Genomic DNA, 121031 nt, shown 5'->3' on the forward strand with positions numbered 1-121031 from the left:
CCATTTTTTTCTGCTTGTGTTTCATGCAGTGAAATTGAATGGTGACTGGGGTCGCATTATGCCTGAGATCTGCTTTTGGGTTCACAGACAGAAAGTCAAACAGGTTTGGAATGTCACAAGGCTGAGGAAATTATTTAAATTTCACAACTATCACTTTAATAACCTTACTAACAGTACATTTTGTACTTTGCAGGGATCTCGGTAAGCTGAAATACAAGTTTGAACAAGAATAAAAATCCTCCTGTAGACCTGAAAATCATTGAAGTGTCTGGACCATCCACCAGAAAAGAGGAAAAACTAACGGAAAACGAATGCTGTACCTTTTCACTTTTCTAACTCTTTAAGTACCTCACACCAACTTGGTCCCATAGTGACATTTTTGACCACAAACGAAATTGCTGATCGTGTGGATTCTTATTGAAATGACTGGAATTCACCAGTGAACATTCACAGAACAACAGATAATTTTACTGCACCTTAATACTGTTTCCAGGTCGAAGCCTCTACTTCTACTTCCTCTATCTTGTTTCATGATATACTGAATACTCAACAACCATTTATGAACACTGTTGATTCAAGTCACACATTTAAGCTTTTCAAAAGCCATAGTGTACATTCATAGGCGCCGATACCGTGGGTGCTCCGGGGCTCGAGCACCCACGGAAAATACCGAGCACCCACGGAAAATACCGAGCACCCACGTGTGCCAAACTGCCAGTTACATTCATTTAAAATTAAACATTGCAGTTGCTATATGTGAAGCGTCTGTCACACTGTGATTGGTTATGTCGCACGTTCCTCCTGAAGAATTAACTGCAATGGTGAGTCAACAAATATATTTTTTACTGTGTGGACTTGTGTGACCGAGTCCTGCACGGGTTCAGGTGACCCACAAATTTTGCTCAAACGGGTGCGGGTTGGGTCGGACACGGGGGAAACACGGGTCTAAACACGGGTCTAAACACGGGCTTAAAACAATCACGTGCAAACGTAAAACATATATATGCACATTTTTAGGAACACATCTACAAAAATATGCCTGTATTTCAAGTTAATAAAATAATTTAAAATCCACATCAGTTTATTTGTGCCCACGCGACACGCCCTCCCAGGAGTCTCTATACCTACTTTCACTTTTAAAAAGTCATCATAACCGCGCGCGCGATCTGCTTGCAGTCGTCGAGATGGATGCTGTCTGAGGAGGTGAAGAAAAGAATAGCTAGTGGAGATGGTAAAGTTGTCGACGAAACTGAAGAAAACAATGTTGTGAAAGGCTTGCTGCATGCATTTTCGGATAGCCGCAAATGTGGAACTTCATCGCTGAGGAAGCACGCAGATAACTGTTACTGTGGTAACAAACCAAGCCGTTCTATCGAACAGTATTTGTCAAATTTAACACTGTTCAGTATGTGTGGTGTGCAGGGCGTGTTTGAACCCAACATTGTCAGATGTAGGCTAGACGAAATTGCGTGGCAGATATAGTATTGTAGCCGCGTCTGTTCGACTGGTAAAATGTTATAAGGCTACTCAGTTTTGTGGTAATGTTAGCCATGTTCTTCATGTACCGGATGAAGTTGTCATTGTGTTAATGGTTGTGTGATAACTTCTGTATGATCTGGCAATAAACAATAACATTTTTGTAAGTGTGTCTATAATGTGATAGTATAAACTGATTTTATTTTGGGTCGGGTCGCGGATTTAAATTAGTGCTGCTGTCGGTAAACGGGTCGGATGCAGTTTTAAGAACTGCGGGTTTACAAAATCGGACCCGTGCAGGACTCTGTTGTGTGACATTGATTCTTAATTTCCCACGAAGCTGATCGCGGTTACGTGTCAGTTAAACTTTTCATCTCCAATCCTGTCTGTATTTGTGAGAAGTGGCGCTGTCCTGAGTTGAAAGATAGCCTACTTTACGGCTTTATTATCAAGTAAATAGGTGTGCGTGTTCGTGTCGGCCGCTGTCCATTTCCTAAGGTTCTGAAATGCAAACATTTTTTGACTACTTTTTTTTTTTTTTTTTTTTTAAGGGCGTGCGCCCATGAGCACCCACGGAGGAAAACATAAATCGGCGCCATAGTGTACATTACAGTCTCCAGTCTAACAGCATCCCAGACTTCAACATTTTATGATTCAAAATAGCTGAATAACTAACCATCTAAGATTTCGGTATAGAGATAAAGGTTAGGATCATAATTTTCAGGAATATTACAGCACAATGAGTGCATATTAGCACTGTTTGTTTGTTTTTGGCATCTGATAGAGCTTTTGGACTTGGAAACAGTGATGTCAGACTTACCATCGAACTGAAACACAAATGTTTTAAAGTTAAGTAAAGATGGACATTTTTTATTAGTCAAAATGTAATTTTTTTACATTGATTTATTTCGTGGAACATACTGTATGTGTTTCCATGCATTTTGTTGAGATGTCTTTTCTTGTTTATCTATTGTATATACATAGTTGATTATTCATGTTGCTTATGTATTATTCTATTATTTTTTTTGTATTCATTGATATTAATCTATAGTTAGCTTTTTTTTCCATGTGCATGGAAGTGTATGTATAAAAATGAATATCAAATATGTAATAAACAATTCTTATTTTGTATTTGGTTCAATTTGTTTATTATAATAGAAGTCAAAGGTAACCATAGTAACAAAATGAAATTAAATATATAAAAAAAAAAAAAATGAAATTTGGTTCCTGGAGGCACCCAAAGTGGTTCCACACAGTGCCTTGTATAAAAGTTCCTCAGGAAACCTGTGTGGTTCCTCAGAGAACTGCCCCTTTTTAAAGGGTGCCTAGAGGATCTACAGACGGTTCCGCCGGTGTGGCAAAGTGAAGAACCCCAAAAGGTTCCTCCAGGCACCTTTTATTTTTACAGTGTACTACACATGGGTAATGCTGAAAGCTGATGCTTCACTTAATAGAGACCAATGGCATTGATTCAATGCGTGACTTGCTGATTATTTTATTTTTTTCGCGGATTCTTCGCGCTGTGGAACGCTGACCAGCGCTGACGCCATTCATGGAATACCCTTAAATGTTAAAAGGATGATACGACAAATATTTTGCTTTCCTTGGACACAGCAACCTTTTCATGAATATAAATGACTCGACCTCAAAGACAGACACAGGTAAACGCACGCGCTCAGTCGATCTCTCTCATTCACTGTCTGTTTAGGCTTAAAGGATAACTGTCGCCAAAATGCAACCTAGGGTCTTTTTGTTAATCGACCCGAGGCAAACTTTCGTTTAAAAGCATAATTAGAATGGAAACGCCACTTTTAAGTTTGACCGTATTTTCGTTTGACCGTATTTTCGTTTTCGGTCAAATTGCCTTTTGAATGGGAGTGCTTGGGGCACTACTATGATAGCATCAAAAATCACTATTTTTAAAACACTAAGAAGGCTCGACACAACATGAAACTTTGCTCGAAGTATCACCAGGGGCTCTACACATGAACTCGAGCATTGAGAACATTGTTTGTGTACACAGAGTTTACTAAAAAGAAAGATTTTGAACAACTCACTGTAGCTGTGTCCGCCGGCATTTTGACAGTCAAAAATAGTCGATCTCCGAATGTGAATGAACTGACTCTGAATTTTAGAATTGCTTCTTATATGAGCATCCTTTTTCAAATACAATGTCAATATTGATTTTCACTAACGACAAAACAACAAATTATCCGTGAATTTATATGGAACTAAGCTTTAGGAGCTTTCCATCTTTACTCTCCTCCCTGTTACGTTGCATTGCCCTAACCCGGACTGGCGAGAGGAACAAGGCATCGACGGACCGTCACCGTTTTAGGCCCCCACTTTACATGTGTGGTCAGAAGGTTTGGTTGTCAACCCAGGACATTCCCCTCAAACTTCCCACACGTAAACTGGGACCCAATTTTATTGGACCGTATGTCGTAACCAAGGTGCTTAACCCGGTGACGGTTCAACTCAAATTACCCCCTCAGTTTAAGAAGATTCACCCGGTGTTTCATGTTTTCTGTCACAGTCTTTCTGTGGTCGTCCTGTGCTAATTTTCTCTCAGTGGTCTCCTCTGTCTGTGTGTCCTCTGGTGTGTGTGCGGAGCGCACGGGAACCACCATTCAGAGAATCATTTATTTTGTGTTACATGAAGTGTTTCTTTTGTTCACAAAGTTTACTAATAAACTTTTATCACATTTGTCACCGCAATTGAGTCCTCCATTTCTCTGAGTTACCTGACAAACATAACCATGACACTTGGGTCACATAGATTACTTTTATGTTGTCTTTACTAACTTCTTTGGCTTGAAAGTGGTAGTTGCGCAGGCTGTTAATGGAGGGACAGAAAGCTCTCAGATTACGAGTTTGGAATAGGGGTGTAATGATACAGTACATTGTTAGATATCGCGTTATAAAAATGTGATTATGTGTATCATTGATGTAAACGATATGATTCTCGATATAGAGTTAGTTTTATCCAAGACTCAGCTTACTGTATTTATAAGGTATGATTCACCAAAAAAGATTTCTGTCCCTCCATTTAAAGTCCATTCCTCTAAAACTAAAAAGATCTAAAAAAAAGTAATAAAGGCATCGTAAATAATTAGATCCAAATATTTAAGTGGCTTTATTTTACATTTGACTGCATTCTTGTTAATTTCTGAATGTTTAGCTCAGTTGTTAAACACCAAACTGACTGGAAAGACATTTTATAGTATATTGCTGGTAGGCCTACAAAAAAAAAAAAAAAAGAGGCTTATTTTACTATTTTATTAAATTCATGTCTTTTGTTGTTATTGTATTAGTTTGTAGAGAATGATTGCTTGATTACATTAAACAAGATGTTATTAATCGCTTAATGCCATTTTGATACAATATTATATCAACTTTGTATATAATTTTATTTAAAATAAGAGAAGGCGATATTTATATTGCTTTTGCATGTCCAATGTCTTGCTTTTGGTAAAGCTTTTGATGTCCAATAAAAACCTTTATTTGCATTTATTTATTTGGCTGTTTTGTTATTTAGTAAGAAATCCCTATTACACTACATAGCACCAGATGTGGGACTCCTAAATGCCCATATCTTATACTATAAATGATATAAGTGGAGGGCCCACATCAATGCTTTTTAAGGGGGCCCAGATTTCCCTAGCTACGACCCTGATAATAGTGCATATATTATGATTTTATCGACCATGTACCTAAAGTAACAAAGTGTATTAGTCAGTAGCTCCATATTTAATTTATGACAGGAACGAGGGTGTGTGGTACAGAACTACAGTGTGTTCAATAGACAGTACTGTTGTTTAAAATAATGCTGGTTAAGCTCAATCCACACACAGAATAGAATCAGCATTTTTTAAGCCACTACATCAACATCTCTTATCATGGGGTGGGGGAACGGATTCCAACAGCTGTTTTGTTTGCCATCAGATTCTGTTCCCCCCATGTTTCTTACACAATGAGGTTCTAATTCAAATTCGAGTCCTGTAGTCTTTTCCTGATCCCATCCCTCTCTTTTTTTCCCACTTCTCTTCTACATACTGTCCTATCATAATAAAAGGCAAAAACGCCCAAAAATACATATTTTAAGCCACTACATCAACGTCTCTCATCATTGGGGTGGGGGAACAGATTCCGACAGCTGGATTGTTTGCCTTCAGATTCTATTCCCCTCATGTTTCTTACACAATGAGGTTCTAATATTTACAAAACTGATTCTGGGCTGTTGGTGTGAGGCCTGGCTCGTGGACTTTTCCTTTTCCTGATTCATCTGCATAAAATTCAATTTGGCGTCACAATATATGTGGCGAGCAGGACGAGGACAAGGCCGAGGGCCGTGAGAGAGTGGCACGAGGCCGGTGGCGTGATTACTGATGAGCAACACGTGTCTCTCACGGAGGAGCAGAAGCATAAAGGGGGAGCGACGACAGTGAAGATGGAGGGAGGACAGGCCTGAACTTGTGTTGTGTTTTATTATTTGTGACAGTAGTCGTCCGTGAGGGGCTGCTGTCTTTTACTTTCGTTTTGTATTTGTTTTATTTGTATCATTAAAGTTTTTGAATGTTCGCTGGTTCCCACCTCCTTCTTCACATAACAACGAACTGCGTTACACTGGTGCCGAAACCCGAGAAGTAGGAACGCGTTGTCAAAGAGCCCTCGCCACAGTAGGGAATCCGCGGTGCCATCGAGCATGGTGAGCAGTCCCGTCGCCATGGACGCTCGAGGCGGTGCGCTGGTGTGCGTTGCCGGGTGGACGGTCGAGCTCGCTGCCGGCCGCCTGGGTGCTGGAGGGGCGGCTGCCGTCCATGAGGGAGCATAGGAGTCGCCGCCGTTTGCCAGAGGCCGGAGCCTACTGTTGTCCGCCTTGATCGGGCAGAGCAGGGAACGAGGGACTCCTTTTGTTTTATTATATGTGACAGCAGTCGTCCATGAGGGGCTGCTGTCTTTTACTTTCACTTTGTATTTGTTTTATTTGTATCATTAAAGTTTTTGAATGTTCGCCGGCCGGTTCCCACCTCCTTCTTCCCATAACAACGAATTGCGTTACAATATAGTTTACGCCCTCACAGCTGCAAAACTGTAGAATTTTGAGCCTCTTTTTCCACGCCAGTAGACCGAAATTGCACTAAACATTAAAATATATTTAGATATATTTTACATTTTCAAGGTTTATAATGCTTTTATGCATTTATAGTCATTAAACATTGAACATAAATTGTCATATGTTCATATCAAATTAACCAGACACATGTACAGAACATGGAGAAAACTCACCAGAGTTGAGGAAGTCGCAATAAACTAGAACCTCTGTTGTAAATGGACTTTTATCTTCACAAACAACAATTTAAAAATATAATCTAAAAATAACAGATTCCACTCTTGCTTCAGCTTCTATTTTTTTTTTATAAACTCTGTCTCCACTTATCTTCTCTCTCAAGTTCAGTAGCCTAAATATAAAAATTGCCCTCCTACACATGCATACTGCAGAGTTGTCAGCGGGTCAATGGATCAAAGGTATATTGTACAAATAGTACAAATAACTACTAAGTAATAGACATGTTTTCATTATTCTCCATATAGTCTGCCTTTGATGTGGTTTATAGAGAAAACTATAAAAAAAAAAACTATAAAAAGGTCAGTGAGGGCATCATGAAATAAATGTAGCACCTAATTTGGATTAATATTTTTAAATTAAATTAAACTAGGTTGATCTATGCAATTGTTTTCAAATCTGAATTGAAATTAAGCTGCAAATGGGTGTTCTGAAATATTTGGACCTTTTGGACATGAAGCAAAAAAAGCCCTAAAAAAAAGAAAAAAAAAAGCCCTATTTAATTTTAAGGCTCAGAGAGAGGGTGAAAACCAGCCATGCAAAACTAAATTATGATTGTTTTAGTCTAACAAAGTGACTTATGTTATTAAGTTAGGTTTAAGTCTAACAAAAAAAGTATTAAATTGTTTAAAAATGCATGATCTAACCCTTGAAAATGTCAGCCATTCAGTAATCTAATGAAACAATGGACACGAAAGCTAGTTCTGAAAAAAACACTTTATTTGCTTCTAAATTCTAGCGATTTAACACATGTCAGTGATACGCCTCATGCTCATGAATCTCATGTTGCTATATCCCATATCCCTGAAGCTCCTGTACTCTCCAGGCCTGAAGTAGGACATCCTGCCTCTGTAGTGGGGCTGCTCAAACATGAGCCAGTGGCCGTCCATCACATGACAGGACTGGCAGTCAGACATACGGAAACGTTCCATGATGTTTTCACAGTCATCCATCAGCTCGTACATCTGTCCTCCAAAGTTATCCCTCTCATAGATCCTCATCCTGAAGGATCCCCTGTACTGTAAAACAACGAAAGATTATTAATATAGCAGTCTTTCAGCAATGCATGCATAGTATACCGTTAAAATTATGAAAAAAATTGTGCATTGCTAAATCTGCACAACACCGTTAACAAAGTGAGACTTACTGAAGGAATCATGCGGCAAGATCTGATACTGTCGAACGTCATGCCCATGCTCATCATGCGCTGCATGTCATGGTACTCGCCCCTCCTCAGGAAGAACTGGTTGCCCATGAAGTTATTGCGCTCATAGACCATGAAACAACCACTCTCCACCCTGATGGAACCAACGCGGCTCAGGTATGAGGAGATATCAGAACAGTCACTAATGCACTCATAGTTGCGGCCCTGGAAGTTCCTGTCCTCGTAGAAGATGACCTGTTGATGGAATTAAAAAAATACACTGTTTTTAAATAAACAGAATGCTTTTTAGATCTGAATTGCATCAGGTTTTAAACAAATACACACTGGCTTCAATATGAACATATATAGCTTTCTATCAATTATTAAGCATTGGTATGAGGCATACTTATTTCAAGCACTATTACCTTGCCCATGGTGGTGATGTGTTGTTTTTCTCAGTGCTTCAGCTCACTGTACCAGCTGTACTTTGATGGCCTTTGGTTGTGGTTTTTATACAAGAATCAGGGGCCCACATTTTGTTGTTATTCAAATGCCAAAAGCTGATGATTAAGCAGTATGACTTTTGCTGAAGTGGTCCTGTAAACTGAAACAATAGATTTTATCCATACATCTCTGGCAGCTTTTTGTGCATTGTCTTTTACAGTATAGACAAAGCTTTAGTCACATCCAGAGCGAATGTGACCATATTCACATGACAGAGACAATGTGGCTGATAGATTTTCCCTTATCATATTAACTAGTTTACAAAAGGGACAAAATAGACTTTAGACTAACCTCTAGAATTATACATGTCATTTTTATACTCAAACAAGGTAAGATTGGATGTCAGGACCATGGAAATAAATGCTTTTTATGCACAAGTATAGCATTCATCTCATACAAACATACAACATTTAGTGCATTTGACAATATTTAAGTCTCTTTGTATTTACAGTCTCTTGTAACTATGCATGTGCCATTTATCATTAAATGTGCTAAATATTTTATTTTATATTTATAAATATACATTTATTACTCATATTTAAATATTGCACATGGAAACAGAGAAAATTCAGTTTCCTAAATTTATTACACGCATACGAGCAGGATTGCTCATTCCAAGAGAAATTCAATTGACCATGAGCATCAAATGAACCAAGCAAAAGTAGTTTTTTTTTTAAATTAAAATAATATATTTAATATATTTAAATACATATAAAGTTGTTTAAATATATGTATTATTTGGATCAAATGTATTATTTAAATAAATAATTTAAATAATAAAAAACAAAACAATATATATATATATATATATATATATATATATATATATATATATAAACACACACACACATATATATATATATATATATATACATAATTAAATGAATAAATATAATATAATGAATAAATAAATATATTTATATATATATAAATACGTGGATGAGAATATTTAGCGAGTACGATTTTAGATGTTCTGAAGTATGTGCTTATAAATATATGTGCTTTTTAGTTTCAATAGAGAAATAAAATGTATTTTTTGTTTATTAATGTTATAGGCAGCGACTTTAGTTTAGATCAGATTTTATGACCAATTTATGGAAAATCCTGTTAAATATTTCCCTGTATGTATTCCGGATAAGTTCTACTAACTCTAAAACTTTGAGGCAACTGATTGCCTCTATTTTTTTTTAAAGTTTGCCAACTTAAATATCATCAGTAAGCATAGCTAGTTTTTTTTTTTTATATAACTGTAAATTACAAATAAATATTAATTTAAATCAAAATATATATTTAGTGTTTTGTTCATCTTAATTTAATGCAACTCAAATTTTTAAGTACTGACAACTTTAATTACTTCACTTATGCAACTTAAAATATCCCTTTTATACATATCAAAATTTTACTTTATCTAAACTTTTTTTTTTAAGTCACTTTAAATGTTATTAAATTAAATTATAGAATTTCATATAACTTCAATTCTAGTAGCAATGTTACTTAAATATTTTGTGGCAACTGATTGCCTTTTTTTTTTTTTTTTTTTTTAAGTTTCCTCTATTCAAATATCTACATTTTACAACTAGACAGTCACTGTAAACCCGAATAATTTGGCAAAACTAAAAAAAAAGCAAAAAAAAAAATTAAGTTTAGAAATCGAAAGTTTAAGCAGAACTGGCAGATTTGTATTTTGTACTCATACATTTTACTTGTTCTTAACTTGAAATTTTTGAGTAGACTATTTCATACATTTAACTTAAAATGTTCATGTAATCTCAAAGTGAATAATTGTATTAGTATAAACTTAGCTAATTATAACAAACTAGTTCAATAAATGCTAACTTGCTCATTTGCTAACATGTTAACAATAGCATGGTATAGCATTTTCTGTATGACTGCAGCAATATAAAGCTTGTAACATTGTTCTCAAACCAAGCCACATGCACCACTTGTCCACATGCACCATGATGGTAATTCTCCTAAAATCAACATTAACAGAAATTAGTATAAATTAGCATAACAAAACATTAGTCACTAATCTCCCACTTAACATTAATCTTGCTCAAAAAACCATATTACACTTAATTTAAAAAAAATCTCTCCCTTTCGTGTGCCATCGGCAAAGCATGCTGGGAAATAGAAATCCCAGTTTCAGTTCAATTTAAGTTTGTCTGTAAACTTAAACCTGAATAAGTTTGCAAAACCTAAATAATATGAGGTAATTAGTTACATAAAAATTTTAAGTTAAGAAATGTAACGTTTAAGTGAGCAGAACTTGCAGATTTTTATTTGTAATCATACATTTTTATTGCTGTTAACTTAAAATATGTGAGTAAGCTAATTCATATTTAACTTTTTTTTTTACTTTTAAATTATCATGTAATCTCAATTTAAATATTTTAGTGTAAACTTGGCTAGCTTTAACCAGCTAATTTAAAAAAATGCTACCTTGCTAATTGGTGACATCTATCATACACTGTTCTCAAACCAAGCTCAAGTCAGTTAAATTATAAGTTTGTCTAAATTAAAAGAAACAAGTTCATGGAACTCAAAACAATGAAACAATTCAACTTACTTAAAATGTGTCAGTTTTGTGAACTCAAAAGAAAAAGAAAGTTCTAAATACTCATAAAAGTTAATTTGATTGAACAAATTTGTATAATTTAAGTTGGCCCTACTCAAACCAATTAATTATTTTGAGCATTAGGGTTTACAGTTTACAGTATGTGTGTGACATTAAAATATTTGATTATGGCTGAATCTATTTTTTCAAGTTCCCTAAACTCTAAACTTTATCGGAGTTGTAAAAACTTCAAAAAAATATCTAGTGTTAACTTAAATCTCTGATAGATGTTGAATGAACTCAAAAATAATAGTTAGTTAAACTTTCTGGCACATTTTGAGTAAAAGGTACTCATTATAAGTTATACTTTTTGGGTTTACATTTATTGATATAAATGCAATTTGTTGTTATTATTATTGTTTTATCTTTTAATAATTGTAAGATTTGTAAATGTGTAATAATGTAAAAATCTAATTAAAAAGTTGAAAAAAGCCAGTTAATTTTGTTATAAAAGTCTGATTTAATGCTGACAATTCAGTAAAATGAGAGTACTTTATTATTACAAATATCATTTTATTCTTGTTTATTTTTTTAGATCCAGGCACAAGAAGTGAAAAATCAAAATGTTTATAAACAGTTATGCTTATAAACAGGAAATGAACAGTTCATATAAATTAGTGCAAGCAGAATGGCTAATAATCATTGACTCGTCTGAAGGAGCCCACAATAGCGCAGGTAGCACACCAGTCTCGGTATCTCCTGTATTCCCCAGGTTTCAGGAAGTACTGCCTCCCTCTGTAGTTGGGATATTCATAGAAGATCCAGTAGCCATTCATCACATTACAGGAGTACACATGCCGATGGTGGAAACGGTCAGACACACAGGGGCAGTCATCCATGAATTCCATCATGTGACCTCCGTAGTCAGCCTTCTCATAGATCCTCATTCTGTATGGTCCCCTGTACTGTTGACATCAAGATGCAAAGGAAGGATTCAGTACACTGGCATCAAAGAAACCGTCATGTATATCCACAAAAGCAGCACATTCAGTGAACCTCACCATTGGTATCTGGCGACAGGATCGAATACAGCTACTGAAGCCCATCCATCTCTGGTAGTCAGAATACTCGCCTCGCTTCATAAAATACTGGTGGCCCATATAATTTGGACGTTCATAGATCATGAAACAGCCACTCTCTACTCTGATGGAGTTGCAGCGACTGAAGTAAGTGTGTAGGTCTGTGCAGTCGTTGCTGCACTCATAACTACGACCTTGAAAATTTTTGTCCTCGTAAAAAACAATCTGAAAAAGTTAACAAAACCAACACTTCATTTTAGTGCCGCTATTAGGAGAGTAATCCGTATGCATCAAAGGTTAGTATACATAGGGGAGGTGCAATTCAATGTAAAAGTCACGAAAGTGGTGCCAAAAATCCTACCTTGCCCATGGTCACCGTTGGAGAGATTCCATATGCTTCCCAAGCTTTTTATACTGCCTCTTGACAAACAAAGTATTGTTATTCAAATTATCACAGGAATATGTCAGGGTACTGGCACATGTTACCTTTTTGTTAGAGCACAATATTGGGTTCAAAATATGGATTTTACTTGAAAAAGGATATATAATTACATGTTTGGTGTTTTCTCTTGCATGGTCCAGGGAAATGACTGGTACGGCACCCACACATTCACAACACAATGCTCACAGAACAATATGGAACATCCCTTTTGCATTAAAGAAGTTGCTCAACAGAGGGAGCGGTTACTGAGATTCCATTCTCAATAGGACTTTCAACTGCACTGACATACTTTACAGAATTTTTACAGAAAATGCAGAAAGTATATGGAGAATTTACTAAGGGAAATTAACAGAGAGAAAAAAACCCTATTGTAATCCTAACTGTGTTTTGGGAATGATTGACCACAAGTGTTATGTGAGCATTGTCTCATTCAAATGTCAATTCGTCTCTAGAACAGGGGTGTCACGTTCAGAAACAGGAGGGCTACTATCCAGAAGAGTTTAGCTTCAGCCCTAAATAAACATACCTAAACCAGCTAATCAAGAAACTTCCAGGGATGTGTTTTGGTGCTGGTTAAAAAACATAGATATTGGTTAATAAAACGTTTGTTTTAGCTATTAGTTAGGCTAGCAATATTAGCAACAAGCAACAAGTTTTGTTTATCAATATGATGGTCATTTTCAATTTCTTACTAACACCTACAGCTGTGGATGCAGCATCTTGCAAAAGTTAAGTAGAAAAAGTTCAATGTAGAAATTGCAGCAAGTTTGTCCAACAAATTTTCTGTAACGTGCATGTGTATTATTTATGTGCTTTTTGTAAATCTCTTCTACATGTGGATAAATAGCCTAAATATGTTTAATGGTAAAAGTAAAATGAAATGCAAAACTTTTTAAGTGGAAAAAAATACAAACATCTTTTAGAAAAAGGCCTAGGATTCACAGTAAAAACCAAGCAAGCAAGCAGTAATCATTACATGTTCTTGTGATATCATAACCTACTAATTGACTATGTGTGCAAATAGTTTTTATCAGTCACACAAAAGGAAAAATGATTCACAAACCTGTTAACAGTAGTATTCCAAGAATAAAAATAACCACATAATCACAAAGCCATACTTGCATAAATCCGAGTAAAGTAGGACACTTATCCATCTACCATGTTGTGTATATTCTTCCATTAGTAAAAAACTTGTATTAAGTTAATTACAAAATTGTACAGCATGGCATTGATGTAGCTATTTGGATTATGCCTTAAAAACAAGCAGATATTATCAGAAATGTAACTGTATCCACCCAATCACAACTTAAATTACTTACTTTCATTAAAAATCCAGAATGACTTAATTGATTGATTGATTTTGTCTTCTTACTCAGTCTTCTTCTTTACATTATAAAGCTGAATAGGTGTTTAGGAGAAAAAACGGTGCAATTTGGTATTTGATAGCTTCTTTGTACCACGATAACATGCATGTGTATTAAATACGTCCTCTAATTTCTTTGAGGTCAACGTGCATTTAAATAGCAGAGCTGCTTTTGTTTTTTGTCATGGTAGTGATAGATTTAACTACAATGAGGACAGTTAATCCAGACTGAGCCCCTCATTGTTCAGCCAAAAGCATAAGTTGTGTGATAGACAGTTTGCCCTCAGTTTTGCTTTACTGAATTTTTCAATGAATATTTTCCAGTCTGGTAACCAGATTTTCACTGATAGGTCAGTGAAGGAAATTAAGTTTAGAATAACTATAATTACAGTTTAATTATTTAAATGATGTTTTATGGTGATTTTAAGTTCACGTTAAAACACTACAACAGAATAATAGCCAGACAAGAAGATGTTTCAGTCAAGAGAATTTATTTAGTGCATATGTTGCTGCACAGTTCATGTTGTCTAGTTGAAAGTGGTTATTCTCCTGAGGGACCCAATTCTTGGGGCCGATCCTCCCCAGTCGCTGTACTTTCTGTATTCACCTGGTCCAAGGTAGTACATTCGTCCCCTGTAGTTGGGCTGCTCGTATAGAAGCCAGTGGCCGTCCATCACGTGGCAGGAGTGGATGTCAGATGTATGGAAGTGGTCCATGATGTTAGGGCAGTCTTCTGTGAGTTCAATCATCTGACCTCCCATATCAGCCTGGTCATATAGTCTCATTCTGTAGTTACCATTATACTACAAGAAAACACGGATTTGGGATATACTAAGCAACACATTTATCATTTCATGTGGCAAGAACATGAGAACAAGTGTGTTTCAGCAGTCAAAAGCATTATATTTATTTGAATTCATGAACTAGTGCATGGTTATTTTTTTAATCATTAAATATTTATTCCCTTAAATCACTTACCATGGGGATCATACGGCATGATCTGATATAGTTACTGAACCCAATCATACGCTGACAGTCAGAATACTCGCCCCTTCGCAGGAAGTACTGCTGTCCCATATAATTTGGGTGCTCATACACTATGAAGCACCCACTCTCTACCCTGATAGAGTTGCATTGGGTAAAATAGGGGTGCAGGTCTGCACAGTCACTGCTGCACTCATGATGGCGGCCCTGAAAGTTCCTGTCCTCGTAGAAGATGATCTATTAAAGAAAAGTGGTACAGTAAATCTACTATTCAAGTTTGCAATAATATGAGCTTACAGCTGTAAACTGGCTTCATGTTATAGAGTTAAAAACCATTATAAGTCTATTAGTCTGAGAGTGAGGGAAATTACAATCTTACCTTTCCGATAGTCATGTTGGCATCTGGCGGGGCTATACTGCTCAACACTGGCATCCAATTTATCACTGTCTTTTATAAAACCTAGAAGCAGCTGTGATAAAGTTTTGTCAGCATAAAGTATTGTCATTCAAATAAATCTAGCCCAGGGAGTAGTAATAGGGGCTACAATCAGGGGGACAATGAAACAATCTGATTATGTTTGGCTTGGCCTGGTGCAGTTTTTCCATATTCAACAAAATGCTCCTGTCCTGCTAGCAGAATCTTCAATCTGGCTGCAATCAGCACAATGAATCAATGCAAAAGATCCATTACTGAACCAGTTGAGTAATAGATGCTTAGTCTGGATGAAAGCTGAAATATTGTTATAAGATTCATCTTATATATAATGACCAAACTAAAAAAAATACCAGTAAACTAACATGAAAGCAGAACATGGAATCATTTAAAAAACTTTTGTCCTTTTAAAACTGTATACAAAAGAAAACATTACAGTCATGTATAAGCAGTTTTATTTGATTTATTAGTTTTAGAAACTAAATTAAATTATGAAAAATATACTGTCAAATATGAAGTAAAACATTCTATGAGTCAAAAATAAACAGAGTTTATAAACATTTATTTTTGAGGTAACATAAGAGAGTGTCGAGGCTGCATGAGTTGTTAATTAACATGTTTGCTTGTGTTACTCAACATGGCAGGCCCTAAGTAAGCAAGTATTGCCAATTTGAAGTCTGTATTAAGCTTGATGTGTGTTTACAATAATATTACCATACAAAATGAACAAGTAATAAAATAAAGCATCTAATGGATTAAATATAGTAAAGTTTTAAATGAGGTTTAAAAATATTAGGTTGATTTTAAGCTTGAAAGTTAATTCTAGTAATCCATGATCCGTTTGATGGAACCCACACGGGCACTCATTCCTCCCCATTCAGTGAATCTGGTGTATTCTCCAGGCCTTATGAGGTACATCCTGCCTCTGAAGTTGGAATTTTCGAAGAAGAGCCAGTTTCCACCAATTACCTTGCAGGAGAATATGTGGTTTGTTTGGAACATGTCCATCACATCTGGACAGTCTTCCACAAGAGACATCATTTGACCTCCATACTCCATTCTCTCAAAAAGCTTCACTTCATGAGAAGATCCCTGTGTATGATAGATAGAAGAACAAAAAGTGTATGTAAATTAGCTACTATCCACTCGTTTTTTAAGAAGAAAAAAATCCTGAAATGTAAAAAAATGATTGGAGTGATAAAAAAAAAAGTGAAGTTTGTAATTTCTTTCAATGTAAATCACTCAGTCATATATAGTAGCATATCATCACCATGGGAATTACACGGCAGGAGCAGACAGAATCATTTTTGCCCAACCAGCTTTCAAACTCTGGGTACTCTCCTTTACGGACCAGGAATTGCTGGCCGTTGTAATTTGGTTGTTCATAGATCATGAAGCATCCACTCTCCACCATGATGGAGTTACAGCGGTTAAGATAGCAGAGCATATCTGCACAATCACCACTGCATTCATATTGATGACCCCCAAAATTTTTGTCTTCATAGAAAATGATCTGTTAAAAAAAAGATAGAAGAAAAAAAGAAATTTTATACATGCACAATTTACAGTAAACCATCATATATGTCTTCAATATAACACAAAACAAAAGCCTATTTTTGTGGGTTAACCCAAACCCTAACCCTTTCTCACTTTCCTTACAGTATTGCATACCTTCCCCATTTTTGACAGTGCAGTTGTACCATGGGAGTGTGACACTGCTCATTACTTTGAGGACACTCTTTGGTATATATAGTTGACACGAAGTGCCGACACTGTGTGTGTCATTCATATTACAATTGCAAAAAAAGGGGGGAAAGAAAAGGGGGAAAAAAAAAGTTTCTACTGGTATTCTTTGTTAAAAAAATATTGTCCGTACTGCCATTTTGTGAAATAGATGATAAAATAGAGACTGTAATCACATTTAACAAATCATTAATATCCATACCCAATATCCAATAATTCATGAAACATTGTTTACAAATTGCATTTAAGTCTCGACGTGATATTTATTTAAATCTATGAATTTACAATGGTTTGTGGGATTTGCATATCTCATAAAATGATAAACATGCTTAATGTAAATGTATGTATTTTAATTATTTAAGTACTTAATGTTACTGATTATTTAATTTAATTGTAACTTTTATATCTATATTTTTATATCACTGTTTCTAAAGGATACGTTACAGTTAGGGTTACTCACTCACCAATAAAAAAATCGATTGAAAATATATTTAATAATTTTAAATTATATATATTTAATGCTGATACACACACACACACACATATGACAGTCAGAATACTTGCCCCTCTGCAGGAAGTACTGCTGTCCCATATGTACGTATGTCCCACCATGAAGCACCCACTCTCTACCCTGATAGAGTTGCATTGGGTAAAATAGGAGTTTTTGATACTTACGACTGATCATGCCCAAATGCGCAGAGTCAGAGAGACAGTTGCGTTCAGTCAGTGTTCACAGTCTGTAAGTGTGTTCAGTTCAGTCTTAGAATGTTTCAGCTAGTTGTTAAGTGTGTCCCCTGCATTAGCCTACTTCACCTAAACTAAACTGGGGTTAAGTGTATTGCTCAAGAGCAGGGTTTCTCAAACTCGGTCCTGGAGGGCCACTGTCCTGCACAGTTTAGCTCCAACCCTGATCAAACACACCTGAGCAAGCTAATCAATGTCTTCAGGATCACTAGAAACTCACAGCTAGGTGTGTTTGATCAGGGTTGGAGCTAAACTGTGCAGGACAGTGGCCCTCCAGGACGGAGTTTGAGAAACCCTGCTCAAGAGCCACTAAGTCACACCCCGTATTTAGATTATACACAATCCTATTTTTTTATTTATTAAATATTTATTAAAAAGCATGTTTTTTACACTTCATCTGTTTATCATTAGTTATTCACCATGAGTGAGTTTAATGTGTAGTACAAGCAAAGAGAACAATCAACACCTGTCTCATGGAGGAAAATGTTTCTATAGTTTTATTCAGGTTACTGAACAGTGTAAAGTAGTCTGGCAGCCTGTAGCAAGTGTCATCATCAGGCAGTGACCCCCCCAGGTAGAGGGTGCAAGAACAAAACTGAGTACACTTCAGCACAGACACCATTTTATTTAGTGTGTGAAAAAGGGCATACAGCAGACATTTCAAAAGGACTCCTTTCATTAGAGATCCATGATACGTCTGATGGAGCCTATCCTGGAACTCATGCCACCCCAGTCACTGTACCTCTTGTACTCGCCAGGCCTCATGTAGAAGTGCCTGCCCATATAGTTGGGCTGCTCATACCCAAGCCAGTGACCATCCATCACATGGCAGGAATGGAAGTCGGACATATTAAAGCGGTCCATAAGATTAGGGCAATCATCCATGAGTTCCATCATCTTGCCGCCCATGTCAGAGCGCTCATAGAGCCTCATTCTGAAGGACCCACGATGCTAAATGGGTAACAAAACAGGAGTTAAGGCTGAGTACTTAACTTCAATGTATTAAAACAAGACCATTGCTAACTTTAGATAATGATTTGCTTCAGTCTTTACCATTGGGATCATACGACAGGATCTGATGCAATCATTCATTCCCATCATACGCATGTAATCGGGATACTCGCCCCTTCTCAGAAAGTGCTGGTGTCCCATGAAGTTGCTTCGGTCGTAGACCATGAAGCAACCATTTTCCACTCTGATGGAGTGACAGCGATTGAAGTAGGGATGCAGGTCAGCGCAGTCACTCATGCACTCATGGTGACGGCCGCTGAAGTTCCTGTCCTCGTAAAAGATAATCTAGAGAAAACAATATTTAGATAATGAGAGAAGCACAATAATAATTAATTTATGACTAATACATTATTGTAATTCATACAGACCTTTCCCATGTTTATAGGGGCTTTGAAATCTTTCCTGTGGAGGTGCCAAGTGCTGCTGGAACTATAATATATATCCGAGAAGATAATGGTACTACTGTTTGTGTTGTCATTTATGTCGCAGTGTACTCATGTCAGCAGAAACTGCACAGGAAATCTGTAAACATGACTGTCTGTTTTAGCCTAAACAATCACTGTGATTGCCTCCGTAACATTAGTTTTTCCAGCAAAAGCTGCTCTGTTGAAAGCTGCTGGAAAGGTCTGGGGAAACAACACAACATTAGTGTTAGTCTGCATTTATTTTAGGATTACACATTTTAAATAAAATAATTTAATTTAAACTGAATAGTTTTGCTTCTGAAATTGTGAAATGTCTTTAGGATAGCTGATAATGGATGTTTATATATGTTTCATGAGGGTATCTGTTAAAAAAAAAAGTGATGTCAGTTTGATTACAGTTTGATGTCAATGACAGTCCCATTGCCATTATTCATCTCACTAACTAAAGGCGGGCATACACTGTGCGATTTTCGTCCGATTTTGAGCCGAATTCTGACTCGTGCGACTCTTTTTCGGGTCGGGCCGATTTTCACCTTTGTCGTGTGTCGTTTGTCGTGCAGTGTTCGTGCAGTGTACAGGGGGAAACGAGAGGCGATTAACCTCTCACGACCGGCAATCGGATGGTCGGATGAATTTCTGCAATGTTAGAAATTTTGGTCGCTCCTCGTGACTATATCGCACAGTTGAAGCCACTAGCGGCGCCAGGATTTTGATTGTAGGTGGGCCTCCAGAAAACTGGATGGGCCAGTTAAAATAAGCCCAAAAAAAAAAAAAAAAAACGGGTTCCCCTTCATCTCCGTTTCAGCGCTTTTCTGCGGCACTGAGGACCGCGACTCACTAACCTACCTGAATTTAATGCGTAATTAGCATAGGTTTAAAAAAAATATATATACAATTACAATTTAATTTAATTTAAATTACGTTTCGTTACGTTAGGATGAGATGCGCTCCTGTTCACGTGCAATGCAAGTGAGCGCGCGGGCGCCTCCATGATTTTATTGTCTGCTATATTTTCTTCTTATTTATTAAATCCAATTGGAAATTGGTTGATAAAAAAATTATTAAAATTAAGATACAATTTATACAAAACGAAAAGTGGTCAAAAAAATCATGTCTGACCCACATCTCTCGATATATTGCGCATCCTATCTTACTCGTGCCGTGCGTTCACTTTTCATAATCAACATAGATGAAAAAATAACATTATAATATTTTAACAAATATTAAACTAAATGAGCTTACTGCTACAACACATATGGTAGGCCTACAGACTCTCTATTTGTACAAATTGCTGCACATTAATTTTATTCTGAATTTTGCACGCATAAGTTGAAAGGCATTTGTTTGCATGCATAGTAAAACATATCTGCAACATTTATCAAGTTCACTGATAATTATGCGTTATTAATTATTATCTTAATGAATAATGTAACAAGGACAAAGCATGTAAACTGCGTTGTTTGTTTAGAATGGAATGGATCGCAAATAGATCCGAATGAAGAAACGTACAAAACCATAGTAGAAAATGGATGGGCCCGGACCTAAACTGGGTGGGCCCAGGCCCACCCGGGCCCAATTAGCGCCGCGGCTGGTTGAAGCAGAGCTACGAACCGATTGCCCTAAACTCAGTGTTTTTTCCCTCACTGCGCCTGCGCGAAAACAGTTTCATCTGCAGCAAAAAAAAAGAAAAAAAAAAAAAAAAGAAAAAAAGAAAAAAGGGAGATCTTTAAGTTCTGTAGTTCAAAGCTACAAATTACTGTTGCTCACCTCCAGTTCGTGTTGCAAAATGGATTAACCATTACCCACTTCTTCCAAGCCACCTGCGATGTAGCCTACACTTTGCCTCTTTTATTGTTAAAAAATGTTTTTGAAATAAAGCTGTTTTTAATTTTCATTGATGAATTATTGCAGTGTTCGGCCATATTATAGACTGTTAATAATTAATTATATGTATATAATTCATTGTAATCGACCTAAATGTTTTAGACAATTTTTAATGAGGAGAAGTAGCCTAAGCTTCTAATATTTTATTATCCTCACAGCGCGTTGGTTATGCGGTGATGCGCTATGAAATTGTTGCGTGGCAATTTAATTATAATAGTCTATCACTTTAATAATACAAGTAGCCTTCCCTAATAATAATAATAATAATAATACAATAATAGCTACTAGCCTACTAATAATTTAATATATAAATTGGAAATGCTAAATCTTCTTGATATTGAGCTGATGCTTGTTTTGACAGTATCTCTGGATAGGCTACATGATATCGTCCATAGGCGCAACCCGGCACGAGGATTTATCGCGCTGATTCGCGCATATTTCACACGTATAGTGTGAGCAGTCAAGTCGCAGCTCGACGTTCAGACCGTACAGTGTGAGCACATAAATCCTGAGCTTTGGCTTTACATCGCATGCGATCTACTCGTTCAGTGTGAGTAGGTTCCTTGCTGAAATCGCACAGACATCGCACAGTGTATGCTCGCCTTAATGTATTGGACCAATTAATGTTTTGCAGGACCTTGCCAGTGTAGGATGGCTACTTCATCAGAATAATTGTCAATGACTAATAATGTTACCAGCATGGTATGATCTACGTGATAGCCAGTAGTGACATTTAGTTTGTCATTACAGTCGTTATAATATATAACAGATAGTATATAACTTGCTTGATTCCAAAAGCAAAAGTGCCATCAATTACGATATGTAATGCCTACAGTGTATTTCTAAATAATTTACATTAGCAAACATGAAGAAATACTAATCTTGGGAACACTTTTTTCCCCCGATGGTCCACTTTAGACATTCTAAGAAACAAGAGGTAACTTTGCAACTACATGTCAACTAACTCTCATTAGAGTATTAGTAGACTGTCTGCTTAATATCTGTTAACACTTTATTTTGATGGTCCCCCAACAGACATTCTACTGATAATAAGTAACTTTGTAACTACATGTCAAATTATTTTACTTAACCAGACCCTAACACCTAACCCAGTACTAATACTCTGATGAGAATTAGTTGACATGTAGTTGAGAAGTTACTTATAGTTAGTAGAATGTCTAAAGTGGACCATCAAAATAAAGTGTAGCCCTATTCTCTTTTAGGAATTAAAGCATCCCCCACAGATGCCATATAGTCTGAAATCTATATGTTTGATCATGGACAGCTGTAATAATCAACTTGAGTGTGAATGACACACCTGCAGCATGAATACATACACTGCAAAGCATAAGGTTTTGTGACATTTTATTGACAAGTCAATACCAGTAAAGGCACAATTATTTTAATAATGTGGACTCTAAAAATCAGTGATTTTGCGGAAGGAGCCAATGGTGGCACACATGGCACCCCAGTCGCTGAACTTGCGATACTCTCCAGGTGGCATGAAATACTGACGGCCTTGAAAACTGGGGTGCTCATAGAAGGTCCAGTATCCCTCCATGACATTGCAGGAGTGAATGCTGCGGCACTGGAAGCTTTCATGGATGGACCCGCAGTCATCACTGAATTCCATCATCTGACCTTGGAAATCTGGCCGATCGTAGATCCGTATGCGGTAGGATCCACCACTTTTCTGCAAGTTTCAAATAGTTAAAGTCAAGAGTTTGAATGTGTGCTGTGTTAACGTGTACAACAACACAAAATACAACAAGAGGCTTAAACACTGTGGGTACTGAGAACAACAAAGTTTTTTGTGTGTCAGAACAGCAAACTACAAAGATGGAATAATAATCATTAACATGCATATTACTCACATTGGAAAATGTACGGCATGAGCGAATAGTGTCATTGTAGCCCATCCAGCGCTGATATTCAGGATACTCTCCCCTGGTTAGCACATACTGGAAACCAGAGTAGTTGGGTCTTTCATACAGAACCCAGCAGCCACTCTCCACTTTGATAGAGTTGCATCGACTGAAATGAGGGTGCATGTCTGGGCAGTCTGTGCCACACTCATAGGAGCGACCCTGGAAGTTTCTATCCTCATAAAAAATTATCTGCAAGCAAGCGATTAAAGCAATACACACTGTATTGGTTCTGTTGTTATGTTCATAGTCAAAGTACAGTCAAGTATATAACAATTTTTCATAGTCAAATGCTAACCTAAAGTTTCCTCAAGAAATGCAAAAGTATTTGACCATCTCATTTACCTTACTCATTATGATGTGAACCTCAGGAAACAGTCCTAAACAAGAGAAACAGTCAAACAAACTAGGGCATGAGGTCTGCTTTATAAACCTCCATCAACATGGTGGATCAAACTTTATTTGTCCTCACAATGACTGGGATTTGTCACTCTGATGGTGCTGCTTACCTCTTAATCCTATCCATAGATTTAAAAGCCCTGATTCATCAAATCAAAATTCCTACCTGGCAAATTACTGACCTAAGCTGCCCTCCTCTCTTTTGATCCAGGCACTAATGAGATGCTTTATGTGATGGAATTATTGCTTATGACATGGAATGCATCAACAGAACGAAATACATCTGCAATGTACCACGGGTTACTGAGTTAAGAAGTAGTTCAATAACTTTATTGATTACAGCATATTTAACATTGCATCTTCATTCACATGTACTATAAAATGAGAATGCATGGGCAAAATAATTATACACACCTTCTATTTCTTAAAGATAATGTGTGACATGTTGGACATATATTAAGAAAGTCAGTAAAACAAGTCATCTTGGTATTTATAAAATAGATTATTCTAAATTAATCTCCTCTCTTTATTATTCCCAAAGTCTTGGGAAATAACCAATATTTTAACAACAAAGACAAACCAGGAAACACCTGCAAGGATGTTAAATGTGTAATCATAGCGGTGTTTAATAAACCATGCAAATGAATATTTGCTTGTTGGACAGCTGCTGTTTTCAGTCCTGCAGAGATTCTCGCAAGCCCTCATAGTGAGCGGTTTCATCTTTTAAAGAGTCCTCACTGTCCTGTTTTCGTCAAAAGACAGGTGCAACAATTACAGTACATAATCTGAGCACATGATGGCAGTAATTTTCAACTTTCTGAGTGCATTGTTATTTTACTGAGTGTATAGTATAACAGATTGCTGTAGAATGTATCTGAGGAAAAGCAGACTTACACTCACACTAAATGAGGAGCTGGAAGAGGAGGAGGACTCGAGTGTCTCTGTTACTGGAGAGACTTTCTGCTTACTGTGTTCTCTGATCCAGCGTTTCAGCACCTGGGCTGGTAAAGAGGTAAAAGGCAATGATAAACAATCTACAAAACATTGTGTTCTATTTTAGTGATCACTTTCAATTTATGCATTAACAATGTTTTTATTAAAATATGTAAAAGGTCACATACTGTGTTTTCTTGAGCGCTCTACTGCTTTGAATGAACTAAGCATTGCAAATGGATGATAAGAGAGGGACAATGGGTGAACAATGTTGCCCTGTTGAGGAAAAGACATTGAAATCATTTTAAAACTATGCTGAAATTTGATGACATGAAACTCTTCAGTTAAAGCAATTAAAGAGGGATTCTGGAATACCTTTTCATGACACTGTACTGTATGTCTGGACGGTATAAAGTAGCGCCTCTCAACCTGTCTCAATTTGAAGGCCCTCCATATACTGTATGATCAAATATAGATTTTGGTATGTTTGCTGTCATTATGACAAGGCTGCTCGTTTTCAAGCTTTTTTTATTAACATAAACTGATATATAATTTTTTATCATGTTTCAGTTGGTAATTTCAGAAGACTATATTTATCAAGAAAAGTTGTTGCTTTTTTATCATTAACTATTACTGTTTTTATTTACAATTTTTATAAAATGTTTAGTAATGCAGTTAGATTAATACATACAACTATAAATAAATAAATACATTTTAAAAATATAAATGAAAAATTGTGTTCATTTTAAGTCATCCTGCAGCCCTCTTTTATGTTTGTTGAGGCCCTCTAGTGGGTCCTTTATCTGTTGATTCTAAAGCTTATTTATTTTACCTTTATATGTTTATAATCATTTAAACTAAGGGCATAATAATAGTCGATCAACTAAAATTGTTCATGTGTAATGGATTAAGTGTATAATAATTACATAAATAATATCTAAATCATACACAATTATTATTATAAGCATTGCTAAAAGCCAGACGATTTTGTCTTTAAAAATAAGTTGCTATGTAGTGACCTTTAATTTGGAGTAGAAACTTATTTTGCTCACAGCTGATTTTGATCCAGTTTTGGTATGAGATCTCTCACCTGGAGCATAATCTGCCCCGGACCAGGTTAGCCGTGCAAGTTACTATGGCGATGAACACTGCTAAAAGCCAAACCACTTTCATGGTGCCTAAAACCCAGTGTTGGCACAAACTAAACTGAAACATACCTGGCTAGCCACCTAAACTGGCTCCATGGTATAGGCCCCCATGTATATCCCTTCAATTTTTATCCTGCATGACATCTGCTCACTCGTGTGACAAACACTCTCAAATAATAAATACTCTCAAATACCTTATCGTGATCATGAGGGTAAGATGCAGATGGTTTGCAACTGTACAGAGACAGAATGTCTTCTATAGGTAAGCTGTTCTGAAAATGAGAGGACATGATACAACTTGTCAAAAACAGAATTGCTGTTGAAAACCTCTGGAATTCAAAAGCTGACAAAATAATAAATAAATACATAAATAAATATACATAGAAATGTAAAAAAAAAAAATATATATATATATATATATATATATACACATATACTTTTATTTCCTTATTTATGTATAATTGTATTTTTTCCAAATGTATTTAGTTTTTCATTTATATATTTATATCTACATTTATATATCGTTTGGTCACACCACAAGGTGTCACTGTGCCTCAAAACTTCAGCACTGCCATTCTGAGCTCTAGGCTGTCTGTATGCTAATGAGGAGGGCGTTTTACCTCAAAGAAATGTATAAATAAATGTGAAAATAAATGTATAAATAAATAAATAAATAAAAGAGTAAATGTGGAAAAAAACACAATTATAGTTGTAACAGAAAGTTTTCATCCCCCATTGCAAACCACGTTGCATTTTCAGTTGAATTTGGGGAAACCACTTGAAACATTTGTGTTGAGCTATTTCAGTTGCTGAAAGTCTGTACATTTTGCCAATAATCCTGATTTGCAATGGGTGTTGAATTATATGATTACAGCTATACATAAATAAGGAAATAAAAATATAAATACTGTATTTTAGTTTTTTACATTTCTTTGTATATTTATTTATTTATTATTTTGTCAGCTTTGTAATTACATAGCAACCGGCAAATTATATTCTCTTCTGAACCTTACCAGAAGCATTCCAGCAAAGGAAGAAAGGATCATTGCTTCTCTTTCCAGACGATTAGGGTACTGGCTAATATGTCGTAAACTGCCAATTCCTCTACAAAGACATAGCATGGTCTAATGTGATTTTATGCAAACACTGCAAAAATAGCATGAAACTATTAAACATACACAAATTCCAGTTATATAAATTACTCACATGTAGTTGTTCTCAACTAAATTCTTCTCATCATCTTTATTGAGCCACCACAAAGCCACACTTATAGCCAAATCATAATGGGCCTATATGAATGTGTAAAGATGCATATTTAGCAATACAAGCCCAAAGCTAGATGAAGCTTGTTTTTTTTCATAACATGTATGATTATAACATAAAAACATCAACTCACAACTAAATATTCATCTCAATAGAACAATATAACCTTTGAAATTAAACTGTTGTTTTAATATTGACCACTTACCAAATCATCTAACATTGTAAAAGTGCTTTTCCCTTTTGGATCAAAACCATTTTCTCTGAGTCGCAGTCCAATATATTCACCACTAAAAGATGTTAAAATATATATACATTTTCAGCAGCAGTTAAAAGTTTTAAGATTTGTTCTAAATGTGTGTCCTTACGCAAGTACAATTTATGATCCTATTTATCCTGATACACATCAGTGAATCAATTTATTTCATACTACTTACAGCAAAGTTTTAACATCCCTCTTCAATCGCTTGGCCTCCATGTTGTAGACCCTCAGTTCAGACACTTAATTCTTTATGCCAAAATTCAGTCTGGAAAAATAGTTGAAATTCCATTATAACAGTAATGCTAGGAAAACTAAAAAGAATTAACATTATGGGTTAAAAAAAGAAAAAAAAAGACGAGTTCAACTTTACCTATAATATTATTAATAATAATAATAATAATAATAATAATCTTTATTTATAAAGAACTATTAAAACCAACAGTACAAAGTGCTTTACAAGAAACAAATAGTACTTAATCCTCTGCCAGGGGCAACACTAAACACAGGAAGCAAACTGCAAACTTTAGTTTCCAATGAACAGGAAAAGTGAGACGAAAATTTGACAGGTTATCTAACAGACTTGTGTTAGGTTACCTGAGGCATCCGGTAAGACTAACATTTGCAAAAAATTGTTACTAATGAAATAAGAAACAGTCCATGAATATAAACCAATTACATTTTAATGTAATGCATCTACTTATGCCTTGATGCAAAAAGACTGATACATATAAAACACACATAAAAAATGGTTGTAAACTAAGAAAACACCTTAACTTACCTAAAACTAACACTTCCTGATAGCACAATAAGATGCCTATATCAGAAGCTTCCAGACAGTATAAACTGGTTGAACAGACACTCCTACTCGATCTCAGAATTGTAGTCCTCTCATGTGAACAGTCCTCTAAATAATTCATTCAGTCCTTTAATCACTTTAACACTGTCGGCCAGTGCTCAGTTACATAACACAGATACAACATTCATGTATATATAAAATGAGTTAGGAAAGAGATTAGAGATTACTTCCATATGATCAGTAGGAACACAACTTAGGGTTGGAAAGCAGAATCAAGTTAATAATAAACAGCAAATAGAGCAGGTTTTCTTTATTAACCACAGAAATAAATATCATTTAAAATTCAAAACGAAATCGCCTAAATGCACAAGAATGAAACTATGCTGAGATCTGAAGGCTAATTAACAGCTGTCATTAAAATGCTTACTTTAAGATCAATCCATTAAACAAATTAATTGCATAAAAAAGTAAAACAAAATAACAAAAAAATTAAGTTAAATAAAAGACTGAAATCAATCAATGGGAAATTCACTTCTAAGTTTGTTTCTTCTTCTTATCTTTGAACACCGGAGAGTTTAAGAATTTTGTGTCAGAGTATTTGTCCCCACGCCTCATTTTGCTGCAAAACAAATAAATAAATCAATGAAAGAAAATACAAAAGTTATCCAAACTTATTACAGATTCTATATCAAGGCAGAAATAAATCATAATATATTTTATATCATTATAGTATTCAAGTGTGACTCACCAATTGAGAGTTGGCTCTTTGTAGGAGACTGGTGCTGCTCTTCTTCGTGTTCTCCCTAAAGAGTTAACGTCTGTATTTGTTAGACTCTTCATAACCCTGCTATCTTCTGTTCACAGAATAAAAACGTATAAAATATAAACAAACATAAGACAAATATGTGAAATGAAAACAAAGTATTATTTGATTCACCTTTGCAAAATACAATAATTGACAAAGCATTTAAACCACAGGTGTCAAACTCAGTTCCTGGAGGGCCACAGCCCTACAGAGGTTTTGTTCCAACCCTGCTTCAACACACACACCCTTGCAGTTTTCAAATGAGCCTGAAGGACTTGATTAGCTGATCAGGTGTGTTTAATTAGGGTTGAAGCTAAACTCTGCAGGGCTGTAGCCCTCCAGGAACTGAGTTTGACCAACACATAAGGATTACCTGGAGCTTGGTGTCTCAGTTCTGAGTCCTGGTCCTGGTAAATGTTCATAGTTTGAGAGCGGGCCTCTGGTTGAGGGCTGTGGGCAGAGCTTTCGACTGAGAGCGTTTCAGCGTAACCATCTATAGTCTCCCATGGAGGCCTCTCCTCTGTGAGCTGAATGTCTTTTGTGTGTTCACTAAAACGGTCTGAAGTCACATTATATTTTTCTAAGCTAAACATGCTCGAGTTCATGGCACGTGAAACATCATCCATTTCATTTGTGAGAAGATGATGTTCAGAAGATGATGTTCTGCTGGAAGCACCACTGTCAGTCATTTCTTTATTTAGAGATTCATGAGAAGATGAAATTACATAGGTTTTCCTGCACCTGCTCTCATGAGCTTTGTTGGTTTGGTCCAGATCTATGTTAAGAGCATCCATATTGATATGGTCAGCCTGATCAAGCTTGTCAACAGAGGAAGGGCAGCATATTTCAGGGGTTTCTGCATTATGTTCATCCCTGATGTCCTCCTCTGAGCAATGAGATATCCCTGGTAGTTGTAAAGTATTAGACAAAGACCTGCATCCTGCTCCATTTTGAAGATCAATCACATCTTGCCTTTCAGTCAACACATTTTTATCCATACTCACAGCACAACTGTTTTGTTTCTTTGTTAATGCTTTGGATTTTTCTTTTCCTGCAGCATTCCATTTTTTTATTTTATTTGCCCCCTCTTTTCTGTGTTTCTTAGCTTTAACGGGAACTGATGATGGAAATTCAGAGGCTTCCTGTACAAGGCTGATATGCACATCTTGTGTACATTCTGGATGATGGGTGTTTTCCTTCAATAGCTCATGAGAAACATGCTCAGGCTCCTTGTGCTGTTGTGCAGTAGTATCTAAACCAATATCTTGAGCTGTCATTTGGGTTCCTGGTGATACCTCCTGTGATCCTTCTGAACTGTTGAATGATTGACTTGGCTGTATCACAAATGTTCCTCTGTTTTTTTGTGCCAGAGTTTTGTTTTTATGTTTTTTAACTTGAACTGCACTCTCACTTGCATGCACGTCAGTACCAGCAGTTTCTGGCCATACAGTACCAGCAGACTCAACATTTTCATGCACATACGATGCACTGTGATCCATCATAAGGGATGAGACTTTGGTCCTCCTGCTCTTCTGAGGTCTTAGCTCGTCTGGAACTATACATGTTCTCCTGGGTTCCTGGGTAGCATGAGATTCTTTTGCTTTGTTTTTAGCAGCTTTACTTGAAATATTTCCATCTAAAGAAATTGTCTTTCTTTTTTCAGAATTCCGAAGCTCAAGATCACTGAAACAATCATTAAAAATGTCATTAGAAGGATCTTGGGAGATAAGGTACGTTTTCCTTGGATCTGGGTTTGGTTCTTTCTGTTTACATGTGCGCCTGCTACTTTTAGTGCAACGAGAGGTGACGTGAGTCTTCCTGCGTGCGGTTATTGATTCCGTTTCATGCTCATTCACCACCTCGCTCTGAACAGTGGGAGAGCACTGCTGTGTCACAGTGGTCAACTCTTTTGGCACAGCTGATGTATAATCTGACCTACTAAATTCAATTGGTAAGTCTTCCTCTGCAGATACACGCTCACTACCTTCTCCTGGAAGACACAAATCCTTCTTTTCCTGATGTTCTTCTGTAACTCTAGAGGTTCTTCTTGCATTTGTGTCAACTGTTACAATTTCAGCAGCACTGTCATTAACAGTCATCTCCATTTCAGAGTCATATAGGGTGTTTTGCTGTGCTGGACTGTTTCTCTCTTGGCTGAGAACATCACAGGCTGTAGGTTCTTTAACCATAGCTGTACCCACTGGTACAGACACAACATTGCCCTGCTGTGGACACAACGGACCCGCTGGCAAATTCTCAACCTTTTTTTCCATTTCAAACAATTGGTCTGAAAAAAAAATAAATAGCTAATTAAAATTATAATAACAGCATCAACATATATTGCATCGAGATACATTTAAAATTCATAACTTTTCTAACAATGCCAATCATTCAAACTTGAATATACTTTCAAAATTAAGCTTGACTGACATTCTTAAGGAAACTTGTATACAATGAACAGCTTACACTGTCTTCTCATACCTTTACTGGTGTTGTGTTCAGTGTCCATACTGTTTGGAACCTTTAAAAATAATATTAATTATTATTAATGAACAACAATAATTTAACAATTAGCTATTTGTGAACAATCAACAAAGCTTGGCTGAAGTCTTTAAAATAATAATGATCATAGCATCGTTCATATCATTCTGATTATTATTAACAACAAGAAAAATAGCCATATAACTTAATTATTAGAAAATTATATTGACTTACCTCATCATTACAAAAAATGTCAACAGCCTTTGTCATCCAGTTAAGAGAAGAGTCATAAAACTCTCGTATAATGGAAAACTAGGGAAAGAAAAGAAACTACATTAACTATGTACATCTATTGTAAATAATAATAACAATAAGTTATGCATGTTCTTTAAAGTGTTTTTAAAGTACAGTACAAGCTCAATGTGATTTACGAGTCAGACTTTGTGCCTGTACAAGTATATGAGTCAGGGAACCAAGGCTTAAGGTAATACGAATGCCTAAATTTAGATAGTAACCTACAAAAACAAACCTTCGTGCCAGAATAATTAAATTCCATATAACCAGACTTCACTCTAACGGTCTCACCAATTGTTTGCTTTTATGACGCTGATAAGCAAGATCGAAATTAGTGGTCTGCGCATCTTTCCTCAGCCGCACCACCTCTTCCTCCAGCTCCCTGCTCTTCTTCTTCTGAGCAACCAGAGCCAGGGCCAGAGCCTTGTTGTTGCTTTTCAAAGAGAACTTGAAGAATGATGAGGTATCTGGAAAACATTATTATTATCGTCATTGCCATGATAAAGGTTATGGTCATCGGTCAACTTATAAAAGAGCACAAGTAACTGTTAGCCTACTGCAAACAGATTAACCTGTTTGGCACTTCTGGGTATTTCTTACTGTGTATTTTCGTCTTTATCTTGGCTGCGTATACAGACGTCTGTTTGCCCAGTCGTATGTTTTCCTTTTTATCATTGGGGGCTGTAGAAAAGGCATGAGTGATTATAAGTTACAATGTCGGAATAAAACACAGCCGTTAAGAATATGATGCTACTGCTATATTCTGACTAACGTTACTCACCAGCAATAAAAGACGACGACAAACTCGAGGCTTGATGTGGTTTATCTTTATTATTGTTATAATGCATTTCTATTCGGATAACAACTACTGCGCATACAAATTAAACCGGTTTATACAAATTTAAAACCAAACATTGCCGCGGAATTTTAGAATTCTTCTTCGCTCGCAGTTTATAGAATCAACTGTTGAGTAAATACCGCCACCCACTGGACTAAGTTAAATCTGTTGCGTGATAGCCTACAACAAACCAGCTGTAGGCTGTCACGCAGGAACAAACCAGCTAACCAAAACCTCTCTGACGGACCTGAAAAAGGTCATAATATCCCTAAGATAAAACTAGAGTAGCCTTATGAAAGAATAAGATGAAGCAAGTAAAGAATAAAATAATTACAAAGCACAAAAAGAGAAGATTTCAGAATAAAGGTTTAACCACAATATCGACTTTAACAGAAAACTGTACGCGTGGTGAGACTATCAAAGATCTTCGTGATACTACTACACGAATGATGCCGCATAAAGGCACGTTGTCCCTAATATAAAATATCGTGTCTATGGTAACTCTGACTTTTATTTTGAAATTAAAGCCTGCATTTCCGATGGGACATTAGGCCAGTCGCTGAATTCACACACGCACGCGTCACGCCACGCGCGCGCACATATTCCATTGAACTTCCTCCTCAGCTGTCAAAGCGTCCACACCATTGCTCGTGGAAGCAATATCATCTTTTTATATTTAGGATATCAGACGGGGCTTAATCTGAGATGGAGGGCCAGCGCTGGTTACCACTGGAAGCTAACCCAGAGGTATGAATTTCTCCCCGATCTCACGATCCTTCGCCGTGCATTTAATTTTATATCGTTCGTGGGTTCATTTTAGCTGGAACGGTAAGCTGCAGCTTATGTCTTTTACATCATATTTTATATGATACTGTTTTGTGTTCTGTGTCTGCTTTACAGGTTATGAACCAAGTGAGTAGATGTCTCGACTCTCTGGGTGTGTCTAGGATTCAAAACTTGTGCCAAATGAATGAATCAGGTTTATTAAAGCACGCTTGTGATAAAGCTAATTATCAACTTTGATTTATTATGCTTATCAATAATACCGCGCTTGGTATATTGTTTGTAACTTTATTGCATTTGTACTAATGTAAAATGTATTTTATGTTCCACATTAGTTTATTATTCACATGTTTAAATAGAAATGCTTTTGGATTGTGTAGGCCCTTGGTGTCTATGTATGTTCATACACTTCAAACCTCTTTACTAGTCTTATATGATTTGTATTTAATCTACGTGTTGTGTTATACTTTTGTTAAGTTTTTACGGCAGCTTGGCTTGGTACCCACCTGGCAGTTTGGGGATGTGTATGGTCTGGAGCCCGAAGTTCTCAGTTTGGTGCCAAGGCCTGTGTGCGCTGTACTTTTGCTCTTCCCTATAACAGAGAAGGTATGACTGTACTTTACACTCATATAGACTCCATGTCCGTAAACAAGCTCTGTGTTTATAGTTAGTTGTCTGTTTGTAAATGACGGATATGGTTGTGTCTGGCATCCGCTCTTTCCCTTTATATGTATGTATGTACGTTAGAGATGCACTGATATGAAATTTCTCAGCCAATACTGATAGTTTGTTTTTTCTTATGGATAAAAAATCTCTCCCAAATAATGCTGCAAACTATACAGAGAACTTTCTCATTTGGTACACTATAATATTATAAGTTAAAATGAACAACAGAGCTATTCAACTGCTATTTCCAGATATAATATTTACACTCAAATAAAAGCTGAAATGTTTGTATACAACTCAGTTACACATTAATAGTTTTCATAATGGCAACTGTATTCAAACATACATATATAATTAACAGTAAATAAGCTCCTCTCTATTTAATTTTTTTTTTAAAATTGGCTAACTAACAAACGAATGACTTTCCTGAGGTTAATGCAACATTAAGTGATATTGTTCACAAGCAAGTTTCAAGCTTCACAAGTAAGTTTTATTGACATCTTTCCACGGTTGAAACACTGTTTGAGTGATTACATGAGACATGAAACGGATTTCGGTAAGTTGTACTGTAACTTTCAACTTTCCTTCTGATATTCATGCATGTTTTTCTAGATATAATTTGTTTTAAATTTGAAAAATAGACTGCTGCTTGAACTGAGGCGCTACAGCGATCCGTCACGTCACATTTAGGAGCGTCAAGCGTTTGTTTCTTTTTAGAAGTAACAAAGCACTGAGTTATTTGCGATTTATTGGGTGAGAGGCGCGCTACAAATAATGTTTAGTATAGGGAAAAACTGCAGATCTGGCAACCCTGCGGGTTCATAGGGTCAAATAGAGTCTGCTTTTATGTAGCTGTTAATGCGTTATTGTCACATTAACTTGCCTTAAATTCAACACAAGAGATTTTCTTCACACACAGTGTGAGTTGCAGTCGGTCATGTTTTACCGCACCCTTTTGATTGACAGTTTTTAAACAATCGGCCGATGGCTGATCATGAAAATAGTTGATTTTATCGGCCGATACCGATTGTTGGCCGATACATTGGTGCATCTCTTATGTGTGTGTGTGTGTGTATGTATATATATAAAATATGAATCTGGTAAAGACTTGACCTGCATGAAATGTAACCGAGCAGTCTCATCATGATTTTTAGTAATTTGTTCTCTTTATTATGACCCAAAATAAACAAAATAACTGAATTTGCTGTACCAAATGTCTAATGATATTCATGATTTGAGCACCTTTTTTGTTGGTTTAAAGCGATAATCTGTCTAATCTTTGTGGTTATGTAATTAGTGTTAGTGACTTGGGCAGTTAGGTTTCAGCATGACAAAACATGTGACAAATTGTATTTGTTATACAAACCTGGCTCTCATACAAACATGCACAAACGTTAATTAACAATACTATCTAACAAAGTTACTTAGGCAGTAAATGAAGAAATAAGACAAAACTGCAAGCTATTACAAGTAATTTGTATTAACGGCGCAGTAAGTGATTTCTGAGAAACACTGTTGGTCTTTGAAATTAACCCAAACAAACACACCCCTCCCTTCATCGCTCCGCCTACAAATAACAAGTGGCCTACACAATGCAAGAGTGGATGTCTCTATCATAGCTGAAGCGAAGCAAAATAAATCTTCATAAAAAAATAAGCGAAGATGACGAAGGAACGACAAGGAAGAACAAAAAAATAGTATATACAAGCAAGAGTTTGTTGTTGGTCGTCATCTTCAGACAAACAATGGCTGTGTTTACATGAGGCATTAACATGCGATCACCGTGATCTGATCATGCGGATTGGATCATTAGCCAATCAGGACAAGGCGTGTTTTCATTTGTTCACATTAAGTGGCCTCTGTATCTGGATAACCGATTGGATTTCTGTTTCTCACTCAATATTTAAATGAGGTCTGTGGCTCGTTTGAAAGGCAGAAGCTTCAAATGGCTTAGCGTAAATCAACTTTCACTTGACCCTCTATCAATGGCAGTGCACACAGCAGGGATGTTTTGTGATTTATTCAACAAAAGGACAATTGATCACAAATAGAGCACTTAATCTACCAATTTAATTTTCCCAACATTAATCTTGTATGATGAAAAGCATTTATCATGCTTACATGCTTATATGTGTAACATGTCGAAAACGGCAGAATCTGAACACCTATGTATTAAAGAAATAAAAGAACACCCATCACATTAAAGAGCATTAATTAGAACTAAACAAGGGTAGGCTATACTAGACCAGATTAAGAGTAAAGATGATATAAATTAAACAATGTACCATTGCTTTCACCCACTTACTTTACTTTTAGGGATGCAACAATACAGTTAGCTCACGGTTCAATGCATACCTCGGTTTTTTAACCACGGATTTCGGTTCAATTCGGTTCTGATGGCTTGACATATGTGTTTTTTTATTTATTTTTTATTCTATGCTTAGGCAATAGACGATTTATTGCAATACTCCTTTATTTTACTTAAAAGCTGAGTAAAGTCCACTAGTTCCTAGTGTATTGTATAATATAAAATTAACACTGACATCTCACAGCTGCTGGTAGCCCATGTACAAATATGCAACATATGCTGTATGTATACTGGAAGGATTCAGTGAGGGACTGTTGTTTTTTGGAGGACTTTATTACCTGCTCTGCTATCCTGCCTTCAGACAGTGATATTGCTGGGTGATTGCGCCGCAGATGTGCAGTCATGTTGGAAGTGTTTCCGTTTGAGTAGGCTACACGTGTAAAACAATGCTTGCACACAGTAATTTTTTTTGTTTACCGTTTTTTCTTCCTCTGCATTATACTCAACGGCAAAACCGAAATTTCCCCACACCACGGATTTGAAAGACGCCGGCGCTTCCTCATACTGTAGCCTCACTTCACCGCCGCTTGCCATGTTAAAGTGTGGAATGATGGTTAATCGCCCCCTAACTTTAGAGCATAGTGATTGAATATTTACTCGCAGGGAGGAGTTTCCTCATCTCAGCTCATAGACTTACAGGCACACACAAACAGTCAATTCGGAGAGAAATAAAACGCACATAAATTATTTAAATCGAAAAACCGCAATTCACAAGCGCATATTGAACCGTGGATGTCGTACCGAACGGTTCAATATTATATTGAGAATTGTGGCATCCCTATTTACTTTCCTATGCAATCTCCAGTCTTAGATCAACTTATGTTTTTTGAATGAAGGAATACTTCTAGAGTTGATCATACAAAAATAACTGGGTTGATCATGTTAAACAAGTCACATCATCGATCATCAGGGTTTAAGGTTATGACTATATTGATGGAAATGGGAGATTAAGACTAAGCGATGTCACACGTTTTTTAGGCCAAAACATTTTTTGTCACATACAGCAAACATCTCCTTACTATCTGCTAGCTGCCTGTCCACTGAACACACTGTAAAAAAACGCGGCCTCTGTAGACAGCCCAGGCTCCACAAACGGCAACAAAAACAAACTGGCCCAGCCTTGGTCACGAAACATAACAAACAGTGTTCCAGCCAATAACCGACAAGAATGATTTGGGGTTGGGGGGTTAGTGTGCGTGCACATGAAGGGGGGTGTGGGGAGTGGAGGAGAGAGAAGCATGAAGAGGGAAGTTAGCTAGAGGAGAGATGTCCACGACAAACGACTAACGTTAAAATTTTATATTCTTGAGAATTTTGATATGGCCGACACACGACCAAAGAGATGACGTTCCGATGAACAAATAACAAAGAATAGGGAAAAGGAGAAGTCTTGAATTTACATCGGAAAAGCGTTCAAAAGGTGGCGAGAAACAGAAGGGCTTCCAATCTGAAATTCAGGTGGCTCTGTTTTTGCTGGACAGGTGGGTAAATCCAGTTTGGTTTTTCTAAATGGTTCATGACTGTTTCAGGAAGCACGGAAGGGAAGGGACGGGATGAGGAGGAGGGAGGGTCAAGCTAGCCTCCGTTTTGTTTGACAATACTTTGAACGTCAACAAGAAGTGACGTCACCCAACATCGCTTAGAGCACCTTTAATGAACATGCTGAAACAATAAAAACATACGACATTTAAAACATTAAAAAATACAGTGTATTCCGATTATTTCTTTGGCAAAGCATTAAAAAAGGCTATATTCATAATCAGTCAGTAGAATGAAGCATCTTTGTCATTCTTTTTTTATTGTTATTTTTTACAACATATTTACTGTAGATTTATTTTAGTAATATAATTATTTTCCTCAATGCAGTATGAAACCTTTAGACAGGAAGAGGAGGCAAAAATTAAGGCACAAGGACAAGAGGTGTCCTCAGATGTGTACTTCATGAAACAAACCATCGGCAATGCTTGTGGTACAATAGGGCTGATTCATGCCGTGGCAAACAATCAAAGGCATCTGGAGTTTGGTATGTATATGAGTTGCTCATTTTCAGAATGATTTCCCTTATTTTGAAAAGTATATTATTAGTCAGTTCATTTGTATGTTTAATATATTTGTTTATGGTATGTTAATGAAATTCTTCTTTTACAGAGCCGAATTCACCCCTTAAGGCATTTTTACTGCAGTCTACAAAGATGAGCCCAGAAGAAAAGGCAGCTTTCCTTGAAAAAGATGAGGTGATAATGTGTATTTCAGTGCAGCAGCTTGCAACTGGAACTGTTTTTGGAAGTTTAAAAAACTTCTGACTGTTTTCAGCAAACCTCTGATATTTTTCTGTTTTCAGAGTATCCGAGTAACACATGAGTCAAGCGCTCAGGAAGGACAAACAGAGGTTGGTATTTGCTAAATATAGTTGTTGATTAGGTGTTAATACAGCATTCAAAACAGTACCAAGTATCTACACACATTTTGAAGTTGTATCCCATTGCTGAATGTTCTATGTTATGTATTTCTTTTGTTGTACTTGCAGACATTTTGAAATGCATACTATATTGGAAATATTGAAGCGTTAGTCCTTGTTTCTTTTTAAAAACAGACAACCTTATAACAGCTTATCACTGTCCTCATCTCCCATGAATAAATCTCTTGTTTTTGCCTTTGTTCCTTTGAACTTGAAAATTGCTGCTGTCTTACATGTAAGAGACCCACTTTAAATGTGTCTGAAATTGCACAACCAAATTTGTTTGCTGCAGTCACCTACAGTATAACCTTTAAGAGCCCTTCCAATCTGGTTTCACGGCTTTTCAAAGGACTGAGATGACTTTCCTAATTCTTAATGACCTTATTGTTTTCTCTGACTCTTGATGCCTTTAGCATTCTCTTTGTGTTGGATCTCAGTTCTGCTTTTATGTCTTGTTGCTACTCCAAAAAATCTAACCTGCTAACTTATTTGTTCTGCTCACCTTTTATAGGCTCCAGGTTTAGATGAAAAAGTGGATTTGCATTTCATTGCCTTTGTAAACGTTGAGGGATTTTTATATGAACTGGGTAGGTACATTTTAATGTATTTTTGTCATTTTGTTTTAGGTGCTTGTCACTTCTGCAAACAGAATGTAAAGATTAACAGTATCAACACCTATTTAAAGAAATATACTTCATATTTTTATACATAAGTATTACAGGTGTTAATGTTTTGTTCATGTGTTTCAGATGGACGTAAACCTTTTCCAATTGTTCATGGGAAAACCACAGACGACACATTTCTTGAGGTCTGATGTTTGTCATTGACTTTCTATAGACGTATAGACTCTCTCTGACAAGGTTGTATATTTGGAACTTGTTTTTGTTTGTAGGCATTGTTTAAATTGTGTTTGATCCACAGGATTCTGCAGAGGTCTGCAAGAAGTTTATGGCACGTGATCCCCAGGAGCTCCGCTTCACTGTGGTGGCTCTTTCCAAAGCATAAATGTTCTTATTTTACCTGAAAGAAAAACTGCCAATCATTCAGAAGTGCTGAATACTTTAAAACTTTAGCATTTATACAGTATAAGTTCCATTTTGACTGATTAAAATAAAAGTTTGTTGAAAGTTTTGACCACAAGGCAAATGAGAAGCAAATGAGAATTAGCCAATATCAAGAAATGTACATGCACATAAAAAATTATTTTGTATCTGAATGTTGACACTCTGACTAAAATACTTTGTGTTCATTTCTTCAAAATGATATGAAATGCATTCTCTGTTAATGATACAAATTGACCTAAGGGCGTTGTTTTTCTGCCAGAAAAGAAGCCATTTAAAATAAAAGTTCTCATGATGAATATGTACACATATTTTGACAAAAATAAATGTACTGTTCTCACAGAAGTGTTAGACCGATGGCAGTGTTTCACTACATATGTTCTACTTCTAAATACAGTTTTCTCAAGAATACAGCAAAACATGAGTTAAAACTAAAAGAATAAAGAACAAATGTCCAGTGTTTTCATCATGTTGGCCTCATTGCTGTATTATGAGTGACAACAGTTCGCTCCGTGAATACTCGAGCAATGATTCATTTCTATCTTTTGTTTTTACATCCATACTTTTTCCCCTTCAAAACAGCAATGTTATCTAAAAAAATAATTAAAATGTTTACCACAATAATTGATTCAGATTTATATTTGAATGTAAGGTTTAATTATATTTAAGACAAATTCATTGTTTTCATACCACATTCAGTGGTCACGTGTTTGAATAATGACTTGTCCATGGAAATTCAAGAGACCTTTGTTTCCTACATAGCTGTGATGATTTATTTGCGAATTATTTGACAAATACCCTTGAAATAAGCTGTAATGTACGGTCAGCTGGTTATTATTACAAAATAAATGCTGATATGTCCAGTGTTTCTGGAAGATCTGTCTTCTCACGTAATGACAATTTTGTTATTTGTTAATTGCAATTTAGTCAGAATGACTAACTGACTGAAATTAATCCCTTATTTGCATATTAACTAGTATGTAGCCTACTTAAACTTTAAAAATCAAAATGATGAACATAAGCTAAAAGTATTTCAATTGTAGCCTATATTGTCATGAGAAATATTGAATCAAAACTTGTATTTAAGTGATTAAAAGTCGCCATGCATCCTCAGCTTAAATTAGATACAATTTACCATTTTTATTTATATGCTATGCACCTCTGATCTTTAAATATTTTTACTCTGTAGGCCTACTTGTAAATGTGTTTAACTAAATCTTAGACATTAGTTTTTATGTTTTTGTTTTTTTCTCTAGTGTTTTCTTTGTCCTAGTTTGGCACCTGTAACGTAACCTGACGGTAGTTTAGGTGTATCCTGACGCACTAGGGGGCGTATAAAGTACACAACACAACTCTAAAGTTTCTCTGGAGTAGCTAAAAGAACAAGGGGAGATTTAAGAGTTTATCCTGCGTCCTTTACGGTCGTTGACGTTCGATAGCATAGAGTGATAGTTTTGAAACTGACAGTAGTCGAATAAGAAAAGCGTTTCAGCGGCTGACTTCTTTTTTCTTTTTAAGAAAGCAGGTAACGTTAGTATTAAAAATATTCACGCGACGCGGTACCGTAGAACAGAACTCTCGCGTCTTGGCTCTTGGATTGTAGACGCCTGTTTCCTTACAGCTTCACCACTTAAGACCGGTGATGGAGTGGCGAGTGCAGTCTGCAGTGGGTTATGAGGCTGCTTATTCAGAAGCACAGAGATGGATTGAGGTAAGAACTGTTCTCACTTTTACACGTGCCGTGCTCTCATTTAAATAAATATAGTTCAGGAAAATGACACTTGACACTGCCAAATTATGAGGTAACTAAAACGATAAAACACTGAATATATTCATTTACTCATGTTGAATTATACCCAGACACACCTGTTGAAATCGCCTTTAACAATGATTAGAATTTATGAAAAGCTGACTAAAAATAACATATGGTGTTGCATGCGAAATGTAAGTATACAAAAGTATCTCCAAAAACCTGATGGTGAATAGGTTACTAAATCAGACATTCGTGTCTGTTTGTTTATGATTAGTTTGGAGTGGGGTTTCAATCTTCAGCTGGCTGAAGATTGGCAGGAGTCACGTGACCTGTCAGGGGCTGGTGGCAGCTGGCAGTCCGATTCTGGCAGGTCACGTGATCTGCTGGTGGCTGGCGGTTAGCCTTGGCAAATTTCAGCAACCATAAGGGTTAGAAACAAATCAATCTTTTTTGAGAATTGGTTTGAAAAGGGAATTATTTGGGTTACACAGCTGATCAAAAAGGATGGTGTTTTATACAGTTATACTGAGTTTGTTCATATTTATAACTTTTCAGTTGATCCTGTCTAATATTTTTGGTTTTACATGCAATTCCCAAGGAAATTTTGAGATTATTAGAAGGTCATAATAATTATTCTCTACAAACAACAGTAGAAGAATTTACTTATTGTATTAAGTTGCAGGGCAAGGATTTCACAAGTTTTGGATGTAATAATACTACTTCTGCATTCCCTGCTTCAATCTAAATGTATACTTGTTACTACTCGCTGGAATTCTTTATTTAAAAAAACGTATTGATTGGAGTAAAGTTTGGATGACACCTCATAAGTATTGCATCGCAAACAAAGTGAAAGCGGTTTCGTATAAAATTTTCCATCGAGTTTACCCAGTTAAGTCACTTGTGGTACAGCGTTTTAAAGTGAACATCGAAGATATTTGTGCTTTTTGTAAAATTTCCCCTGAGACTATCAACCATCTATTTTGGGATTGTCCCAAGACCCAAATGTTTTGGAAAGAACTCAGTAATTACTTGCAAAGAAAAGTTATGACTCCTGTTAACTTCGAAGAAATTGATGTTATGTTAAAATGTTTTTCATTTGAGCGTGATACAAATCTTTTGTTTATTTTAGATTTAATTGTTATAATTGCCCGTTACTATATTCAGAAAGTCAAATGGAATGGAAAAAAACAAAACAGATTTTGAACATTTTAAAATTGATGTTAAAATATATTTAGAAACAATATCCAAAAGTAAAAACCTAAAAGCTAGGAAAACTACACAGCTCTTTGACAGATACAGATGTTTTATGTAAAATGCCTTTTTTATTTTTATTTTTTTATTTTTTTTATTTTTCTTCTTTACTCCTGACATGTATGGTTATATGTACTCTTGTATGTAAATTATGTTTTGTTCTTGTTAAAATGCAATAAAATAAATAAAAGTTTCAGCAACCATTTATTGATTTATTTTTTGGCAGATTTTATGTTTTGTGTTCCTCCCTCTCTAGTTCTGGCGAATTATATTAATTTATTTTTGTGCATCTGTTGATATGATGATGTTCCTTTACATGATTGGTGTTTTAAAGATAGCCCTGGTTGGTTGACGCTTCTCTGGCCGCTGAATCCAGCCAGCCGTGGATGAGCTACGAGTGTGTATATATATAGATATGGATATATATATAATAAATAAATATATATTTGACCACTTTATTTGTGATATGACCACATTTGACCACTTTATTTGTGATCAACCTCTCTAACATGTCGATTGTGTAAATTAATGTATTCATAAGAATACATATAAATTATAAAATAATATATTTACTTGCAGCGAGTGTGATTGGGAACGTGTTATAGCTCAACCTCGGTAGCCGGTCGTGATCAACCAGGGCTATCTGATTATTTTAATGACCATAAAATTCTCTAAAACACCAATCATGTAAAAGAACATAATCATATCAAGAGATGCACAATAATAAATAAATGTAATTCACCAGAGCTAGAAAGGGAGGAATACAAAACACAAAATATGCCCAAAAAAATCAATGGTTGCTGAAACTTGGCAAGGCTGACTTGCCAGCCACTAGTAGGTCACATGACCTGCCTGAATCAGACTGCCAGTTGCCACCAGCCACTGACAGGTCACGTGACTCCTGCCAGCCAGCTGAAGATTGAATCCCTACTGTTAGTTTGAGAATTTTCTGTTTTCATTTACTTTTACCAAACGCTGAGGGTGAATAAATGAGGGCAGAATTCACATTTTGGGGTGAACTATCACTTTAATGTATCACTCTTTACTTTTATATGAAACTTTCTTTAAATGTCTATAAAGGTCACACTCATAAATAACATTTCTAGTACCCTGTTGCACTTCATATCATGGTCAAAACGGAGATACTCTTTGGTTTTTATTATTATATTATTCAAGAAATGTATAAATAACATAATTCTCTAATATTGATTAATTAAACGAATGCAACTTTTTATTCATTATTTTTTTATATATATATATATATATATATATAAAATATTTTATATTTATTAATTATTATTTTCCTGTCCACCACCAACAAATTTTGGGTATGTGATTAAGAGGACGTGACAATGCATTTTTGTATCTTATTCCACGAACAGTGATGCATTAAATGGATAGTTCTCCCAAAAATTTAAATTATGTCCCCAATCAATCAATCACCCTGTCGTTCCAAACTTGTACGACTTTCTTCGTTACACAAAAGAAGATATTTTGAAAAATATTGGTAACCAATTTGGTGACCATTGACCTCCACTGGGCATAAAACAGTGATACATTTCTCAAAATATGTTCCACAAAAGAAAGAAAAACATACAGGTTTGGAACGACATGAGGGTGAGAACAGCATTTTCATTTTTGGCTAGAACTATCCTTTTAGAAAAAACTGATCTATTTTATTTTTTCATCAAGCTCACAGTGGAAAAGCTAGTAGTCCTGCAACAGTTTGCACACGCTTTACTGGGTTTATTCTTCCAAACCCTCTGGAACCCACTTAGTCTGGGGAACAAATGATTAGGACTTTCCTATCCTTGTGAATTCCCTTCTCAGCGGGAGATGGCAGGGCCAAAGCACTGGCTGTAACTGAACAAATATTGTTCTTAATTCATGAGGGGTGAATCTAAATGCTTTCAGTGTGACATCAGTCTCAAACAAATGCACACTGGTTCATTGTCACAGGCAGTGGACCTTGGCAGGGCAGTTTCAGCCCCAAGCCGATTGCTCCCCTGCAAAGGAAGGGGATGTGCCGCTTAGCGTCCAATATGAATGACTAACGGGTTGTCAGGCGTGAGGGCGCACTGAGCAGTGCTGGAGTCTTGAGTGTGTGAGTGTGTAGGGTGTCATGGTCAGCTGAACGATCTGGAGTTTGTCACATGTGCTCATTCTTGCACCCGGTCTGTGGGCAGAGACATTCTTGTTTTTTCTCCAGGGTAGTTCTCAGCTTGTTAAAGTCAAACCTAAAATTAGCCACCCTTCTGAAGTTGCTTGGTATGTCTAAGTGTAGAAAGTTGCCATTAGCCACAGTGGCTAAATCATTATTGTAGTGAAATCATATTACATAGAAGTTTTGTTAAATATCTCACCCATTATTGTTTAGGTAAATCAGGGTCATCTAATTTGAAGTTTAAATTTGTAGTTGTACATAAGTTCATTTTTGTTCAATCATGTTTTACAGATTTGAATTGATTGTTCTTTTTAGCCTAAAATGACCCTAGAGATGTGGTGTTGAGCATTTTCTCCCAATATTCCTTCTTGCTCAGCAGACTTTACTTGGGCAAAGGGATTAAAGCACTTTGGCACAATTAACGATGTGCAACATTCCGTGTGTCCAAACAACTTGGAATGCCTCATTGCTCCTTAATGAATGAACAATCGCTGTGTGCAAAAGTGCAGCTGAATTAAAATAATGTTTTGCATCATCAAAACCTGCTATTTAAATTAGTATGTAATCACATTATGTGAGCTTGAAGGAAAAATAGTTTGTAGTAATAACTCCTTTTTTGGAGTAGATTGTTGTAGGTAGAAAAGGTGCATGTGTGGAGGTAAGGGATGTGAGACTGTTTAATTAGAATTCTTTAGAGAATCTCAAATTTGTGTTTTTTTATTTATTTATAGAAATACAGTAAAAACAATAATATTGGGAAATATTATTAAATGTATATATTTAATATATTTCAAAATGTAATTTATTCTTGTGATGGTAGAGCTGAATTTTCATCATCATCACTCACATGATGTCACATGATCCTTCAGAAATCATTCTAATATGCTGATCAAGAAACATTTATTATCATCATCATCGTCGTCGTCATCGAAAACAGTTGTGCTGTTTAATATTTTTGGGGAAATTGTGATACTTTTTTGCAGGATTCTTTGATTACTGTCACTTTTGATCCATTGAATGGATTCTTGCTATATAAATTCTGTTTTTCCTTTTACAATTAGTATATCATTTAATAGTTCATATTTTTGTTCAGTTTTTTTTATTGGTTATGTAAAAAACTGGTCATGTATTGTTCAAGCTCTTAAATTGTTATCCACCTGCTACAGAGATCTGTTTAAAAACAATAAGCCATTATGGACATTACAGTGACAGGAACAGCAGGGGTCAGGATTTCATATGTCATTGAACACTGATGTTTACTGCTCCAGTTTACTGCTGTGTGAATGTGCTTCATATATGATTAACCTCTTGTCTCTTTACACTCCATATCTGTGAGGGTTTGTAATGGTTACATAAATCTACATGAAGGGGACAGGAAGCTATTTGACATTTCATTCCAAAAACATTGATCTTTAATATTCTGACAATATATAACTTTTTGGCTGTATTATAAGATTATCTTGTTATTTTTTTCTCAAGCTTTAAAAGATTTAGATCAGTGTTACATGGAATACAAAATTCCCTTTGAAATAATCTACTTTTAGTTTGTAACTTGTAGTGTAACTGGATCTAGTACTATAGGATCATAGTATTTGTCCATACATTATTTCTGTCCTTGTTTTGTTCAGCAGACATAGAAAGTGTCCTTTGAAGTTCTGCTTCTTAAAAGAGAACAATTGCGGTTCAAATCTCGCAGTCAATGCTAATCTCAACATAACCAGTGTCCTTTTACATGTAAGGCCCTCCACACCCTCTGAATACATGCCATGTTTTTGAGTGACAGCCAAGTAAAAGCAGCTTAAGAATGTCCTGTTCTACACAACAGACATCAATAAGTGGTTACCCTTTATTGACATCTCTAGATTTCATATCTTTTGCACTTTGTTTTTGCAACAAGACTGTTTTGGAGATATTACAATACAGTATGTCTGGCCTGATTGTTTGTAGTTAATTTCTTAAATTTAATGTTATACCAGTAGCATATTATAAAACATACCTAAAGTATTACTCATAATGACATTGTCTCATGAAAGCTAAACTCTGTAAAATATTTTTACTGGCGTTTAAACTTGGAAATTGAAACCATTTGCATCGGAAAAAGGGCTTTAGTCATAGATTATGTTATATGAGGTGTGGAGCAACAGGGCTCACATTGTAACAGTGTAGTCTGAGGGAATAAACACAACATAAATGCTTCCCTGTGTGTGAGCAAAAACAATGGGCTGCCTGCCTTCTGTATCCTGCAGGAGTAGTTTGAGATCATTGGAAAAGCATGAAGCTGTGTGTAGAACTGTGACATTCCTCCAGATGCTCTCGTTCTCTGTGGTTTGGCCACTGGGCTCCAGCTCTGATTACTGAATAACCCACGATTCTCCAAAAGAGGCTGTGTTATTGTACTGGTGCGCTAGACGCTTGGACTTAAAGCTCGGAAGAACAACTTTCCTCTCCTTTCCCTGGACATCCTACCTTCCCACTCACTGGTTCTTAGTGCTTCCTGTGTTTGTCCTTGTCTCGCAGGCAGTCACTAAGAAGAAGTTTGGGAGCAGTAATTTCCGGAGTTCTCTGGAGAATGGACTTCTGTTGTGTGAGTAAGTAAAGCTATGTTTATTTATACTTCTTTTTTTTTTACTATGGTTTTCTTGCTTAAACCATGAAAAGGATTCTGCTATAATTTTGTGGCTTAGGCTATCATTTTGTAATGGTTTTTAAAATTCATTGCACTTTTTGTGCACCACAAACATAATGTAAACAGTCCTAAAGGACAGTTCATTCAAATAGAGAACATTCAGTCTTCATTTACTCACCCTCATGTTGTTCCAACACTGTATGATTTCTTTCGTCTATGGAACACAAAGTAAGACAATTTTGAAGAAAGTCTGTTTTTTTTCTCATACTATTAAAGTCAATGGGGTCCAAAAGTTTTGAGCTCCAAAAGTACATTAAGGTAAAAGTAAACTGGTTTAAATGAAGTCTCCTGAATCAAAATTACTTTGAATGATCAACAGAGCAAAAATGTTTGCAAACAACCTCATTGGTGCTTGTCATAATGTTAAGCAATGACAATGAATTTAGAATTTTGGACACCACTGACCTTTGACTCATTGTGTGGACAAAAAAAGTAAAAAAAAATGTATGTATATGTATAAAAAAACAAAACAATTATAATAAAAAACACACCTCTTAAACTAAACCATACTCTAAACCTAAGCAATAGTGTTAACAAAAGCAAATGTGAGTTGGGGAAAGTTACTTTTAAAAGTAATGCGTTACAATATTGCATTGCATTTACTTCCTAAAAAAGTAACGCCTTGCGTTACTAATGGCACTTTTCCACAGCTTGGTACGGTTTGGCTCGCTTTGCTTTTCCACTTCGTGGTACGATTCGGCTCGGCTCGGTTTGATTTTCCACTGCAGTTTAGTACCGCTTCAAAGTGGGTGGGATTATAGACTGCTCGTTAAAGTTGATGCAAAACTTTTTCATTCCTGGTCACAATATCCAGCTCGCGCTGGATCCGCTCCACGGCTACCAGCGAGAGGAACGTCTGCACCTCGTCTACTGACCAGTCACCACAATTCAGCCATTTCTTTTTACAAGTTTATTTATTTTTTTATTATTATAAATTTTTTAAATATTGCGAACAAATAATACTTGGATGGCTGTTGCTGACTATTTAAAACTAGCGGGTTTGGTGTCTTGTGTTGCAAATCCAATGACGTTGGTTCTGTCTGACCAGTCGCATTTTAGTATCGGTACAGTATGCTTGGAACCTCAACAGAGGTGGTATCATTTAAAGTGAGCCGTACCATGCAGTGGAAAAGCGCCACAAAATGAGCCGAGCCGTACCGTACCATGCAGTGGAAAAGCGCCATTAGTTACTTTTTATGGAGTAGTAACTTAGTTACTTTTTAAAGTTACTTTAATTTTGCATTACTTTTTCTCACCTGGGATAGGCTTGCCTGTTTGTTTTTTAATAAGAAAGTTTTAAAAAGTTATATTTTTGGCAAATGGCCAAAAGTGAAATGGATAAAAGTGAAATGGATAAGCCTCAGGCTGAAGGAAATTACCTTTACAGGCGTGAATTTGCAACACTCTTACTTCAGCAATAAAAGGAAAAGAAACACAAATGTTAAGTAATTTTGGTTATTAGTATGGTTGAATTGGATCATCGAAGGTCAATAGCAAAGGCATTGGTTTATACATTTATTTGTGTAATTTAAAGGTATTGCGGAGGATTTTCTTTTTCCGGGTGGATCATCAAGACTATTGGTCCTCCTAGTTGTCAATCATTCTGGTGATATGTTTACGTAAGGCCGTCGTACGTGCTCGTCCCTAGGTAGTTTTCGCTTTCTGCGCATGCGCACTTTCGGGTGTATGTGTGTGGTGAGCTACGGTTTCAGCCATTTTATTGAAGCTCGCCCGTTCTCACCGGGTTTTTTCAAAATGTCTGAGGGTCGCAAGAGAAAAGGTGTCTACGAATTGTATGACAAGAAGAGAAAGGCCTCTGAAGAAAGAAACAAGACCAGAGTGTTTTTGGGAGAATATTTCACACGCTGGCGTGCGCTAAAAGCACAGGTTGGGCTTCCCACTGATGCCTCAGTCGCGAAGTTTCTACTCGACAGGTAAAGGAAAGTAGGCTTGTATGAGCCATGCCAACAGCAACTTGTAAACAGAGCGTGCACGAGGAGAACTAGGCTCGTGCATGCTCTCTCGTGCACACGTTTAATAGGCGTTCCTTCTCGGGAGCAGGTAGAGTGTTGCGCATGTGCATTTTTTCAAAAAGTGGAGAGGGCGGTTCTTTTCTAAAATTCTGGAAAATCCTCCGCTATACCTTTTAACTTTATTTATTTATTTATTTATTTATTTATTTATTGCAGCTTTGTAAAATATTCTTAGTTTGCAATGCATTTCACTCTTTTTATTAATTTTGAGGAATAACAAATCTGCTTTTATTTGTACAAGTGAGATGAGTAAATGCCTGCTCACATTCAGTCTATAACTACAATACCCATCATGTTTACACACAACGCCTCTGCACTTACTCCCGATTTCTAAAACATAGGGACAGGAGATTTGGGCTTTGGGAAAACAAAGTAACTTTCAATACTTATTTGAAAAAGTAACTTGTAATTTACTTGTAACTTGTAAGTAATGTGTTAAGCTGCGGTCACACTGGACTTTTTTATAAACATGAATTCAACTAATAACAAATAGTAATGCATTCAAAATATACAATCTACTCGAACTGAACTTTGGAACTCAGTGAAATGCGAATCTTTTCTCATGAGCTTGCGTTTGCGGTCTGATGCATTCGTATGCGTATGAGTGAAAGTCAATTGAACGAAAAGTGTAGTGTGACCGCCCCTTTATTTTACTAGTTACTTGAAAAAAGTAATCTAATTACTTAACTCGCATTACTTGTAATGCATCACCGTCGAGACTCTGCTGAAGTAACCATTTAGCCTGCTTCTACAAGACTTTGAGCTCTTTTATCACTCATGTTTTACTGGACTCATACATGTGCGTTCTGCATTGCAAATGAAATGCAGTACCAGGTAAGTTACCAAGCAAGTTTACATCATAAAAGCCAAACATATGGAGCTCAAAATGGTATAGTTTACAAATCATGCAGCATAGTAAAATTGTTGGAGGTCTTAACATAGTATTGTGCAAGGAACCGTGTAAAAATAAGTCTTTATTAATCAAAAATCTGCCAAAAGTTGCAAAATGTGGTTAGAGGCACATTTTTCCAGTGAGCCTGTTGGAGCTATCCCTTTAACTACTTTTCTATAATGCACTGAAACAATATTTTACCTGTTGGCTGAAATGTGATGCAAACTAACACTACCTGAACTTTCATTTGGAATTTGCATCTAATGCCAGCTGCATGTAATTTAACGTGCATGATGCCTTGCAGCTATTTTTAAAACAAATAATTTGTACCCCGCTGTCACAATCAGGACTCTTCCATCCCAGGAAGCATTAGTAAGCCCAGCAGAGGAAAACAACATGGATGGCAGAGCATTTAAAAGGACAGCTACACTGTAAAAACAAACCTATAGAATCTACCCAATAAAATTGAGGTAACAATTTGCACTCACTTTGTTTGGGTAGATTTCAACCCAAATTTTTGAATAAAGAGTACCTACATTTAATGGCTATGACATACTAAACAAAATTAGGTAAAGTCTACCTAATAATTCTCAATACATTACACAACTAATTACTGAGTAATAATTACTCTATTGTTAGCAGGCAAAAGTCCATCTACTAAATTTGTATTAATAATAATAATAAGTCAATAGAAATAATTAAACATTACTTATTCAGAGATGGTTAAATTTACCTAAAAATGGCCAGACACAGGATATTTCATCTATTACTTTTTTATTGACCAAAAAACTAACATTTCAAACTAACAAAGGAACTACAAAAGAGCCCTCTTACATTCATATAACATACAACTTCTTCAACACTTTCCATTTAAAAATAATGGGAAGTCAGAATATACATTAAAAGCAACAGTCTTAAATCTCTCTCACATTTTGTTATTTCAAACAGATCTCATTTACCTTAATGGACTGACATGTAATATGGATAACAAACATAAAATTTGTTATAAACTTAACACAAATTAATGTAGGTAAAAAAATAACCATTATTCATCACCAATTTTAAGCAACATACAACTTAATTTCACTCACGTGATAACACTTTACAATAAGGTTTCATTAGTTAAATGGTTATTCACCCAAAACTTTTAAATTCTGTCATCATTTAGGCTACCTTCATGTCGTTCCAAACCGTAAGACTTACGTTCACAAATAAAGATCTTTTTGATGAAATCTGAGAGATTTCTGACCCTCCATTTGCAGTCTACACAACTACTGTACCACTTTGAAGCTTCAAAAAGTTCATAAAGAGATCGTAAAACTAATCCTTATGAATTAAGTGGTTTAGCGCAAATGTTCTGAAGAAAGACAATCACTTTATATGATGGACAGATTAAATGTAGTCTTTTATTCACATATAAACATTCATCAACTCAACATCAGTTGTGGTAAACGGAAGCTCAAACATGTTCCCTTGATGTGCGAGAATCAATGAGGTTCATTCTCGTACACGTTTGAGCTTAAGCAAGAACCAATGAGCTTCTATTTGTTCGCTGAACAATGTTTATGTGAATAAAAGCCTAAATTTAATATGTTTATCATAAAAAGGATCGTCTCTCTTCAGAAAATTTGAACTAAACCACTTCATTCATATGGATTCGTTTAACAATATCTTCATGAACTTTTTGAAGAGTCAATGGAGTGGTTGTAGACTCAATGGAGGGAGAGAAATCTCTCAGATTTCATTTAAAATATCTTTATTTGTGTTCTGAAGATAAAAGAAGGTCTTACAGGTTTGAAACGACATGAAGGCGAGTAATTAATGACAACTTTAATTTTTGGGTGAACTATCACTTTAACTACTTTAGTTAACATGAACGAAGAATGAACAACACTTCTACAGCATTTATTAATCTTAGTTCATGTTAATTTCAGCATTTATCAATTAATTATTATTATAAAAAGTTGTTAACATTATAATGCACTGTGAACTAATATGAACAATGAACGACTGTAGATTAGTAAAGATTAATACTGTATTGCTCATTAATAGTCCATCTTAATTAATGCATTAACTAATGTTAACAAATGAAACCTTATTGTAAAGTTTTACCACTTACGTTATAAAACTTCTTCAACACTTCCCATTCAAAATAAACGCCTTCATGGGATGGATGAAACAGTCTGTGGCTGAACTTTCTTCTTGCACGGTCTTCAAATGTTTTCATAAAGATCTTTCTGTGGAAGAAAAAGAAAGTAAGAAATGTTTTAATTATACATTTTTGATTATAGATTTAATCCAGACATAAATTAACTGCATTTAGGCTTAAATCACTGTAAGCTGCATCTTGCTTAAAAAAAACAACAACAACACTGCTATTGCATGATGCATAATTACATCTGCATGATGCAAAATCAAAAGAGGAGAGCAGCAGTTAAAGCTAGGTGATATGCTAGCATAATATGTGAACAATTTTGTGTACGTTAAATGAGGATATGGATAACGAATTAAGCACATTGCGAACCCAAGCGAAAACATGCACAAATTGCCCAAATATATTAAAATAACTATATTAAGTAATTTGTAAAATAATGCCTATTATTAACACAAAACCGTTTTTGACATAAGTGAAAGAACCCAACATAAATGCACACAATTATCATATCTCCGTAAAAAATAACAATAATAAAAGTACATTATGATTTGATCCCTTCTAACACAGAGATCATCATATAAATGCAAGGAAACCTTAAAATTAATTATCCAGCAAACCACAAACAGTTTTACTCTGCCTTGATCGCCTAACGTTACCCTGTCATCAGGACGTCAACTCGTCAACGTCTCTCTCTGTCAAACACACAGATGCAATGCGCGCTGCTCTTTGTTCACTAATTTTAGCCATGTACATAACACTAATAATCTACTCATGAATGTAGATTTTTACTCGCATTTGCAGGTGTATATGACCCTGGAACTACGCGAAATCGACCATCCTCAGCTATGGTTGTGGCGCCGCGCCGACAAGATAACAGAAGCGAGCACATTACAAATCTTTTGGTAGGCTACAGTAAATCTTACCATTAAATAAGTTAACATATGCGTTATGTTATATCAACACGATAAACAACAACAATAACAAACAAAACTTTCCTTGAGCTCAAAGCTTCGTGGTCCCGCTAGAAGACGTTGAATTTGAATTCCGTGATTCCCGCCTGGACGTTGAAGTTGGCGCATGTGCAATTTGCGACCACTGAACCAATAATTTGGGGTATGTTTTACTCATTATTTTAAGGTTGCCGATATTACTGTTAAAAAATAGGTAGTGTAGTTAGAATGTACCCATTTTAATATATTTTTCTTGCTAACTAATATACTTAAGTAAAATATATATGATTTGCACAGGTTGAATTTAACACCCTCCTGCATAATTTTTTACAGTGTAGGAAGAGGTGTTCCATAGTGCCAGCTACTCTAGCCGGGTTCAGAAACCTGAGCAGAGGACAGGCACACGGGGAGAAGCAGCTCTCGGGCCTCTTGTGCTGTTTATGTAAAGGGAACATTGGGTCGGTGGACTGGGCGTGACATGCTGCAAGCTCAGGGATTTCAGCACATTTCTGAACCTGACTGGATGGTTTTGGGGCAGTGCGTGGGCCGGTTTGACACGCTGGTGTCAGTCGAATGACTCAGCAGACTAATTACCACAGTCCAGTGCAAAATGTCATCGTCCTGCTCCTGCACTCTTATGCTGCCTGCTTACAGTCTGTATACCGAGCCATTAGCTTTGCTATTTCCACATGAGCTAACAAAAGCCTACATTACCTGAGGACACTGTCACTCTGGATTTCACGTCTAAACAAAGAGTCCTGTGAAACTACTGCTGGGGCTGGCACAGCAAAGGCTTGACTTTAGCTTAAAGAGTGTGCAAATACTTCTTAGATGTGTGAATGGGTAGATGTGTTTTAGTGATTACAGACAGAGAATAAATGGGCAACACTACATATTCTTTAGATACTGTATCTATACTTTAAAAAAAAAAATAATAATTTGGGCCACCAATCTAATTTTAAAAAGCTTTGTGTATCTCTAGTTCCGTATATTAGTATATAGATGCTGGTGTTTAAAAAGTCATTTATTTTAAACAGGTGCACACATCTCTGACTTTGTTACCATGTTATGACCCGACTTTTTGCATGCCGCTGCTTCATTAACCAATCAGATTCTACATTTGAATTACCTTTAATTGTAAATGTTACTGTTAAATTTAGCATTCAACCAATCACATATTTACATTATTTTGTTATTCTTTGCATGTTATTAAATACACTACATGATATTGATTCTAAAGCCTGTATTGACCTGTAACAAAAATGACAGCTATGTTATTCCCTTAAAGTTTTTACCCAAAATGAAAATCCTGTAATTTTTTACTTAGTTGACTTTTTCTTCTACCACAGAAAGAACTGCGCATCACTAAATGAGAGAAAATACAATGAGACATGTCATAAAAATGTTAATGACTGCCTCTCCCTTTAATGCACATCATTTCATGCTCACCACTCATTACTGTGTATTTCCCCAAACCAGTTTTACACACAAAACTAGACTTACTTGGAGGCTTTTGACTGATGTCTGTTTCCACAGAGAGCTGTTGGTGTTTTTTCACGGCATTAGATGGCTTTGTAAACTGAAGCCAGATGGTCAGAAGTAAAGAAAGCCATAAACTGGCAACTGACACGCAATGTAATTGTTTGTGTTGACTTTTGTTCGGCTCTTCTTTTTCTAGACTGATCAACAATATCAAGCCTGGCATTATCAAGAAATTAAACCGATTATCCACACCTATTGCTGGCTTGGTAAGTTGTTGTTGTTTGTTCTTTGACATGCATACAGGATTTTTGCTGTAGTATTCCATCCTGATAAGAACTTTAACTCTTAAAAAGAAGTTTGATTGATTTACTAAATGGTTGACATGTACATGGGTATTTAGCGTGAATTGCAAAAAGTTGATTTACTTCTTCCTGTTATTTAATAGAAATCATTTGTCACCATTTTCCAAACAGGAAGCATTGCAATTTTCTATTATGAACGATCCATACACATGCATGTAGAGAAGGGGAAATTAGATTTTGAAATAATATAATATATTACTTGGACAGTACAAAAACCTATGCTCTATGTTCTTGCTATGGTCTATGCTCTTGCTTTTTAATGCAAGAGCATAGACAAGTGGCATATGGGCCTGAATTAAGCTGTTTTTATGTAAACTTTTTGGCCTAATCAATGCAAAACATGCTAATTTATTTCCTATTGCCCTTTAAAACTCTTGACCCAGGTAAGCTTAGATAAGCATCTGCATGTCCAACAGCATCACAGCGGTATTTCCATAAAATGCTTCCAACCCCAAAACCTATCGAGCACAGCCTAAACTCACAATTGAGGGCTTACATGGCACGGGCTAAGCAAAGGCATGCAAAGAAAAACACATAGTTTGGAGTATATTTTAGTTTTGCTAAATACTGCTGAGCCTGTAAAGTTTGTCCATAAGAGAGCTGTTTCTGAGTTACCAGCAAACCGTAAGTTGCAAAAGAACATAATGCACTTATCCAACAATGTTTATGACTGATGAAAGATTTTTTTCCACAGAATGAAAGGCTCATTCAAGCATCTGAAATCTTCCCAGTACTATTATTGTTCCTTCTGGCTGCTTGGCTTTTGCTAGATGCAGTTTTATTCTAATACTGAGGTTTTATATTTTGTTAAATCAAGGCTCATTAGTGCAAGAGTGGAAATCTCTGGTTTTGTGGACGGTGTAGCGACCCTGGCTTTGGATCACTAAACTCTACTCAAGGTTTGGCTTTGGTTGATCTTTGGATCACTTTCCCATAGTTCCATCAAATCCGGAGCCGTGGTTTACCCTTGTGTTTCCCCGGATAGCTGATCCTCCTTTTAACAATTTGAAGAGAGGAAGCCTACTCTTGTGTGGCACGCTGGTCGGCCACATTAGAAAAGTCATTCTGGCAGGGCTTTGGACTGAGGTTTAGATGACTCTGTAGAGCACAGCCCTTCATAAACCCCCCTATAATTGAGCTGGATGGATATATTTGCAATGAGTCTCACCACTGTGAAAAGAGAATTGGCAGAACTAATTATTTGAATAGGATTTTCCACAGGCCACCAGGCTTGTTTGCTCTTAAAAGTGTGCATTTAAGCAGTTATATTTTATTATTTACTTTAATTGAACCAATAATGTCTAAGTGTTGTAATTGTAATTCCGTTTAGCATTATTGTCTATTCACTTAATAGTTTACTGAAAACAACATGATTCATATGAGAGCTTTATCTTTAACTTTAGCATACCTCAGATTACATACATATCACCAGTAATGCCTGTGCAACAAACCAACAACCTGCAGTTGCAAAAAAAGTGTTTGGCGGTAAGCTTGATAGTTTTTTTTTTTTTTTTTTTTTTTGATGGTTGTAATCGCTGAATGAGTATTTCTGACAGGATTACTGTATGTGCACTGGCTGTAAAGTTAGAGATTCATTATGTCACTGTCCCAAAGCTGTCTGTGCAAAATTATTAAAACATATTAGTGTTTTAACCAACATGTCCTGTTGAGGAATTGTAGGTCATTTAAAATTCCAAGTAAAGGTTAAACATGTAATAGTCTGTTTGTTCCTAACCACCTGCTTCAAGACATTTAGCATTCAGGTAAACAGGTGACTAGTTGGACCTTTTCACATCTCAGATATTTTACATAAATCTAGGTTAAAGGTTAAGGACACTGATCAAGCTGTTGGAGTGTGAGAATTTGGTTGAGGAACAGAACAAACAATAAGAGACGTCTTGATGTTGACATTCATTTTCTGTGTGGTGTATCTCATTTGTCACCTTTAAACACAGATAAAACGTACTTCAACTGACCCTTTGACTCCCACACACAGGGTCAGGGTGAGACCTTTGACCTTGCACCTCGGGAAAGGATCTAAACAGCAGGCGAGGAGGTGATTCAGAAGTAGAGCTCCTCATTGCCATCTGCTAATAAGCATGTTTGCTGTTTAAATATAGGCCAAAGCACCCTGTAATTATTTCTGAGCAAGCGGGAAAGCAGGAAAGGGTGGGCTGCACGCTCTGAACTATGATCCAGATGGTTGATCAAGTCTAATTGAAATAATGTCATAACACGACTTCAGTACCATGATAGTCTACATTTCTCAACATACCAGATGTGTATGTGAATGAACAGACACGATCTTTAGTTTGCTTAATATTAAAAGCATTTCCTGACCCACCCACCAAGCAATTTTAACAGTTGCTTGGGGGGGAAATACTTTGTCGTTTCTGTCACCTGTGTTTCATGGCAACCTCGTCTCCAAAATAATCCACCGCCCTGAAGATTCCTCAAATATTCTGCTGAGAGATTTGTGTGGCGGTTTCTGGGTGTGAAAAGTGAGAGTATGCTTGAGTTTATGTTTGTGCACATGCAGGTATGTGTTTGGGTTAGTCTAGAGCGAATGAAAAGAAAGTGCGTGTGTGTGTTTGTGTGACTGCAGTACATGTGTGGGGGGAGGGTACTAGTGGCTTTGACACTCTCTGTCATACTTTTGCACCGCCCCGAGGCCAAACTCCTGCTCTCACAGGTACAGTCACAGGTCAATCAGTGATATCCTGCCTTTATTCTTTGCTCTTGTGGTGTCACTTTTTATTTGCCACCTGCCCTCTTTCGTCTCCTCCCACTGCTTCAGCTTACTGGACTGAACTTTGGAAGCAATGATTTCTGGACTGTGTGTGCCAAAGATTCCCATATGAGTGCTGTCTAACTCAGAAGGTGGACACATATTCTCTGTCGACAGGACAACATCAACCTCTTCCTAAAAGCCTGTTCAAAGTTTGGACTAAAAGAGGCCCAGCTTTTCCACCCAGGAGACCTGCAAGACTTTTCCACACGTGTGACTGTCAAGTAAGTTTTGGTTTTCTCAACTTACAATGTTCGGTAATAAACTTGACCTTCCGCCAATGTGAAAATAGCTGTGGTTTTGCTATAACAGAATGTGTCCAACCACTGTTTATGGCTCACTAGATGGTGATTTTGGCAGATCTTATTGTCCTCTGGTCTCATATCCACATATTTTTGTAAAACAGGCTTGTATTACTAAACCAGTCATTTAAATTCAACTGAGCCAGTATGAAACTGAATGTGAATGGCTATTTTAAAAAGATTCATGGGCACGTTGTTGACATAATAGCTTTATAACATTTATCATACAGTCATGCCTGGCTTGTATGAATATGTCTTGTTTGTGATAAAAATCATGAATTAGCTTTGCGCTCTTTGTCAGGTGAGAAATTAAAGTTAGAGTAGAGCCAATAAATAAAGAAGAGCAGAGGTGAGTTGCAATGAAACTGTAATCTGATTCTTAAAAAGGCAGAATCACCCTCATGAGTGAAGCATAAACTCTCACTATCACTGAAACACAAGCTGACAATTGGCCTGTGTATGTGTAAATTCGAGATGAAGAGAGATTAAAAACTCTGTGTGTGTGCGCCCTGGGTAAATTTGCCACTTGCAGGTGTTTATGTCTTGTGCATGCTGTAATCATTCTATATTGTTGTAGTTTCAGTGTTTCGGATCAGCCCATGTCTGTGAAAAGGGTGGGAAAACATGGCATGTTGATCAACCTGTTCAGTATTATCACAGGCGTGTCTTTGGGAGGTAGTGACGTTGTGAGATCTGTCAGTCCAGCTTTGACATGTTCATCACCGCAAGCACTTTAATATTTGTGAACAAAAACACAAGAAGTCCTATGCTATTATATTTTCATGGTGACTTAAATGAACTAGAACGTTTCAGAATTCATTGCAACAGTTCACAGAAAAATAATTATTCTGTCATCATTTACTTACCCTCATGTCATTCAAAACATGACTTTATAGTCTATGAAGCACAGAAGGAGAAATGTTGATAAATGTGCTGGTTGTTTTTTTACCCAATGAAGTTGCGTTGAATAGGGACTGAAGCTGTCAAGCTTCAGAAAAAGGAAGTAAAAGCACCATAAAAGTATAATAAAAGTAGTTTGTTTGACTTGTGTGCTATTTTCCAAATCTTCTGAAGTCATTTAATAGCTGTGACTAACAGATCAATTGTTTACTGACAATCTTTGCTGTGAGTGGATTGTTATCTAGATCATTGAGTCAGTGAGTTGAACTTGAAAAGTTTAATTGGATCAGTTCAATTTGTAAATTTTTTTTTTTTTTTAAATCGGCCTTTTATGATTTGTTTAATCAAATTCACTGAAAAGATAGGTTCTTTTGTGAATTGGCAATCACTATTACTCTCATAAGCTCTCATGAATTCTCATAACCTTGCCAATGAGAGTTTGGGCGAATGTCAAGTTTTTCAGTGAATAATGGCTTATAGTTGGTGTGTTCCACTCACAAATCATACGATGTCAAGACTTAAAAATAAATAAATAGCACAAGTCATGTAAACCACATTCATTTATGTTGCTTGTGCTTTATGGTGCTTTTTATGGTGAGCTTCAGTTATCATTCACTTTATTTAAAAAAGTTCTGATGATATTCTTCCAAAAATTCACCTTATGTGTTTTTGGCACAGATTTACAAGTTTGGAACAACATTAAAAATATATAATTTGGGGTGACCTAATTATTTAGTGGACTGTCTGCAAATGATTCTTGTTCTTTTCCTGTGTTTTCCGATAGTTGATCCTTTTGTGAGCTTCATTTGACTAGGTGTGTTCAGCTCTGGCTTGAACTGGTCCAGCACAAAATGTGTATTGGGGCATTGTGACATATCATAGCTGAATTACGTCACATACAAATTAGTAACGATTCAAATATGTGAAATCAACCTGCCCATATTGATAAGACTGCTTTGAATAGGGCAAGGGGAGGGCTTTATGTTTCTGCCCATCCTGTCATTGTTACCTCAGCAAAAGTGACAGTGCTGTCAGACACTAACCTGTGGGCCGAGATTAAACAAAGCATGCCTTGCTGCATGACGGTTACCATGCCACACCCTTACTGCCATGGAAACTGTTCAGAGGCTCTGATTAAACAGGACTCATCCAATCCCTATAGGCTATAATTATAATCACTTATGCCACTTATGTCTGGGGGTGTGTGTCTGTGAGCATGAAGTGAGGGTTTATCTGCGTCCACTGTCAGGTATTTGTCGGAGGAGTTCCAGGGATCCTAATTTTAGAATTGAAAGGTCACTTTTCGACACTAGATGAAGTGCAGCAGTGATATGATTCCTGACTGTTACTATTTTTAGCTTGTTTTCTCCTTCATTCTCCTGGTGTAACTTTACATCCTTCAGAAACATGTTTGTGTTTACATCAAGAACACAACAAGAAGGCTACCATTTTGGCTTGTATTTTCTGTTCCGGGTTTGTGTAGACCATGCAATTTGCATATACTAACTGTAAGCTGGCCAAGAATTAGACTACACCCTATCAGCACTGTCCAACACCGATATATGGTAGGGCTTATTTTTAAATGTTTTTACAACGACCCCTGCCAAATCATTCTAGGAAATGCATTTTTTGTGTGTTCTGAAACGGTACATACAAGCAGTAAACCATCTGTAATGTGAGGGCAGAGTTTGCACGCCACATTACAGTTTTCAGATCTCTCACACTGATCTGAGGTTTATTGCCCTTGTGGAGTTTGATGGCGACTGTTCACAGTCACACAGAAGGCAACGTGAGCAGATATTGCAGCCTGTTGCTGGCAGGCTTGCGATAAGCAGGGCCTACATTCATTATTACTCATCAGTCCATGAAAAGCAAGGGTCTCGGAGAGGGAAACAACTCGAGGTCTTCTGTCCCACTGGCAGCCTCTTCCAGCATGACAGCTGCTCAGTTTGATGGCCTGTTTACATGTGCCAATAAACACGATCAACATTGCTTTACTTTTACACACAGACAGACAGATATAGATATAGATATAGATATAGATATAGATACATGCACACAAACGCAGCCATGCTGATATAGAGCCATATTGCACTCTTGCTCGTGTGATATCATATTGCATGTGTGTGAACAAGAAATAATTAATCATTTTAGTATTTATTTTTAAATGTTAACATCCTTTGGTTTAGTAACAATGTTATTGAAATATCATTGAGATACTGTTAAAGTTTTTATTAATAATTAATAAATTATTATTACGGATGCACAAATACCACTTTTTCCAGAATGAGTCTGATACTGATACTTTCATTTTTGGTACTCGCTGATACCGAGTATCGTTAGCTGTTTTTTTTCATTTTTTCAATTTTATTTAGTAAGAGTTAGTTGTAATCCAACTAAGCGATCAGCAATCAAGCGCATGCAACAGAAGTGTGCATGCTCTCTTTGCTATTGACAACTTCTCAGTGTTGTCTGTGAGAAATGGATTGTGCATCTATCAATACACTTAGCCTGCTTCACTTATCAGCTCGTGCACAGCAGGTATACGTAAATATTTGTTTAATATTCTTTTAGTTAGATGCATTCATAGACATCTTTTATCTCTTGATATCTCCATGTCTCTGTTTGTTCTGTTGTCTGTTTCTTTGTCTGGACAAAAACACTGCACACACAATGCGTTGTATCAGTTATTGATATAAGAGCATTTTAATGATTTTGAGTACACAAGCACAGTATTAGGACCGATGGACAAGGCATTTGTTGGTAGATGAAAACTATGACTAGTGGTGAATCATAGTTTAGAAGGTTTCATTTCCTTGTCATTGTAGATGGTGAAATCTCGGTAGCTGTGTGAACTTTGTTTCTATGTTTTATTATTGTCTCGTCCAGGGAACATATTGCCATGTTACTAGCACTTACAAAATGTTAATGATAAAGAATTTTATCTCTTCCTGCATTCCAGTAGTTTATAGAGTTGTGCATTTGAACTGATTAAGAGTCTTGATAGCACTTCACTTTTCAGTTTCAAACCGTATTAATAATTATGGACAATCATCAGTTATTGACTTTAAGAGAAGCCATACATTGCTCCAAATAAGAGAGCCAAATTATTCATAAAAGAAATGTGATCACAAATGCTTTCATGTCATTAATACAAACTTCTAAAACTGTAAGAGATATTGGGACGCACGAGAGCAACGCAACCTGGCTGCTTAGATCTTATTGGTTGTTTGCTTGTCAATGGTAGCACGCTGATTTATCAAAACATCTGATAGGCTGTTTAAGATCTATGGGCGATGCGCACGCATTTGAATGAAAATAAAAACCTGCTTCAGAGGGTTTTTATAGCAGCAATACAGTGTGGCAGAGTGTGACAGTATTGTTCTTATTGACCGCAGATGCCATCATCTCATGCCCAAGCACCAAACTGTTTTAAAGCAGTTCTCCTAGTACATGCAAATGTACTCTGAGGTTGGCTGCTGGATACGTTAAGCTGGTTATTGAAAAATATTTGAAAATAGATGTGCTGAATGTTGTACTCCTCCTTATTAGATTTAAATACACTATACCGTTCATCATTATCGACAATCATCACAGCTTGATTATTGTAACTCCCTCTATTTTGGAACAAGTAATCAAATACGAATCGTCTTCAGATGGTTTAAAATGCAGCTGCCTGACTTCTGACTGGCACACCACAAATTTGATCACATCTCCACTCTATTATGCTCTTTGCATTTACTCTTGAGTTTCATTTTTTTGTATGTGCTTTTTTCACACAAAAAAATCTTTAAAGCTCTGAGTGGAATGGCTCCTGAGTATCTCTGTGATCTTTTAAATCCAAATTCAACAGTTAGATCTCTGAGGTCTTCTGAGCAAAGAGTGTTGATGGTCCCGAGATCCAGATTAAAGTCGAAGGGTGACCGTGCCTTTTCTATTGTTGGGCCGAAACTGTGGAACAGTCTTCCGTTTTCCCTCAGATGAACCTCTTCAGAATCTGAATTTAAATCCAAGTTAAAAACTTGTCTTTTTACCTAGGCTTATAACTGTCCCTAGATTATAAGGATCCACCACCTATCAGTGTTTTGGTACTCTCCTCCTCCTCATTGCATTGCGGTCTAAATTGTTTATATTTATTCTTTTGTCTTTTTTTTTAGCAAGGTTACTGTTCAACTACTGTTCAACTACTGTTGTTTTTATTGTGCTTTATGAATAAATTTAGATTGGATTTAATTTTGAATACCGTTCATAGGTTTGGGGTCAGTACGTGACATTTATAATGTTGCAAAAATTGTTTCATATAAATTCTGCTCTTTCGACATTCATTAAACAATTCTGGAAAAACCAATATTTCCACAAAAATATTAAGGAGCACGGCTGTTTTCAACATCGATAATAATAATAATAAGACAAGTTTCTTGAGCAGCAAATCATCATATTAAAGTGATTTCTGAAGGATCTTGTGACTATGAAGACTCTGGAGTATCTGAAAATACAGCTTTGCCATCACAGGAATTACATTTCTTTCAAAAACATTAAATGATCTTATCTACCACAAACTTTTGAACGGTAGTGCAAGTCTGTTTAGGTCAGTAAAAAGTACTATTGGTGGACTGTTTGTTTATATTATTTAAAAGATCCACTTTTCTACAGTGTTGTGAATTGTAATATAATGTTTTCATTATAAGTGCTGTGGTAGAATGAATGTCATTTGCTCAATGGTGTGTGGCACTGGATGGCATCAGTGGTCACTATGACAGGGACACTGGTATATTGTGAATTGCTCAATTGTCCATACCATAAGCAGACAAACAAGAGCTGCATTTGTACAACACTCGCTCATCCGACTAGTGAAAATTATTCCTTGCAGTGTTTTACTTGTGGATTATAGCTGGTGAATCGGATAAGAATGTAACAAGCCTTTTGGGAGACATTAAATCAATCACAGCCAATGCCATTTAAATGTATGTGATGTATCATAGAGCTGAGTAAAAACACAAAGAATGATTGATGCAAGCTGGCATGACTAATTAGTGGCATTCGTACATAAAACCAGGAACATTCTTTAGCCGCTGAATGTTACTAAAAAAATGGGCTGTGAGGTCTTACTCTCCCAGCTATGCACACACACACCCACTTTATAAATGAGGGGTGTTGATGTGTCATGAACCTGCCCGTCCATTGTCACTGTGTCATTTTATTGCATTTCCCAAAAGGGTTTGGCAGGCCTTTTATGGACTAAAAGTATTTCGAAATAGAGGACAGATGTACGACTTAAAAATTCCAGAAATATGCCGTGGATATTGTGTAACTGAAGGCTAGACTTGTGTCCATGTGTAAGTATTTTACATTATCTGTAGGTGATATTCTATCTCTGTTATAGACTATCCTACTTTTTCACTCACAACATCTTTGTGAGCCACTGTGGTTTGGACATTGTTTGGAGGGAAACAGCACAGTGCCATTTAGAAACTTCCATTGTGTTTTATTTTGAAATGTTCCAACTCAGTCACACATACAGAAATGGTTTGGTTTCTAGAGAGACAAATCCTAATTGTAACTCTGACTTTCCCACGGACTGGTACGATACTTATGACATTGACCTGCTCAGACAGTATATTTAGGCCCTAAAACGGTCAGAACACAGTTTTGGGGAATTTAACTTAATTTCTGAGTTCATTACACATGAATATTAAAGAATGCAGCAGGTTGATGTCGCCTTTTGTGAGAATGTAACAGTGCTAACATTATATTCTCACAAATGGTCATTAACATAAACAACATTTTTTGCCTTGGGAACAGACGGGTGATTATAATCAATTTAACGCAGTCTTGTACTTGTTTAGACACATTAGTTCGACGCATTTAAAGCCTGATGTGTGAATAGAGACCCTATTGAAAAGCATTTGTGCTCTGATTATGTCTGACAGTGTTTTGAGTAGAAAAATTTGCTGTTGTAATTGGAATGTTCCAGCCACAGTTCTCTTACTAAAGGATGGAGAACTAAGACTGGCAAGAGCGGCTGTTAAACATAAATGCACTAGTTGGATATGGGTTAGGTCACCCAAAAAAGAAAATCCCATTAATATTTATTACTCATCTGGAACACAATAGTGAATTTTTTTATAAATATTCTGCCCACTATTTTTAATAGAATGAATGAGGACAGGGGCTGTCAAGCTCCAAAATGATTTTAAAAGCACCATAAAAGTATTAGAAAAGTGGTCTGTGCTACTCATGTGCTTCACTGCATGTCTTACAATGCATATTATAGCTTTTTGTGAAGAACAAAACCAGAATTAAAAGGTAACTGACTACTTTTATGATACCTTTTCACATATACCTTTTATGGTGTCTTTGCGTCCTTTTTGATGTTTGAAAGCTTAAGTCCTGATTCATTGTAATTGCAAGGAAAAGAGGGCCAGTACATTTTTCAAAATTTCTTCTTTTGCATTTTGCAATGTTTAAGGAGTTTATGACAACATGAGAGTGAGTAAATTATAACACAGGTTTCATTTTTGGATAAACTTTCTCTTTAATCAGATTGGATCATAAATGTTGATTTTGCTGATTTGGCTTTCCCTTTCAAGATTCGTACATTCTCTCAAGAGTTTTTTTTTTTTTTTTTTTTTTTTTTAAAGGATTTGCTGATAAATAAATGCCTCATATTCATGTGAGTGAACAGCTGATCAAAATACACCCTAGAGGTTCCCAAAATAAAATAATTTCCTTCCCTCTCTTCTCACCCCAACAAAGAGTCCTTTGGCTTTTTCAGGGATCATAAATTATCATTAGGTAACAAGCATTAGAATGTTCTTGACTTTTTCTTTCTTTTTTTCAAACAGCTTTATAAATGTGGACTTTGTTCTGATGGCAGACACTGTTTTTTTTTGCAACTTTTATTGGAGCAATAAATTGCTGTTATCGTGAGCAGGGAACGCCTTCATTCAGCTAGTTGAACATGTCATACAGGTTCACCAGCTTGAAAAACACAGGTTGCTGACTAACATAATCACTCTTCAACCTCTCAGCTGTTGAACTCTTTAGCTTATGTCATAAATCTTGCATCATGGCTGTCACCGCTAAAAATGTATTTGTATTCTGAAAGTGTTTTGTTAGTATTGTAAGTAACAGTTGGACCAGTGTCACTAAAGTCCATTGGAAATTGATTGGATTGTTGTGGTTTGCTACTGCTGTGATGTCATGTGAGTTACAGGTTGTCCCGCCCTTGTGCCAGTAAACACGTCATCAGAGAGGTGTCATTGCAAGTGGGAGGGAAAGTAATTTTTAATTAAAAAATGTATTTAAAAAAATAATGACGTGCAAGGACAAATAACTTCTAATAAATACTGAAATATTCCATTAAAAAAATAAGAATTTTTTATTTTGATTTCGTGGTGACTTTAAATACTCTTGGGTCTCAAAATACTAATGTACGGTCTAGGCCTGAGCTACTGTACTATTATATTACCTATATCTCTAGGAAAATGGGGCATATGTAGATGAGGGCCACATGATGTTTACTGTACATGTTAATATCAAAACATTAAATTGTGTCATGTGATAATGAGAGTAAAAATAAGACTGTGGCAATGAGTTTTGAAAAACAGTAATGTAGGCCAAAAACATTGAATCATTATAACGGGAACAGGACCTTTGTTATTTTTGTTACGGAATAACAAAAGCAAGACAAAAGGAGTCAAATTTTGGATAGTTAGCCTGGGCCTATTTGCCTATCCTGCTGATATATGCCTTTAATATGCACTCTGGACACACACACAAAAAAGCATATTTCTCCATTCACATATCTATTTAAAAGCTTTTTTTTAAGTAATGTATTAAAAATAGTAATGATGATGAAGATAATGATTATTATTGTTGTAGTTTATATCTTAATTCCCTGCATGTATACATAGTAGTTTATTGATATGATATACTAAATTATTATTTCATTATATTGTAGTACAGTGCCCTATTTAGGCGGGCTCTTAAAGGAGAACTCCGGTCAATTTTAACATTGAGCTCATTTTTTTGTACATTTGGAGTGCTGTCAATACAGAGAACAACGACAAAAATCGGTGTTGCCTACACCGAGTTATTCTATTTTTAAAATTTGCACCCTATTGACTTCAATGGGGCAAGTAGTAAGCCTGCTTTTTAGCCTCTTAACATCCTTTAAGTGTCATTACAAGTGCACAGAAAATGTGAGTGATTCCTTCCGAGTGAACACGGGTGGATCTGACTGCAGTAGATGTTAGAGATATTAATAAAAATGAAGTTAATTCAGCCAGCGCTCATACCTTTGTTTACATCCTGTTTTCGGTGGAAGGCCATAGTAGTCGATTGTCGAGTTCACGCGCGTGATCATAGGTACTAAACCAGGAACCTCCAGTTCCGATAACTAATGGCTCAAGTATCATAATCTTTTGGTCGAAACATCAGCAAGAAATACAGTACCTCGCTTTACATGCAACAAAAGGATCTCAGGAATCTTAAGTTCAACATGCCATTGATGTTTTACATCAATGAATGTGGTATTTTTATAGTGATCCTATTTGGTTTTAACCTTAGGTGACAGTGCTCATATATAACCAGTCAAGGACAAGATTGTGACATAAAAGTAGAACATACACAGTACATATACTGTATCTTTTTTTTTTTTTTTTTGCTTGTTGCATTTATAAAATAAAATATATTGTCAATTTAGAGTGGAGCTTGTAGGGTTCTTTGGCTGTTGTTTTTCTGGTCTTTATATCTGCTGTCAACCGTCCCTATGTCGCGGTGTTTGTCAATGTGTTTGAGTGAACGTGTTTTCAGTTTGTATCCTTTTGAATAGAGCTGCTGGGAGCCGGCCTGATGGGATTGTGCTCTCACTTTCTAGCTCATTCACTAGGGCACACAGAAACCCAAAACACTGTTCTTTTATTGTCCTTTTCCCAGACTGTGAGTGATTAACCAAACACCTCTTCTCCCCTACAGACGCCAGGAGAGCAGCAGGAGGCTCAAAAATGTAAGTGCTAATGCTGAATTATTTGGGTTAATGTAAAATCGTGTTTATCCCCTAATTTGCCCTTAGTCTTTGCTTCATTCCTGTGCTGTCAAATAAAATGCTTACTTAACAGCTCACATATTGCGGTTTGGGTTTGTCTGTTTATTTCTTAAAGTATCACAGTAGCAGTATGTCATAGTAACATTTCAAGACGCTTCTAAAACTCAAGTACACTGATCAAGACATCTATTTTATATAATATAATATAATATAATATAATATAATATAATATAATATAATATAATATAATATAATATAATATAATATAATATAATATAATATAATAGGTGTCTTGTGTCGTTTTTTTATATTTTTTTTTATTATGTTTGTCCTAATTGTAAAGAATATATAACCAGTGAACTGATTTTATGCATAAAAACTAAAATGACCACTCGAGTAATTAGGAAACTTCTCAAAAAGGCCCAAGGGTATTAAAAAAAAAAAGTTTTGTGTATATAATATCTTAAAATTGTACAATGTGATTTATCTAGTTCCTGTTGATATGTCGGCATGCATGGTTTATTGACATATACAACTTTGTTGCAATATGTACTAATACAGTTGTGTTGATTTGTCTCACAGGTTCTGATCACCATATACTGGCTGGGCAGAAAGGCACATGCTGATCCTTTTTACAATGGACCTTACCTAAAACTAAAGGCTTTTGAGGAATTACTTGGCACAGCACTATATAAGGTAAGATTATGCAGTGTTTGCTGTAGTATTTACGCTTAGATGTTACTGTGTATATAGGAGTGCGTGAATATTGTGGATTCTTCTAGACTAGCGGACCATGTACAGTAAATCTCATTTTACATCTATTCTGGAATTTAAAATATCTTGCTAAGAATGCAGCATACTAGTCTCATGGTATGAAACACAGTCAGCCAATAGCAATTAATTCACCTGATTGCATTGATACTGTTGACCATTACATATTGTAAAAAATAAAATAAAAATAAAAACCTTTGAAGGGAATTTGACCGTTCTTATTCTATCCTTTTAAGTGACAAAATAATTGCCATTAAAACCTGCCATTTAAGTTTACAACTGTGCACATTTCAGTTATTGTAGTCAGAATCATCTGTGTAAAAAAAACACACAGTTTGAACACTTTCAAAAGTATGACTTTCAATGGAAAAGAGACGGCAGATTCTCACGAGCAAGACTGTGTTTATGCACTGATGGAGGCTGTATGCTGTGTTTGTTGTTTGTGTTGTTCCCTTGTGCATGCTGTGTGTCGGCCTGTCTCCCTCACACTCACACCCTTGTGCTCGACAGGCACTAGAGGATTGCACATCACTGCGGGGCAGTGCACGAAACAGTACTTGTAGAGATAGCTGGTACTCAGAGAAAGAAGAGCTCTTCCCAATACGGGCCGGACACAGGAGAGAAGACTCTCTAGACAGCCTCGACTCGCTGGGCTCCAGAACTTGCAGCACATCCTCAGACGCTACACTCAAAGGAAGCAGCGAGGGTAAGACTCTTCAATCTCTGAAGTCACTCTTGTGCATTCTAGCTTGACTTTGAGAGTCAGAGATGAGTAGTTGTATGAAAGGTGGAGGCGGATATCTCATTTTGTGTCTTTTTAAACAAAACACTCTCCACCAGTGCAAGAAAAATATGCAGTCAAGTTTAAAAACCTGACCACAGATAGCTTTGGCTGAAATGTAGTTAATTAAAGGATTAGTCCACTCCAGAATTAAAATGTCCTGATAATTTACTCACCCCCATGTCATCCAAGATGTTCATGTCTGTCTTTCTTTAGTCGAAAAGAAATGAAGGTTTTTTAGGAAAACATTCCAGGATTTTCTCCATATAGTGGACTTCAATAGGGTCCAAATTGCAGTTTCAATGCAGCTTCAAAGGGCTCTATATGATCCCAGTCAAGGAATAAGGGTCTTATCTAGTGAAACGATCGGTCTTAAAAAAATAAAAATGTATATACTTTTTAAAAACAAATGCTCATCTTGTACGTCCACGACTTCACGCATTACATAATCACGTTGGAAAGGTCACGCGTGATGTGTGTTTACAAAGTGAATGTGCAAAGACTTTTCACCCTTTACAAAAAAAAGGTAAAACAACGATGTCAGACGATTTTGAAGTTGGAGGAGAAAATGAGATGGAGTTTTTCGCCCTACCCTACCTTTTTGAACCAGAACACGCGTGACCTTTCCAACGTGATTACGTAATGTGTGGCGCATCGCAGAGCTAGTGCAAGACAAGCATTTGTGGATGATAAAGTATATACATTTACAATTTTTTATTTTTTATTTTTTTAAATGACAGATCGTTTTGCTAGATAAGACCGTTATTCCTTGGCTGGGATCGTGTAGAGCACTTTTAAGCTTCATTGAAACTGCAATTTGGACCTTCAACCCATTTGTCCCTGTTGAAGTCCACTATATGGAGAAAAATCCTGGAATGGTTTCCTCAAAAACCTTAATTTCTTTTCGACTGAAGAAAGAAAGACATAAACATCTTGGATGACATGGGGGTGACATTTTAATTCTGGAGTGAACTCTTGCTTGTCAAAACAAATGCCTGGTGCCCTCTAGTGGTATTCGAACTATAACTTTTAATGCTTTAATGAGCTATATTTTGCTGTCTGTGATGGTCAGCAGATACTGTTTTGATGGAAAGTGCAAACTCCCATCAATTCATTCTCTACTACATGTTTGCGTTTCAATGACATTAGCATCTTTTTACTCAGTCATGGTCCCAGGGGCTCAATTGCAGCTCATAAGGAAGGTGCTGATGTAATTAGCTGCTGATATAATTACTGTGCTGGACTGTCTACACGTTCACCCCAGTGAGACATTTTTTTCTTATTCCCCACTGACCTGCCAATGAGTCAGACGCATCCCACTATCATGTTTACTACAGAGAAGTGTGTTAAAAAAAGCTGTCGTCTTTCCTTGTAAAATATTTACAACAATACAAATTGTGTAAATATGTATTAGGTTGATAAAGACATTTTCAGAGAATTCCATTCAAAAGTTTGGGGTCGGTCAGATTTTATAATGCTTTTGAAAGTCTCTAATGCTCACACAGGCTGCATTTATTTGATTATTTGTAAAAACAGTAGTATTATGAAATATTATAATAATTTAAAATAACCGTTTTCTATTTTTGAATAAATATAAAATGCAATTTGTTCCTGTGATGGCAAAGTTGAATTTTCAGCATCATTACTGTCTTCAGTGTCACATGATCCTTCAGAAATCATTCTAATATGCCGATTTTCTGCACAATAAACATGTATTATCACAATTGTGCTCCTTAATATTTTTGTGTAAAAATGTTTTTTATTTGAAATATAATTTTTTTTCTAAGTAAAAATTATTTACTGACACTTTTGATTAATTCAATGCAGTTTTGTTGAATAAAAATGTAAATATATATATTTTTTAAATCTTACTGCCACCAAACTTTTGAACAGTATTATATGATATGAATTACGATGGATTAAGAAAATACATGTAATTCATATAATATAATACTGTTCGAAAGTTTGGTGGCAGTAAGATTTAAAAAAATATATATATATATACAGTGAGGAAAATAAGTATTTGAACACCCTGCTATTTTGCAAGTTCTCCCACTTAGAAATCATGGAGGGGTCTGAAATTGTCACCGTAGGTGCATGTCCACTGTGAGAGACATAATCTAAAAAAAAAATCCAGAAATCACAATGTATGATTTTTTTAACTATTTATTTGTATGATACAGCTGCAAATAAGTATTTGAACACCTGAGAAAATCAATGTTAATATTTGGTACAGTAGCCTTTGTTTGCAATTACAGAGGTCAAACGTTTCCTGTAGTTTTTCACCAGGTTTGCACACACTGCAGGAGGGATTTTGGCCCACTCCTCCACACAGATCTTCTCTAGATCAGTCAGGTTTCTGTGCTGTCGCTGAGAAACACGGAGTTTGAGCTCCCTCCAAAGATTCTCTATTGGGTTTAGGTCTGGAGACTGGCTAGGCCACGCCAGAACCTTGATATGCTTCTTACAGAGCCACTCCTTGGTTATCCTGGCTGTGTGCTTCGGGTCATTGTCATGTTGGAAGACCCAGCCTCGACCCATCTTCAATGCTCTAACTGAGGGAAGGAGGTTGTTCCCCAAAATCTCGCAATACATGGCCCCGGTCATCCTCTCCTTAATACAGTGCAGTCGCCCTGTCCCATGTGCAGAAAAACACCCCCAAAGCATGATGCTACCACCCCCATGCTTCACAGTAGGGATGGTGTTCTTGGGATGGTACTCATCATTCTTCTTCCTCCAAACACGTTTAGTGGAATTATGACCAAAAAGTTCTATTTTGGTCTCATCTGACCACATGACTTTCTCCCATAACTCCTCTGGATCATCCAAATGGTCACTGGCAAACTTAAGACGGGCCTTGACATGTGCTGGTTTAAGCAGGGGAACCTTCCGTGCCATGCATGATTTCAAACCATGACGTCTTAGTGTATTACCAACAGTAACCTTGGAAACAGTGGTCCCAGCTCTTTTCAGGTCATTGACCAGCTCCTCCCGTGTAGTTCTGGGCTGATTTCTCACCTTTCTTAGGATCATTGAGACCCCACGAGGTGAGATCTTGCATGGAGCCCCAGTCCGAGGGAGATTGACAGTCATGTTTAGCTTCTTCCATTTTCTAATGATTGCTCCAACAGTGGACCTTTTTTCACCAAGCTGCTTGGCAATTTCCCCGTAGCCCTTTCCAGCCTTGTGGAGGTGTACAATTTTGTCTCTAGTGTCTTTGGACAGCTCTTTGGTCTTGGCCATGTTAGTAGTTGGATTCTTACTGATTGTATGGGGTGGACAGGTGTCTTTATGCAGCTAACGACCTCAAACAGGTGCATCTAATTTAGGATAATAAATGGAGTGGAGGTGGATATTTTAAAGGCAGACTAACAGGTCTTTGAGGGTCAGAATTCTAGCTGATAGACAGGTGTTCAAATACTTATTTGCAGCTGTATCATACAAATAAATAGTTAAAAAATCATATATTGTGATTTCTGGATTTTTTTTTTTTAGATTATGTCTCTCACAGTGGACATGCACCTACGATGACAATTTCAGACCCCTCCATGATTTCCAAGTGGGAGAACTTGCAAAATAGCAGGGTGTTCAAATACTTATTTTCCTCACTGTATATATATATAATTTTTTTTTTTTTTTTTTTCAACAAAACTGCATTGAATTAATCAAAGGTGTCAGTAAAGAATTTTTACTTAGAAAAAAATTCTTGCTTTATATTTTGTGAGATTTGTGTGTAACATAAGAAAAATCTAAATTCTAATGAAGAAAACAAATTTTTGCACTGCATATATTGTGTGGATCAAATTTTGTCTCCTGGGATAATAAAGTGTGAATTCACCTATGGGGACCAATAGAAAAATAAGAAAAATCAGCTTTGTAAAAATACAAAATAGGCTCATGTCTCAATACAAAACAAAAAAAATCAAAAAGATTATTCTGTTACATTCTATAAGGTTCAGGGTTATGGATTAGAAAACATCATTAGCTCAGTATAAAAACAATAAAAGTCTATGGAAAGTCCCCACCAGGAAAGAAAAACAATCATGTGTGCATGTGCGTGTTTATACGCTCACACTCCTGGCTCTCTGTGCTGTTTCTCCAGGTTGTGGTAGTGACCCCGAAGCAGATCTGAGCTTCATGATGTCAGAAAATAAGGAATACCGCCGTTCATTGGTCTTAACACCTAAGACCACCACTCCGTTCAATCAGTTCCTGCCATCAAAGGATAAGCAGTCGGCCTATGTTCCAGCACCATTACGCAAGAAACGTGCAGAGCGAAATGAAGACAACAGAAGAAGCTGGGCTAGCCCTATGTTCACAGAAGATGACGGCACTTTTACTAGGTAATGCAAGTCTACACTCTAAAGATTCAAGGGGGGTTTTCATGGGATGGTATATTCACCTACTCTGGTGAAAGGTGACCATCTGATCATTGATTTATGATGTAATACAGACCATGCTTGCCTAAGAAAAATGTTTTTTTCTTTCTTTGAGGAAAACACCCACAGAATAGAAAAGTCACAAATGAGGTCTCAGTAGTTTCTCCTAGGCAGCAATAAAATTAAAAAGAGCAAAAGGAGACTTTTTTTGTTTCCAGCTTTTCAGATTTTTTCTCCAGACAAAAGACCCTAGTAATCTTAAATCTGTCTCTTCTAGAGTTTCAAAAAAAATCTCAGCAATGTCTCACATTGTGCTCTGATACCTGCCATCAAAAGATCTGAAAATGAACTTTTCTCAAAACAATTCTCAAAATTTGTCTCTTGATCATTTGCTTTGCTTCCTAGAAATGTTTATCATTATATTCCTCCTTTGTAGGTTGAGATGTTAGCTATGAAACATTCTCGATGTTTGAATGCCGGTGCTTATTATTCCCACTATTTCTTGGCATTTTGTGACCATCATTGGTGGTGTGTCCCAGTCATGAGAGGGCTGGTTCAGACCCTTCATCTATCACCGAGTTGAAATCCCAGACAACTGCCGACCAGTCTTTGGCCTATGAGTATGAGAGCAGTGATTCAGATACAGATCGACCGGATCCCGACATGGTTCTAGATGACCTCGCTAGCCGTAGATTTCACAGGCCGTCCCCTGTCGCTCCAACCAACTTTGCCTTACCCATGAGCCCGCTGGAGGGAGTTGCTGTCTCGTGTACCACCAGGCCACAGGTGGCTGTCAGTAATGTGCCCCGGCATTCATTGACCCATCTCAGGTCAGAAACTGGCTTCTTTGACATGCATCTGTTTGCTATTTTATCAGTGTTAACTCTGGGTCTTCTCCAGAAACCTTCGAAGTTTGGTTTTGAGTTGCTGTGATGTCATTATTTCGCTTGATTTTCAACCCATAGCGTGGACTTTTTGAAACAACATTTTGTTTTCAATGTTTGATTTTCATTTGGATTGGTGTGCTTGATAACCATGGATGGTTTGATGTGCATTGATCATTGGTGGTATGTAACAAAAATGGCTGTCTTTTGAGCAGCGGTCAGTCACAGCCTCTTCAGAGGACTTACAGGAGGCCTGTATCCGCTGACGCCTGCATTTACGATGACTCTGAAGAAGAGGAGGATGAGTTTGGCTATGCTGATCCTGTTCAGGATGACCTTTATGCCCGTAAAGTAGGCCTGATGCCACAAACATCTGCCACAGTGCCTTTTGATAAATTTCTGCCCAAGTTCTGGACACCTGAGGAGGATACACATGTGAAGAAGATCAAACTGGGCTCCCAGCGCCGCCCTTGGTACAGGAAGATCCAAGGTTTCAGGTCTGTCCAGTACTGAGGCAAAAAAATAAAAGAACATAAATTAAGAAAAGAACATAAATAATTCTAATAAATAAAAATAACCCTATCCTAACTCCAGGAATACTCAATTTTTCAAGACATGCTTGATATTCCAAAAAAATATTTACATAAATCAGCTGTCCCATATTTATTATAACTGGCAACTGTCCATTAAAGTAATTTGGAAATTAAAATGGAAAAATAAAATTACACTTACTTAAAGGTATAGCGAAGGACTTTCTTTTTCCGGGTGGATCATCAAGACTATTGGTCCTCCTAAGTGTCAATCATTCTGGTGATAATGTTTACGTAAGGCCGTCGTACGTGCTCGTGCACTATTCACACGATGGCGTGCACTCAAAACACAGGTTGGGCTTCCCACTGATGCCTCAGTCGCAAAGTTTCTACTTGACAGGTAAAGTTTGGCATGCTATTTGGAGAAATCCATTTAAAATCACTGCTAGTAAAAGTTAATGATTATGATATGATTAGCTCGTGCATGCTCTCTCGTGCACACGTTTATAGGCGTTCCCTCTCGGGAGCAGGTAGAGTGTTGCGCATGTGCGTTTTTTCAAAAAGTGGAGAGGGCGGTTCTTTTCTAAAATTCGGGAAAATCCTCCGCTATACCTTTAATTATTAAACTTAATTATTTTAATGAAATCTGACTAAAACCTGTTTTCAATTCTAAGCCCTATTGATCAGTCCATCAGCTGTTTTTCAGATAATAATTTATAATTCTCTGACATGTTTGGCTATCCAGTGGCTCCAAAAAAGTAAAGTGCATAATATATTATACAAACAAATTGTCTTTTACCTGTTAGATGGACATTTCATAAAATTTGACATCCAGTACAGATGTCCAAATATTTTATAAGTTATCTTGATTTTGAGCAGTACATCTGTTTTGCTCATACTTTCATATATTTTTAAGCGTTGCTTAAATGTACAAATTTATTGGATGCCACTGTAAACCCTGCAGTTTCTTTTTTACTTATTTACTTTGTTGCTAAGGCTTCTGTTACCTCCTGTCTTCTTTCTGGTGATGGTTACTAACTTTTCTCCATTTTCTTTCTCTGTGCTCTTTCACCTCACATTTTCCAGTCGCAAGAAGTCAGGTTCGTCCTCTGAAGAATCAGATGATGACGCCAATCCCTGGCTCTCTCTACCTGCTTTCTCTCGCACTCAGTCTGACCCCCCTCCCTCTCACTTCCATGCACCTGAAGGCCTCGCTCAGTCCAGCCTCACTTCCACACCCAGGTCCTTATCACAGCCCCATATGCAGTAGGACTGGACATCCACTCACTTCCCCTGATCAGCTTCTCCACATACTATAATAAATCTATCAACTGATGCGTACTAATAAGTAGTGTTTTTTTTATTTTTATTTTTTTTATCATCTTTGTGAATGTTAATGATCTCAGCAGACAAGTGCACATAAGTGATGGAAATGGTGAGAAGGTCCAAATGACTCATGCCTAACATTACAAGTTTTCTGAAGCTATATGATTTGTGCGAGGAGACATAGCCATCCATTAAGCTGTTCATTCGAGTCAGTGAGTTGAATTCGAAAACCAGTTCATTGAACAAGTCATTCTCTTGAGTCTGATCTTTTCAATGAATACAGCTGATTCAGAAATCTGACTGATCAATTCCTTTACAAACACACTGATTTCATTTGACTCAATTAATGCTCTTTGAGCTCTTGAATGATGTGCCACAACTGACGTAAGGGTAATATCATCAGTGAATAACTAAATTTTGGTCTGTTCCTCAAACAAAGCTATCATATCTTCAGAAAATGTGGAATATTGCAAACAAGTTGTATGGACCATTTTACAGATTTTTTTGGTGCATTTTTAGAGCTTAAAGGCCCGCTCACACCAAGAACGATAACTACAGAGAACTATAAAAATAACTATATTAGCCCCCACACCAACGCACCATAACGTCCTGTTTATTATAAGCTTGCGCTGCAGTTATGTCGTCTGCCGCTTTAAATGCTCAAGCTCTTTAAAACAAGATACATTGTGATTACTGTCAATGTTTTCATTATTTATCAGCTGGGAAAAAAATATATCTGAAAGTGATTCCAACGATATCAGTCCTCTGTGGTTATAGTGGTGGTGTGTATCAAAATTCTTAAAACTACTTTTATTAAATCTAAATTTGAAGTAACTTTTAGGCAGAGCGCTCACAGTTCTGCTTTTCCAAAATTTAGAGCAAAATGAGTCTGCATAATGCTGCTGTTACTTATATATTGCATGGTTAGTTGCAACCTTCTGCATACACAACTCATGTTAACTGGTCTTAACTGATTTCTACTCTTTTTCTTCTTTTTTTACTGTCCCCTTGCATGTTCTGAATCCTTTCTTTACTCTTTTCTCCTTTGATTCACCCACAGTTCTCAGACACAACACCTCACGGTTGCTCAGCAGAGTGCTGGGCTCTCTAAGTCAAAGCCCCCTGATTTTTGGCCCAGACCAGATCCCACCTCTGGCCCCAGACTCATAAAATGCGAAAAGCGCCCCCTCCTTGGGCGTGAACACCCTAACGACCCATACAACGTTTCTGCCGACATCCTGCCTGATTTGGAAAATGACGATATGTTTACACGTCGTACAAAAACCTTCCACTCGAGTGATGATCTGGCCCAGTTGAAGTACGGTAACTTCCTGGTGCCTCGCCGCAGATCGGAGGCTGAAGTCACGGTGGTAATTCAGCCCCGCCATGAGGGTGAACCCGTTTATCCTGACATTGAAAAGGACGATGTGGTTTTTCGAAGGGCTCAACAGCAAATCAGTCATTACCCTCTGTCTGGGGCCCCTGATAACTACCACCCTGTTCCTATTCCAGAGACATGGGCTTTGCCACCAAAACTGCAGGCCAAGCTAATGTTTGGCCCAGTTGAACCCAGACAGAACAAACCCAAGTCCGAGATTAAACACGGAGCAGAGCAGCACCTGAAAACAGATGATATGCTACTTAGGAAGCTAAAAGCTTTAAATACCCAGGGGATGGAGAAAAAGGGATCTCCCAGTGTTTCTTTGTCTTGCAATGAAGAAGATATGCAGAAATGGCAAGCCATCAGAGAGGCCAGCCGTGTGCGATACAGGAAGAGGCTGATGGTTGAGAGGTTAGGTTTCTGAGCCTGCAGAAATACCTGTGTGCGCTTGTCATCATGATCTCATCTGCGGTGTACTTTTTCGCATTCTCGTGTTAACTATGATCTTAGACTGGCAATGGCAAATGTTTGTGAGTCTGACATGGGTTTGACTTTGATTGCATGAGAATGATTGTAACAGGTAGATATTTGGTTTTCTTAGTGTTTTTCTCTTAAATAATTTTGGGCCAGCTTCAAAATGTGCACTCATTTAGATAAGTTTGTGCATGAAGTGATGAGGTCAAAATGGTTTTCAGCATTGAAATGTGTTGTGTTTTATCTAATCTTATTTTCTTGAATGTGCAAGGCTTCCATTGTCAGCCGCTTCCAATTATTTTAGCTGTACAAAAACAGTCAGTTATGCTGCCTGCTTGATACTACAAACTGGTATTTGTTATCATATTATTTTATGAATCAAAAGTCTATTTTCTTAGGTTTACTTTACTGAATTATATAAAATTAAAAGCATTTTTGAGAGACTGACCAATTGCTTGTGAAATGCATTTTGCTTGTGTTTAATAAAAGACTGAAAGTTTTGGTCATGAAAGCATCTAAGAAACTGATACATCAAGTACAGACTCAACTGCTTTGACTTTCGTTTAAGTCCCAAAGTCCTAACAGACTTTATAAGGTGCGTGTGTATCCAGCTAAGCTGTGGTGGAATTTTAAAACCTGAGCAATGTCTAAAAATAATCCAGTCAGACACATTCACTCTTTACGAAGTAACTTACAATGCGCTCTAGCTCCAGATTCCCCACACCCTTGTGATCCTGTGAAAGCTGGAACTTACACTTATGTGACCATGGAAACACACCTAGCACTTGAACCCCAAGTACAACATTGCATTTGATCAGAGTCCATGTAATGTCAGGGCATTAAAAAGATCAAATGTACTGGGATTGGTGGGGAATTCTACAAGTTTCCAATGATGTCATTCTACCATAAACCGAAATGAACTAAGTTACAACTGACAGTTAATATTATGTTTGCACATTTTAAATGTCAGACAGCCAGGTCTGTAATCAACGAATTAACTGAATGCTGAAGCATGACTTTGTAAAAAATAAATAATCATTATGCACTTGATCATAGTTGGAGCGGTGTGGCTAAAGCTAATGACATGTACAATACCGTTCGAAAGTTTGGGGTCAGTACCTTTTTTATTTTTTTTAAAGAAGTTAATTATTTTTTGTCTGTAAGGATGCATTAAAGACATTTATAATGTTACAAACATTTTCTATTTCAAATAAATGTTGATCTTTTGTACTTTCTATTCATCAAAGAATCCTGAAAAATAGTTTCCATAATACCGGTAATATGAAGGAGCACAACTGTTTTCAACATTGATAATAAGAAATGTTTCTTTGATCATCAAATCAGCATGTTAGAAAGATTTCTGAAGGATCATGTGACACTGAAGACTGGCTGCTGGAAATTCAGCTTTGCCATCACAGGGTTAAATTATATTTTTATACATATGAACATAAATATAATTTATTTTAAATTATAATAATATTTCACAATATTACTGTTTTGCTGTATCTTTTTTAATCAAGTAAATGCAGCCTTAGTCAGCATAAAAGACTTCTGTCAAAAAAATCTTACCGACCCCAAAACCTTTGAACAATAGTGAATGTTACTTTATTGGTCATTCAATACAAACTGTCAATCAACACACCAAAATATGACTATTTTGTTGCTGTGGTTCTCTTTGGTTTCTAGACTGTTCCAGAAAAGCTCTGATAGTAAAGGGTGAGTTGTGGCCTTGTGCAGTAACGGCATGTTTTTGTGTGTGTGTTCACGGCTGCTGCGTAGGCCTTTGCCCTCCCCTATATTAAGCGCTGACACTCACAATGTACTCAATGCTATGATCCCCATGGGCTGCTGTCTAAAAAATGTTCACTGCAAAAAAACGTGTCGACTACAGATATGCACACTGATGGCTAATTTAATCTCTGTTCAAACGTGTCCTTCTGGAAAGATCCAGAGCATTAGAAGCACAGATGTACTTCTGCAATGCAGACGTATTGTGCTCTCACAGGTAAGTCACATGAGTGGAAGTGATTAAATGAGCAACTCATGGAAAATTATTAACCATTTGCCACATAACATAATTCGTTAGTTGCCTATTATGATAACTAATTGTGGCTTGAATAATATTCAGGACTTGCTGTTTTACTAACCCTTCAATACTTTGTCTTCTAAATTTATGTTATTTATGCTTGCTTGATGTGAGCTGTAACACTTTTATTTTAACCTTTTTTCTTAAGGAATTAATTGGACTACTAACGTTTTTTTGAAAAACACGTTTACAGGAGCAAATCAGTGAGTGACATCACTGATAGTGAGAAGAACCTCAGCACCTCGGCGGTGGAGTTGCGCTTCGAAGAGCTGCAAAAGATGCGCATTCGGATTAAGGAGAATGAAGATAAGTGGCAAGATGTGAGTATTGGATCACGTGGTGTTGTTATTGATAATATCCATAGCTGCAGATGTTCGGCCTGTGATTCAATGAAAGTTGAGACTAGTAAGATGTCCTCATAAGGACCTTGACTGCTTCGAGTCACATCAGTAATAAATAGTCTGAAACTGTACAGTGATACTTCGTAGTGTGAATGTGGTTGGACTGAGCTTCAATACAGCATCTAGGTCATATACGGGCCTCTAATTCACACGGGAAAAGTAGTCGGGTGGAGCCAAACAGGCAAAATAGGACACCGGCAAAATCTAGTCCTCCCTCACTCCTCAATCTGTCCTCGTATCTCGCCACCCTTCCCCTGCACTGTCCCTCCTACCGTTACTGCTTATGAATAAGCACCTGTGCTCCAGTTATGGAGGCTGAGCGTCTTTCTCCTCGTCCCTGCAGGATCTTTCAAGGTGGAAGAATAAGCGCAGGAGTGTGAATTCTGACATAGTGAAAAAGAAAGAAGAGAGAGAACAGATCGAGCAGATCACTTCAGGCGGCACCAGGAAATCAAAGACCTTGAAGGAAATGCATGATGAGAGGTGAACATACATTCCTTCAAATCAAGCTGTAGTTGTGTGTGTCTCTAAAGCTTAAACGGTACAAAACTGTATATTTAATTTAATGTTTAATTTAAATGATTTAATTTCCTAATTGTATTTTATTTCTGTTATTGTGTGTGGTGAACTATGATGAAATGTTGCTGTCACTGTTTGTTTTTTGACATTCTGTTGTCTGTTGTTAGTGCGGAGAGTGTAGTGTGTTCTACTTTCTCTGATCCGTTGTCTGCTCATTGTAAAAGTGTAATCTAATCGCGGTTCTTGTCCTGCCTCCCTCCTGCTCCTTTTCAGAGAGAGCCGTGAGCAAAGCAACTACAGGGACAGCTTTAACTCCAGCGTTGATGATGTCTTTGAAGAACCTGTACCCCGAAGCAGAACTCTGCCAGCACGTAGCTACACCATTGACACCCCTTACGCCCCCACGGAAAAACCTTCACTACCCTCCATACCATCTATGAGAGAAAAGGAACCTGTGGCTGGCACCCTGGCATCACATCAGCCAGATTTTCCAACCAAACATGATCGCTCTAGCCCAGATATCCCACTTACAATGAATAACAGCATTCAGGAGAGCAAAACATCAACCCAAAACCTTCTGGATGATCCAGTTCCTGCTTTCTCCTACAGCAACACTAGCCTGATTAAACCCACCAACATGATCAAGCCCATCAGCGTCAGTAAACCCAGCAGCGTTCTCAACAGCTCAGACTCGATTAGCAAAACTAAGCCAGTTGAAAACTACAGCAGCACCATTAGCTCATTGTATAAGCCCAATTCAATGGATACAAAGCAGTCTGGGCTGGATCAAGTTTCTGCCTCCCTCCCCAGGAGCTACCAGAGATCAGATAGCGCAAGACTCACCTCTGTTGTTACGCCCAGGCCATTCGGCACACAGGCCACCCGAATAACCTCTCTTCCCAGAGCATTCACGGTGAGTTGGCCCTGTTTGGTCTCAAACGTCATGATGGCGTTTTTCTTTTTTAATGAATGAAGGTCTTTGAGAACATTATGCTACCTGCCGCAGGGTGCGATCGATTTACAATGAAGTTCTGGTGTAATTATAGCTCATATGAATTAAAAAGAGTCTAATTGAGTTACAACACTAGAATAAAACTGTAATGTGGAAGCCAGATTTTTTGGGCAAAGCATACAGTGTCATTAAAGAGTGCAGTGGTTCTGGAAGTAAAAATTAATTTTCTCCATAGATTTTTTACGATAACTTATAAACTGTTAAATACCTACTGTGTGCGACAAGGTTGTTATATTTGTTCTATTAGTTGTTATTATTGATGGGAAATGCTTTTGTTGAAGCCATCAGCTTATAACTCTTTAACAGACACGTTTTTTTTAAATTCCTATGGGCAAAAAATTTATTTGAATACTTCCAGAATCAAGCCAGCTGAACAGTGGACTGTTGCACTCTATTCCTCTGTTTAACTTTTCCCATGGTTAAAATGATCAGTCATGATCTCTTCTGCTTGTATTCACTGTAACTGTAAGTAATGAATGCATCTCAAAGAGTGAAGAGTTTAAATTGGTTCTGAAAATACTTACAGTATATGGCATCAAACCTTTTAGATGGATGACTCTCTTAAGCGCACCAATGGAGAGACAGACAGCCTCAAGAAACCTACAGTTTTCAACCGCTATGCTCAGTATGTGAAAGAAGATGAGGATATGTCCCAGGAAAGCCCTAAGCAGAGCAGTGACGAAGAGGAGAGATCAGAGGAGAGAACCCCGTCTCCTGTCCCTCCGATCAACAAGGTGTTGCCTCTGCCTAAATCTTCGTTCCCGCTCATCCCTCCAATTGAGGCAAGACACTCCAGAGCAAATCTCAACTACACATTACAATAACATTACATTTTCTAAAGCAAAATAAATTTCACATGCAGAGATAGACATATGAGCACTTTAGATTCAGTAAATCTTACTAAATCCAGATCATTTAAAAAGTTTATAGCAACATTTTGTGGTCTGGGTTGCCTTCTGTGTAGATTAATGACAATTTGGATGTCATTGTTGCTGCTCCTCAAAGTAATTTTGATTTTATTTCAATAAATCTCAATGGCACACTCCCGAAAACCAGAAATCACTTCATGTGAAATCACTTCATGTGAAATCACTTCACTTTCTGTGTATAGCTGACCTGTCTGTGTCTTCCAGGTGGACTACAGTGAGATGAGGATCAGCCTAAACCAGAAACCCAACAGTAGCCGGGACTTTGGCTTCCAGAACGACTGGGACTCCACTGGGGTCCGTGTCAAATCTGTAGTTCCAGGTAAAAGAAACTGTTAAAGTCCTCTGAAATAGAAGTGATGTCAAAAGTGATCTCATGCGCTGCCCAGTGAATTAATGAACCACAAAGTACAGGCTCTACCTGCAGCTTCAGAGAACGTCTGCTACTCATAAAAAACACACATGTACTGTACTGCTACAGTATATAGGGCAGATATTTTTCTAGGTTAAATCTGATGAGCCTTTAGTTGCCCAAGATAGCAATGGAACAAAATGTGCATGAAACAAAATGTATTGTCTGAGATGCTAAAATAAATTATGTTTAGTTATATAAATCACAGTTCGGGCATCATTGTCATTCCTATAATTGTTTTGAGGAGTTTTGAACATTTATTTTGTGTATAATGCATGTGTGCAATGCAGGCAGCACAGCGGAGCTCGGTCAGGTTAAGGTTGGAGATGAGATCCTTGCGGTGAACGGGCACCGGGTGGCAGACATGAGCTATAATGAGTGGAAGAGCAGTATGGAGGAGGCCTTGCAGCAGGGAAGTCTGCTTATGGACATCCGCAGACATGGCAAGAATAGTAAGTCCCCGCCATCTCATCGAGTGCAGCACTGACTACAGCAAGCCTTGGTAAAGCTTTCAACCGAAAAAAAATAATATTGCCAGACTTCTTATAGTTACCTTTTGCTACATATATTGCAGACTAAGATTCTCTGTTCTTGGTTGACTCTGTAGTTAGTCTATATATCTACTGTAGTAGCAACACATAGTGTGTATCATCTATGTTCATCTCGTATATGCTTGTCAGTTGTGTGTTTGGCTTTCTTGTTTCTGATATTCTTCTTTTTTTTCTGCTTTTTTTCCCCATTTAAAGGAAAAGTTCACTCAAAAAAATGTAAATACTATCAATATTTCTGTATGCTGCTGTTTTTTGTGTGTGATTTTAAAAAAAAAGACAATTTTATTAAAAATATATATGCTTAAAATGGGTATAGTGGACTGTCAAGCTCCAAAAAGAGTATAAAGTACCATGAAAATAGTCCATATGACTTTTGTGCACTATATTCCAACTTCCAACTTTTTTTATTTTGTTTTGTTTTATTTTAAGTTAAGTTTATTTTATATGGAGCACATATTTTAGTTATATAAAATAACCGGTTTTCATTTTTGGGTGAACTACTCCTTTGTCTACCTTTCCCTGGTATGGTTTCTTCAGTATATATGTAGTATGTTTGTATTTTTCCTAAACAGTGCATTATTTTAGTTTCTAAAGTAAGTGGTTCTTTATATTTTCAGTGGTTCATATTTTCAGTGTTTACTAACAGGCTTATAGTTTGTGGCTGAAGGCAGATCAGAGGGCATCTGTAAGCTTGTTGGTAAACCTGGTCTGTGTGGAGCTCATTCTGACTGCATGGCAGGGGAAGGTGGTCTGTCTTTCATCCCCACATTTTAGAAGTATTTACCAGACACATTCAGTTTTTAGTATCTGTCTGTCTGTAGTCGTACATCTGTTTTCATAGTTTGCTAATTCTGTGTTTTTGAAATGAATGGTTTTGTTGACATGCCACAATCAGACTGGGGCAGAGACCTACCTTCCCTTCCATTTAAAAGCCATAAGACCATCAATCTGACCAGTCTGGATCCTCTAGGTCCCTCTGAGTCATACATCAGCACCAACCTGGATTTCACATCCCAACAAACCAAGGACAACGTTGTGAAAACCTTGAATGTCAGCTCACAGCCAGGCAATGTGAGCAGACTAATTAATCGCCTACTATATATGGCACTTTATTTTTTAATTGGTATTTGAATGTATTTTAAAGCTTCTTTCATAATGCTAAACCGATGACCTTTTTTCCACAGAATAATGGTTCAAATGGAATAAATGGTGGTTTCCGTGAGGATTCAGAGAATATGAATGATAAAGGTAAATTTCTTTTTTCAGCTAATTGCTTGGAAATATTCTGTAAAGTTTTTTTGTTGTATGCTTGTTTTAATAAACGCATTTTTGCGTGTGAAAATTTGTGACTCTTGTTCTGAGATTGTTTAATAGCTTGACAAGAATGCTTGTTTTTGATTAACTTAAAACAGTGTGATAAAGATTAGTCAAAATGAGATCAGCTATCCAAATTATATGCACATACTGTTTATACAGTGTCTGTGTATACTGTACAAACACAGTATGTGCATAGAATTTGGATAGCTGATCTCATATATATATATATATATTAGTAGTAACACTTTACAATAAGGTTCATTAGTTAACATTAGTTAATGTATTAACTAACAATGAGCAATACATTTGTTACTTTATTAGTTAATCTTTAACGTTAGTTAATAAAAATACAGCTGTTCATTGTTAGTTCACAGTACATTAATGGATGTTAACAATGTATGATTTTAATAAGGTATTAATTAATATTAACTCAGATTAATAAATGCTGTAGAAGTATTGTTCATTCTTAGTTCATGTTAACTAAGGTAGTTAACTAATGAACCTTATTGTAAAGTGTTACCATATACATTCTTTTTCTTTTTCTACCGAACCTTTTTTTTAAGAAAGCAGTGTGGATTAAGAATGAATTGCTAAATCTACTTCCCCAGGACAAATTCATCTTCTTCTAACATTTTTATCTCCCGTGTAGAATCTGAATCCATTTCTGTGAAAAACTTAAAAAGGAGATCAGAGTTTTTTGAACAAGGTAACAGAACAGCATCAGTGCAGTGCTGATGCGTTCAGGCTATGTGTTTCGGGGGCTGTGGGTAAACCGCTAAGTCTTCATCCTGCCATCCTCCTCTCCTCTCTCTAGCAGAAGCCCCTCATAACCTCTGTGCTCTTCCCTCAGGCTCTGCAGGGCTCACAGTCAGTTCTCTGGTCTACCTCTGTGGTAAAGGGGGGTTGAGTGTGCAGTGTCCACTTCCATCTTGTGTGCTGACATGCTGTCTACAGGAGTACTTTAAAAAGTAGAGGAAATTTGGCGAGTAAATAGTGCAGAGGAACAAAACAAACTAAATTTTCTCAAAATGGCAACTCTGCCATCATTAATCACGGATAATCTTCCCTCCAATAGGCTGTGAACCACTGACAGATCAGAGTCAGTAAGTTTAACTGGATCATTTGTAAATCTGATTCATTAATTAAACTTGTGATCCAGATCCACTGATTCATCAAAAAGATTCTCACGCTGTCAGTGCGTACAAACCTTAAGAGTTTGTAAATTGTTTTTAAAATATATCTTCATTAGTCATTCTCTGAGGCCTCTGAAAGACAGCATGTCAGACCATACCAACATACAAAGCACTTTAAATAAAAGTAGGAAAGTACTTTAAAAGGAAAGTTTATCTTGCTGATATCTTACTTACAGTCCCATATTAAGATAATATCAGAGATTTTCCCCACAGGCATAAATGAAAGAATTTAGGATAAGACAGATATGAATATGAGACTGTTTCACCTTCACACACTCAAGTCATTCTTGCTGAATATTCTTGATTGTAGAAGCAGCTCAGGAAAAGAAATAAGTAATCAGTGTGGAGTGTGTTGGTATTGTGTTGTGAATGCAAATAGTGCATGCTGTGCTCGGCATGGATGTGGGGTTTAGTTTTACTAATAGCCAGTGCTTCTGCATGTGGAATTGCATATGGGGACTGGCCAAAGGTGTTTATCTACGAGATGTGTTTTTGCATTATTCATTTGGTTTGTTTATTGAAGTCTTTGCATGCATTTGTTTATCTGAGTCTGCATGTGGTTCTAATTTAACATTTATTTATGGTACCGTTGGGTTATGGGTTTCTTATTTTAATATATTTTATGTTATCAGATATTGGGATGGAATGCTGTTCATGTGTTCCCTTCATGCTATGATGATGTTTTATTTAATTTTTTTCAAAATGTAGCCTACACTGTCTAAGAAGCATCTAATTGTAGCTCTTTTTTACAGGTGGATCTGATACAGCAATATCGAATGTAAGTTGAGTTTCAATGTTTTCTTTTAATCCAACCACTGTTGCCTACATGCATATGATCTGATTAATTAATAAGAAGTGATTTATAGGGTTTGGGTGCAAAAATAAAATAAAAAAGCCAAGATATTGTAAAGGATATCTAGGATATGGTTGGCTCCAATAATTCAAAGCATTTTCTGTGTGTGTAGCTTCCCATGCCCTCCATCACTACATCCACTACACGCTGGTCCTGGGACCCAGAAGAAGAGCGCAGGCGTCAGGAGAAGTGGCAGAAAGAGCAGGAGTGTTTGCTGCAGGTGAATATTATATAAGCCCAACTGTTGGGCTTTATAGAGTTATGGCCTAAATATGGGTTATGTTGTCGGGTAAAAGAGAATATATATAACATTTAAAGGGATAGTTCACTTTGAAATTAATTTTTGATATGTTTTAGCTTACCTCAAGGGCATCCAAGATGTAGGTGTCTTTGTTTCCGCAGTAGTTTCAATTTTGATATTTTTAGGTCAAACCGTTCTTGTCTGTCAGTCATATAATGCAGGTCGATGGTCATTGTCTCAAAACACAAGCACAGAGTCCAAATTAAAACAATTCCCCATCGTCCAAATGAAACAATTCCCCATCATAAGTACACATTGATGGCCTAAGACACGAAACGAGCGGTTTGTGTGAGAAAACGAACAGTATTTATATCGTTGTTATCTCTTGAAAACAGCACACGTCCAAATGATCTGACGGCGCGGGCGGGTATAGATATATACATAGATGTCGCCTTGGCTACGGTTTCGTTCCAATGAACTGCAGTAGCGAAGGCGACATCTAGTGTATACATCTATACTAGCCCGCGGGCGGGTATAGATATATACACTAGATGTCGCTTGGCTACGGTTTCGTTCCAATGAACTGCAGTAGCCAAGGCGACTTCTATGTTTATATCTATACCCTCCCGCGCCGTCAGATCATTTGGACGTGTGCTGTGTTCTAGAGATAACAACGATATAAATACTTTTCGTTTTCTCACACAAACCGCTCGTTTCGTGTCTTAGGCCATCAATGTGTACTTATGATGGGGAATTGTTTCATTTGGACGATGGGGAATTGTTTTAATTTGGACTCTGTGCTTGTGTTTTGAGACAATGACCATCGACCTGCATTATATGACTGACAGACAAGAACGGTTTGACCTAAAAATATCAAAATTGAAACTACTGCGGAAACAAAGACACCTACATCTTGGATGCCCTTGAGGTAAGCTAAAACATATCAAAAATTAATTTCAAAGTGAACTATCGCTTTAAATGAATAGTTGTGAGATTATTTGTTCCTAAGGTTGTAGAAACTAGTTCTGGAAGGAGATATGTATAGTGCTGCTGATCATGCAAACTCAAACTGTTTTTCTCTTGTTCTCTTTGTGCAGGAGAAGTACAGAAAAGACCAAGAAAAACTTGATGAGGAGTGGAGAAAGGCACAGCAAGATCTTGCAAAAGAGGGCCCCAAAGATTTTGAGGAGGTATGTTATGTTATGTTATGTTATGTTATGTTATGTTATGTTATGTTATGTTATGTTATGTTATGTTATGTTATGTTATGTTATGTTATGTTATGTTATGTGTTATGCACTTATTTACAGTGAACCATTGTTGTATGCAGGTCAGTATTTTATGGATGCCTCAGCAATAATTAGACCATGTTCACGGGAGAAAGTATATTCCAAAAGAAATATAACAGAATTTATAAAAAGAATTTACACAAATTACACTTTTCAAAAGTTCATATAAATAATCTGGTGATTTTCCAGCAAAACAAAACCTATTATTTTATCTTGTGGAATTTATGTAAATGCCTGTAATTTCATATAGCTCCATAAGGGCATGCAAACAATTTTTTTCTTCAGATTTTGTAAGGGGTATGTAAATGTATGTCATTGTCACTGTCAAACAATTCTTTGATTGTTGTTGAACAGGAGATGGAGCTGAACAGACACAACCTCTACTCCCCTCTTCCCTCCATCAGACAACCTACTGTTTCATGGGAAGAGCAAGAGGCCTCCAGATTGGCCCAGCAAGAGGAAGAAAGGAAGAAAAGAGAGGAGGAGAGGCTACGTTTAGAGGAAGCGAGAAAAAGAGAGGAAGAGAGGCTGCAGTTAGAGGAAGAGAGGAGAAAAAGAGAGGAAGAGAGGCTGCGGTTAGAGGAAGAGAGGAGAAAAAGAGAGGAAGAGAGGCTGCGGTTAGAGGAAGAAAATAGAAAACGAGAGGAACAACAGCGTCTTGAGGAAAAGAAGAGAGAAGAAGAAAGGAAGAGAAGAGAAGAGGAGTGGCAGCGTTTAGAGGAAGAGAGTAGGAAGACGAAAGAACAAGAGCGCCTTGAGGAACAAAGGAGGAAGAGAGAAGAAGAGCGCCTCCTTCAGGAAAAAGAGAGGAATAGAAGAGAGGAGGAGTGGAGGCAACTGGAAGAGCAGAAGAGGTTTCAGGATCAAGAGTGAGTTTCTGCGTTTCAATAGTCATTAATTGGTTTCTCTTGTTTTAATTTTATGTCCCATCTTTCATTATCTGTGTCATGCTAATATGAATGTATAATTTTCTCAAGCATGCAGTTTAAAGTTTTTGTTTTTTTTTACTTCCAGAACAATAACATCAAGGAATGGCATTGAATACCATGCTTGACAAATACATGTATTAGTCCTGCTTTAAATACCAAAGTAACCTGACTAAACTAACATTGTCTGTGTTAGGGCTGGGCGGTATGACTATAAATTTGTAATACATTCTATGTATTGGTAGATACTGTATGTTAGTGAGCATGACTGTTTTGCATTTACACATTAACAGCAATGAAGAAACATGGAATAATGTGAAAATACATAGAGGAAGCCTATTAAATACACTGTAAAAAAAAAAAAAACACTGAAAAAGTTTCAGGATTCTTTGATGAATATAACATTAGAAGTAACAGCATTTTTGTAACTGAAATCTTTTGTAACAGTTTTTTACAGTCAACGTACTGACCCCAAACTTTTGAACACTGTAGTATAATAAATCAGTAGTATAAAATAATTTTGGGGGGTACATTTTTACAGCAATAATAACTATATTGTGATGAATGCTGTTGCCGTGATACAAGATACTCATGCCACGATTTAAGATTTTAGTCCTACTGCCCAGCCCTAGTATGCGTTTTACTCATGCATTAATAATCGCACTAATTTATCTTCTATTAATGTTGTCCAATCATGACTGTGTGACCATCTGCTTGTCTGTGCTGATTCTGCTGTTTGGCCACAGTAAGGTGGACTCCTTTGGCTATACCAATGTTTACCCTGAATTATCCTACTCGCACAGGTAAATTGGACTCTGCTGTTTGCACTACCATTTTTATTTAACAAAGTTGTAAATGAATGCAATGCTTTCAGGCTATGCGCCCATACAGGAGTTATACATTGATAAGATCTTTCATCTGAATGTTTATCGGACTGAGTAATCTTATTCTCTCTTTCGGTTCGGTTTGCAGGTCCATTTCCAAATCCACTCCAGAACTTGATGAGGTTGCAAAACCAGATGTTAAAGGTCAGTGCAGCTTTTATCTTATCCTCTAACCCTTCATGTGTGTCTATTGTTGGTTTGACGAATGAGGAGCCGCTGAGTCAGCATTCCTGAAGAGCGTGCTGTCAGTGTGCCACATGTTGTAAGGGCTGGAGTTAAATCACACAGACAGTACAGTGCTGTAGAGTCTGTGGCTCTCTGCAGGTGTGTACAGCAGACACAGGGGGTTGGCAGGATGGCTGCTGGAGGAGGAACTGAGGCGAAAGAAAAACCCTCAGATCCAGAAAAAGCAGGCAGCGAGTGAGCTAGAGCTTGAGAGGAGGAGCATCCTCAATGCCATGAAATACAGAGACCCAGAGAGAGGTGGGGCTGCTCGGACCCACGCCAATCAATCAGCTCAACCAATCACCTTGGCCTTATTTGCTGCAAATTTGACAGATGCAATGTCAGCAAAATCAGATGTAATCAAGTCTGTGTCCACATGATCAGTGTGCATTTGATTAAAAACTCTAATATAAAAACAGTGGGGTCAAACAGTGGGTCCTGAGACCATAAGTGAAAATGTTTCTATTTTTAAATTGTTCTAATTTAATTACTTTTTTTCAAATGATCTAATATATATTACACTACTATTTAAAAGTTTGGGGTCAATAAGTTTCTTTTTTTTTTCTTTTTTCTTTTTAAAAGAAAAAGAATACAATTATTGTGCAAGAATGCATTGTTAAAATGTTCTATTACAAATAAATGCTTTTCTTTGGAACTTTCTATAATCATAAAAAAATGTCACAGTTTCCTCAAAAGGAACAGCACAGCTGTTTTCACCTTTGATAATAATAAGAAATGTTTCTTGAGCACCAAATCATCATATTAGAATGATTTCTGAAGTATCATGTGTCACTGAAGACTGGAGTAATGATGCTGAAAATTCAGCTTTGTCGATCACATTTTAAAACATTAAAATAGAGAATAGTTATTTTAAATTGTAATAATATTTAACATTACTATTTTTCTGTTTTGATCAAATAAATGCAGTCTTAGTGAGCATAAGAGACTTCTTTGAAATATTTTTTAAAAATCTTACCAACCCCAGACTTTTGAAAGGTTGTGTATATTATCAATAAAAAAACTGTAAAATGTCTTAATTTTGGTTATCCTCGTTTTGCTTTAATAATAGCAACACGAGCTGCATGAACTTTATGTAAAAAACCTGATGATCATGTTCTTCAGCATGATTTGAGATGATCCAAAGAGCTTCATATTGAGCTTTAGTGGAAGCAAGAACATCTGAGCGTCTGTGACTTTTTTTTATTGCCAGGCTTGCATTATATTTTGAATCCCAGATTTTCACTGTGGTCTTTCTGTGGACATTCAGACCCCACTATATAATCATATGAAGATTATCTGAAATCGATTGCTCTTGATGTGAAATTACATGATGTTTGTCCAATTACAACTTGTCACTTTGTTATTAATTGTATTTTTTGTCTGAGCAGCAAGTGGTGGTCTGGGTGAGGTCAGCAGGGACTATAAGAAAGAGCCTCTATCTCGGGCTGAATTGGAAAGGCAGCAGATCCTTCAGGAAATGAAGAAGAAGACTTCCTTGAACACAGACAACAGCTGGATTCGCCAGCAGAGCTCTGCCAGTGTCACCGCCAAAGAACCGGTCGATCTTCCCATTAGGAGGTTAGTATATGCCAATTTTTCTTACTTTGTAAGTAAACGATGAGGAAGAAAATGACTGAGTGCTCCTGTAAAGATACAACTGATGTTACTTGTGAGCTACAAACATTGGCAAACTCACTTTGCTTGCAGGGGCGAGTCTCTTGACAACCTCGATATGCCCCATTCCTCCTGGAGATCATCATGGAGCACATCTAACAGCACCTCGTCCATACCAGACTACAGCCGCCCTCATTCTGCCCTCTCTGGCTCCTCGTCGTACCATAGTGGACGTCCAGGGTCTGCCACTCTCGAGGCTTCTCAGTCCATGAGCTCCCTAAGGCAATCCTGGTCTCCATCCGCAAACACACCAGAGCCAGAGCCTCGGGCTCCACCACGAAATAGGTATTCCTAGCTAAAAGAAATTGTTATTGGTTTCTAAATACTCTAAAACAGTGGTTCTCAACTGGTGGATTGATGACAGCAGAATAATAAAATGCAACTAATTCTGGATAGCAAAACAAAGGACTTATCAGCTTTTAAAAGGTAGGAGAAAAATCCATCTTTTTTTTTTTGTTGACATCAAAGGCCATGTGTCCTATTAAACTGCACATTTTTTATTTAAATTAAGACAAGTAAAAAAAATATAAAAAAATCCTAGTGCATTAATACAAAATACATACTTATTTTGTTTTAAGGATTTTTAGATGTTTTTAAATTGTAAATTGTCATAATTTTCTCCCCCTCATGTCATTCAAAATCTGTATTTCCTTTCTTCTGTGGAAGACAAAAGAAAATAGTTGTTAATTAAACAGTTTTGGTTCCCATTTACGTCCATTGTATGGACAAAAAATATAATGCAAGTCAATAGGAACCAAAACATTTTAGTTATTAACATTATTCAAAATGTGTTCAGCAGAAGAAAGAAATGCATACAGGGTTGAAATGGCATGAGGGCGAGTAAATGATGACTGAATTTTTATTTTGAACTATCCTTTTAAAAATGCTGTTCTAAATCCTTTTTTGTTTGTTTTTGTTTGCAGTTAATATATAATTTGGCCCAGTGCTTGTTCTATGTGATAGGCTAATAAATGAATATTGTAAAGGTGCACTCAACTTCTTGTGACCACACCTTAAGATTTTTTTGTTGACATTTTATATGATAAACAGTTTAGATACTATGTTGGGCTGCCACTTGATGTCCAGTTTGGCTCGTCAAGCAAAGCCACTTGATAACCACTGACCTAAACAATTCCATCCATCCATCCATCCCCATGTGTCTCCCATATTTTTGTTGTCTTCAAAATGTGTTAGGACCCCACATAAGCCATGGGCTGTGTGCAAGTCTGTTGCTTAGCCCTCAGATCATGTTTTGTGTAATCTAGGTCAGTGAGTGGCAGGAAAATCTGTTCGTTCTGTAGTACTCCACTGGGCAAAGGAGCAGCCATGATCATCGAGTCCCTGGGGCTCTGTTTTCATTTGAATTGTTTCAAGGTGAGGTTTCAGCTACTCCGAGGTCAGGTCCAGCCTGGCTTCATCAGCGACTAACCTGACTAATCTTCCCTGTCTGCTTTTACGATTATTCTAATCAGTCGTTGTGTGCACATATAAACTCAGCCATCAAAATGTCAACCCAGAGAATCAAAATGCCAATTCTAAACCTCTAGCTGATTCGTAGATAACGACACTGACAGCTCTGCCCTGTGACTTTCCTTTCTTTCCTAAAAGACTGTCATTTGTTTCTCTCAAATGGAAACAAACCTTCAAGAAGGAACCATGTGCATTTTTAAAAAGCTGGACTACACAAATCCATTTCTGCCATGATGGAATCCCATGACAAAAACACGTCTTATTCACTAACCACCTATAGTCTACGCCTATATGTGCTGGATTAGCACTGCACCGTGGCATATTTAAATAAAAACTAAGTTGCGTAAACACGCCTCATTTATATGCAAATTAGAATAGAACAATAAATTGCACCTTATTGGAAAAGTGTTATGATGGACATGTCCAAAAATGTTGTGTAATCAAGCATACTTTCTGTGTGCTATTTAACTGTCACAGTGGCCCAGTTAAGAACTCCAGATTGCAGTAATCTGCTGCATCTTCCATAATTAAGCACACAAAAAAATGGCCTGCAAGATGGTAAATTGCACTGCGCATAGTGCGTTTGGCACATTTCAGTAGAGAATGGGGTGCTAAAACAGCACAGACAAGTGCGTGTAAATAAGCAACCCTATCAGTGGGCGTAATTCATTCTTATTTAAAATCCCTTCTGAATTTATTCCTGTCTTTACCTTCAGAGCAGCCATATGTGGCTCATCTAGAGCTTTATCATTCCTCGCACATACTCGCCATTCTCCAAATGCCAGTCATATGTATTTCTGCTCATCCTTTCATTCACACTGCATCGTGCTCTTTCTAATCTTGTTGCCGGATTATTTCTGGTCCTTTGGGCTGGTGTTACTACTACAATTTCATATCCTCTTATGCTGCTGCCTTTGACCTCAAGCTAGGATTCTCTCTCTCACTCTTAGACGGAGGTGAGTGTATGATATGGCATTACATTGAGGATTCTGACTGTCTAACAATGTGTTCTTTCATCTTGTGTTTGCAGTGTTCTGACTGCAGGTCTGATTTGGGAGGCTCAGAAGCAGGAGCAGAAGTCAGAATACGAAACCAACAGCTCTATTGTAACTCCTGCTATGTGCGACTCAAAAGTAGGCCAGACATCTCTGCAATATGTGCAATATAGTGAGATTTCTGATCTTCTTTATGACTATATTTGTTCTCTTTCTAGCTGGGCAGCCCACAGCCATGTGATCTTGCTGTACTGCAGCAGATTGAGGAAGAACCAATCTCAGACAAGGAACTGTAAACACTAAAGAGTGTGTTGGAGATGCGATAACCATTGAGTGATTCAGCCAGCCTTGATAATTCAATGAGCTTCTATTCTTCCTTTTTTACTTATGAGAGGGTGAGATTCCTAAGGTTATGTTTATTTGAAAGTATTAGTAATTGTTTGTACAAAAGGGACGTGCATGTACCTGAATATGAACTATGCATTTGAAAAGATAAATCATACACTGTCTTTTTCATCATCACTGATTGAAAGATTCTTATGATTTCTGGCTGGTTAATGAATATTTGTATGGTCCTAAAAGTGTTTATAGTAATTCAAATGTTATTTTATTGTTATTGCTTGTCTAGGTTTCTCCTGCAGTATGTGTTATATAAGGGTTTGCTGACTAAAATATCCTGTTAATATTCCACTTCATCTGTGTGCCTTTTTGTTTTTTGATGGGGAAAGATAATTAAGGATAAATGCATTAAGAATTTATTTAAAATGGCATGGTTAGTAAGCAGCACTCATTAGTTCTATACTGGTAGCATCTATGTTATGCATCTGAGCAATTTCTCTGCTGGGGGAAAAATGTATCTAGAACAAAAGCAGCGTACTCAGTAATAATTGTAAATAAAATTTACCAAACTAGGCTATGTCTTACCTGGGTGTGATTTATTTTAACTAATCTCTCATTAATAAGATTTCTACACCTTAGACTAGGCTGAATTCATTGTTGCTGTCTCCATGTAACATTGACTCATCTTTCATAGAGTTCATAATGTAACCTCATCACAGTTGCAGGGGAATTTCATCCAAAACCTTTTCTAATGGTTCATGTATTTTTATCACAGTACTACACTGCATTTCCCATGATACTATGTTTTCAATGAGTGTGTATTTGTGTTGCAGTTCCCTAATATCTCTCTATAAATTACAGAAACGTCTGTCTGTCTGTCTGTCTGTGTGTCTGTTAACCGCATATCTCTCGAACCGTTAGTCCGATGGATTTCAAACTTGACAGGTGTCTCGCTACGGTCACGAGTAAGTGCAGTGCCAAGTTTGACGTTGTTTGGATGAGAAATGCTAAAGATATCGTTAAATATATCATTTTTAAAAGGTTGTGGTTTAAAAATAAACAGAGAGTTGTATCGGTCAAAGAAGCCCCAAGAAGGTTGTGGTTTAAAAATAAACATTCTGACAATCTGTCAGCTACACTGTTTACTTATGAATATTAGAGTTTGGTTCCAAAACTTGATAAATCCATTTTGATTCTTTTGAGTAAAAATGTGTTTTCTTTACCAAGAAAGTGACAAGATGAAAACCACTATTTTCTGTTTCAAACTTTCACATAGCATCTTTAGGTTATAATAACATAAAAAATTTCAAATCCAGATTTTGATTTTCAAAGATTTATTATAAAAACGGATTATTTTCCCCAAAAATGCAATAAATTCATGACACTTTTTTTTTTTTTCAAAATGCAATTAATCAATTGAATCAATAAAAAAGTTATTTTTTTTATCATATTGAAACTGTTGAAATCAGCCATCGCTAAGAAATATCTCCTGAACTTTTTTGATGGCGATCAGCTCACAAAAACTGATTTTGCACGGGCATCAGCCTATTCACAAACTGTTTGCTCAAGCATAAGCGTTTTCTTGGAGTTCACTTTGTGCTTTCTACCATGCACATATAAAAATGTCACTGAACTTTTGCTGTGTAATTGTAACAATGAGCACTCAAACACATCAAACCAACAATTAGGCTACTAAAAACACTCAAAAACTGATTTTGCACGGGCATTTTGCACTAGTTATTACAATTGCACACTGCCAACATCTGTTGGCAACTTACTGCTGGTCCTCTGAATAAGATGTATCAGGGCCTTGGGAGCATTATGATGGACATTTTATGTGCAGCCAACAGTTTTCTGGTTTTCTTCTAATGGAGAGCATCAGCTGATTCTCATATAAGAGTAGAATTGCCAGATAACTAGCAAGTAAATACCTATCAATATAAACATTGTAAACATTTAAAAAGCTTCAGATATTCGGATATACAAGTTCGGTATTTTACACTTAAAGCCCTGTTTACAGATCGTTTCTGATGAAATAGAACGGTTAAGATTAAAATGCTGCTGTCCCGAGAATTTTAGGTTTCTTTCGCTTCCCCCCCCCCCCCCCCCCCCTACAGAATGGCTGCATAGGTGCACTGGAACAATCCTTCCTAAAACGCATTAAACTTTCGTTTACAAAGACGTGAAACTCCAGTGCACATATGCAGCCATTCTGGGGGTGAGGGGGAAGCGAAAGAAACCTAAAATTCTCGGGCCAGCAGCATGTGTCCAAATTTTGCTCTGCAATTCAGCACTCTAGTAAAGTCACGTCACATTTATTTATATAGCATACAATAGGTTGCTTAAAGGATTAGTTCACCCAAAAATGAAAATTATGTCATTAATGACTCACCCTCATGTCGTTCCAAGCCCGTAAGACCTCCGTTCATCTTCTGAACACAGTTTAAGATATTTTAGATTTAGTTCGAGAGCTTTCTGTCCCTCCATTGAAAATGTATGTACGGTATACTGTCCATGTCCAGAAAGGTAATAAAGACATCATCAAAGTAGTCCATGTGACATCAGTGGGTTAGTTAGAATTTTTTGAAGCATCGAAAATACATTTTGGTCCAAAAATAACAAAAACTACGACTTTATTCAGCATTGTATTCTCTTCCGGGTCTGTTGTCAATCCGCGTTCACGACTCCGCAGTGACGCTGCTGACGCGCACACATACGCACCATTTTAAAAAATATAGCAATACCAAAATACAAACAATGTAGAATAGCTTGAATACAGCGTGCGTCTCCCTCAGACTGTAAACGAAGCTCGGGCGCACCAGATAACACGTCAGCAGCGTCTTACGTAAGCGAGTCGTGAACGCGGATTGACAACAGACCCGGAAGAGAATACAATGCTGAATAAAGTCGTAGTTTTTGTTATTTTTGGACCAAAATGTATTTTCGATGCTTCAAAAAATTCTAACTAACCCACTGATGTCACATGGACTACTTTGATGATGTCTTTATTACCTTTCTGGACATGGACAGTATACCGTACATACATTTTCAATGGAGGGACAGAAAGCTCTCGAACTAAATCTAAAATATCTTAAACTGTGTTCCGAAGATGAACGGAGGTCTTACGGGCTTGGAACGACATGGGGGTGAGTCATTAATGACATCATTTTCATTTTTGGGTGAACTAACCCTTTAAAATCAAGCAGCTTTACCGTATTAAACATGAAAAACTGTCAGTCTCATTTCATCAAAATAAAGCAGCTCTCCAGTGTTTTCATGTTTTCACTCACGGATGTCTGACCTCAATGCACTGAACAGGAGAAATGAACCATAAAAGATTTCCACATGAAAGAATGCGAAGCCCATGCACACCTACCTATTGCGTAATCACCACGGACCAATGGTAGGCTAGGAGAAAGGTGTTAACCAGCTGTAGGGAACTTTTCCAGAAAGTTCGCTTTGGCAAACTATATAAATACATTTAGACCACTTAACTTAGTGATTGCTATCAGGATGTGAAGAGACTTTCAACCAGTATTACAAAAAAAAAATTCTGGAACAAATCGCCTACCCTGCCTTTAAGTATGCATAAAAGCAGAGACTGTTTCTGATTTCCCTCCCACATCGTGTTGTTTCTAATCGAAGTATAGTCAGCTCCAGGAGGCGCTGTTAGGCGCCTAGATGAACAGTTTTAACTGACCTGTGGAACATGCATAAAGAGATCTTTGAAATTCATTTAAAGAGATGCTACAGATGTCCGATCTCATTGTCTGAGTGCCTTTAGTTTGCTGGGTGGAAGGACAGAGGGTTTCATCCACCCCCAAGCTCGCCCACCTGCTATCTGGACTGATGCTAATTTTAGTCCGCATGATTGATGTCAGCCTTGTCTAGTTGCCATGGTTTTAGTTTCTCACTGAACATCACCTGCAAGGTGCTACACTTCTCTAATCTGACATGTTTGGTTAACATTTACAAATAAAGGAAAAAATCATTCATACCTGTACCACTCTAAAGATATTCTTATCTAAAAATGCTAATTTTATTGTAAGGCTTATTAATGTATGTAAGAAATGTAGCCTACTTTTTATTATTGTTTTTATTTTTATTAAGTTTTCAATGTCCTCTGTTTCATCAAAGACCTTAGTTTGATGCAGTTATTTATATACAATTATAGTATGTATTAATAAAAAATAAAAATAAAAGATTTAATTTAATTTTGTTCTTTTTATTTTTTTTGTCTGCATGAATTGGAAGTTGTGATAGGCTTTTCTTCCCAAATGTATATCTAAGTGAAACAGCTTGTTGAACAAGAAAAAACTTGATTTTGTCCATGGGGAATTGATTGGATGGTTGTGGTTGCTATTGCTGTGATGTCATGTGAGTGACTTACTACTTTTACTACTTATCAGTGCATTGTTTTTCCTCAACAAGCGTTTCTTGTGTCATGATAAGCAGAAGCTTCTTCCGGCGCTTTGAAAATGATTGTTGGAGGACCTTTTGATGAAGTGAAAGGAAATCTGTAGCTCTAGGCAATACTTTGGATCGATTAAGGATAAAGAATGTTCCCATTGTGTTCTAGCGCTGTGGAGGCAAATGTGCACTTGCTCTTTTGTTTTTTATGCAGCTCACATTTAGTTTTTCAACACTGAGTTTCCTGAATGTCTTCAATTAATGCAGTGGTCTTGTTTTGGTTAATTGTACAGGTAGTTGAGTTGTATCCCCCTTTTCTAGTGTTTTGTCATGGCTTGTTATTATCAGCCTTTCTGTGCAGGAGGCTTCTGTTGTTTCGTGGAGGTGGGTAATATGCTTATTGACTAGAGTAGGCCATTAAACCAGCACTTAGTAACCTGGCAGTGACATGCACCGCAACCCTCAATCATAGTTTTTTAGATGCCACATCGTTTCTCCTCCGCACTTTAGAGCCAAACACACATGAAAACTGACTGAAGTGGATGAGGGAAGGGTTCTTGCAGGTGTGAGAATCAAAGGGATTTTTTTTAAAGAGGGGCAAAGCACCCACTCTTCAGTCAAATGGAGATTTGGTGTGGGGGTAGAAAGTGATTCATTTTTTTATGTAAGGACCTAAGCCAAGTGCTATCACTTCAGGCACTGATTTCTAATTTCCCTTGATGGCATACTTCAAAGATCCAATCTGGCTTCTATCTTACTGTACTGCTCAGTCTAACGCTTGGCCTCCAATGAAATGTCCAGGCCCTTCATTTTCATTGACATGGAAAATGTTTCACTGCTCATGAATGGTAAGACGGCCACAACTGGAGGAAGCAGATATGCTTGAAGTTAATATGCCAAGAGAATGTGTTTTTTTTTAGCCCACAGTGATTTCAGCTGCCATTGTGCTAAGCTGGGCATGGAGGTGAATATTAAGTCACAAGTTATTCTTCTGTTTTCACACTAAATGATTTTGATGATCTCAGGAGATCAAGTATGGTGTGAAGTTTAGGGTGTATTGGCAAATTACTGCTGTGGGCAGATTTTGGTATAGACACAATCACACTTTTAAAATCTTAAAAGGGCACAAGTGCACTTTATTAATCCAATTATGTTTTTAGTCTTATTGATTCATACTTTAAGACATTTTCTGTCACACATCTTTTACTGTATCACCCATATATCTGTGATTGTGTGTAATTTCTGGACCATTTCTTGGAATTAATAAACGCTCATTTTAAATTTGAAATTAATGAGCGCTCATTTAAAGCGCTCACATAAGAATTTGAAAATTATTCTCACCAGATTGTCATTTGAAATGCATATCACACTGAAATGATGGAATGTCCCTCTTTTAAAATAATAGTGATACTTGGAAAGCCTTTAGAATTTCTTTTTCTTTTTTTATAAAAAAAAATTACAGGAACGTTTTAGATTAAGTAATACCAACAGTTAGTTCTGGACTTCTTCAAATCTGACTGGCCATTAAGCATTCCAGGAGTGTTGTTACCAAGCACAAAGTCCACACTAAAGGTCTCACGCTGTGGCTGTAAACAAGCTCACAACGAAGGAGAATACAGAATCAATCTTTCATAAATCCACGTAGGAGTAAAGCTCCACAAGGAGAGCAACCAAACACATCCACTAAACAATTAAAAGACTAGACAAAGAACTGAACCAAACAGGGAGTATATATAGCAGAACAAATGAGGGAACTAATGAGCTAATTAATTAAGAACAGGTGAACTGAATGAGAAAGACAGACTTGAAAACAAGGTCACAGGAAGAGAAACAAACACAAAGCATAATCCTGACAAAAGTTAATCTCTTCATCAGAAAACACTTGCCTGAAACGTCTAGTCCTGCTAGTGCTGCAGTGATGTATTTCTGATGTATAACCCTAAAGTTAGCTTCACCCTGGTTTTTCTGTTCTGTGTGATGATGTTTAATGTTCCATACAACCTCGTAGTCCTATTTAGCCACTTGTTAGCAACCTTTTCAAGACAATTAAAAGCTTTAAAAAAAAAATCAAAAGACTATGTTGCAGAATAAAACGTATGTTGCATTTAACCACAAACCCGTTCAAAAAAACGCAAGTGCTAAATTGCTAACTCACTTCCAGGTTTTGTCCTACAAAAATACGTCATCCCCGCAGCACTCTATTATATCCGTCACCATGTTACACATTTACATAACGCCCGCCTGTTGCTTTGATTCGGCCTCAAAGAACTTGGGTTAGTGAATTTGCTATGTCAGGGACAGTCAGTTTTTTGCTGCAAGGGCCAAAAAAAACCATTGAATGGACATTCAATGTCGTCACCATATTTGCCATTATAGGTATAATGCTGTTTACAGCTGCTCATGAAGCCTCAGGAGCTGAATACCTGATTATGGAAAGGGTCATTATATTTTCGACACTTTAAACGGTTGACCAAATACAATAGCTTGGGCCAGCTGACCAATCAGAGCAGACTGGGCTTTTCAGAAAGCCGGGCTTTAAAGAGACAGGAACTAAAACAGAGTGTTTCAGGCTGAAAAAAATGAGATTGGGATTTTTACTTCTGGAATTCAACTATTGTTCTCTGTTAGCTCCGAAGATAATACTAATAGCTAATACTTTTCTACAAAAAAAATGTTTTGTTTAAAAAAAAAAACAAGTACTTACCGTGCTGAAAAAAACACTATTGCTGGTCACCAGCATCATTTTGCATGGGAAGCAGGATTTGGTGGATCAGCCACACCAGGGCTGCGTTTCCCAAAAGCATCGTAAGCTTAGGTTGACCACCAATAGTCTCTAGGATCAATTTAGGCTTACGATGCTTTTGGGGAAACGCAGCCCAGTTTAATTTTGTTTGAGAAAAGCATAACTATGCTGGTCCACCAGCTAGACCAGCTCAAACTAACCTGGGCCAACATGGAATTCATGCTAGTCTATGCTGAATTTTTCAACAGTTATCGTTCCTTAAATGTACAATTTTTTATTTAATTCTTTTTTTAATTATTATTATTAGTAGACCAGACCTATATGAATGAATTCTCAAAAGGTCATTATTTGTTTTCTATAGTTTTCCTTTCATTTTTGTAGGTGAATACATTTCTAGCTTTGCAAGTATAATTCCTGTGGGTGGCACTTGCTCTATATGTAAACAGTATTTTGCATAGTTACATCATGTTCCTTTCTGTATGCTTGTGTATCATGGGAGAGTTACCAGGTGTGAATGGTTTGACATTTTATCTTTACTAAGATAAGGTTACTAAGAGATGCTGTCACACTAATGCTAATGCTACCATGTACTTATGTGTACATTTTCATGCCTGTATATTTTCAAAACTGATATTTTGTGCTCAATCCTGTATTTTAAAAACAGAATCAATTGGACTTAAGCTACTGTGTTGACAACCATACTTTAATACAAGGCAAAGCAAATAAAGAATATGCTCTCATTATTTCTTAATCATTTAGAACGAAGCTAATAAAAGTGCAGTTTAGCCCCACAGAGAACCAGCGCTCCATGACTTCAACTAGACAAATGTTAACAGCTGTGTGAGAAGGGCAATGTACTGTATGGTGCATGACCTTAAATCAGATGTTTTTGGCATTGTGCCTGAATGACATCTAATATGAGCAGGGAAGAGATGTAAATGTAGGCTATAAGGAGAGCCTTATTAAGTCAGTCTAAACCGAAGCAATACTATAACATGGTCCCAGTGACAAATGCAAGCAATTTTGGATGGGTTGAGCAACACAAGGCCAAACCTGCATTTTTATGACTAGAATGAACCATATGCCTCTAAACTTCATGACATGCCAGGTTGGTTAAGTTTGTTAAAAGACTGTAGAGTACAATGTGAGATCAATATTGGGGATCAAGTCTTTAATGACAATGTGTGGGAGATTATTCCATTTACTTAAATCAGTACATAAAGCAATACATAACATTTGACATAATATAAGTTTGGTGTTTGAACAACGTACCGACTGCTGCATTGATGTAACTGAATCACTTTGAATGTGTTTGAGAACCTCAGTACATACATTGGGTATGTTTTATGTACATACAAGGTTTATTTTTATCCAAGCTTTAAGTATTGACCTCAGATCTTCTAAAGATGTCAGTACGTTGATCAAGTGTTCACTGGGTTCGGTGTCGAAGGAGTTGTCATAGAAACAAATGCCTGGGCTTATAATGGAGGTGAGCCAAGGTATTATTTGTAACTGGATTAAAAGAAAGAGGCTTCCCGTGCTCCGTAAATCACTGTGGAATTACGGAAACAATTAAAGCCCATTATCATAATTCAAAGTGTGGTCTGAGGCTGTATTATTCTTCTTTGCAGTGTTTTACACTTTTTTTTTTTCAACTTTGGAGAATGCGCTCATGTTTTTACACCTCTGATTAGAACAGGGAATCCACGAATACTGATTTGCCCGATGGATTTAAATGCATGAATTTTACATAGTTTCCTTGTATTTGAATACTGCTGCAGCTGCAAGCTGGCAAGACGGGCAACAGAGCGACACAAAGCCTCCTCCTCAGGTGCTTCATCCTTATTCAGTGCTGTGAATATGTCAAGCTACTTTTAATCACCTGAATGCTACATACCATTTGTGCTACAAGAACTGTGAATTTAGACCATATATAATAGTGTTCCCTTCTTTAAGATGTTAACAGTTTTATGACATAAAAATGCTTTTATTTCTTGCAAGATAAAAGCCATTAGAGCTTTAAACACTTGTGGTCAGACTTGATTATTACACAATAATTATTTTTTGAGTATTAGTTAGAACCTAGGTGTTTTACTAGCTTTACTGTACATTTATATAGGCTAATATACCATTAAAAAAAAAAAAACCGATTACTGTAAATTAGCTTCTACAGTGCTTTGAAATTAACTTTCATGCACTGTTCGAGGTCTCAGAGACCCCAGGGCAATTTTGATACCTTAAAAAATACATACTTAACATTTAAGTAATGGGTTGATATAATGATCTTCCCTATAGAAATAAAGACTTAAAGGGATAATTCACCCAAAAAGGAAAATTATGTCATCATTTACTCACCCTCAAGTTGTTCCAAACCTGTGTAAATTTCATTGATTCAGCTGAACAGTTGTGCCGCACCCTTGACTTCCATAGTAAGTCAATGGTGCCCCACAACTGTTTGGACTACCCCATTTAACTTGAATAACACATTTTCACTGTTATATTACTTATTAGACTCCAGAATATGACGTGAATCTGACGTTAAAATAAGAATTTAATTTCAAAATTATTATTATTATTATTATTTTTATATACATCATGGAGGTGTCAGGGAACCCAAACATAAGTCAATTTCAACAGGACGTGAGGGTAATGACAGCCATGCGCCTCTCCTGCATGTGTCCATTCACCCTATTTGTTTCTCATTGATAGATCTGATTTCTCCTCACAGCAGAACTGATTCCTCTCTGAACTCTCTCCAGTCGAGCAGTATGCTTTTTTCAACTTTTCATCGACATTTTTGTTACCTTCTTCATCAGTCATGTGACTCATCCCACACAGAAAATGTACTTGTACTTGTTTTTCTTTTTAAAAATGTTATTATCCGGTCAATGAATGTGTAATTTTCCCTTGGTATAGCTTCTGTTCTAATCTGTAGACACTCTTTGTCTGAAGCCAATTTTATATCCCTTTATGTTGCATTTGAGTAATTACGACAAATAACCCTGTAATCTAAAAGTTCATTCACAATGTGCAGATCCATGAAGGTGACAAATTGCCAGCAGCAGACTGATTTTTGAAAAAAAAAAACATGAATAGACAAACTGTATAAAACAGTGCCGTCTTCAAGCAAAAGTAAACAGAAATACATTAACTGTTTGAAATAGTATTTAAATGTACAACCTTTGGATAAGAATGCTTTAATTTCACAATATTTGGAGATTTACTGAGACATGTCAAAAAATTTTTTGAAGAGTAGTTTGTTGATCCTCAGGATAGGTCAGCTGTTATCTTCCTCTTGCCTCCTTGACTGAAGGGCTTGAGTAAACCGAGCAGTATCTGCACCAGAGGAAGACCACTGAGAGGAAATGACACTCTCAGCTCTTTGCACAGCTTAGCTTGTTTGTTTTGGAAAGAATTCTCATTATCTCCAAATGGACTCAAAGACTGTCAAATAGGTATTAACCTTTTCTTTTGTTTTTAAGTGATATTACATTGTGCTGATATACAATGTTTAGACTGGCATGTTGACGAGATACAAATGAAGTTGAAGGATTACTTAAATCTTGTGAATAATTAGTTCACTGCTGCTGTTCTCTTTTTTTAAAGACATTACTAAGTGAAAGAAATGACTCAAAGAAATGTAGTAGGTTTAATCACCTGCTTGGCACCCCAATTAATTAGGTCAATCTGTAACATAAAAAGTGGCACCCCAGATGGGACCTTTATTGGATGAAGTTTTTTTTTTTAAGCTGTTATCTTTTTGTGAATTATTTTTTCAAATGGATGTCTCAGACATTTCTGCTACCCCTTCTGACATAAGGGATGTTATTCCTAAATTGCAAGATGACCATATGTTACCAGCACTGGATACTGGCATTCTTCATGAACCTAAATCTTTACATACTATCTGTCCTCTCTTTGATCCAGAAATGAACTCAGATTTTGAGGAAGGAAATGTTCCCTTATTGAATATACCACAGATTTCCAGTCCTCTTCAAGACCCACCACCCACTTCAATTAATCTTACAACCCGTTCTTTAATTGATATGGAATTGTGTCATGATATTGCACTTTCTCCTCCCTTACTACCAAGCTTAGTGGACCTTCCCCAACACAGAGAAGTCTATGTCAGGGATTTTGATGATTCTAATATTATATCCAATCAAGCTAAATTCCAGAAACTCCTTGCTCAAACCTTCACAAAAATTAAAGAGGAACAACAGAACGTCAAATGAGAGTTTATGAATACCTTGACAACAATCAGTCAAGATTTGAGACTGTTGTATGTTGACGGGCAGAATGATTTGCAAAAAGAAATAACTAAGCAATTGGAATATCATCAAACTCAGAATTCTGCTAACATCAATTGACGATTGGAATGTTTCCAGTACCAAGTTTTATAGAACATTGACACCATTATACTGCCTCTTAGGACAGCTATTGAAGATCTTCGGACTGAATTTAATGCTCAAACTCAGCAAGTGAGCGCTGTGTCTCAGGACTTGGCTTCATTGAAGTCAAGCATGCATGCCCATGTGACTACCTCTCAAGTATCATCTTCCTCTCAACCTTCCCCTGTGACTATTGTACATGATGTTACAAAGGAATCGTATCCCTTACAGTCCACCATGCAGCCAGGGCTTCCTGACAGGAGCTCAAGGGGGCTCACTGACGATATGTTGGAAATAGTCCTATTAAGCTAGAATTTCCTTCATTTGGTCGGAAAGAGGATGACCCAGACCCTTTAACTTACACAGAAAAGTGTCATGATTTTCTAGCCTTGGTCCCTCTATCAAATGAAGAACTGATGGCCACCCTTCGAAATGTGCTGCACGGGACTGCCCGAGATTGGTGGGATGTAGCCCGAGGGTCCATTCATACTTGGACTGAGTTCGAGAGTAGCTTTCTTTCAGCTTTTTTGTCTGAAGATTATGGGGACTAATTGGCAGAAAGAGTTCGTAATAGAATACAAGGAGAAACTGAAAGTATAAGAGACTTTGTATCGTTCTCTTTGCAGACGATGGAGGCCTGAAATTGATGATGAAGAAGTGATCAAACTTATCCTGAAAAACATCAATCACCGCGTTGCAAGTCAGCTTCGACGTAGAGTTTCTTCTGTGGATGAATTGGTTCGTCTAGGACAACAATTAGAAAAGGATAAAGAAAATCAACAACAATATGAACAACGTAAACGTTTCACCAGCAAGGTAGCTTCCAAAGCAGACACACAGAGCCAGCAAATCTCAGGTAAACCAGAACAAGATAGAACTCGACAATTGTTCTGTTGGAAATGCAAAGGGTCCCATTCACCAGCTACCTGTCAGCACCCTAATGCTCAAAGGAATAAGGAATTTTCGAAAGGACCAAATGTTGTTGCTAGGGATGCACATGTTCCTCAAAATTGTCCTGCTGTAAGTACCTTAACACAGAAAAAAGATTCTAAAACCAAAGACCGTAATGCTGATAACCAAAAACTGTATAGAATCCCTGTATTGGCCACTGGTAATTCAAGTCCTCACCTACTAGTTGTTCCCCTAACTTTACGCCAGTGGAAAGGAACTGCTATTGTGGATACAGGATCTTCTTTTACTCTTCTTTCTGAAAAACAATTGGAAAAATGTAAAAAAAATCCAGAGGAAGAATTGAATGTTTGGAAAGAAGGACCATTGTACTTGGCAGATGGTGAAGCAAAGCAACCACTTGGGTGGACTGAGATGGAGTTCCAGCTACACAGTCGTCACTGGGTGTTGCCTACCGTAGTGTTGTCTGATAAAATGTTTGCCTTTTTCTACGCTTCTGGGACTTGATTTTCTGTTTCTGAGTGGGTTACAGATTGATGTATCTACCAATACCTATTGGTTCAAACCCTATGAAAAAGACAGGTTTACCTTCAATGATGACATTCCAAAACTGCATGATTGGGGACCAGAACGGCAAGTTGCCTTAATTACTACTATAGCCCCAACACCTTTGTCTCCAAATCCTTCTGAGGAAGTAATACTGCAAGAAGTCAAAAATGCTCAGTTGGAAGAAAATGAAAAACTGACGTTCATGGAACAGCTGCAACAAAATTTGGATGTGTGTACAACAAAACTGGGGCGTACCAAGTTGCTGAACCATAAATATTTTCTCACCCATGAGATGCCTGTGAAGCAGAAGCCTTAAAGGGTTTCGCCTACTAAGCAGAAGATCATGAAGGAACTAATTGACGAGATGTTGACTACGGGAGTGATCGAGCCCTCCTCTTCAGCTTGGGCTTCACCTGTAGTCCTGATCCCAAAGAAGTCAGGAGGCTTACGATTCTGTGTTGATTATAGAAAGTTAAATGCTGTTACTTACAGTGATGCCTATCCTTTACCCACAATTCAGGAAATTCTAGAATCTCTAGCCGGCACTGCCATTTTCACTACTCTTGATTTAAACAGTGGCTATTGGCAAGTTGAAATGGATCCAGAAAGCCAAGACAAAACTGCCTTTGTGTGCTCTTATGGGCTATTTCATTTTAAGGTAATGCCTTTGGGGCTTAAAAATGCTCCTGCCACATTTCAACGCTTAATGGAGACTGTGTTAGGAGATCTCAGAGGCAAGATCTGCTTTGTTTATCTAGATGACATTATTGTTTTCTCTCCTTCAAAAGAACAGCATTTCAATGACCTGCAAGTTGTCCTGGATACATTGAGAAATGCAGGACTCACTGTGAATATGAAAAAAAGTAATTTCTTTCAAGAGACCTTGAAATTCCTTGGCCATGTGGTTTCTTCTGAAGGCATTCAGATAAATTCTGAAAAGACTAAAGCCATCAAAAACTTTCCTGTGCCCTCTAATCTGAAATCCCTTCAACGTTTCTTAGGAATGCCAGGCTGGTATCACAGGTTTGTACCTGATTTCTCACAAATAGCTGAGCCTCTCACTGCCCTGAAACGAAAAGGAGCGAGATTTAAATGGACTTCTGAATGTCAAACTGCTTTTGACACCCTTAAGGATCATTTGGTGAATCTTAGGACATCCTAATTTTGACTTACCATTTGTGGTTTATACCGATGCTAGTGACATTGGCCTGGGAGCTGTACTTGTCCAGCAGAGAGGTTTAGGCTCTGAAGAAGTTCTTGCCTTCACCAGTCGGACTCTAAACAAGGCAGAACGGAATTACTCTACAACAGAACAAGAATGCCTTGCTGTAGTTTGGGCCCTGGAGAAGTGGCGGTACTATCTGGAAGGTCGTTATTTCACAGTGGTAACTGACCATGCATCATTAGGGTGGGTATTTAAGACCAACAAACCTAGCACACGACTTATGCGCTGGGCATTACGTTTGCAGGAATTCACATTTGCTGTCGAATACAGAAAAGGAAAATACAATACAGTTCCAGATGCCCTTTCCCGTGCTCCATCAGACCAACCTCTCCTGTCAACTTGTGCCACAGTGTTGAAATCCACCAAAAAGGAGGTGCCTGTCTTTCCTTTTACCGATGATGATGTATGGAAAGCCCAACAATTGGATGCAGAAGTGCAAAAAGATGCCTCTTTCAGGACATCTAGGGAGATATAAAACCTATAGGAGATTGCAGTTTCTTGTTTACTGGCCAAAAATGAGTTTGGATGTCAAGAACTATGTCCAGAATTGTTCAGTTTGTCAACGCTACAAACCAGAAGCTAAGAAACCAGCAGGCAAGTTACAGCAAACTCTGGTAACAAAATCCTGGGAAATGCTTGGTGTTGATTTAATGGGACCTTTTCCCATAAGTTCCCAGCTAAATTCTTATCTACTGGTCTTTGTTGACTATTACTCCAGATGGGTGGAACTTTTTCCCTTGCGGAAAGCTACAGCTCTGTCTATCTCATGAATACTGGTCAAAGAAATCATTACTCGTTGGGGAGTCCCAGAGTACATTCTGTCTGACCAAGGACCTCAATTTGTGTCAGAAATCTTTGCAGAGACCTGTAAGGCTTGGAACTTGAACCAAAAGTTTGCCACAGCCTACCACCCCCAGACAAACTTCACTGAAAGGATTAATCGGACACTGAAAACTATGATGGCTTCCTATGTAGGAAGCCAATACAACCATTGGGACCAGCATCTTCATAAATTCCAATTTGCTCTTAATTCAGCAGTAGAAGAGTCTACTGGTGTCACACCTGCTGAGCTTAATCTCAGTAGACCACTCAGAGGCCCCTTAGACCTTGTGTTACAACCACAAACCATTCTTCCTGACTCACCAGCATATAATAACCTTGCTCAGCTCAATGACTTGAAAGAACTCGTCACAAAAAATTTGGCCAAAGCTCGCCTGAGACAGCAAAGGAATTATGATAAAAAGAGATGCAATCTTGAATTCAAAAACAATGATAGGGTTTGGCTATGTTCTCATCCCCTTTCTAGAGCAGAAAAGAAGTTCTCAGCCAAGCTTGCACCAAAGTGGCAAGGTCCTTATAGGATTGTACGTTGGATGGGTCCTTTAAATTACCAGGTTGTAATGGAAGAAACAGGAGAGGGTTTGCGTACCACACATGTATGTCAACTAAAACCATGTTATCCCACAGCAAAAGACCTGGAGGAAATTCAGCGCGTAAAATTGATGGATCTTTTCCAAGAAGATACCGATGAAGAGGAATTCCTTGTATTTTCTGACCTCAACAATAAGCCTGTCATCTAATTGTTTTGCTTTTCACAAGGGAAAGGGAGTGTGACGAACATGATGCACTGATTCAGGTGATGCACTAAGTCACATGATGCACTGAGTCACATGATGCACTGAGTCACATGATGTGTGGAGCACATGGCTTAAGAGAGTTGGAAGATGGCAGTTAGAGTGTAATGCCTTGTGCAGTGGGAAGATGTGGAAAATTAATCCATGCATATCTCCAAAAAACCTGTGAGGTAAAAGGAACATTTCATTGATTGCGTTGGGATTTATGGACCTTTTGGAAGTTGCTGGATGTTCAGGGAAATTACCAATGGTACAAATGACAATGGAGGACAGATCATTTGTCTGACTGACTGACGGAACAAAACCAAACAAGTATTGTTTTTTTTTCTTATATTCTTATGTTGGGTTTGCCAGTTGAGTGTCCATGGGACTGTGTAAATATTGTTTGAAGTGCTAAAAAAAAACTATTTCTGAAGTGCACAGTGGACTGGTTGCTCAGTGCTGGTCTGAATGGACTTAATGGTCTAAGAACATATGAACTCTAAGCTACTATGCTGGATTGAGAACTCAGTCAAGAACTGTTAATGTGAACTTGTGAAACTGGTGGTTTGCACCCCAAATGAGTTAAAAAAGGAATGAACTGAATTTAAACAAGTTTAATTTTTGAATGAACTGATTTCTTTCTTGGGCTGTTAATTTCTGATGTTAAGTGGGCCCGGAATTGAGTATTTTAATTTCTGGGATCCTTTACTTATAAATGTAATAATTATTTGGTTTCTTGTTTTGTTTTTTTGTGGAACTCAGCATTTTGTGAATCATTAATGCTGTCCCCTCACTGAATGTTATTTTTCTCAAAAAAAAAAAAAAAAAAAAAAAAAAAAAAACTAATAACAGTTTCTATGAATTGAGCCTGTTGATATTTGTGTGTTAATTCTTCATCCACATATTAAGGGTTCCTACTTTTTTTTTAATGTTTGAATCCTTTGTATGGTTGACTGACTCAAAGGAATTTAGTAGGTTTAATCACCTGCTTGGCACCCCAATTAATTAGGTCAATCTGTTACAAACTTTACCAACCCCAAACTGTAGAACAGTAGTGTTTAATATAAATGTATAATTCATACTGTATAATTCTGTTTCATTTAAACTTAAGTTACACAGCATAATGAATTTGAACTATTAAAGGGATAGTTCACCCAAAAATGGAAATTATCCCATGATTTCCTCACCCTCAAGTCATCCTAGGTGTATATGACATTCTTCTTTCAGGCGAATACAATTGGAGTTATATTAAAAAACGTCCTGGTTCTTCCAAGCTTTATAATGTTTGTTCTTTAATAAAATCAATGGATTACACTAATCAATATTAAACGACTTAATTTTCTTTAGAAAGGAATCTACAGTGACCCATTCATCTATAGAGGATCTGTACATATGTTTGTATGTATAAGCGTCTCTTAGTTACTGAAAGGCCCACACCAATAGCATTTATTTAGTTGCATCCTTTTCTGATGATGAAAGCTAGAGGAAGGTAGACGTTTGAGGGATGAATCAGACCGCTGCAGTGGAAGAGTCTTTTGATTACACAGTGCTTGATGAATTTCGAGGTTATTGTTTGTTCTCATAAAATCAACTTGCATTTGCTTTACTCTGAACTCAGTTTCGTACTGGCTTATGAGGCGTTTGCTCTAAGTCTGAATCACACCACTGCAGATGCTGTTAATTATTTTGTAACTTAGTATTGCGGTATAAGATCCATCAAAATTACATCTGAGGAATACCTGTAATAGAATATAAAACTTTTTTAGGAAAGACATAAAAAATAAGTCATGCCAGATCTGAATCAATCCCAGCATTAAAATCCACAGTTGTGACAGCCTAATTGATTTGTATAATGTTTTGTTGTATTTGCTGTTCTCAAAATTTTGGGTGGCAGATTTTAAATTGCGCACTTCTGGGGGGTCCATTTCCAGCTGAGCAACTGCCACTGGGATGAATGGGAGAATAGCTTTAGAATTATAGACCTCCTTCGAGATCACTGGTGTTAGTGACAGATGTTACTGTATGTTATCAATATAAATCTCTCATGATGCATTTCCAATGAGGAGGATAGGTCATCAGCATGTAATTCTCAATTAAATGGCTACCAACTGCTTCCACAGCTGTACAGGTTGCACCTTATTGACAATACCACCCCCTACCAAGTCCGGTGGCCAAACCAGATCAATAAATTGCCTGTGCTGGTTCAGGAACAGTGCACTCATGCTGCCATTTACAGACCCCAGCATGGGGAAACCCATGCTGCTTAAGCGAGATAAGCTGATGAGATAGAGGATGATGGGGCACTTGGCAGGTCCATCCTGTGGAAGTGTGTTTTGTGACCGTGTTTACTGATTAAACCAGACTTCCTTTTGAGAAACTAACAGAAGAAACGATTCCTTTCCTAACTTTGTTTAAGATGCTAAACTGAGCTTCTCTTTAAGTTCATGTGGACAGACACTGCAACACATCTTTGTCATTTTTTTAAATTCTCTTTATAGTAGAGTAAGCTCACAAGACATGGATAAAGAACATAGATGTGGAATATATTTACAGGTTTGCATATTATATATAGCCTATATATTTAGAGAAATCATTATTGGTACTGTTAACTAAACTGGTACCTAATTCAATAAGAATTTCGATATAACAGTCTACAGTGCTGTTTGTTTCACTCCGTTTTGTGTTTGCTTGTTTCAGTCAGAGTCTGTGCATGATTAGTGGAGGATTCAGTGACTCTTTCTGCAAGTTACGCAAGTAGGTGGCAACAATTGACTCATTATGAGTGAAACATTGAATCATTTACTCAACCGATTTGTTCAAAAACATTGATTAATTCATGAACAAAAAGGGTGTCTTCATTAGTGAGTCACTGAATTGTTCACACTGACTCATTCGGTAACACCACTCTTTGGTAAAAACTAAGCTTTTTCGAAATCAGTTGAACCAGTTTCCTTTCAAAATGATTCAAGTGTTTGAAACACCACACGCTGACAGCACATGCACCAGCCCAAACAAGCATAAAACACCATTTACAAACTATTGCAGATGTTTTCTTGAAAGTGTGATCTATTAAATGCAATCTACAAATCATCAAATACCATCAAGCTTTAAGGGGATAGGTCACCCAAAAATGAAAATTTGCCCATTATTTAGGCTACTCACCCTGAAGCCATCCTAGGTGTATATGACATTCTTCTTTCAGACGAATACAATCGGAGTTATATAAAAAAATGCCCTGGCTCTTCCAAGCCTGATAATGGGAGTGAATGGCTGTTTGGCTTTAGAAGTCCAATGATGGACTTTTGCAAGTCCAAATCATGGGCTGATTTTCATTTTTGGGTGAACTATCCCTTTAAGTGTAAATAAAATAAAATAGGGCTTGATGTAAATATAATATTAAATGTAAATATTATAAACTTGTTTTGTGTGTTAATGGAGGGCTTGGCTAAAAGACAATTAACTACCAATTTTCCTTTTTAGTCTAAAAAAATTTGCCATTTAAAAGCTTCACGAAGCTGAGACACAAGGTTTGTCTTCACTGTGGAGCACAAATAGAAAGTAAGTTAAGTTACTCAATATTACCCAAGCTATTATTACAGCTCTTTTCACTGCTCAATTGAGTGTGATATCATTGCGGCTTTAGCACGGAGGACCAGTTGCAAAGCCCGTAATGACAGTAGCTACACTTGCTCGCAACTTCATGCGTAATTGAAAAAAATTAGGTTATGTTAACTTCCACATAACTTAATTTTTTTCAAGTTTTTCAAGTTTATTTACTTAATCATTTCAAGGCAACAGGTTTCCTCGCTTTTTTAAGTTTAGTCAACTTTTTATTGTGAAGCTGAATTATTTTTAAATTCACCCGTTACTCGTTATAATTGCATTTTTATTAGTAACAATTGAATTAAAGAGCTTAAATTGTAACTGTCAAAATGATGACTTAACTTGGTTAAAACAAGTTCATATTACTTAATTGTGTGTGCTCTGTTGCCATTACTCATTTTGACTGAGTTTTCTTTACTTTCTTGACGTTATTAAATTATAGAGCTCTCCAGTTCAATTGGTACTTGTAAAAATTTAATTATGATGAGTTACATTGAGATAATCAAAAGCTAATTTGACTTGCTAAATGTGATCATTGCATTTAAAAAAAGAAGCAGAGTCACCTGTTATCAGACTACAATCAATATGGCTATTTCATGCATAAATGTGATAAGATCTGTTTCAGATTGCTATCTTTTGCCAAGATTCTACCCTAAAAGATTATCCATTTGAATGAAATTTTGTCAAGTGACACAATAGATTAAACCCAGTGTCTAGAGATATACTTTGTTCCAGCAGTGGTATATTTAAATGTATGAACATCTGTGGAGGTTATAGGTGCTTCCATCAAAACAGATAATTGGACAGTCTGTTAATCAGATAATAATCAGTCAGTCTCTGTGTGTGTATGTGTGTGATCGACTGATATATTGGTCGGCCGATATATCGGCCGATATTTGCGGGTTTTACGCGGCTGTTGCGTTCGCCGATAGTATTTTCCCGCATTATTTACAGACAGGCGTCCGCAGGCAGCTCTGTGCTGCTGGAGATGCAGTTCACTGCACTGCCCCTCCCACACTAGCAGAGTGCTGGAAGCCACTTCAAGACAACTGCAAGTTTTAAACTTTCAAAGTATCTTTTAACTGTTTGACTTAGCTGAAATATTGCCATACACTTTGAAAGTGGAAACACGTTGCTCTATGTGCGTGCAACTATAGCTAAGCAAGTTTGTGGGTCCAAATGGAAAACGCGAATACCGAATGCCTCATCTATAAAACTGCTTGTCATTGTATTTAGGGAGCTGCAAATAGCTAAGTTTAAGGCTATCCATATGAATATGGCAGCTGTTACGAACACTGGTCATAGGATTAAATAATGCCGACGTTGTTCCGTGATTCCGTGATATTTGTGGGAGTTTTATTCAGCGACCACCTGGCTGAGGTTTGGACATGTGCTCATAAAAGAAGCGATGCGTTGCGACACGCATGCGATGCAGCGCGCTCGTTTGTCCAGGCGCTCTATATGCCGTGGTGAGATGAAAACATCTAAACTTTTCAGAATGGCAAGTGCAGGCAGGTCATGTGACAAAAAACAACTGACCTTTCCATGACAACATCGAAAGCTCGGCCGAACAGCTGTCCGCTGGACAGGGCGGGGTTTTATTTCTCATCTCCATAAATATATGTAACGTTAGTCGTAAAGGGCTAGAAATAAATTAATTCTTACTTCTCGTCATCATGGAGAGCGCAGTTCATGGTTGCATAGCAACGACAGACGCCACGGGAGCGCAAGCGCTTGTAGAAAGGAGAAAGCGGCGCGGCCGTGCTTTCCACACGTTTTGAGACGCGATATGTGAACAGTCCCTAGGCTAATTCATAATAAACTGAGAATCTATTTGGTTTAAAATCGTTTTTGTTTTGTTTAAAATGGAGGAAAAGCCATTTTCTTAGGAAAGCCATCTACAAGAGATTAAGTTAAGTGCACTAAAATTTAGGCCTAAGCATTAAAAAACTAGGTTGTAAATAGTTGGTTAACCTACTTTTAAAATTAAGTATAGTACAGTTTGCACTTTATTATGCTGCTTGCTTGTTGCTACTGTGTGCAATAGTGTAATTATTTTATTTATGCTTAAATATTTATTTTCAGAATTTATTTTCAGAATTTGAATTATGCTTAAATATTTATTTTCAGTATTTTTTTTTTTACTTGTTCTACCTCACATGTTTTTAATATTTGTCAAATATTGTTTTTTTAAGTCCAATAAATGTTCCTTTTTTAAATTGAGACTTGTAACATTTGTTGTCATCATTGTGCCATTTTTATGATGTAAATTGAGTGAGCAAAAGCAGTATCGGCTCCAAATATCGGCCCAAGAAAATCGGCAGCCCGTATCGATCATCGGCTAAGGCTGATAGTTGGGGGCCTTAAGCACATATATAGGTATTTTCGCGCAAATTCATCTAAAAGCGCCAAATTTGGCACAGATGTAGCTCAGGTCATACCGAAATGATTTAGCTAGGGCGCCGGAGCCAGCGACCCTCGGGGCCAAGATGGCGGCCAAATCCAATATGGCCGCCGCCCGAAAAGGGTTCCGGCTTTAACTTTTGAACCACATGAGTTACAAATACAAACTTGATAAGTTTTTCAGCTTAATTGATCATGAGAAACACATAGGAATGTTTATATTTATGACCCAGTATATCTGGACCCCTCGATCCTCCAATTCCAATATGGCTGCTGTCCAAAAAAGCAGTTTGGGCTGTAGTATGGGGCCTTACACACCATTGTTCGCGCAAATTAATCTACAAGCACCAAATTTGGCACAGATGTAGCTGAGGGGATACTGAAATGATTTAGCCAGGGCGCCCGAGCCAATGGTCCCTGAGACTAAGATGGCGGCCAAATCCAATATGGCCGCCGCTTGAAAGGGTTTCGGCTATAGCTTTTGAGCCAGATGAGATACAAATACAAACTTGATGTCTATTTTACCTTCTTTGACCATGGGAAACCCATAGGAATACTTACATTTATGATTGGGTATATCAGGACCCCCCAAATTCCCTAAATTCAATATGGCCGCTGTCCGAAAAACGGTTTTGTCTACAAATTTTGAACCAAATGCGCTACAAATGAGGATGTGGTGTCTATTTTATGTTTATTGACCACAGGAAGTCCATTGGCATGTTTATATTTATGCTTGTGTAAGTCTGGAACCTGTATTCTTTTCAAGACTGTGGTTGAAAATCCTTTTTTTTACCACAACTTTGAAGGTTATTCTCAATGTTGATTCATTTCCTTATAAAAGTGAAATGGTTTTCAGTGTACCACAGGTGAATACATTTCAAAGTGTAATCATATAAGAAAGAATAAGACACAATTATTATTGCAAGGCAATATTTATATTATGTTAAATTATTAAAATAATAATATAGTCAATTTTTCCAAAACTCTTAAAAGGTTTGCTTAGCATAACAAAAAAACAGCAATAACATAAAAAACAACAGTGAATTCTCATGGTCTCTCACATGAATTATCATTATCACTCACAATCACCGGATCTCTCATTGTCTTCACCATCATTGTTTGTACAAGCACCCTCACATGCACATATAGAAGTGCAACGAACTCCGGCTTTACAGCACTTACAGTGCCCTCTACATGCTGTCTTGCAGCCACAGTGGAGGAGAATGGTGCAGGCTTTACTGGCGTCTCCGAGATTAGTCCAATAAGGTTCCCAAGTCTTGCTCGTAGAGTACCGAAACCAACCCCATGCATTAAACTCTGGGATATCTTGCTGGACAGCGGTTGCCTGATTCCAGTAGAAGCTGGCCTGCAGCAGTGCTCTTTTGATGTGCTGAATCAATGCAGCTTGGGTGGGTGGCAGGTTCTCGAGAGACTTGGTACCATTCGAGAAAAGGTGATGTCTAGCTTCATCTACACGGCTGGAACCACAGCTCTTGCTGTACATGATGAGCTCATGTGGCAGATTCATAGCTCATGGTCCAAATGGTCCGGGCAACTACTGAAAAAACATTCCATGACTACGTTAACACCAATATTGCTGGGTTTGTGAGGTCACACATGAGCTATGAATCTGTCACGTGATTGGATATTGTGTTTGATACATATCCAGAGGAGAAACTCTGAGGAGAGCTGTGGTTCCAGCCGTGTAGATGAAGCTAGACATCACCTTTTCTCGAATGGTACCAATGGTACCAAGTCTCTCGAGAACCTGCCACCCACCCAAGCTGCATTGATTCAGCACATCAAAAGAGCACTGCTGCAGGCCAGCTTCTACTGGAATCAGACTTCATCTACACGGCTGGAACCACAGCTCTCCTCAGAGTTTCTCCTCTGGATATGTATCAAACACAATATCCAATCACGTGACAGATTCATAGCTCATGTGTGACCTCACAAACCCAGCAATATTGGTGTTAACGTAGTCATGGAATGTTTTTTCAGTAGTTGCCCGGACCATTTGGACCATGAGCTATGAATCTGCCACATGAGCTCATCATGTACAGCAAGAGCTGTGGTTCCAGCCGTGTAGATGAAGCTAGACATCACCTTTTCTCGAATGGTACCAAGTCTCTCGAGAACCTGCCACCCACCCAAGCTGCATTGATTCAGCACATCAAAAGAGCACTGCTGCAGGCCAGCTTCTACTGGAATCAGGCAACCGCTGTCCAGCAAGATATCCCAGAGTTTAATGCATGGGGTTGGTTTCGGGACTCTACGAGCAAGACTTAGGAACCTTACTGGACTAATCTCGGCGACGCCAGTAAAGCCTGCACCATTCTCCTCCACTGTGGCTGCAAGACAGCATGTAGAGGGCACTGTAAGTGCTGTAAAGCCGGAGTTCGTTGCACTTCTATATGTGCATGTGAGGGTGCTTGTACAAACAATGATGGTGAAGACAATGAGAGATCCGGTGATTGTGAGTGATAATGATAATTCATGTGAGAGACCATGAGAATTCACTGTTGTTTTTTATGTTATTGCTGTTTTTTTGTTATGCTAAGCAAACTTTTTAAGAGTTTTGGAAAAATTGACTATATTATTATTTTAATAATTTAACATAATATAAATATTGCCTTGCAATAATAATTGTGTCTTATTCTTTCTTATATGATTACACTTTGAAATGTATTCACCTGTGGTACACTGAAAACCATTTCACTTTTATAAGGAAATGAATCAACATTGAGAATAACCTTCAAAGTTGTGGTAAAAAAAAGGATTTTCAACCACAGTCTTGAAAAGAATACAGGTTCCAGACTTACACAAGCATAAATATAAACATGCCAATGGACTTCCTGTGGTCAATAAACATAAAATAGACACCACATCCTCATTTGTAGCGCATTTGGTTCAAAATTTGTAGGCAAAACCGTTTTTCGGACAGTGGCCATATTGAATTTAGG

The 121031-nt window shown here is 37.1% G+C and overlaps 9 protein-coding genes across 15 annotated transcripts; 2 read left to right on the forward strand and 7 right to left on the reverse strand.

Annotated features, from left to right (window-relative positions):
* Positions 1–7516: 7516 nt before the first annotated feature.
* LOC311297989 (gamma-crystallin M1) lies at positions 7517–8452 on the reverse strand. The gene is made up of 3 exons (XM_084420529.1): positions 8393–8452; positions 7971–8222; positions 7517–7842 (listed from the first exon to the last, which is right to left on the reverse strand). The coding sequence occupies exons 1-3, from the start codon at positions 8399–8401 to the stop codon at positions 7567–7569; spliced, it is 537 nt and encodes a 178-aa protein (XP_084276655.1). The 5' UTR covers positions 8402–8452; the 3' UTR covers positions 7517–7566.
* Positions 8453–11588: 3136 nt separating this feature from the next.
* LOC311297998 (gamma-crystallin M2-like) lies at positions 11589–12486 on the reverse strand. Its single transcript, XM_084420538.1, has 3 exons — positions 12469–12486; positions 12090–12332; positions 11589–11993 (listed from the first exon to the last, which is right to left on the reverse strand). The coding sequence occupies exons 1-3, from the start codon at positions 12475–12477 to the stop codon at positions 11721–11723; spliced, it is 525 nt and encodes a 174-aa protein (XP_084276664.1). The 5' UTR covers positions 12478–12486; the 3' UTR covers positions 11589–11720.
* A 1953-nt stretch (positions 12487–14439) lies between these two features.
* LOC311297863 (uncharacterized protein) lies at positions 14440–19229 on the reverse strand (the record flags this gene model as incomplete). Its single annotated transcript, XM_084420340.1, has 6 exons — positions 19196–19229; positions 18870–19112; positions 18497–18767; positions 15276–15322; positions 14891–15133; positions 14440–14715 (listed from the first exon to the last, which is right to left on the reverse strand). The coding sequence occupies exons 1-6, from the start codon at positions 19202–19204 to the stop codon at positions 14440–14442; spliced, it is 1089 nt and encodes a 362-aa protein (XP_084276466.1). The 5' UTR covers positions 19205–19229.
* LOC311298002 (gamma-crystallin S-1) lies at positions 16152–17009 on the reverse strand (the record flags this gene model as incomplete). The annotated part of the gene is made up of 3 exons (XM_084420542.1): positions 16152–16421; positions 16600–16842; positions 17001–17009. The coding sequence occupies 3 exons, from the start codon at positions 17007–17009 to the stop codon at positions 16152–16154; spliced, it is 522 nt and encodes a 173-aa protein (XP_084276668.1).
* A 3324-nt stretch (positions 19230–22553) lies between the features above and the next one.
* Positions 22554–23415, reverse strand: LOC311297864 (gamma-crystallin M2-like; the record flags this gene model as incomplete). Its single annotated transcript, XM_084420341.1, has 3 exons — positions 22554–22829; positions 23011–23253; positions 23407–23415. 3 exons carry the CDS (start codon positions 23413–23415, stop codon positions 22554–22556), a joined length of 528 nt encoding a protein of 175 aa, XP_084276467.1.
* Positions 23416–23990: 575 nt separating this feature from the next.
* On the reverse strand, positions 23991–27291 carry c9h2orf80 (chromosome 9 C2orf80 homolog). The gene is made up of 8 exons (XM_084420527.1): positions 27239–27291; positions 27010–27091; positions 26748–26830; positions 26555–26645; positions 25736–25813; positions 24582–24669; positions 24361–24461; positions 23991–24202 (listed from the first exon to the last, which is right to left on the reverse strand). Exons 1-8 carry the CDS (start codon positions 27277–27279, stop codon positions 24134–24136), a joined length of 633 nt encoding a protein of 210 aa, XP_084276653.1. The 5' UTR covers positions 27280–27291; the 3' UTR covers positions 23991–24133.
* Positions 27292–27615: 324 nt separating this feature from the next.
* sgo2 (shugoshin 2) lies at positions 27616–32743 on the reverse strand. 2 transcript variants are annotated; one of them, XM_084420523.1, is made up of 8 exons: positions 32221–32743; positions 32040–32120; positions 31731–31906; positions 31380–31457; positions 31146–31185; positions 29038–30951; positions 28608–28662; positions 27616–28478 (listed from the first exon to the last, which is right to left on the reverse strand). In XM_084420523.1, the coding sequence occupies exons 1-8, from the start codon at positions 32285–32287 to the stop codon at positions 28394–28396; spliced, it is 2496 nt and encodes an 831-aa protein (XP_084276649.1). In that variant the 5' UTR covers positions 32288–32743; the 3' UTR covers positions 27616–28393. The 2 variants fall into 2 exon arrangements, with proteins under 2 accessions (XP_084276649.1, XP_084276648.1); XM_084420522.1 differs by having other exon boundaries at positions 28608–28713; positions 32221–32742.
* A 117-nt stretch (positions 32744–32860) lies between these two features.
* uchl3 (ubiquitin carboxyl-terminal esterase L3 (ubiquitin thiolesterase)) lies at positions 32861–39964 on the forward strand. 2 transcript variants are annotated; one of them, XM_084420525.1, is made up of 9 exons: positions 32861–33024; positions 33178–33189; positions 33538–33666; positions 37961–38117; positions 38243–38328; positions 38436–38483; positions 39064–39139; positions 39302–39360; positions 39474–39964. In XM_084420525.1, exons 1-9 carry the CDS (start codon positions 32983–32985, stop codon positions 39555–39557), a joined length of 693 nt encoding a protein of 230 aa, XP_084276651.1. In that variant the 5' UTR covers positions 32861–32982; the 3' UTR covers positions 39558–39964. The 2 variants fall into 2 exon arrangements, with proteins under 2 accessions (XP_084276651.1, XP_084276652.1); XM_084420526.1 differs by lacking the exons at positions 32861–33024; positions 33178–33189 and adding an exon at positions 33233–33256.
* A 942-nt stretch (positions 39965–40906) lies between these two features.
* Positions 40907–96792, forward strand: lmo7a (LIM domain 7a). Of its 5 annotated transcripts, XM_084420513.1 has the most exons (36): positions 41124–41138; positions 41235–41324; positions 47299–47369; positions 55176–55245; positions 58247–58353; positions 68311–68341; positions 68963–69076; positions 69662–69857; positions 74035–74275; positions 74851–75141; positions 75411–75692; positions 76812–76967; positions 78112–78843; positions 80593–80622; positions 81186–81312; positions 81737–81876; positions 82186–82825; positions 83473–83706; positions 84058–84172; positions 84553–84714; positions 85709–85884; positions 85998–86061; positions 86780–86836; positions 86981–87022; positions 88076–88101; positions 88289–88396; positions 89515–89607; positions 90061–90575; positions 91379–91435; positions 91605–91660; positions 91841–91999; positions 93130–93319; positions 93449–93700; positions 94681–94789; positions 95916–96018; positions 96099–96792. In XM_084420513.1, exons 2-36 carry the CDS (start codon positions 41256–41258, stop codon positions 96119–96121), a joined length of 5838 nt encoding a protein of 1945 aa, XP_084276639.1. In that variant the 5' UTR covers positions 41124–41138; positions 41235–41255; the 3' UTR covers positions 96122–96792. The 5 variants fall into 5 exon arrangements, with proteins under 5 accessions (XP_084276642.1, XP_084276640.1, XP_084276641.1 ...); XM_084420514.1 differs by lacking the exons at positions 74851–75141; positions 75411–75692; positions 76812–76967; positions 78112–78843; positions 86981–87022 and having other exon boundaries at positions 40909–41324; XM_084420517.1 differs by lacking the exons at positions 74851–75141; positions 75411–75692; positions 76812–76967; positions 78112–78843; positions 86981–87022 and having other exon boundaries at positions 40912–41324; positions 85784–85884.
* Positions 96793–121031: the final 24239 nt, after the last annotated feature.

The sequence above is a fragment of the Rutilus rutilus genome, assembly GCF_951802725.1.
Source record: "Rutilus rutilus genome assembly, chromosome: 10".
NCBI lineage: Eukaryota > Metazoa > Chordata > Actinopteri > Cypriniformes > Leuciscidae > Rutilus > Rutilus rutilus.

Coding starts and splice junctions, on each gene's coding strand:
- LOC311297989 (XM_084420529.1), bottom strand. Junction 7,843..7,970: donor CTTGCCGCATGATTCCTTCA/GTAAGTCTCACT, acceptor GTTGTTTTACAG/TACAGGGGATCCTTCAGGAT.
- LOC311297998 (XM_084420538.1), bottom strand. Junction 11,994..12,089: donor CCTGTCGCCAGATACCAATG/GTGAGGTTCACT, acceptor TGATGTCAACAG/TACAGGGGACCATACAGAAT.
- c9h2orf80 (XM_084420527.1), bottom strand. CDS start 27,279: ATGGAGGCCAAGCGATTGAAGAGGGATGTTAAAACTTTGCT. Junction 26,646..26,747: donor TTAGTTGAGAACAACTACAT/GTGAGTAATTTA, acceptor ATGTCTTTGTAG/AGGAATTGGCAGTTTACGAC. Junction 24,203..24,360: donor CTTCCAGCTCCTCATTTAGT/GTGAGTGTAAGT, acceptor TGACGAAAACAG/GACAGTGAGGACTCTTTAAA.
- sgo2 (XM_084420522.1), bottom strand. CDS start 32,287: ATGCATTATAACAATAATAAAGATAAACCACATCAAGCCTCGAGTTTG. Junction 31,458..31,730: donor GTCATAAAAGCAAACAATTG/GTGAGACCGTTA, acceptor TTCTTTCCCTAG/TTTTCCATTATACGAGAGTT. Junction 28,714..29,037: donor ACTGAGACACCAAGCTCCAG/GTAATCCTTATG, acceptor TTCTGTGAACAG/AAGATAGCAGGGTTATGAAG.
- uchl3 (XM_084420525.1), top strand. CDS start 32,983: ATGGAGGGCCAGCGCTGGTTACCACTGGAAGCTAACCCAGAG. Junction 38,329..38,435: donor CTTTCCTTGAAAAAGATGAG/GTGATAATGTGT, acceptor TTCTGTTTTCAG/AGTATCCGAGTAACACATGA. Junction 38,484..39,063: donor CTCAGGAAGGACAAACAGAG/GTTGGTATTTGC, acceptor CACCTTTTATAG/GCTCCAGGTTTAGATGAAAA.
- lmo7a (XM_084420513.1), top strand. CDS start 41,256: ATGGAGTGGCGAGTGCAGTCTGCAGTGGGTTATGAGGCTGCTTATTCA. Junction 47,370..55,175: donor AATGGACTTCTGTTGTGTGA/GTAAGTAAAGCT, acceptor TTCTTTTTCTAG/ACTGATCAACAATATCAAGC. Junction 75,693..76,811: donor AGGAAGATCCAAGGTTTCAG/GTCTGTCCAGTA, acceptor CACATTTTCCAG/TCGCAAGAAGTCAGGTTCGT.